Genomic DNA, 144,179 nt, shown 5'->3' on the forward strand with positions numbered 1-144,179 from the left:
AGTGAAGTGATTAAAGGTCCTAGATCTGGAGTTAGTGGCCTGGGTGTTAGTTCCTCCTACTTACCTGGTGGGTTACATTGGCCAGGTCGCCTTCAGCCTTGATCTTCACAACTTAAAATAGGGATGGTAACAGCTGCTGAGCCCCTGGGAGTGTTATGAGGATTAAATGAGAGAGTGAGTTGTAGTCAGGGGCTATCTGTATTCCACTTGCCGCCAATGCTGAGTCCTCATGGCCAGCCCGCAAGTCTCATTTTAGAATCTGCTTCCTCAGCCCACACCCGACAATATTTATTCAGTCACGAGTCGGGTTCCTGGGAAACAAGCTCTGACACAGAGGTTTGGGTACAGGAAGATTCCCAGGGAGTGCGCTCAGGATCAAGCCTGTGAGGAGTGAGGGAAGCAGGACTGGGCAGGGGGAGTTGATAAACTATGAAGCAGCTAGAGTAAAAGGCCCAGCCAATCCCCGGGGATCCTGGGCTCGCCCTTTAGAGATGCCCCACATTGAGGCATGGTGCTCAGACCTTTATGTGCCTCTATTGACCAGTCATTGGATAAAGGCTGTGAATTTGGACAAGGCAGATGTCTTGAGCTGAGGGAAATTCTGGGAAAGTAGTGGAGCTGAGAGCCAACACTCCCAGCAGCTTGAAGAATGAGTGACTCCATCTGAGAGAGATCTGGGTATCACATCAGAGCCTCTTCAAAGAGCAGGATTTTCAGACTCTATGCTGTATTCAAGAGATGTGCTTAACAAAGTGTTTGAGGAAGGCTAAAAACAAAGGATGGACAATGGAATACCAGCGTGTACAGTCAAGATGACGAGGGTCACCTCATTACTGCTGAGCAGGGTAGAACCCAGGCTACCCACGTGGCTTTGCTGCCCTCTTCCCAGGAAGGTGGAGTCACCTCCTCCTCACCTCTGTCTGGGTGGGTACAAGCCCCGGCTCTCTACTAGGCCTCCTCTGACACCACCCCAGAGCAGACTCAAAGGGCTGCCTGGGACCTGCGGGAGGGGGTGGAGGTCCAGTCTCCCCAACTGATTTCCACTCCTCGCAGAGGAGGCCCTGCTTACTGCCCAGAGGTGATGAAAGTCCCAGCTCCCCATTCTGCCTTCTCTGACATCATCCTGGGGAGGCAAGGGGGGATGTAAGGAGTGCTAGGGGCGAGTGGAAGTCTAGGCTCCCCACTTTACCTTTGCTGGCTGCCTGGGGCTGGGGCTGCAGTTTTACCCACAGTGTTTGGAGCTGGGCAGTTATTGTCTAAAAATTTGCTGTCTTGCTAGGCTGCCCCTTTGCTGATCCTTTGGCTAGAGAGAGCAGGCTTCTCTTGGGGCTTTTTTCTCTAGACCATTGGTGTTTCCGGGTGTCTCCCGGTTAAGTGCATTTTGATCTATGGGGCATGGGATGCTGAACAGTGGCCATGGCTTTCAAACGTCAGCATTCCTAAGAATCACCTGGAGTGTTTTCAGAAAGGGCAGCTTCCGGGCTCCCACCTGTTGAACTACACCCAGAGAACCTGATCTGGAAGTTCATTGGACCGTTATTTATTCTTAAAATTCCAGTCCTGTCATCATCAACACTTTTCACATTACGGATTTGTTAAAATTCATAAAATGCTAGATTTTGCAAGCTGTTTAGCCTCCTACCTCTTCATGGATGGGTACAGTTAATGGGCCAATGAACTTGTGAAAGTAGAAACTATCAGCTCATAGTTGCTTGGAAAAACTCCTTTATTTATTTGAACTACTTGCATGAAATAAACACCAGATGCTAAAATCATTTTTTCACGTGATTGAAGATGAAGCTACTCAGTTTCAAATGATTAACTTTTGATTTAGAATTTTTTTTTTTTTGAGGAAGATTAGCCCTGAGCTAACTACTGCCAGTCCTCCTCTTTTCACTGAGGAAGACTGACCCTGAGCTAACATCGTGCCCATCTTCCTCTAGTTTCTATGTGGGATGGCTACCACAGCATGGTGTGCCAAACGGTGCTGTGTCCGCACCCGGGATCCGAACCGGCAAACCCTGGGCCGCCGGGAAGCGGAGCCTGCGAACTTAACCGCTGTGCCACCAGGCCGGCCCGAACTTTTGATTTAAAGATGCCGTCTTCACCCAACTGACCAATAATTGCATTTCATCAATTTCTACTATGCAGAAGCAGGGAACTTCATAAAAACAAAGGTCAGTATCACATTTTTACTAAGACCATTGTCAGTGAATGACATGTTTGTAATGAAACTGAGATGCTCCCCTTGGGAGGCAATGCCTGTCCCTGGGTTGTCAGATTTTCGTCTCTCAGGACTGCAGGGCTGGCTCCCAGTCTCCACCAAACACTGCCCCACTCCCTGGGGACTTAACAATACTGTATTCTTATCTTGTACACGCTATTTCTTGACAAAGACAGGAACAATTTCTTTGAGTTGAGGACTCAGTTTAAATATTGCTACTATCTATGTTCAAGTCTGTCTCTTTGGAGACAATTTTGAGGTTACTGAGCTTAGCACAGGCCGCTCTCGGTTAAGATAAAAAGAGATTAGATAAAGTGGGTGCTGCCCTCATTTTGGGGAGGAAGTGGGAATATGCTAATCTTTCCTTGTGTACTTTTCAGCTTTCCTAAAATGCTTTGAGGGTCTGGGAAACAGACTGAGATCATGGTAGCTCAGAAAGCAGACACGAGTGGTTCCTGTGATTACGTTTCAGACTCTTCATTTGCAAGCTGTAACCCAACCCAACAAAGCCAGGGTCCAATTTCTTCCCTTTGAAACAGACAAACAAAGCTTGTTTGGTGTAAATGACTGTGAGTAAATGAATAAATGACTTGTTTGATTTAACTGACCATTTATTAGAGTTAAAAGAAAAAAGAGCAGTGGCTTTCTGACAGGTATTTAATTTATTTTTATAAGACTCTTGGCAAGATCTAAAAACAAATTCTCACACCACCAGAGGGACAGAAACAAAAAACACCCATCTACTAGCATCTGAACACTACAGAGTCAATTTAAAAAAATTAAGTTAGAAATGTGGTATAGAGAGAGAGCTCTGTTAACATTTTGTGGAGTTTAAGACAATGATCCAGTTCTTGATAGAGAAGATTAGAAAATGCATTTCCAGCCTGCAAAGAGAGTGATTGCCTTAGAAACTTAGTAGTCGAGACTTATTTAGCAACAAACCTCAGAGAGAACCTCTTTGGCTATTTCTTTTATCCTGTCTCTAAATAGACAACTTTGTCAAACTTATTACTTCACAGAAAAGAAACAGACAGCTTCTGATTTCTAACAGATTAATGTGGAAATTGGAGAAATCACACAAATCACACAAGAGTCTTGCTCTGCTCAGTTCTTTTGTGGATTTCCAGTGGCCCCACCATTTGGAAATGCTCAGTCTGTTCTTCCATGGTCTCCATGGGGCCTGCATCCCTCTCACTCCGCCCTGCACAGCCCTGGGAGCAGCGAGAGGAGTGGTCCCCTGCTTTGCACACAGCGACCTTACATTGCAGATAGACCACATTGTAGCTGTTGAGAAAGCTGAAGGCATTGAACTTGAACTGGGCCGTGTTCTTCTGGCTGGAGTGCAGGTTAACATAGGTATTGTCTTTGATGCACCTGATGGGAAGAAAACCCCAGGCCAAAAGGATTAACTTAAAGCATGGTAGGAATTCACTCTGACTCAAATAATCAGGCTTGGACCCAAACCTCTGAATTCCAAATGGAGTTCTTCACACTACCCACTCTTTCTTTTATAAAGAAACTTTATAATAATACCGTGAGTGGAAGAAACACTATTCCTGGCTAGAAATAGAAGGAAACTCTAAAATAAAAATAAAAACAAAACAAGGTAATTACATTCTAGTTAGAGCTGTGGCCTTCAGAAGCCTACTCTGTTTTGTCAAAAGGGGAGATTAAAGGTGGTGGTTGTATTATTTGAAGGTGAACTTAGATTATTTTAAAATATATTTTGTAAACCCTAGTGCAATCACTGAAAAAGTTAAGGAAAGAAGTATAACTGATACATCAAGAGAGGATATAAAATGGAATAATATAAAGTTCTCAATTAAAACCAGCATATAAAATGCTCTATTAAAACCAGAGAAGGCAACAAAAAGAGAGTTAGAAACAAAGAACAAATGCAACAAGTAGAAAACAGTTACGAAGATGGTAGGTTTTAATCCAACTGCATTCTTAGTCACTTTAAATGTGAATGGTCTAAATATACCAATTTAAAGACAGAGACTGCCAGAGTAGATTAAAAAAACAAGAAACAAAACCAAGACCCAACTATATGTTGTCTATAAGAAATACACTTTAAAGATAAAAGACATAGATAAGTTAAAAGTAAAGGGATAGAGAAAGATTTACTATTCCAATACTAATCAAAAGAAAGCTGGAATAGCTACATTAATTTCAGACAAAACAGACTTCAGAGCCAGGATAATTATTAGGGATGAAGGGGTATATAATAACAAAGACATAACAATCTTTAAGTATATGCACCTAACAGAGCGTCTAAATATATGAGGCAAAAACTGAGAACTGCAAAGAGAAATCCACAAATCCATCACTACAGTTGGAGATTTCAACAGTCCTCTATCATTAATTGACAGATCCAGCAGGCATAAAATCAGAAAGGACAGAGATGACCTAAATAGCACTATCAATCAGCTAAACCTAATTGACATTTATAGAACACTCCATCCAACAATAGCAGAATACATTCTTCTCAAGCCCACATGGAACATTCACTGAGATAGACCACATTCTGGACCATAAACCACACCTTAACAAATTTAAAAGAACAGAAATCACAGAAAATATATCCTCAGATCACAATGGAATTAAACTAGAAACTAATCACAGAAAGGTGGCTGAAAAATTTGTAAATATTTGGAAATTAAACAATACAATTCTAGGTAACCCATAGGCCAAAGAAAAAGTCTCAAGAGAAATTTAAAAATATTTTAAACTAAGTGAAAATGAATACACAATTTACCAAAATTTGTGGGATGCAGGTGAAGCTGTGTTTAGAGGGAAATGTGTAGCATTAAAATGCATGTATTAGAAAAGAAAAAAGATCTAAAATCAATAATCTAAGCCTCCACCTAGGAAACTAGAGATAGAAGAGCAAAGTAAATCTAAAGCAAGTAGAAGAAAAAACTTGTACCAAACTGTGCCTCTTTCCTTGATATATTTGTATGGAGAATTGAAAGGGAGAGTTTTCTCACCCTGCAACTCAGTGCAGTTTAGTGCCACATCTGTGCACTCTCACATCATAGCTCATACCACCTGTGGAAGGTGCTTTGTCTTGCCCCTCCTCTGGCTTTTGGGAACAGGTACCACAATGATGCTTCTTGTGTGGCTCTCACCACCATCAGTAAATGATGGGTTTCTGTTGTTTTTGCACTGGTTGCCAATTGCCCATCCATAAGCATTCTGCCCTTGTCTGGTGACAAGGGAACTATAAAGGCAAACAACTTGCCAAAGTTCCAGGTTGGCAAATCCTTTGTTTAACCAAAGGAGCCAGAATAAATCTCACCACTATAAGAGTTTAGCCTGGGATAAACCACCAGCCCATCAATGTAGGCCAAATGCCCTGAGGGCCTGAACTACCAATGGGAAGTGTAATAAAGTCATAAAACTCAAAGGTAAGGGAGGCTTGGGTATGAAAGGGTGGGATGGGACAGCAAGGGCTCTGCCCAGGACTCTGTGGGAATTCAAGGGAAGTTGTCCAGACTTCCTATAACTATTTGTCCCAACTGGGATCAGAGGGCTGGTGAGAGCCCCAACTCTGCCTCTGGGGCAGGACTCTTTCACACAATGTTATGATTTAAGACTTCCAGTTGAGAAGCCACAAGTCCCCCAAAGGAATGCCACAGGAATATAACAGTCAACCCGAGAGGGCCTTCCATTTTCCTTACCCTTGCCGGATCAAATCGTACTTGACAGCTGTGAAATCATGGGGATCTGGAGAAGCCACACAGGTGTCCACAAAGAGCCTGAGGCTGGGATCCGGGCTGTGGAGTGTGGCCTGGAGGAAGACCTCTTTCCTCTGGCTGGCGTAGTATGGCCCCATGCTCCCCACATGCTGGGACATGGGTAACTCGAGGAACGATATGGACACATCATAGCTGGCACCTTCCCTTGGGACATCAGCCCCAGGAATGATTTCAACCGCAGATGGGCCGTCCACCCTGCAGATGAACTTCAGCTGAGGCACCTTGTGCCGCACAATGACTCGGCCAGGGTGGCCCTGTATTCGGCCTCTGATGGAGTTGGAGTAGCTGAGGGCACCGAGGCTTTCCTGGGAGGATGAGAGGAGAGCTGGTGGCTAGTGATCCCAGCTCCCTAACAGTCACCTTCCTTCACAAGCAGAGACCTCTTCTTCACACCCTCTGACAAGCTGGAGGGCAGGAGGCCTTGGGCCAGACTTCTGTGATACCTAATGCCATAATGGGGTGACCTTATGTCCGTGCTTCTTGGAGTTTGGAGTACATGCAGGCAGCCCCTGGTGTGTGAGCTTGGACTCCCTTCTCCCTCCTGTGAGGGCCAAACTGTGGTATACAAGGTGGGGTGGGAGGCCAATGCTGGCTGCCAAATTCCTCCACACACTCCACTCCCTCAGCCCATGGTGCTCTCAGGCAACCACAGACCACCCCTGACTGCAGCTCTCATCCTCTCTTCTGGCTCCTCCCTGCTCTTGACCCCAGAGCAGTTCTGGTTCCTCATGAGCTGTGGACCCAGCCCTGCTGACCTTTGCTCTTAGCTTGCTCCTTCATGACTTGAAGGGGCTAAAGGGGTGCTGATGAGCAGGGGGCCTCTGCCTCTGGCAGTCTCCCTCCTGTAGCCCAGAGAGTTAGCCTGCCCGTGGGTACTTGTTCAAGGAAGCCTCGCTTGTGTGATTCAGATCCTGTGACATTCTGCCTTGGTGCCCTCCAAGGACTGCCCTGTCAGCTTAGACCAGTGCTTCTCAAACTTTTTCCGTTATGGCCGTCCTAAGCAGCCTTTTTATGCATTTTCTTTCCTATTCATCCCGCCCCCTTCTAGCCCCCATTATGAAATTTTTGTACAACAAACATGCTATAGATGTTTTGTGTGTATCTCTGTGCTTTATCCATAAAGATCTTTCTTTTTTGCCCCTAAAAACCAATATCTTTCTTCCATGTGACACTCATTGAGAATGTACAGCTTGGAAGAAAAACTAAACTCCATGACCACATGATCTTCCCCCTTCCAATCTGACCTTGGGCCTCTGGTCCTCACAGGCCGCCAGTCTCCTCCTCGAGCCCTCCAAGCTTGCTGCTGCCTTGGGCCTCTGCTGGCTGACCTCTCGCATGGAGTGCTCCTGTCCATCTCTACTGGCTCCATCTCCTCATTCAGGTCTCAGCTCCTTGACTGCTCTATTCACAGTGGCCTTCCTTCTACCCCAAATCCTTTCCTATCCCCTCCCCTGTTTTATTGTCTTCTTAACCTTTTCTCTATAAAATGCTTCTCATTTGTGCCTTTGTTCAGTGTCTGTCTCCCTTTCTTCATAGGAGCCACAGAGCAGGGGCCTTGTCTGTCTTTTGGCTGCTGTGCCATCAGCACCTAGAGGGTTGCTTGTTCACTGACTGAAATATGACCTTTCTGAGGCAGTGTTTTCAATGTGGATGGCCTGGGACAGGCAGTCACTCAAAGTAGTTCCTGACCTGTTGTGTCCTCTGGCCCCAGCACTGTGGTCAGCACACTAGGCTTGCTGGGGGAGCTGGGCCAGCCAGGGCCAGAGAGGATATCTGAGTGTCCTCTCTGATGGCCCAGAAGCTTCCAGGGGCTGCCCGCTTTCCAGATACAAGGGGGTTTCCAGCATGGCTCCTGGGACAGAAATCTCTGAGGTAAAAACTTAAATTTCAGAGCAAAAAGGATAAGAATGACCATGGTCTGCACAACCAAGTGGACAAAATGCGAAGTGTGGAGTTGAAGTGGTTATTTGATATCAGGTAGACTGTTTGAATGAATGCAATGTCCAACAATGCCAAGTGTTTTCTGTGTGTGCCTAAACATGGATGCCAAAGAACAGAGGAATAGCACGGGATCTTGTTTTGGAAAATGTTACATTGTTAAATTGTACTGAGAAAAATGATGTCATGGTTATACACTCTTCCTATATCTTTGGTATACTTGTTTCCTACCAACTTAAATGACATCATTTTTGTGAAATAAGCAGGTGGTTAAGGAAAATGAACTAAGCATTTTCATTTCATTATATATAAATGCCCTAGATACTTGCTTTCTAGTTGGGAAATATAGCTAGCAACATGGTTAGATATATAGCAGTCAGACAGACAGACAGATCATCTGTCCTCCCCTACGCCCAGCGCCACAGCCTGGACATGGTAGATGTGTGCTAACACTGAATAAAGAAGCATGTTGTGAAAAATGCTTTGATTTTGGAGCTATGAGAATACCATCCATCCATCCATCCATTTACCCATCCATCAGTCCAGCAGCCCTCAACACTTGTTACTATGTATTCCAAACTCAGTATGTATCCCAAATTCCCAAAAGGAAGGAAAGTGTCAGACAAATTAGTGAGCTGCTCCAGGTCTCATCAAACTCAGAAACAAAGTCATGCTTGTGCCTTTCTTCTGTCCCTATCCAGGTTTTTAACAGGCAGCTGACTTTTCCAAACCAATCTCTTTGGCCTCCATCTACAGAAGAGTATGACCACCTTGTCGGTTTCTTACCTTTCTGACGGTGCCACAGTGGCCATAGGGAATGTTGAAGATCAGGTAGCGCCCTGTGACTTGGGGGCGACACAGCTTATCATTTAAGTGGATGTCCCACGAAGAGTAGCCCAGCCTTCGGAGATAGCCGCGGTCAATGATGACTTGGAAGAGGTGAGGTAAGCAGGAGAGCTGGGCTGCAGAAGGGGGAGAATGGAGGAGATCCTCACAAAGAGAACCTGGTACACTGGACGTGTAGGTCAGGGGTGTGGGTGTATGTTTACTTTATGAAAATACCATGGACAGTGCCCTGGGTTGGGGCTGGCTCAGCTCTCATCACCCTCCACCCTTGACTTGACTTTCATTGACTTTATTTATATCCTCCCTTTTCCAAAAGTCACACCATATCCATGGGGACTCCTACCCACAGCACATGTCCCATGGACCGTGAGTCAGAGCCTCAGCTAAGGAGTTAAAGGACAGCTCATTTCACATGTTGAGAACACCTGAGCCTGAAGAGGTATCTATCAGGGCTTTCATATGAGAGGTAGGTTGGAAAGAGAGTGGAAGTGAAGGGGAAGGGTGTAAAGGGGCTTCTTCTCCAACCTTGTAAAGCCCAGTGAGTGGATGGAGACACAGAGATCTCAATGGAGGCACAGAAGCTGGTCCCCCACTCCTCCCCACACCCTATTTCTTCTCTAGACAGCTACTCTCTTAACTCGCCCTTTCCGTAGTCCCAGAAGGGGTGAAGACTTTACCATTGTCCTTGGGTACGACAGAGTCAGCTGGACCTGGTGAGGGGAGAATGATGAAAAGCAAATGTCAGCGTGTAGAAACACTGGAAGAGGATGATGTAGCCAGCAGTAGACATGAACTGCAGGGAAATGGGCTCATTTGATTCAGCTATTAAAGCTGGAGCACATGACATTAAAAGACTCCAGGGCAACGCAAAGGAAAGGAGAGCCCAGGGCCTCCTGATGGGCTGAGGGAGGGATTCTGGTGTGTGTGCAGTAGCGTTGAGAATACAGATGTCATCAACACCAGGACCTGCTGGAGCAAGAGAATAGAAAATAGGCGGCTTTGCAGGTTGTAAACACTATCACATGTATGACCTCTGGCTGGTGTCTCTTACCACGCACACGACATTTGTGGAACCTCAGGCTGGGAAATAAATATGCAGTTTGTGGCTATCAAAGGCCTCCCCAACCCAGAAGGAAGGCAGGACAGTAACGTAGGGCCAGTGCCCAGGCCAGGAAGCACGCCCAGCCGGATTCTCTCTTGGCCCCAGACCACTGGTCCTTTGGACACTGTACCCAATGAAAAGGATCGTACCCCATGAAAAGGAAATCCCTTGGTATATAATTCACGAACTGGAAATGAATACCATTTACAGTGGACCCCCCCCCCCCGCCAAGAGCATGAGGAATGGATGGAGCTGCGAATAGACACGATATATGTGAGAATCTGGAAGATAAGAACCTCACCACCCAGACAGACTCATAGTACGTGGCTTCTTCAGGATTAATATTTGTCTTAAAGGGACTCTGATAGCTTTTCTATTTGGGTCCCATTTCTATGCGACACAAGAGTAACTCCCACATAAAGGTAAAAGCAACAGCAATGATTCCACTAATTAAACTGTAAAAAACTAAGAATGGAACAGACACGGTGATCTCAGACTTGTTCACTGGATGTTAGAATTCCTTAACTCTTGGAGATTTATGTAGGTAAATTTAGGACAAATATAAGGAAGTACTACTCTACACAGAAGGGGGTCAACCTATGGAAGTCAAAATGACAGGACAGATAGTGGGTAAAAATAAAAAATATTCCAGGAAAGGTATAGGCCAAATCTGGGATGAAAGGGACACAAGGGGAACCTGGACACTGTAGGGTTCTGACTTCTGAGGGCCAGGTTAAGGACTGTCCCTTGATTCCCTTGTTAGTGATTGAAAAGGGGACAAAAATTGCAGTCTGATGGATAACAGCAAGTTCTACGTCCTGACTCATTTTATTACACTGTCACTCCTTCCTTTGACCTCATAATCTTTCAGCTATATTTTGGAACAAGTATTGCCCTCAGTTGGAATTAGACAAAACTGATTAATGAACCCCCAAACCTGTACCATAAAAATATTAGCCACAACGTTTGTATAACAAATATGTCCTTGCTATCCTAGAATCTGGCCCTTTGGCTAACGTGATATTCCTTGGGGTGGTGAATTTTGACCTTAGGAACGCTTGGAGAGAAAAGAAGGGAGGGAGGTTGGGGGACACAGGGCCGGGGGGCATCGAGGGGCAGCCGGGTACCTGCGCAGATCACGCCCGCGTCCTCCCCGTGGCGGCAGTTGTGTCGCGCCCAGCCCAGGTGGGCGCAGCGCTCCAGCGTGTCCTCGGTGCCCGCGCAGCGCACGTCGTCCAGCAGGATGGGCCCTCGGCCCGGGCCGAAGTGGCTGCGCCCCGGGGCGCCCAGCGCGCGGCCGCAGCCCAGGAGGCGGCACACGACGCGGGCGTTCTTCATGTTCCAGTGGTCGTCGCACACTGTCCCCCACACGCCCTGGTGCCGGACCTCCACCCGGCCCTCGCAGCCACTGTGCCCGCCAGCCAGGCGCAGGGGCCGGTCTGCAGGAGCAAGAGGGAGACTCCGTCAGGTGGGAAGAGCTCGACATCAGGTCCCCACCGCCCATCGCATCTCAGGGCGTCACTGGGTATTTGCGACACAAAAAAATAACACTGGAATGAGTGCTGTCTGGTTTTATTGTTCTCTGTGTCTCTTTCTCTCCCTCCCTCCACCTACCGTTCCTCTCTCTCTTTTTCTTTCTTTCTCTCTAATCCTCCCTTCCTCCACACTCAGTTACGCTCAGTCTTTCATAAAAAGTAAAACCTTCGTTAACTGAAACCCTCAAGGAATGGCCATTATGGGCAGCCTAATTTCTCAGATACCTAAGAACTTAATCTTTAAACGAAAATACTAAGAACCAAAAGAAAAAACAAAACCAGGCAAACCCCCAAATCTTTGGAAGACGACTGTTCTAAAGCGAGACACTGCCCTGACTCATCAAACAAAATCTATCCAATGAAATTTCTTTTACTCTTGATGAATAAAAGCCAACATTTTAACTGTAAAAACTCTATTATAGGTACAAACTTCCAGTTATAAAATAAATAAGTCCTGGGGATATAATGCATAGCAGGGTGACCATAGTTAATAATACTGTATTACGTACTAAAAAGCTACTAAGAGAGTAGATCTTAAAAAGTCCCATCGCAAGAAAAAATCATTGTAACTATGTATGGTGACAGATGTTAACTAGATTAATTGTGGTGATCATTTCATAACATATACAAATATTGTATACCTGAAACTAATATAATGTTATACGTCAATTAATCTCAATAATAAAAAAAAACCCTACATTATGTAACCTAGCTATTCCATTCCTAGGTGTTTATTCAAGATAAATGAAAAACACATGTCCACAGAAAGAGTTGTACGTAGCAGAATTCTCAGCAATCAACAAAAACATAAAATTAGAATTGAAATAGGAGAAATTACAACAGATACTGCAAAAGTACAAGGGATTATAAGAGAATACTATGAAAAACTATATGCCCACAAATTTGATAACCTAGAAGAAATGGATGAATTCCTAGACTCATACAACATCCCAAAACTGAATCAGGAAGAAACAGAGAATCTGAGTAGACCGATCACAAGTACAGAGATTGAAATAGTAATCAAAAACCTCCCAAAAAATAAAGTCCAGGGCCAGATAGCTTCTCTGGAGAATTCTACTAAACAGTCAAAGAAGATTTAGTACCTATCCTTCTCAAACTACTCAGAAAAATTGAAAAAGATGGAACGCTTCCTAACACATTCTTTAAAGCCAACATTACCCTGATACCAAAACCAGACAAGGACAACATGAAGAAGGAAAACTACAGGCCAAGATCACTGGTGAACTTAGATGCAAAAATCCTCAACAAAATATTGGCAAACTGAACACAGCAATATATTAAAAGAATCATATGCAACGATCAAGTGGGATTCATTACAGGGACACAGGGATGGTTCAACATCCACAAATCAATCAATGTGATACACTAATCAATGAAATGAGGGATGAAAATCACATGATCATCTCAATAGATGCGGAGAAAGCATTTGACAAGATCCAACATCCATTTATGATAAAAACTCTCAGTAAAATGGATATTGAAGAAAAGTACCTCAAAGTAATAAAGGTCATATATGACAAACCCATAGCCAACATCATACTTAATGGTGAGAAACTGAACGCCATCCCTCTGAGAACCAGAACAAGACAAGGATGCCCACTCTCGCCACTCCTATTCAACATAGTACTGGAGGTTTTGGCCAGAGCAATTAGGCAAGAAAGAGAAATAAAAGGAATTCAAATTGGAAAGGAAGAAGTGAAACTTTCATTATTTGCAGATGATGTGATTCTATATATAGAAAACCCTAAAGAATCCACCAGAAAACTACTAGAAATAATCAACAACTACAGCAAAGTTGCAGGGTACAAAATCATTTTTAAAAATCAGTTGCACTCCTATACAATAACAATGGACTAGCAGAAAAAGAAATTAAGAATACAATCCCATTTACAATTGCAACGAAAAGAATAAAATAGCTAGGAATATACTTAACCAAAGAGGATAAGACCTGTACACTGAAAACTATAAGACATTATTCAAAGAAATTGAAGAAGACATAAAGAAACGGGAAAATATTCCATGTTCATGGGTTGGAAGAATAAATATAGTCAACATGTCCATACTACCTAAAGCAATCTACAGATTAAATGCAATCCCAATCAGAATCCCAATGACATTCTTCATAGAAATGGAACAAAGAATCCAAAAATTTATATCGAACAACAAAAGACCCCAAATAGCCAAAGCAATCCTGAGAAAAAAGAACAAAGCTGGAGGCATCACAATCCCTGTCTTCAAAACACACTACAAAGCTAAGCTATAGTAATCAAAACAGCATGGTACTGGTATAAAAATAGACAAGTGGCACAAAAACACATCAATGGATCAGGATAGAAAGCCCAGAAATAAAACCACACATCTATGGACAGTTAATCTTTGACAAAGGAGCCAAGAACATACAATGGAGAAAGGAAAGTCTCTTCAATAAATGGTGTTGGGGAAACTGGACAGCCACATACAAAAGAATGAAAGTAGATTATTATCTTGCACCATACACAAAAATTAGCTCTAAATGGATTAAAGATTTGAACGTAAGAACTGAAACCATAAAAATCCTAGAAGAAAATATAGGTAGGACACTCTTTGACATTGGTCTTAGCCACATCTTTTTGAATACTGCGTCTACTGGGGTCAGAGAAACAAAAGAAAAAGTTAACAAATGGGAGTACATCAGACTAAAAAGCTTCTTCAAAGCAAAGGAAATCATCAACAAAATGGAAAGATAGCCCACCAACTGGGAGAAAATATTTGAAAATCATTTATCAGACAAGGAGTTGATATCCAAAGTATATAAAGAACTCATGCAACTCAACAAAAAACAAAACAACCTGGTCAAAAAAGGGGCAGAGGATATGAACAGACATTTTTCAAAGAAAGATATACAGATGGCCAACAGACACATGAAAAGATGCTCATCACTAATCATTAGGGAAATCCAAATCAAAACTACAATGAGATATCACCTTACACTAGTCAGAATGGCTATATTTACCAAGACAAAAAACAACAAATGTTGAAGAGGATGTGGAGAAAAGTGAACACTCACACACTGCTGGTGGGAATGCAAACTGGTGCAGCCATTATGGAAAACAGTATGGAGATTCCTCAAAAAACTAAAAGTAGAAATACCATATGACCCAGCTATCCCACTACTGGGTATCTACCCAAACAACTTGAAATCAACGATCCAAAGTGACATATGCACCCCTATGTTCATCACAACACTATTCACAATAGCCAAGACATGGAAACAATCCAAGTTCCCACTGACTGATGATTGGCTAAAGAAGATGTGGTATATATATATGTACAATGGAATACTACTCAGCTAAGAAAAAAGACAATATCGTCCCATTTGCAACAACATGGAAGGACCTAGAGGGAATTATGCTAAGTAAAATAAGCCAGACTGAGAAAGACAAACACCAGATGATTTCATTCATATGTGGAATATGAACAAATACGTGAACAAAGAAAACAGTTCAGTGGTTACCAGGGGCAGGGGGGTCGGGAAGGTCACAGGGGGTGAAGGGGATAACCTGTGTGGGGACAGTCAAGAAATAATGTACAACTGAAATCTCACATTGATGTAAACCATTATGAACTCAATAAAAAAAGATTTGTACATAGGAGAATTCTCAGCAATAAACAAAAACTGGAAACAATCCAAATTTCCATCCACAGGAAAATGGGTAAATAAATTGTAGTATATCCCCACAATGGAATATTACTAAGCAAACAAAGGAACAGATTACCAGTATATGGAACCACATGGAGATATCTCAAAAACAATTTATTAAGCAAAAGAAGGCAGACAGAAAAGAGCACATATTATTTGATTCCATTTATATGAGATTCTAGAAAAACAAATCTAAACTACAGTGACAGAAGCAGAGCAGTGGCTGCTGGGGGAGGTGGGAGGGATTTACTACAAACAGGCATGAGCGAACTTTCTGGGGTGATGGAAATGCTTTCTATCCTGATCGTGGTGGTGGTCACACAGTTGTATACATTAGACAAAACTCATAGATCTGTGCAATTTATTGTATATAATTATACTTCAAAAAAGGTGACTTAAGAAGTAAAAATAGTAAAAAAAAAATAAAACCAATATTATGTTGGTGGTGCCACACCCACAGATGTGTGTAAAACGATTTGTCTTCACATAAATTGGTCACTTGTGACTGTTTTTCAATTTCCTGCACTGGTTGGCACATGGAAGATGCTTAGTGAACGTTAATAAACACCGCTGGCTTCAGCTTCTCACGACTGCAACATCCTGGTCTAGGATGGTTTCTATCTCCTCATCTAATTTGTTGCTGTGACACTGGAAGCAAGGTAACCATGCTTGTTTAAACTGTGAACAAAGGCAAATATCTTCAGAGTGAGGTCTTGGAAGGTGAATTTGAGGCTTCCTACCCACAAAGGTGTGTGTGGTGTGCACACACATCTGTGTCTGCACATATATACCTATAAACTCTTAGAAGTTTTCTGTAAACAGTAGGGAATTTGAATGAAGAAGAAATATGATCCTAACAGTATTAATAACAATATGATAATTTTAGTGCTTAGAAAGAAAAATTACCAGGTAAAGGGACCATTTCCTCACGGACTGAAATGGTAACTGTAAAACAGAAAAACTGACCTTAAAAAATCTGAACCCTCAAAGTCACATATTTATATTCAAAGCTGAAAAAGAATCAAACCTTTTCTCTAATTTATTCTATTTTATTTATTTTTTTAAAGATTGGCACCTGAGCTAACAACTGTTGCCAATCTTCTTTTTTCTTTCTGCTTTTTCTCCCCAAATCCCCCCAGTACATAGTTGTATATTTTAGTTGTGGGTCCTTCTAGTTGTGGCATGTGGGATGCCACCTCACCGTGGCCTGATGAGCAGTGCCATGTCTGTGCTCAGGATCCGAACCAACGAAACCCTGGGCCACCGAAGCAGAGCGCGCGAACTTAACCACTTGGCCACGGGGCCAGCTCCGTTTTCTCTAATTTTAGACATTAATGCTTTTGTTTAAGTCTCTACTTTGGTTTGGGTGCAGAAATACTGTTTGTTAAGTTTTGTTTTCTTGGCATCAAAATGTAACAAGTGGTGTTGTGTCCTGTTTATTCTCCAAAAATAAAATAATTTATTAAATGGTCAATAAAGAAGCTTTACACATACGCTGAATTTTTCAAAGGAAGAATATGAAAGCATTAGATTTTATAGGAAAAATTTTTATAGGGGCTGAGAATGAAATGAAGAAAATCAAGTCAGATTCCTCAGAAATATTTTCTAGAGAAGAGCAAGATCATACCTGAGAGGTCTAATTCCATAAGATAATGTATAGAGGGAAGCAAGTGGGAAAAGTAACAACGACCTTTATGATTGAGTATGGTTGTATAAATTACTGCAAAATTAAACTACTGTAATCTGGCAACAGGATATGATCATTACCAGGTGATGGTGTCACTTTTGTTGAAATCAGATCTGTGGCTGCCAAAAAAAAATGTTTTTCCCAGTTAAAAGAAAGGCTTAAAATTTGACTTCACTGAAATTTTATGCTGTAGACTATAAGTTTACGAAAACAAGATTGTTCCATAAGCTGCCTATAGCAGAATCAACCCTGCTTATTTATTGTGTGGAGTTACATATTCAGGGGTAAAATTGTGAATGAGAAGTTGGCTTTTCGCAAGGTAGATTAACAACAATTCCCATTTTGGGCATCTACAATGTGTCATATAATTTACATCTCTAATCCTTACAACTGGGCCAGGTAAATACTATCACTATTTTAGAGATGGAGAAGCAGAGACTGGGAGGGCTTGTGTAACATGCCCAGGTATCCACAGTTCAAACCTGTGAGGCCCCCAAGGTATACACTCTTTCTGCACCACTCTGCTTGTCAGGAGCATAAGATGTGGGAGTCACATTCACTCTGGGCTCGATGGAGTGAATCAGGGATCAGTGGGAAGGAAGATAATGGTTTAATGGCCATCACATCCGTCCTCACACTCCAAGAGGCAGGAAGTGATTTTAGTTGTCGTGCTTTCCTAAAGGAAGTAAAATGTGTGAGTGCCACACAATATGTGTGTTACCATCAACCAGGGCTACAAAGAAAAGCTTGCCTTGTGCAATGTCAAGAGCCAACAGGAAGTACAGGACAAGAAATCTTCTGCCAAAAGTGGAGTCATGGTGGGGCAGGGAAAGAAGGAAGTGAGGAATGAGGGATGAAGGGAGGAAGGGAGATAGGGAGGGAGGGAGAGAGGAAAACAATAACTAAATGTAAGTGGAAAGAATGTCCTAAACTTTGGTTTCACTGAGTTTGACCCCACACATCTTCAAAATAATCAGGACTTGAAAACAAAGAAAATAAATGAAATAGAAGAAAGCAAAGGCCTTGTTACTGAAGGGATCATTGTCAGATGGGTTTGAAGGAGTCACACAGGTAGACTCGTCAGCAAAGCCTGAGAGTAGAAAGGACCTTGGACAGGAGCCAAGAGCCCCAACTTTGCCTTGCTCCAGCTCTGTGACTATTATGGACTGAATTGTGCCCCCTCAAAATTCGCGTATTGAAGCCCTAACCCCCAATGTGGCTGTTTTTGGAGATGGGGCCTGAGGTCATAAGGGAGGGCTCCGATCCGATAGGATTAGTATCCTTATAAGAAGAGACACCAGGGCGCTCTCTTTCTCTCTCTTTACTAGTGTACACACACTAAGGAAAGGCCCTGTGAGCACACAATGAGAAGGTGGCCGTCTCCAAATCAAGGGAAGAGCCCTCACCACTGATCCTACTGGCACCTTGATCTTGGACTTCCAGTCTCCAGAACTGTGAGAAAATAAATTTCTGTTGTTGAAGTCACACAATCTTTGGTATTTTGTTATGTCAGCCCTAGCTGACTAAGACAGTGACCTTAAGCAATTGTCCTCTTTCTCTGGGCCTCATTTTCCTACAAAACAAGGGCAGTGGTTTAGTGCCTTACTCCTCAAATGTGGCCCATGACTAGCAGCGTGGTCATCACATGGGAGCTTGTGGGAAATGCAGAATTCAGGCTCCTCCTGGAGCCCCTGAATCCAAATCTGCTTTTTAACAAGTTCTCCAGGCTGTTCGCTTGCACATTAATATCTGAGAATTGTGGGTGTAGGTCATGTCTAAGGTATCCTCCAGGGTTGACATTTGATGCTATTTTATCCTATTTATCCTGTGCCCACATCTGCCTTCACTGTGTTCAGAATCACAGCCACTCCTGGGGGAGTAGCCTGGAGCTTCCCTGGAGTTGACTCAGGAGGGCTGAGCTGGCCTCCCTGACCTCTCCTCTTCTCTCTTCTACCTTGACCTCTCCTGGGGAAACAGGAAATGTTTACTCTCGGTGTGTAAATTCTTGCTGGGCCGGGAATTTCTCAGAAAGTTGCTAATCGGGATTACTGCAAGGAGCAGAGAGCATACCTGGTGAAGAAGGCTCTTCGCCTGAAGTGAGAATTGTATCTGCAAACAAAGAAGGACCAAACTCAAATGTCAGCTAAAAGGAGAATGGAATGTTGTGGTTTGAACAGCCGTGTGGTAGAAAATGGAAGAGCAAATGGATAGAACCAAGACTAGCACAACCCAGTTCTCCAGCACGTGCACTGGGTGGGCTAGATGAGTCAAAACATCACCTGAAATGTAACACACAGAGCCAAGCAGGTGGAAGTGTGGGCCCCCAGCCCGCACCTCCCTTGGGCACATCTGATTAAGACTAGCGCTACACGCAGAAGGTGTTCCTAGTGGAGGGACCAGTCCTGTGTCTATGGATGAATAAAGAGAACGTGAACCTTAAATTCTGTGAAAGGATGCTGGGACTTCTGTTTACATTGGGGCTTATACCATAGACAAATTATTCAGTACATATGTTCATTCGTCCAACAGAAAGAAGGAGAGTTGATTATATTTAACCTAAGAAATGTGACAGGCAGAAAACATTACCGGGGGGGGTGTCCACTTCTGCTGAGGTTGAAGATACACCTGTGTATGAGCAAAGAAAATAGGGCACTTAAAAATGAGAAAATGAGAGAAAGGATACTTCCATGTGTCTTCTTACTGAGGTTTACTTTGTAGTCAAAATGGTCATGGAGTAGGCTCATTTTCTAAATAGAACATGACAAGTGAGAAGCTGGTCTCATTAATTTAGACAGGACAATAAGAGAACCTTTACCAGATGGAGAGATTGCCTCTGCTGAGGTTGGAGAGATATCTACAGAAAAAGAGAAGAAGAAACTTCAATGCCAGTGAAGAGGACTCCTCGGTTTCTGTTTTTACTGAGGCTGTGTTGGGGACAACATTTTCATGGAACAGCCTAGACCGATAAGTGGACCTCCAAGAAGAGGCACTTAATGGGACAGTAGACAGTGTTTTACCTGGTATGGAGGTCACAGCAGTTGAGATTGAAGCTGCAGATGAACAAAATAACAAGGCAGCAATAAGACAGCCATATCAGACACACATGTTTCTATAAGACACAGGAGACATGAAGCTGGCCATCATAGATCAGGGTGACTGCCTTGTCCTGTCTTCCTGCTTTCCCAACTGGGGATATGGCAGGGTATCTCCAGATCCTCCATTGCCTCCAGGCTGCCCTTCTGCTCCTCGGGTCTTCACTCCTCTTGCCCACCCTTCACTTCTCCCCTTGGAGGTGGAGATTACCTAGCCAAAGGGCAACACTCATTGGTCCAAGTTTCCCCACTGTATGGGGCCCATCTAACAAGGATTCTGTAAATGGGGGACATGCTTTCCCTGGCCCTCCCTCCTTTCCTCAAATGGATGGGAGGCGCTGACCCAGGAAAGGGTGAGCTCTGCAGACTGGAACTTTCCCTAGGTGGGCTGTCCCAAGATCTAGACTGAGGGAAAAGAGAGAATGGCAAGTCCATTTTTCTCTTGTACTTAGCATTGTCCTCCAACCTAGCTTTATCAGTAATAAAGGCCATATTTTGGTGTTGACTCTCATATTTGATTTCTTGATTGCTTCAGCACCTAGAGTAGGGGAGAGCACCCTCTTTACTGTCCTCTCCCCTAAAATAAACCTCCAATACTCTATTTGTAGAGTTCTTGAACCTGAGTAATATCAGGAACTCCTTGGATAATTCCAACCAGCGTCACTCAAAATCTATGGTACAAGAGGAGAGCTACGTATTACCTTGATCCACTCTGCATCCCTTACCGCCTCAGCACAGAGCCATCCTCACTGAATACTGGTTGAATGTCAGGGAGGGTCAGTAAAAGCCATAGCTTGACACTCCACCATTCTGGCAGCACCCACATGGTGGTTGGTCTCCAGGAGAAACTCTCCCCATGGATGGTTAGACTGTCAGTCAGTCCAGTGAATGACTCATTGCTTATGTTTGGCTGAACTGGCTGAACTAATTTTGCCCTTGGCCCATGCATTTAGCTGGGTTGCCTAGAATTCACTCACCATCAGGGGACCTAGAGGTTGCTTTTGTGAGTCAGGTCAATACAAGCATACTTAAAAACTCTAAACAATCTAAACATTTGCTCAGGGCATAAATAGTTGTTTAATGAGCTCATTGAAAAATCAAATAAAAACATTTATAGCAAGCAAGATGAATGGAACCCAAAATAACATCAAAATTACCTGTTGAAGTGGCTACAGCAATACTCAAAGATTCTGGAAATAAGAAAAGGCAATTGGTCAAAACCTGGCAAATGGCAAAAATAATTGTCTTATAGTTAACTTGTTTTCTTTTCTCTGTTCCTGGGGTGTAGAAACCATACACTTCCTTTACTTAATCAAATCTTGATTCATTCATCTACTCTGTGGCAGGCGCGGTGCTAGATGCTAGAGCAAAACAACCAACAAATCAGATATGGTTCCTGCTCTGTAAAACTGCAGTTGTGACAAGAACAATGAAGGAGAGATGTGTGATGCTATGAGAACCTACGACTGGTGGTCCGACCTGGCCAGGGAGATCCCCTCTCTATCTTCCTCACTGCCCCCACACTACCTCCTGCTTGGCACGAGGTCTGGCACAGACTAGGTGCTCTGCTCATGGACAATGACAATCTGACAGCACACCATCCCCAAAGCTGTCTAGTCTTGGCCCTGGTGGCATGACAGAGGTGATCTTGTTGTCCCATTTGCCTACATTTGCAGTCAGCAGAGGGCATTACCGGGTGAAGGAGTCACTTCTGCCAAAGTGGAAATCATGCCTGAATATGACACATAAACAGGACAGTCAGTATTTATTTTCTGATTATACATAGTTCTGCCTTTCCTATGATCTCATCTATCAGGCTTCCTTGTTGGAAAATTCAAGTGTGAGGACTAGTTATTTCCCACCCTCCTGAGTAAAAGGTAAAGTACCCAAATTAAAAACATGTGAATGTTATAAATTAAAACTTTCTTGAAATGAAACACTTCCCTGTCCTTTTAAACAAAAGCTATTGATAATATTTTAACCTCCATGATTCAAGCTCATTAGGAAAAAAACGTTTTTGTTCAGGGTTGTCATAGAGAGGGGTCTCAAAGGATATTGAGGTCAGTGGGCATTTTTGCTCCATGTCACCACATTTAGAAAGTGTGGTGACATTTAATGGGTTTCTGAACACTTCTGCAGCTGTCAGACTATCTGTTAGCATTTCCTGCCATTGTATATGTGGCTTTTGTATGAGGTCTACCCCTCCCAGTTCCTCACCCCCTCCCCAATCTGTAGTCTCTCATAATACACAGTCAGTAGGGAGACTAGACGGCCAATTGTTATGAGTGCATAGAAAGTAAGAACAACAGGCTCGGTGGAACATGCCCGTGTGTATTCAATGCTTTACTTGGGCTTGAATGTTGGGACCTCAACTTGGCTGCGTAGAGGCCCTCCTCATCTATTGCTGGCTTCTAGTCAATTTTCCAAGGGATTAATTCAGCCAAGTGATTCCTGGACAAACAGTAAAATTGTACTATCTAGGTAGGACTTCAACACAGCAATACCCCTTAGATAGGTACGAAGAGGACAAATCAAGAGAAAACTTGTAATAGGGTGTAAGGACCAACTCTGTGGCTGAAACTGAGGTAGGAACTGTCAAACAGTTCCTACAAATTAAAGAAAATTGTAATTAAATACCATTCATGTCAATCAAGTTTGTTGGTAAAGAAGTTTTAAAAAAATCACTGTTTTCAAATTATGCCCCAGCCATGTTCATATTTGATTATGTTCTGTTCCTATTTGATTTCTTATTCTGTGTTTCATTAAGCTAAGAGAACAAATAATGGGGAAGTTGGTACATGGGTCTGGGACCCAAGAGACCCGGGTTCTAGACTCTGCTCTTTGGGTAACCAAGCATGTGAGCTTGGACAAGTCCCTTTGCATCTCTGAGCTTCAGCTGCTGCATCTGAAGGGCAGTCCATGGACCAGCAGCATCTGCACCACTTTGTTAGAAATGAGACTCTCAGGACCCACCCCAGACTTCCTGAATCAGAACCTGCATTTTAACAAGATCTCCAGGTGACTTATATGCACATTAAAGTTTGAGAAGCACCAAGCAGCCAAATGGAGATGCCCCCAGGCCCAGAACTAGTTGGCATGGGCCACGAGGAAACCAGACAGTACATGCCCAAATAAAGGGGAGCCCTTCCCTGATCAACTCTAGACAGTTGGTGCCCTGCCAAAATTCATGCTAGTATTTCCCATCCTTTGGTTTTTCCGTCGAAACTTGAAATCTGGACTTTTATATGAAATCTCTCATTTTTAAAATGTGAAATTAAAAAAAAATTGAACGTCACCTAGGCAAAACTCTCTTGTCTGAATCAAAACCCATCCATGGGTCAAAACTGGCCCATGGGCTGCCCGCTTGTGGCTTCATGTCTAGAACAATCTCTAAGGTTTTTTCCAGCTCTTGGAAAAATGTTACACTGGATGGTGCCATATCAAACTCGTCCTTTCCTAAAAGAGCTGGAGGCGGATTCTCACAATCCAACCACAAAGAGGGAAGTTTGTTTCATTGTCTCCTTTTCCTTAGAGGTCAGTTTCTACTAAGCCTGGTGGAGGGCTCTGAGATTTTGGAAATATGGACCATGGGCTACTTTCATAACTGTTTCCAGTTCAGAGAAAACTTGAGTCGAGTCGACTTGAGTTGAGTTAAGATAGTATTTCTCTGACTTACTTAGCCATATATTGACCAACTCAAGTCCTAAGATGATCTCCAGAGTGTCCAGGAGAGGGGAGTGCACAAAGGACATGTGAGTTGCTTACATTACAGAGCCAGGCAGGTCTGGGCAGGTGGCAGCACATGCGTCCCTCAGGAATGTGGCTACCAAGCTGCCATCACTTTGTGCTTGCACATGTGTATGCCACTCAGTCCCCAGGACAAACTCTCAGGCGACTATTTTCATCCTCCTGTTCTACAGATGAGGAAACCGAGGCTCTGAGAAGAAAGGGGACTTGCCCGTTGTCACCCTATTGGTTAAGTCTGGAGCCAGAACATAATTCCAGGTTCTCTGGCTCTAAATCCTGTGACGCTACATTTTCACTCAGAAGGTCTCAGTGGTCAAGGAAGTTTGAGAAACATTGGGTTAAGACAAGTTAACAAAAGATCCCTTACTGCAGGACTTGTCAGAGACTTTAATGTGCTAAAAGACCATGAAACTTCAAGAGATGGATATGGTATTTCCCCAACTTATTTGTCCACACAAATTCTTTTTTAAAATTTGCTTACCAATGGAGTGGAGGACTCCACTGTGAAACACACGTGGGAGATGTGTACTCTACTAGTTTCTGAAAATGCAGATTAGTGAAAGAGTTTTGCTTGAGATACCTGAAGTTCTGTGACTGTTACAAAATATTAACTCACTGAATACCCAAATGTGTGAACCCTGATGAGAATATGAATTAAGCTCGTGTGACTATAACTTGATTTCAGAGACCTGCTGTTGCACCCAGGAGGGAGGGAGCAAACTGGACATACTGTGTCCTAAGTACGGAAGGTGCGCAATTACTATCTGTTCAATTTACCATTTCATTCAAGGAATATATTCAACCCTAACTGTATGCAAGGCAATACATAGATGAGTCACAAAGCAAGAAAGAAAATAACATTACCAGGTAAAGTGGTCATTTCTGTGGCTGATGCTGAAATTGTAAAACAAAATTGAAACCGAAATAAGATAAAATTAAAGTAAAAATCCCACCCACAAATGAGAAATCTAGAAAATACATTTTTATTAAAAAATTTTATACCCCAGATATACTAAAGTTAGATGCAAAATGACTTCTGAAATGTGAAATTCAAAATAAGAAATATTTCTTGGATGAGACTGAAATAGAGACAGGGAAGCACGAAGGCAGGAGGTGAGAAATGTTCACCAGTTGTGAGAACAGTATAATCTCCCAAGATGGGTCGGAAAGCCTGTTTCACAGATGCAATGAAGAGGAAATACTTTCTAGAGAATTAAAATACCCCAAATTTTCCTAATCCAGACTTTAGGTTTGTACCATTGATTTCTCACCCTCACCAAACTAGTTTGTAACCCAGCACTAAATTGTCCGAATGTTAAACGACAGTGGTTCCTTAACATGATAAAGCATATTCTGACTCCTAACTCAACGTTCATTTACTTTTGCTAATGATCTATCAGGGTTGAAACTCAGATGATCCTGAACACTTGCCCTGGAATGTAAGCCTCACGAGGGCAGGATTGTGGTCTCTTGTGCTCATTACTACATCTTCGCTAGAATTGTCTGGTGCACCTAAAGTGCTCAATAAATATCTGTCAAACAAATGGATGGGTTAACTAAATCCTATGATCCTAGTTTTTGTTCCATAAAGTTAAGATAAGCTGGGCAGTGGACATTTTCATTTCATCTGATTTCCTTTTCTGTTCTACTTTTCTGGCAGCCTTAGATAATACAAAAATGGGATGAATTAAGAAAAGAAGAAAGGGAAACTATCTTAAACAGTCGAGGCCAAAAGGAAATGGTGTTGAAGCTTTCACCAAGGGTGTAGATGAGAGGAGCTGGGTTTTGTTCATGGAATTCCCAAAGCAGTGCTACAAAGTCAGCTTTAAAGCTCAAAACAGAAAATTTTAAGCAAAAGTCTTGGAAGTGCAGTTTACCCCAGTAGGTGGATAACAGAGGGGATCCAGTAGTTCCTTGAAGCTGGCAGAGACTGAGGGCTCTAAAGTGAACTCATGGATGTTGGCTCAAGCATTGGGTAGGTCAGGAAATTAAGAAAGGCTAAGAAAGACCAAGAGGCCTCCTGGAACCAACCCTGAGAACAGACCAGAGCATGTGTTTGGAGGACTGGAACTGGACCCAAGCTTCCTTATGTGCATTTCCAGGTCCCCCACCAAGAGGGGCTCTAGCAGCCTCAGGAGAAACAAAGAGTGAGTACCTGAGCAAATGACCCCGGCATCCTCACTGTGGCCACAGTTGTGCATGAACAAGCCTAGATGCCGGCAGTGGCCTAGCGTGGTCTCGTTGCCCTGGCACTGCACATTGTCCAGGAGGATGCTCCCCACACCCTCCACAAAGTGGCCATTCCCCAGGGCACCAATGCCCTCTCCGCAGTCCAGCAGCCGGCACACCACGTGGGCAGCGTTGATGTCCCAGAGGTCGTCACACACCGTCCCCCACGTGCCATTGTGGTATACTTCGATGCGCCCTTCACAGCGGCTCATCCCGTCCACCAACCTGATGACGGGCAAGTCTGGGGAAAACTCAGGGGTTTTATTGGAATGTGATCAGCTTGCCAGAAGAGCAAATTAGTGCTCACAAAGGCAGTGACTGGCTTTTCCAGGCTATTTCTGATTTCAAATATTCCGTTCCATAATTCCCATCTTTGGATATGAAATATGATCATTGCAAGGATAAGGGTAAAAATCTATTTTGGAGCTGAGTCATCAAATGGCTAACTAACAGCGTGGGATTGCATCAAACTCAACTTTCCATTATTTTCTTTAGTTCAAACTTGTTCCTTGGCCCAGATTCAAAGTTAAAAAAGTTTTAGAGAAGCAGAGACTAGACAAGTGGCCAGCTCTGCTGGTAACCTCTCGCTCCATATCAGCCCTGTGTTTTTTCAGCCCTGGGCGAGGCATGAATCTGGATGGGGACTGACATTACTGGCTGCAACCAGAGAATCCACTAGAGAGATTCAGTGACCAGGAAGCTATGAAAGAAACAATAAGAGGATTACCAACTGTAGGAGCTGATGCTGGGGCAGCTTCAGGACCTAAAAGAGAAAAGCCAAGGCATTCATGTTAGTGGAGGGGAACACTTACAAAACACTCATGGGGCACAAGCTGAGTGGGCACATGAATCCACATTTTTGCCAGCATGGTGGTTCAGGACATTCTCGCAAATGCAGCACCGTCAGAGGCAGATCAGCTTTCCTAAAGACTGAGCCCAAACTAGGTAGCATCTCTGAACTACCTTTCCCTTGTCTAGGTGAGACCCTGGCTTATTGACGCTAATTGGAAGCATCTATCTGAGCTTTTCCAGGGAGGAGCCACCAACAGCCACTCAGGAGATCTGAGGCTACAAAATGGGACAGACGAGGGTTTGATGCCATTTTAATTCAGAGTTGTCCAAACACTCACCCTTCAGATTAAAAGACTATCGAACAATAGAGTGGGATAGAAATGTCCTCACCCCGTCTTCATCTTCATCCCACAGGAACTTCATCTCCACCCCACCCACTGAGGAGGGAGGGAGTGGCTCTGGGCTGTGGAGAGACTTGCCAGTCGGGTGGGGGTTGCAGATGTTTATTGAGTACATCATTTAGTAACAAAGGATAACAAAACAGAGTTCTTAAATATTCATTCAGCTTTTTGGACAGTTGCATAAAAATTGCCCCTAATGACAAGAAAGACCCAACTATGGCAATCAACAAATCAGGAGGGTATTCATATATAGAACTCCCTGAGAAATAGCTTCATGAGAAACTGATGAGATTGACACGCAGAGAAAAATCATTCCTGGAAATTAAAAATTGTCCCAGAGCAGGGACACAACTTCCTGCTTCCTATGTATGATTTTGCCCATAGGATCTCTTCCCTTCTTAGGGCCAAGCTGTGACATTGGCACACTTGACACTTGTGTGATCAACACCCTGGGTTGTCTGGATCTGAGGGGTTCCTGAGACAGGGACTTTCAGGCTAAAACTGGGAAAATTCCAGGCAAACTAGGACAAGTTGTTCACCTGACCTGGAACCCCAAGCCTTTCAGGTTTGACCTGCCTGGCAGCTATGGCTCTGCTGCTTGTGGGGGAAACCCAGCCTTGGGAGAATTTGTGTACCCGAGCAGACGACCCCGGCATCCTCGTGGTGCCCACAGTTGTGGACAGACAGGCCCCGGTGGTGGCACTGCCCCAGGCTGGTCTCACTGCCTGTGCACTGCACATCATCCAGGAAGATGGGGCCAGAGCTGTCACCAAACAGGCTGCTCCCTGGGGCCACCAGGGCCACCCCACAGCCCAGCTGCTGGCACACCATGTGGGCAGCAGGCATGTCCCAGAGGTCGTCGCACACAGTTCCCCAGGTGCCGTTGTGGTGGATCTCCACGCGGCCTTCACACCTGCTCCTCCCATCAACCAGCCTCACCATGGGCAGATCTGCAGGAGCCAAGAGCCAAGATGGCTTAGAAGGTTCCCTCTATTCTTGAACAAGACAGCGTTCCAGTCAGAGGCCTCTACCCTAGTTTGCAGTTTACCATTCAGGCAGCATATATCCCCTGGGAGATTATAGATGCAGAGGAAATGAGAGGACTGCTTTGTGTATCTGAAATTTAGCACAAACTCTACAATGTTTTTCCTAAAACTGGGCAGTTTCTTTATGGGGATACGTGCTGCGAGCTGGCTTTGTAGAAAAGACACTTAAAAACAACCTTCTGCTTTCATTCTTTTTTAGGTGTCATTTCTCATATCATTGCTCTAAAAATTCAAAACAATTCAGCTGAATGCTTGGAGTTTAGACTTTGCATTTTTAACCCAACTCTTTCCAAGAATACTATAAAATTCTCAGGATAGAATTAATTTAACTTTCCTTGAATTAAAAATTGTAATGCATTTATTGGGGGTGATGGAGGTGGTTGGGGGCTGGAAAAGCGAGCAGAAGAGATGGCGTCGCTGCTGCAAGAGGGGAAGGAATTGACCAAGTCAGAGCGACCTCTGAACCAAAAGAAGATGAAGTCAATTCTCAGCTTCTGAGTCCCAGAGATTGGGGCTGGTTCAGGGGGTCTCCTTTGAGAAGGGTCCACAAGAGCGCTCTGTGCATCAGGACCTCAATACAGGCCTTGCAATGATGCTACTGAGGGTGGGTGGGTGACCTGGCTCTTCTTGAAAAGGTCCCTACATGAGGAGAATCCACCACATCACCTGCTTGACTCTAACGAGTACAACTCTTATTCTATACAGCGCCAGGACCATGAGAATAATATTGGCTATATTTCTGTTGGCCACAGATGTGGGGAACCCAGCCTAAGAAAAATAGTTACAAAATATAAGAACCGGAAAAAGTACCTATTGGATGGAAAACATGTGGCTGTTTCCCCAGAGCTGAAGAAACTATACATGTAAGAAAAAAAAAAAGTACTCATAAGTACACTGCAAACAAGTACAGTGAAATTTCATACTCCTCTCAAAAACCATCTCAGTCACATGCATGAGTTTGCTTTTAAACAACCCCACTCGATCTCTATAAAATAGTTATCCTTTAAAATGTGACAGCAGCTCATAAATGTGTACACATTATTCTGATTAAGAATAAGAAAGTAAAAGAAAAAAAAATTGATGTCGGGAGTGTGAAGATAAGGCCCCACAGGCCTGGGGCACCTTGTCAGAACCACAGAGCTCAGCTGCAGCATCTTGAGTCCCAGGTGGGCTGCAGGCAGAAGAGTATCTCCCGCCACAAGGCCCACCTGCCCCCAGAACCTCCCACCCTCTCTGGCCTGCTACGGCCTCTGTTGCACGAACCATCACTGTGGGTCAAGAACTGGTGTCTCCGAGGCCTGCTGAAATGCAGATCTCACATGCAGGAGGGATGACACATCGGCCTGTGAACACCCAGAGCAGCTGCTCCTCTGGGTGCAGAGCCGGGCCTCATGGGAATGGGAAATTCTCTGGGTCATCTGGGAGGGTGGAAAGGTCTGAACTCAGAACACCGTCAAGGAAAGTTAAGGCTGGAAAGGGAGACCCAGCGTGGGACCCCTGCACTAGATGGCTAGTCACCAATACCCGGATAAAGTGGATGTGAACTCACAGACTCCTGGATGTACAGCGGCTGCAGAATCTGCAAAGATGGAGGAAACATGAGAGCGGTTTAATAATAGAAAGCAGGATGCTGGGGTGGCTCAAAGGTCATTGTCTCAGTTTAAATGGGACTCAACAATGCTGGTAAACAACTGTTCTTAAACATCTAGGACTGTCCCCTCTGGGTTTTTACAGCCGGGTGTGGATTGTATCACCTGGCTAAAACTTTGAGGTAGTGATTCTGACAGAATTTGCCTTAGTAACTAAAATACCACCACAAACAACAAAATAGCTAACATTTTTGTGTGTTTATGGTGTGTTATATGCTTGACTAAGTGCTCTATTTGGAATGCCTCATTTAATTCTCCCAACAACTTCGTGAGAAAAGCACCATTATTTCCTTTATTTTACAATTAATTTACCTTTGTGGACATTCAAGATGAATGGCGCCCTCCCATATATTAAACAGCTAGCATATTTTTCGGAGTTAGAACAGAAATTTGCTGTTCCAGACATGGGGGAAGGTTTAAGGCACAGATGTATTTCCAGACTCTCTCTGTAAATTCCAGGTTTGGCCTGGGGAGCTCCATGAGTGGCCCAGAAGACACTTGAGCTCACTGAGCAGATGACACCAGCGTCCCTGTGTGCACACAGTTGTGGGTGAACCAGCTGCCATGAAGACACTGCCCCAGGGAGGACTGGCTTCCAGGTGAGTTGACATCGTCCAGGATGAGGCTGCCTGACCCAGGGCTGAAGCTGTCCCCTGGGAGGGCAGACACAGCCAGGCCACAGCCAAGCTGCCTACAGACCCTGTGGGCATCTTCTATGGCCTGGTGTCATCACACACCGTGCCCCAGGTGTGGGTGTGGTAGACTTCCACTCAGTCCGCACACCTGTTTGACGCATTCACCAGCTGCAGGCCCAGACCTTGGTGGACGTTCTAAACAATGACCTCCATCAAGGTTCATCCAGAAAGGCCACCAGAAGAGCCAGTATTTCCTGGAAATTGTGCACTGATAATCGGTAATAAGAAATCTACCCCTTCCTTTCACTTTGTGTCATTCATTTCAGTTATTTTTGCCTTGGGTATTATTCAGTGGTTTTTTTGTGGGTACAATTGGTTAAGGAACGATTGTGCTCCTTAGCCAGCTGGCCCAGACACCTGCATCACTGCATAGCTGCCTCCTTCTCTTTCACTACGTGTTGTGAAGTCTTGGTTTCTGGCATGCACGGGGTTTGTTGAATTTTCATGAGAAGCTGTCATGCACACACTAAGTGGAGGGTGTGTGTGTGTGCATGTGTGTGTAAGATTCTCTGCGTGCCTTTGCACACCTTGCTCCAGTGACAACAATGGTAATTCCCGTCTATGTTGTTCCCAGGATCAGGTGCAACCGCATATGTGAAGATGCTCTGGGGAGTGTAAAGAGCAGTCATTACAGGCTGACCCCCATGCTCAAAGGGCAGTGTTACGAAAGGGAGTAGAGGATATGCTCTGAACACAGCCAGGGTGAGCTCACAGTGGGAAGGGGTGGAGATTTGGGCTCAGAGGCTACCCTCAGCATTCCTAAGTGCCAGCTTCCAAACTCGTCCCCAAAAGCCATTCTTGCATCTCACAGCTTCTTTCTTCTCACTTTCCAACCACAGATTTTCCAGGTGAACCTGGACATTATGGCCCTTTCTCCAGCCACAGGCTTTCGGATGGCTAGCCTGAGCCTGCGGAGGGGTGTGTTTCCACAGGGACACTTCCTCCCACAATAAGGCTGGAACTTTTCTGAGCTAAAACTCTGTGAAAGGAAGGCAATTGAAGAGAGAAGAAAAGATTACCTGTTGATGTGGGCAGCTTTGTGGGCTCTGGAAACGATGCTAAGGACAGACAGAAAAATGTCTTAAATGTCAAACACATTTAACTCCGAGTTACCTGTCGGTGGGCTCTCCACCTTGTGGATTATCTACAGTTTCTGATTCTAAATTGACCCCCTTTCCCAGTCCTTTTTCTGTGGGGGTTACTCCTTCCATCACCCATCTGGTGTGTGCGCAGGGCACAAGAGCCAGCTGATACAGGCTCAAGAAAATCAAAGCACGGTGGTTGCTAGATTTTGTTGTAAACAGATATAGTTTAAAGTCAAGAAAGCATTCTTGGGCATCACTGCTGTTCAGTATAACTCACTCTGGTGCTTCCTTTGAAGGTTTGGGGCCTTTCTTTTCCAACTCCTCCATGAGTGTTGTATTTTAGTCTTAAAGACACTGCATGGGAAAGCAGCTGACCTGATTTGAAATGTGACAACTATTGGGCCGATCACAAAGGCAGAGAAAGGCTAGCAAGACATGCTTTCAGCTCCTTTTACAGTTCTGTTGGGAAGAAAGCAGCACACAGAGATGCATCTCTGCAGTGCTCAGAACAGGTGCGGCGAGAAAACTACGGCTGACACGTAAATAGCGTGACCCACACGGCAAGCACTGCCCCAGCTCCTCCGCACGGAGAGCCACTGAATCCCACTGCGGCCTTAGGAGACAAATGCTGCTGTCCTCCTCCTCATCCTTGTCCAGAGGAGGAAATGGAGGCATGAAGTGTTTTGGGGATTTCTTCAAGGCCCCACAGCTGGAAAGTGATGAATCCAGGACATTTGACTCCTAAACCACTATCCTACTGTCCAAGGTGACTTTGCCAAGGCAAGTGACAGTTAATCAATTAAGAACAACTGAAGTTACCTGAAGCTGGGTGACTCACAGCAGCGGACGGTGTTGAGTAAGGCAGGGAGGCTACGAGAAACGCAAGTCAAAAGGTGAGGGTACATCACGTCCTTTCATTCTTCTTAAACCCAAGGGGTCCACTTGCTTATTTGAAACAGAAAAGTGCATGTCTTGTTTTGGGGAGAAACTTCACCTACTCTGGGCATCTGAGATGGCCCTGAGTTGCCATGGTTACAAGCTCCAGATGTCCTGGGTCTCCGGGTTCATTTCTGTCCTGCTGACAGACACTGCAATGTCATTTTGTGTTTTTTGGGCAAACTGTGGCCACAGTGATGGTCTGCTCGTGTGGAGCACCTATCTTGCCAGTTGGGTTGGTTTTGTAATTCTTCCTGGGTGTGTGGGTGTTGCCTCCCAGAGTAACTGTCAGGTTGTAAAGGGCAGAACCGCATTTATCTCAAGGACATACACCTGCAACTTCAGCACCAGGAGGGAGCCGAAAGGCTGGGATGACAGAGAACTCTGAGCTGCTGCTTTGTGACCTTCCCTGTCACCTCTGACCCACCCCCGCCACAGCTCTGGCCAGGGCCCTGGTTCCAAACCTCCTTGCTCTTTAGGCCCCCGGCCCTATCCTCTGATGTCACACTAGGCATGTGGCTTCACTCCTGATTTGCTCAGAACATTGATTCTGCCCCTTGACTTCTCTCCTCTTCTCTCAGAACCTTCCAGTACCTCCACCCCTGCCTTCCCTTTCATCCTATCTCAGGTCATTGCTGCCATGTCTAGCTGATAAGCCAGTTTGCCTCTTTCCAGCCAAACCTAGACGGATGGAGAGATAAATGGGGGCTTTGACTCCAACTACTGAATTTGTTTGCAGAAACTCAGCAGGGATAATGCTGAGGAATAGGAGCCTTGGGCTAGCACCTGTGCTCCCAACTCTGTGACTTTCAGCAAGATCTCTGTGTTACCTGTGAAACGAGGGGGTTGAACCAAAAAGATAGTTCCCAAAGGCATGACTCATCACTGGTGGGGTGTGAGAGAATTTGCCATGGTGCAACTTCTATTTTAAGGGTTACATATTTATTGCATTGAAATTTAAAAATTTACATTTAGTTCCATTCTGATTAAGAATATTTTCAGATATGCATGGGCATGAATTCATTAGACAGTTCACCATATATTTTAATTTTTAAACATTTTAACTTTGTGATATTGCATGTTTACTTTTATCTACTGCCTATTTATGGCAAGTGATCCTGGCTCTCCATTTATGGTGGTGATGGAAAGTTTCCTTGTAAAATGAGTTCATTTAAGTGAGAAAAGAGAGTCGATGTAAAGGAAAGGATTAAAATTATAATGTGGGTAGTAGGTGGGTGGTAGGTGGGTGGTAGGTAGTAGGTGAGTGGTAGGTGGGTGGTAGGTGGGTGGTAGGTGGGTGGGGGGGTGGGTGGTATGTGGTTGGTAGGTGGGTGGTAGGTGGTTGGTAGATGGGTGGTAGGTGGGTGGTAGGTGGTTGGTAGGTGGTTGGTAGGTGGGTGGTAGGTGGGTGGTAGGTGGGTGGGAGGTGGGTATGACAGGGATGGTGCAGGGCCATCTGAAGGCTGAAGCTTGGAAAACAGTGACACATGGCCTGTCCAGGACTTCCCTACTGCAGAAGACTCAGAGCTGGAATGTCATTTCACCCACCTGCTGCCTCAGCATCAGGCCCACCTGAGCAGATGACACCGGCATCTTCGTGGTGGCCACAGTTGTGAGAGAACCAGCCACTGTGCAGGCATTGCCACAGTCTGACTTCAGTCCCCACACACTCCACATCGTCCAGAGCAATGGGGCCCAGGCCTCGGTTGAAATGTGCCTGCCCGGGGGCCGACACAGCCCTGCCACAGGCCAGCTGCCTGCATACCACCTGGGCATCGTGCAGGTCCCAGCTGTCGTCACACACGGTCCCCCAGCTGCCGTTGTAGTGCAGCTCCACGCGGCCCTCACACCGGTGGCTGCCGTTGGTCAGCCTGAGCGCCACATCTGGGAAACACAGACATGCCCGACTCACTGCGCTGGGGGCGACCCCTTTTCTGCAGCTGTCGCGGAAGACATGGGCATCTCTTCTGAGCCGACCAGCTCTCAAAGCTCCACTCTCCCACGAGGGAGGGAACTACTGTGGGTTAAAGTGACTGCAAAGGGACTTTGGGTTTGATCTCTCACGTCAGTGTGATTTTCAGGGGGTGTTTTTTAAAGCTTTTTCCCTGGAAAGGACTGTCTACTTCACAGAGGCCAAAGGAGGCCCCTGAAAGCCCTGTGTGGAGTGGGAAGCCCCAAGCACGTGAACACTGGATACTGCTGCTCTTGGTGGGGAACAGCGTTCTCCAGGCAGATGAAAAGACACTACGCATGCGTTTTGAATGAAACAGGCTCAAAGAGAGCATCAGCTAACCCTTTCCCAGAGCATGTGATGTGCGCTAATATGAGAAGATGCATGTGCACGCGTGACTCCACATCTGACCACTTTCTCCAGTCAGATCTTGGGGGTAAACTGAGGAGGGGGGAACCACTTTCAAGTCCCTAGTGTCCAGGCATGGAGTGGGCCATCCAACCTCGCCCTCAATACCAAGCAGAGACAGGGGCTAAAATGACTGAAGGACCTACCAGTGCCGTTCTCGTCTTGCATGAGAGACTCATAGGATGCATGAAAGCCGATGTTGGTGATGATAGCGTCGCTGTGGAAGACCACCGTTAAGCGATTTGACGAGGAGGTAAATATTGGCATTGCACCAGAACAGAACCTTCCCAGAGAAGAAGATTCACTTTGTGACCCATCAAAGATTTCAATGAAGTCGTACGGACAGCCATAGAAATTTTCCATCCTGTGAAGTAAGGATATCATTCAGACTCAATCCCCTGGGGCTTTTTCCCAGTGAGCACTGCCCAGATGGGTTCAGGAAGGGTTCTGGAAAAGCTGTCTGAAACCTACATCTCTTCACACAGGTCAGAGGAAATGATCACCCCGTTGACACAGGCAGTACGTATCCTGTTTCTAAAAATCTTTTAATTTTTAAAATTTTCATTCAATTGTACTTTTTGAATATGTATTATAAGTACAAGGAATACAATTTAAGTGGTACTGGCAAGTATTTGGTGAAAAGTAAAATTTTTCTCCCACGCCTGACTAGTGCCCCTCACTTCATTCCCCTTCCCAGAAGCAGCTACAATGAACTGCTCCTTTCCGGGGATGGTCTACGCACAAATGGCAGCGACTCTACTACTGTCCATGGTTTTCTTGTAGATCATTCCATAACAATACACCTTAGATGTGGGACAACAATATATGAGTGTACCAAAATCTGCATATCTGATCCCACACTGATGGGCAGCTAGATTATTTCCAACCTATTGCTACTATAAGAATGCTGCCCTGATTGTCCTCGGTGCACAGGAGCCTTTATCTGTGGACTAAATTCCCAGAACTGGAATTGCTGGGGTAAAAAATCCATGTATTTAAAATTTTGATCAATACTACTTTTGAAGAAAAATCACTTTTGAGAATTGAATATGGAAGTTGGGTGTTTTTCTTTTCATGGAGGTGAGGGAGCAGGCAGTATTCCTGGTGTCTGTAATCAAGTGAAGAGGATAGTAAATGTAGGCAGTATTTACTTACTTCACCACTGCAAATGTAAGTTTGACATGAGCCCTGATATCCACTTGTATGTCCCAGGCACACACCACATTTGTGGGGTATTTTTTAGGGTACCAAGGACTGGAGAAGGAGCCTGAATGATTTGTGAGCAAACCACCACAGTGGAAATTTTCATCTGCAAGAAACAATGAAGAAACCCCATGAGAAGGGTGCATTGGCCTCTGCTGGTGTTTTTGGAAGGGTCAAGAGGGGATGGAGTGAGGGCAGAAGGAAGACCTTGTTCTGGGGCTGCTTTGGCTGGTAACTGACAAAGTCAGCTTTGGAGACTCCTCTGAGTTTCCAATTCTGTTCATTACCAGACAAGATCGTTACATGTGCCTATCAAGCTTATGGGGTTATTGTGAAGGGAAATGATGGTGACATACCAGGGCTTTATGAACCCATGTGCACAGACAGGTGTGAGCACACGTTTTAATGAAAGGGATGTGAAGACAACGCAGCGATGCGACAAAACAGCATGGACTAGAATTTCCTCCGTTTTATTATCCACAGACCCTGGCTGAAATCAAGACCAAGATTACTTAAAGCATCCCATTAATGGCTGAAATATTGGATCTGGTGTGGAATTTGTTAAAGGCACTTCTGTGCTGGGGCTTTTCACGTGTAAAAGGAAGAAAGAGCATTCATCTAGTTGCTGGAAGTGCTAAAACTGAAAACTGAGCAAATATCAAACCATGCGAAGGGTTTCAATAAAGCTGAAGTACCTTTAGGGGGGCTGTCACCAGGCGGGTCTGTGAAAACACATGGAGAAAAAATGATACCGTAAGCAAGGGCTTTGATCCAGAATGCTCCTTTAAAGTACTTGAAAATATTGACACTCGCAGCTGTGATTTCTCTGTGTCCCGGTGAACAGAGAAGATGCTGCCCCTGGGGTTTCTCTTTCCTTGCTCCCCCCAGCATCTACCGCATGATCATTACTGCAAGCAATCAACCCTCTGTTCACAGCAGATACTGACTCAGAGAACCCCAGTGGCCCAGAGATGCATTTCTGGTGAGTTTGAACCCTCGTTCTCTCCTAACTCTCTCCCACCTCTCTCCCCACCCTCTGCTGCCCCTAGCCCCACCATTTTATCAACACTAATGAGCTGCATTGCTCTTGTTAATTAGCAGCTGAGAATTTATGCTGTCAACTGTGCCCCAAATTCAGGATAAAGGATTCACATACATCAGGGACCTGGCAACAAGTTGAAAAGTATGGAAGAGCAATACCTGTTGGTCTTAGTTTTGGATTGCCATCGATACCTACACAAAGACACAAGAGATAATGAGAGATGGATTGAGTAAGGCAGTCACGTAATTCATAAAAAAAAAAAATCAGGTTCCTTTTTTTTAGGATTAAATACATTCTATTCTCGGCAGCTAGGATTGTAGTAGTAAAACCAGTCAATATTGGTTAAAGACTGTTAGCCTATGGCAGCCCACTGGGTGAGGGAGCACACTCTGCTTCTCAGTCTCGTGATGGCTCATCCAGTTGCCGCAAGTGCTGAAACTGAAAAGGTGGTATTTATTTACTTTTGGTCAGTGATGGGGATGAAGGAGCTTTAGTAACAGAGCCGAGCTCAGTCTTTGGCACAGCACCTGTTAGGCAATACTTACAGAGTACGGACCTGTGTGTGATCTTGGATATGCCTTTGTTGTCTCATCAATAAAATGAGGATGCTAATAGTCTCTACTTTATTAGTATGCATTAGTATTAGTATTTATTAGTATGAATGAGAATATGAACGCACTGGTTTCAGCAGAGAGCCTGGCACATGTCAAGCACGCTTTGGACACCAGCTACTATTCCTATTCAGGAGAGAGTGGCTTGTTACCAACACATGGCATGTCTATCCAAGAATGGGATGTCTGATGATACAAACCACCTACTTAACCTTTTAAGGTGGGTCTTTGAACATTTTACAGGCACAGCAATTTTAGAGGAAGAAAACTAACTCTTAAGCAAATTGATTTAAAAAGACGGCTTAAAGTCCAGGGCTCCTTTCTGAGTAATTGCCTGCAGGTGTTGACTTCTTCCTTCCCAGAGGCTGCTGGTGGGTGAGACTCCCTTTCTGAAGTGTACTCTGTCCCATGAAGGCTCACCTGAGCAGATAGCACTGGCATCCTCGTGGTGCCCACAGTTGTGGGAGAACCATCCATTGTGTGTGCATTGCCACACCTTGGCTTCATTCCCTATGCACTGCACGTCATCCAGCATGATGTGGCCAGTGCCCCCTTCAAAGTAGCTCTGAGCTGGGGCTGACAAGGCCTCACCACAGCCGAGCTGCTGGCATGCCACCCTGGCATCTGTCAGGTCCCAGCTGTCATCACACACCGTGCCCCAGGTGCCATTGTAGAAGACCTCCACCCGGCCTTCACACCTGTGACTGCCATTCACCAGTCTCAGGGATGCACCTGGGGGACAAGAAAACAGGCTGCTGAGCTGTGGTGCTGTCCCCACACTCTAGGACCTTCATCAGATAGAGCATGCCCAGCACTTGGGCATATTTTCCCACATTGGGCTGTTGGAGTCTAGGCAGGGTGGCCCTGTGCCCTGATTTGCCCGCAATATTCCTGGTTTATGACTGTTGTAAGGATCCAGGAGATCCTAAGAGATCTATATGAGTGTTCTGGAGTGTTTTTGTATTGAATTCAGATGGAAGTAGGTGGGTTGTAGTTGTAGTTTGAGATAGTTTTGTTCCAGAAGGATTTGCCCTATTGCATTTTCTCTTCCTTTGGAGAAGAAGGAGGCCCTCATTTGGATCCTTCATCTACACACACAGCCAATGCAAGATATGAGATTTAACCATCTGTTTCTTCAGCTGGGATGTTCTGGTGGAGGAAGATGACAGTGAGAGGCAGAGCAGGGGGAGGGTGGGCTGGGGCCTGTTAGTGTCAGAGCGGATGTCATTAATGAAGGTGGGCTCCGCAGGTCAGATTTAGGAAGCATCTCCTCTCTTAAAGGGAAAGGACACAAATTAGATCTACTTCCTTCTAGGTAAGTATTAGGACACCTACCACTGTCCCTTTCATCTTGCCGAATGGCATTGTACAGAGCATAAAACCCTGTATTGGTTATCATGGCGTCACTTCTGAACACTGCGGTCATGATGTTCGAAGAGGAGAGGAAGGTGAGATCCGAGCCAGCACAAAATCTGCCGCTGGAGAGTGAGGCAACTTGCTGTCCATCGAACACTTCAAGAAAGTCGAAGGGGCACCTAGAGACGTCTTCTAATCTGAGGAGGCACAGGCAGAGTTAATCTCCCCAAGGAAACGTGCAGAGATGTCTTAAATAGAATCATCATTTGCATCACACCCAGACAGAAACTGCAATCATCCTGGCCACCTCCTTGCAACCACACACTCCACTAGTGGCCCTGACCTCTTAAATATCTCTTGAACCTGCCCTCCTGTCCTTCCCTATTGGGACTGCCCAGGTCAGTCAGCCTTTGATCCTCTCTCACCTGGTTGATTTCAGCGGCCTCCCAACTGGAATAGTGGCTTTCAGTCTCTCCCACTATCTTCCTCTCAACTTCGAGTGTCTCCTGAATGTCCCCCGGCTCTTTATTCACACCCTGCCACTCTCTGGGGTGGTGGCAAGTGTCTACTAGGGTCTTATTGGGTAAAACTCTCAACATGTCCCAGAGAAGGGATAAGTGGTCACAACTGTAAAAGCTCCAAGGGCCTGTTGAGTAGGACTCTTCCCTCTGATGCCCCAAATTGCCTGGTTCAAATCAAGTGTTTTCATGACATGTTTCATCCAACTTGGATGATCAGAGAAGCTGGCCCTGATCATCCTGCCTAGTGTTCTCTTGACTTTCTCCTATTGCCATATATGCACATTTGTTTTCTTCATAGCACCTATCAACTTATCACTAATTGAAATTGTCCGTCAAGTTACCAATTTATTTGAGTACTATTTGTCTCCCTATCTACAATGCAAATTCCGTGAGGGTAGAGATCTTGTCTGTCTTATTCAGCCCTATAAACCCATTCCTAGACCAGGACCCACACAAAAAGTGGCATCACTAAACATACACTAAAGAATGTCAACATTTATCTAACACAATGAAAATGTGAGATATGCACATTGGCATTTAAACAACAGTAAATAGCCTTTGATGCATGCATTATAAGTGCTCATTGCATAATACATACACAATGGACACAATTACATTTGTGTACAAACTGCTGAATTTGAAAACCTGTTTATTGCGGAACATATCTATTCCAGTAAAGTAAGAGCCAAGTGCCTCAAAATAACCCATTTTTAAATTTAGAAAAAGTGATAACATTTGTGTGTAAGGTGACAGCAGTGTGACAGTAACAGGTGACACTGTAATCTGAGAAATCATTTCATTAGAAAACAGGACACACTTCACTTAGCAAGAATGAAATGGCATATTTTAAATATGGATATAATTTTTACAAATTGAGTGTGAAACAAATCTCCGTAGAAGCTGAAACAGAAAAATAGAAGCAAACTTCAGTGCAATGTGAGTTTCTCCCTCTCAGCACTATTGACATTTGGGGCTGGATCATTCTCTGCTGTGGGGGCTGTCTTGAGAATTGTAGGACACCAGACTCCACCCACTATATGACAGTGGCACCACACCCCCCTCGCCCAACTTGAGACAATCAAAAATGTCCCCAGATATGGCCAAATGTCCTGTGGGGAGGTACAATCACTCCCAGTTGAGAATCACTGGGGCAAATAACCAACTTTATGTCCTAAGAAAAAAACCCCAAATATCAATAAATCTAGATTTAAAAACATCAAAACTTGGAAGTCAGCAACTAAGCTCTGGCTCCGGGCAACACATTACACAGCTCCTTGATTTGTGTGCTCTGAAACTATAGTAGTAAGTTTATGTTGGAATGGTGACCTTGAGATTTCAGGGGATGTGGGTCATCACAGCTGCTTGGAATAAACACTTTCCAGAAGTGATGAAATGATACTCTGTGCCCCAAAACATTAGAACTGTGAATTTCATGGATTTGAAATATATGGTACGAAATCTTCCCACATTGCTTTCAATAAATAAATGAGTGTGGAATGAATGAGTGAATGATAAATACATTTTGCTCATAATACATAAGGACCTCTGATGTTAGTTTTATGTCCTCCCTATTCAAAAGGAATTTTAGCCATCAGGTAAAACTAATTTAATCCATCCCTCACTCCACTGCCAACTCACTTAAAATTTTTTTTAAAATTTGTTATTATTATTATTATTTTTTGAGGAAGATTAGCCCTGAGCTAACATCTGCTGACAATCCTCCTCTTTTTGCTGAGGAAGACTGGCCCTGAGCTAACATCCATACCCATCTCCCCCTACTTTATATGTGGGACCCCTGCCACAGCATGGCTTGACAAGCAGTGCGTAGGTCCACACCCGGGATCCAAACCGGCGAACCCTGGCCCGCCGAAGTGGAATGTGCAGAACATGTAGACTTAGCCACTGCGCCACGGGCCAGCCCCCAGCCCATTTTAAATTTGAAGGCAGCATTTAACCATTCAGATCCTCAACCGCTGTGGCCAACGAACACAGATGGAAAGCAGTGGCAGAGGTCCGGGACAGACTGCATGACGATGTCAGGAACAGAGAATGACCCAGATGCAATCCAGTGTAGAAAGATGAAACCAGGGTTAAATGTTATCAGGAAAAGTAATATTTTCATTAAAAAGTTACTCATTTATGTGTATATGAATATATATGTATATATACATATAAATATGCACTAAAAGAGGATGAATTCCTTTAAAAATGTGTGATGCTTGGAGAAAGAAGTAGGAAGTGCAATATGCATGATAAGAGGAATGAATGAACTGAGGCTGCCTAATCTGTAGAAGAAAAAGCTTGGTAGAAACATGATAGAAATTCTTGAAAGGAGGAGCAAACAGATGTATTTTGTGTAGCATCAGAGGAAAGAACGAAGATCGGAAAATGAGAGTGAAGAAAAGGTTTGGGTTCCTTTTCTTTTCTGTGTCCCAAATGGAGCTGGCTGAGAGTAGAGGGGTGAGATCTTCACATCTGGGTCACCCCAGCTGAGGCTCCCTTCATGGCCTGGTGTCAGGGATGTTCATGGGATATTCTCCAAATGCATAGGAGGTTGAGCTAAATGATTATAAGACTCTCTTAAGCTCAGATGACCAGACCAATTTTCATCTAAGAAGTGAAAGGATTTGTTACACAGTGCTGTAGGCTGAATATTGTGTCATCTCAAAATTCATGTGTTAAAACCTAACCCCCAGTATGATGGTATTAGGAGGTGGGTTCCTTTGGGAAGAGATTAGGTTATGAGAGCAGAGCCCTCACGATGGGATTAATGCTCTTATAAAAAGGGCTGAGAAAGCTCCCTTTTCCCTTCATCCATGTGAGATCATAGTGAAAAGATGGCCATCTGTGAACAGAAAGCAGGTCCCCACCAGATATTGAACCTGCTGGTGTATTGATCTTGGACTTTCCAGCCTCACAACTGTGAGAAATAAATTTCTGTTGTTTATTGAGCTACAGTTTATGATATTTTTGTTATAGCTGCCGAACAGACTAAGACACACAGAAAGGCCATCTCTTTGAGGAAAGCATGGCTTCCAATTGAATCTGGCCTTTGAAGTAGAGAAGGGAAAAGCTGCTTACTTCAGGCTTGGGATCATCAGTTTTATGTGGAACTTCTCAGCCACTTGTATGACCCAGACACACTCCACGTTGGTGGGGTAGTTTGCTGGATACCAAGGACTGGAGAAGGAGCCCGAGAGGCTTGAAATTACTCCCCCACAAGAGTTACTTCCTCCTGTAAAAGCAGACAAGAGACCTACGTTTGGCTTCTTCAGACATGCGCCTTGCATTTTCTCAATTTTCCCAGGTGTAGAATCCAGAATTCCACCAAGCTCAACAGCAAATCTCAAAATGGGAAGGAATCATGCTGGTATTAGATGTAGCCGTGCTTAACTGGCATGTGATTGTATCCCTGAGAGGGAACGAAGGAGGGGGAAAGATGTATGACTGGCAGGCAGGACTCTAAAATCGTAGGTGAGACTGGCAATGGGATTGGACATGTATGTAGCAGGTGTGGGGTGTCCAGCTGATGCTTCATTAATGCTCTCCCCAACTTCCTGTCATACAAACCAGCTCAATTCAGATGTAGATGATCCATCCACTTGTGAGGACTCCATCCCACCAATTCCTTCCCCTCGTGGCAGCTAGGACAGACAGACATCTATTCTGCTTTTACGAATTATCAAAGAGGTTCAGTCCTTGACAGGTCATACTTTCAATGAAAGAGAGTTACCTTGTGGCATAGGGGCCTGAGGAGTGGCAGCTGCAAAAGTCAAAACAGAAGAAAATCAGGAAAGAGCTTAACACCATAAAATCCCTTATACTTAAGTACAAATGAATAAGCCTGTGACTACTTTGAGTCTTAATACATGGAGTGGACACGCTCACTTCTTTTTTCTCCCTGATCTGGGATGCAGCCTCTCTCCTTCTTTCAGTGATTCACCAGAAAAATCACAGAGAAAACACAGTTACATGACTTGTTTTCTCTTATGTGCTAGGGTCCACTAACCCAAGGGCTGTCCTGAGGTTGATGAGTCTTGAGGCATCACCCACAGTAACACTACTGGGCTTATGAGCATGCCACTATGTCTGCAGAAATTTATCAAGTGCCAAAATGCAGGACAAAATCTGGAAAGCTAAGACCCGTGGTGGGAAAGGTAGGTTGGGCAGCACTCCATTGAAGTAAGACAGGGCTCAGAGGGGATCTCCAACATGTGTGAAGGTCCTTTCTTCCTCCTTTCGTGTGTCCTTTTGGCTTGGATTTCTGTGTAGCATATATTTCTATATTCTAGATGTATCCTTAGTCCCCACTGCATGGCAGGCCAAGGGCTGGGCAGGTCCAGAAAGCCTGCTCACTGGAAAGCTGGAACTTGTTTGAGTTTTACTCTCACTGTTTAGCGAGGAAGGAGTTTGAAGGAAATGGGTCAGATGCATATGAGAATTCCTTTATCCCCATTGTCTTTCTCCTCAGGCAGTGCTGCTGCAAGGTGAAGAGCTGTCCTTCTGAGTCCTTCTTCAGAAAGAGTGTTGGATAGCAGGAGAACAAACTTTTTCTAAACTAAAGTGTCTCAGAAGCATTTTTCCTGTGATAAAATGTTTGATATATAACATTTTTCTCAACGAATTAAACGCCAAAGGCCTTATTTTGTGTGTGTCCAGGCAGGTGTATAGTGTTCTATCACAAAGAGGTTTGCTTACAGTTGGATACTATTTAGACAAAAATGGTTCCATTCCCCTGCACCCCAACCCCGAATTCCATTTATTCCATGACCCGTTCTCTTTTCTAGTTAGCCATGCATTTCTGCCTCAGGAAAGGGATATTATATCAGAGAGAAAAAATAGAAAAGCTTCTGAGGTTTGAAACCCTAGGCTGCAAGAAGGCTTGGGCCCAGAGCTCTCTGAGGACCCAAAGCCATGCCCTCCCTCCTCCTGTCCCCAGGCTAGGAGAGAGTCCTCATTGGGCAAGAAGAGGAAAGGCCAGCAGGAATCAAAGGGAACTTCCCTGCTTGCCAGTCCCTGAGAAAGTGTTCTGTGGGCCCTGCCTCCTCTCCAGGGCTGCTGCATAATTTGTGTTTCTCAGTGCAAAATGAAAATGTGAGGTCTCAGCCAGTGGTGGGGAAATCAATCTCTTCCTCCCACAGGTCCACCTCACAACCCACACCACATGGGCAGCCTACAAGAGATGGCAACCTCCACCTAGGATGCCTGTGGGACCTGGATTGGAGAAGGTAAGAGGTCCCTACCAAGTGTGCTTCCAAATGCATCATGGCAGTGCCAGCCCATTGTAGAGACAGATGCTAGCCACCTTACCTGGCCCTGAAACACCACAAGGCTAACCTGATCTTGACCTTCCTCTTACCCAGGACCCCACTGAGGGCAGAGAGTGGCAGCAGTCACCAGTCAGGGTTGGAGAAGAGGCTGGGAGGGGCCCAGGGTGCTAGCGGGCAGGGCAGTGGCTGCTGAGAACCTGTCCTGGAGAGGCAGGCAGCTGCAGGAGGCAGGACCACACATGCCCTGATGTAGCTGGAATCTTGAGTCTAGGAGGTCACTGCCACACATCGACTTTGAGTAGATTACCAGGAGGAGGTCTACCCTTTCTCTACTCCTGCTGTGTTGGCTAAGCCAGGAGGCCCACAAAAAAGCCCCACATGGCTTCACTTCTCATCTCCAGTCTGCTCTTGACCCACTGGGAGAGTTTGGCATTCAGTGCACCTTTGTTTTCTTGCATGCTTTCACTTTCCAATCTACATTCCCGAGAGGCAAACCTTTCCACTTTCTCTCCTCTCCGTATTGACCCCCTTCTTAGCCACTGCGATGGAACCTGCCTCCTTCTTTCCCCTCCTGCCCTTCCTTGCTTTGCCATCCAGAGAGGAGAGTTTTGGATGTCATTTCATTTGGGAAATGTGGTTTTTAGCTCATTGTCCAAGTCACTGGTTCTTAACCTTGGCTGCATTTTGGAATCACACGGGAAGCTTTAAGTATGACTGATGACTGGGTATGACCCCAGAGATTCTGATGTGACTGGTCTGGGGTGCAGCCTGGGCATCAGGAATTTTAAGAGCTGTCTAGGTGATTCCAGCATGTAGGTCACTGTCCATCAGTGTCTAGGTCAGGACAGAGATTAGACTTCTTATTCACTTTGAAGAGATACTAGAAATTCATAGTGTTGGACCTACCTGGGGGAGCAGGGGTCACGTCTGGAGCCCAGTCTCCAGCATCTGTATGCATGAAAAAAGGGGCAAATTTAGGAAATCTAAATTAAGTTCTATGAAGACAAAGAAGTGGTGGTTTTCTAGTGCGGGCAGTTCTCAAGCAGGCAGGCTTCGTATCACACAAGAAAAAGAGCATGTTTAAATTCTAGAAAAGCAGTTTCAGACCTGGGAAAGTTTCAGAGAACAGGACCCACCAATTGTGTGTGTGTCTTCAGAAAGGAGTCAGGCCCTCAGGGTTCACTGTCAACCTGGCTGAAGGGACTCTCATCTGTCAGGCCACCGTCCTTAGCTTCCCTGGCTCTGTTCTGTGCATGCCCTCCATCCATCACTAAGAAGCTGCTGGCTGAAAGATCAGAGAGAAGCTGCCATAAAAGGAGAGGTTACCTGAGCAGATGACACCAGCATCCTCATGGTGGCCACAATTGTGGTCTGACCAGCCAGAGCTAGGGCACTGGCCAAGGTGGTTCTCGCTTCCTGAACACTGAATGTTGTCCAAAAGGATGTCTCCAGAGCCTGGGCCAAAGTGGCCCCTTCCAGGGGCAGCAATGGCCTGTCCACACCCCAGCTGTCGGCACACCACCTCAGCTTCTTTCAGGTCCCACAGGTCATCGCACACAGTGCCCCAGGTCCCCTGGTGGAGGACCTCTAGGCGTCCTGAGCACCGTCTGGAACCGCCCACCAGCCGCAGCTCTGGTGCATTTTCTAAATAGAGGAAGATTTTATTTTTGAGTTGGGGAAGTTTGAAATAGGAAGGATTTCTAGCTCCCACGTTTGTGGCTAAAGCAAATAAATGCAAGAGCAAAACCTTAAGGATGTCTTGATTCCATAATAGGTTAGAGTTAAGGGCTTAAGAGTGAGATAAAGGTGGGTTTAAACCCCAGTTCTACTGCTTCCTAGTTGTGCAACCTTTGACAAGTTACTTCATCTCCCTTGGCCTCAGTTTCCTCATCTGTAAAGTGGGGACTCTAAGCAGCCTGTATCTCAGAGGGCTGTGGTGAAGATTTGATGAGAATGTGAATATAAAGCACAGTGCTCAGCTCCCAGCACAGTATGGTTCCTGCAGATCTTGCCATGTGGTTCTCTGTGCCACAATTCTGGGTTCCTGGGGAAATGGGTTCCCAGTGGCTTTTATGGATATGTCTTGGATAAGTGCTTGGATAAGTGTAGATTTAATCCCCTGAGGGCATGTGGGCCACTAGAGTGTCTATGACTTCATAAAGCCCAATGGAGATGGCTATTTCGGGGCTGACAGGCTGTGGACAGCTGGAATTACCTGCTGTCTCCTGGAGACACCCTAGGGACAGCTTTCCTATACTGTATCCACAGGCTTTGCCACACTCGCCTTCTTTCTATTTCTCCAAAATGTCCAACTTTTTTCTCCCTGAGAGCCTTTGCATTTGCTATTCTGTCTGGAATGTCCCTTCATTGTCATTCATCACATGTCACCTCCTGAGCAAGGCCGTCCATTCCCACTCAATCCACAGCAGCACCTCATCCACCTCAGGCACTCTCTTCTATTCTACCTGCTCTGTATTCCCAGCCATTATCACTGCCCAAAACCATCTTGTTTATTTACTTGTTTCTGTGTCTTGATTCTCCCTCTCTCCCCCATGTCCACCCTACTATCAACTCCAGGAGACAAGGGCGCCATACAGCTTGCTGTGTCTCCACACTTATAACTGGGTCTGGCACATAGTAGGACCTCAGTAAATATTATTGGGTGAGTGAATGATGATCTTGAGTCAATTAATGGTCTGGATTTCTAATGCTGGACCTTACTTAGCCTCCCCAAGGCAAGATCTCAAACATGCCTTTCAGGGTCAAATATATAAGGAATTCCATTACTCAGAAACAAATACCCCCACCCCCTCACCTCAAACTGAAGCCAGAGACTTACTACCTGGTTTCCTTGGTGACCTGAAAGCTTCACTGGGGCTTCAGCAAGGGCCCCTGATTATCAGATGCCCTACAATCAGCAGGTAGTATGCTTGCTGGGTGCAAAATTGGACCTGGCTCTGGAATGACTGCCTACAGGGCCATGGCTGAAGGGGTCCCCAATCCTCTCATTGGGGTGAGTCTAGAGTCCAATGCATGCAAGGTATTAAGTGGGCCGGCCGGTAGAGGAAAGTGGATTCTTTAGGAAAGTTTGGCTTCTAGATTTCAGCACTCTGGACAGTTCCCAACGGAGGGTAACGACAAAGGAGCTATGGAGAGGAGCAGCCTGCCCGTTTACGTACAGGCTGCAAATCACTGCCTTATTTCAATCGTCCACGTGGGCTTCTTAGTGGGAAAATCTAGCAGCCATGAAGCAGGGCTTATGGGGCCAAGCGTGGGGGGATTTTAAAACTGAATCCCAGGCCTCTGCTAATAAGGGGGTCCCTCAAATTAGAAACTGTTCTGTCTTTTAAAGACCAAAAACCTACTGGAAGCTTCCTACCTGACTCTCTTTCACCCTGTGGAATCGCATTGAATAGAGCATAAAAGCCAGTATTGGTGATCATAGAGTCACTTCGAAACACCACTGTCATGATGTCTGAAGAGGAGAAAAACATCACAACTGCTGACGCACAGAACTTCCCCATGGAGAGCGAGGCAATCCTGGGGCCATCAAAGATTTCAACTGAGTCATACGGGCATCCAAGGACATCTTCCAGTCTGGGGGAATCAAAGTGAAGGGTCAGCAGCAGGTTAGAATTTCCTAGATCCTAAAGCTTAGAAAGTATGGCAATCATAGAATTGAGTATTTGGATTATATTTTAAATTGTATATTAATATATAAAATATCAATTAATTTTTTTAGATGCCTTATTATTGAAACTCTTATCTTCTTTTCCAGGGGAATATATGAGGCTTATTGTTATAACAGTAAGAGAAACTTTAAAATCATAATGGTTTTGGCCAATCACAACCTATATGGAACATTAGAAAATGCTAATGTACACTTCAAATAAATTCTTAACAGTCAAATCACCTCAATGATCAGCATGTAATCAACATCACAGGCAGATTTCCTACCTCTATATTTGACAACATTTCCCTACCCAAATTTTTGGGGAGAAAAAACTTGATTTTAAAATAAAAATAATGTCACATATAGGAGAGTATTTGCCCTTTGGCAGTTATTCACAAGGAATGTGTATGAGGAGAATTTGAAGGAATAGACAACTGACAACACAATAGACTTTGGAGGTGTGGGTTCAAGTTTCTCACTTTTGTGGGCTATCTGTGTCCTTATGGTTTTTGTCAACAAAGATAACATATTTCTAAAATATTCTTTGGCATAGGGCATGTCTGACTCCACGGACAATGCATTCCATGCATGCTAAAGGTAGATTTTCATAGCATTTCACAGTATTGCTGTGTTTGTACCATGCTGTGTGTCATATCCAAAAAGAAGAAGGGCTTTGCGTAGACTCTGCTTACAGAATTAAGTATGGGTGAAGAGCTGGGTCTTTAAAAGACGTAAACATAAGATAGACCTAGGAGAGCTAGCCTTTGGCAAGTTAGTCGACTTCTTTGAGTCTTGATTTCCTCATTTCTAATGGGGATGACAAGGACATCTATCTTAGGGCTGTAGTGACACTGGAATATGACAAAGCATACAAAGGGCAGTCCTGAGCCTGGGCACACTGCAGCACTAAAAAATGTCAGCTGTTATTTTATGCCATGGAGATAAAAAAAGGCAGTGACTTTGGAAAATCTATTCTCATCATGTCAAATATGAGGCAATGGCTCTATGGTCTCCTTTGACTTTGAGGCAACATTTAGAAGATGCAGGGCCCAAGGCTGGAGTAATTGGCTAATGTGTATGCGTGGAAAGCCTTTTGGTATTTGTTTAAAATTTAAATAAAGGAAAAAGAAAGTCTAAGAGGGTAAATATTGGTACCTAGTGTACAACAAGGGCAAAGTTGGTAAGGAGGATTTTTGTGATATTTTTAGAAAAAAATCAAAAGAAAAATGACCAAAATAAGGCTAAGTCAAATATGTCAATAAGCCAGTCATTGAATTTTTCAAGCTAGAAGTAACTCATTGGATAGCACTACAAAATTAACCTGAGCTTCAACTTGGAAAGAATTTTGTGTTCTTTGGTTTTACCCCTAAATGTTTCCCACTAAAAGAAGTATCTTTATTATGATTTCACAAACCAATATTCTTATTTAGACAGAAACTTCTCTTAAAAACTTGTTTTCTTACTTCAAACTTGGGATCATGAGTTCTATGCGGAATTTTTTATCCACATGGATCTCCCAAACACACTGGATGTCTGTTGGGTAATTTTCTGGATACAGCGGACTGGAAAATGAGCCGGAGAGACTAGAAATGACCCCTCCACAAGAGTTACTTCCTCCTAAACAACAGGAAAAAGGATGTCAGGATGTGTCCGCATGGTGTCACTGTGTGATCCCAGTGATGACCAGCTCACTCCTAGTGGCCTGGTGGAGTCAGGCAGCAGTCCCCATGGGTGGGTACACAGGGCTGTCTGAATAGATCTTTAGCTTAAATGTCTCCTGGGAAGGAGAGTCCATTCAATCTAATTCTGATGGGTCAAAAAGTACTAATGTGCGAGAGTTCCCTGCCTTTCCCTCTCTCCCTACCATCTGATAAAGAAAATATTGTATTTGTCCTGTCTACTTACCATTTCCTCCCTCTTTCTAAAGTGGAAGGATTCTTGCCTGCTGGGCGAGAGGCAGAGTAGATCTACATGAGAGATCAGGCAGGAGAGCCGGAGAGACAGAAGCTGTACGTGCCGGCGGAAGAGGCGAGTCTGAAGAGGTTTGGGAACAAGAGGTTCTAGAACAACTCTGGGGTCTGACGAATTGGAGCAAAGGGAAAGGGGACGCTGGGAACTGTTCTGGAGGTCATGACTGGGACTTCCCTTTAAGTACTTTTTCATCACTTTTTCTGGGTAGATTGTGTTTCCTTTAACTCAGTATCTACTGAGATTGGAATTTACAGATTTTTGTATCTGTAAGAGTAAAACACATGAAGTCTAATTCTTCCATATGAGTTGTCATATTAATATAAATAGATATACATTTACACACAGACATATATATTTAAAGCAGCATGCTACACAAAAAAGCAGAAAACTTAGAGGATTATTTTAGAGGAAATTTGAAAACACAATATGCTTTGTTGATCTTGTCACTAAATTATGAAGTTGCTTAATTTTCTTCTTTCTGTTCTCCCCTGACCAACTTGTAATCCTCCGAGAATCCCACAGATTCCTGGTCATTCCTGTGACGGATGGTGGGAAGTGGTGAAGTGCCCAGTCATCCCATTGCTCTATTGTTGATTGCGTTTTAAGGTTACAATAACTGGACCGGGTCACACTGACACCGAAACCCCAGGGAGTCGGAATTCCTGAAAACTCTACATGTGGCAGGGGATGATGGACTGGTGCCCATCCTGGTGTCCACTATTGGACCGTACCCAGAGAAGGCAGGCTGAGTATGGCCAGATGGACTGCCACACTCTCTTCAAGTCTCTTGTCACTCTCCTGTCTACTCAGCCCTGGGCAGATCCACATGCTCCCTTCCCAGCCTGCTCCTTTGGTTAAAAAAGTGATTATTTACAGGCATTAGAAATACAAGTGCCATGCCCATTGGCAGTGCTGTGGTGAGGACTGAGGGGCTCCTCTGACTGAGCCCCTGACTGCCCTGGCCTTCTCACAGAAGGAGTCGTGACAGGACTGGCATGGGCAGCAGAGAAGCAGCTTCACACCCACGCTGTGCCACTCCCTTTGTGCCACATCCTGGGCACACCGCCCAACATCTACTATGATGGTTCTCTTGCATGGAGTTACCATTTTGATTTAAAACAAGTGACTACCTGTTATATGATCCTGAAAAGCTGTAGAAAGACCTAGAAGGGAAAAAAAACGGGAGATAACGATGACATACAGGGGAAAAATACTTAGTCTTGCCTACAAGTTAGTGAAATGAACAGGGTTTTCTTAGAAATGTCAATGTACTTAGTGTGAACTGATAAAAGTCTGAAGGTGCTCAGTGAATATTCTCGACAGTCCTGTGGCAGATTAAAGAAGGCCACAAATTCTTGGATGTGCCTCCTGTCACGAGGTGGGGTCTAGGTCCCTTCCCTTGACCCTGCGTGAGCTCTGTGACCGCTTTGATCAACAGAATATGGTGGAAGTGACACTGTGCCTTAAGAGATGCAGCTTCCACTTCCTGTCACTGGTTTGCTAGTGGCACCCTGAGCCACCTTGTAAGAAGTCTGACTCTCCTGCTGGAGAGACCATGTGAAGAGGCCCTGAGAGCCCCTGCAAAGAATGAGGGCCCTGGCTGAGCCCATCCTTCCAACTGTCCCCGCCAAGGCTCTAGGCATATGAGTGCAGTTGTTCTGCACTCTCCAGACCAGCCACTAGGTGAACACCACTGACTGACCCTGGTCAGTCCTATGTGGAGCAGAAGAATCTCTGAGCAGAGCCCTCCCTAAATTCCCGACTCACAAAACCGTGACATATAACTAAATGGTTGTTGTTTTAAACCACTACATTTTAGAGTAGCAATAGGTAACCAGAATGGCTCCTTTCACTCAACGTGGTCTTCCTCATTTCCCAATCATCCATGTAATTTTCAGCTTAGCTGAGTTACATAAAATGAGAAAACAATAGATGAGCCTTCATTTGAATATCCACTGCCCTGGACCCCAACCATGGCCCTTTAACTTTAGACAGCACTGCCCCCTCACTCATCCCCCAACACGTAAAGCTAGCCTTTCCCCAGAAATGTCCAGAAGATATCAAGTTCTTCTCCAGGCAATTGTCTGAGAGAGACTTCTGCCAATGACTTGTGACTTCTGGGTGTTGTCTGAGGCTGTGTGAGGACAGCCATGTGCATTCAAAAGCAAAGTGGCCAAGAGCATCAACAGCTTGGATTCAAACCCACTGGCCAGCCCTGGGTACATTACTAGCTTTCTAAGTCTCAGTTTACCTCTCTGGAAAAGTACTTGCCTCAAGGGGTTATTGTAGGGATTAAATGAGTTATCTACACCAAGGGCTCAGAACAGTGCCTGATTCTTGGCATTTATATGTATTTGATGCTAGTATTACTATCATTATTATTGTTAGAAAGTTGCCTGGACTATAAAAAATATGGACATACCTGGAGGTATGGGAGGAGGCAGGCCTTCTGCATCTGAATTATAAAGAAAAGCAATAGGTCACTATCTTTAGTGAATCCAAAGTTGGGAGGAGGTAGGGTAACAGAGTGTGAATGGGGGATGAAAGGGAGAAGACCACGGCCTTTCTGGACACGGAACCCAGAGCACCAGAACTGCCTCCTGGGCAACTCCAGCCCTCCTCTGGCTGAGTCCTTGGCCTCAGGGGGCAGGGCAACTGCCCCCCAACAGGGTCAACTGCCCCACAACAGCCAGGGCTGGATTACCCGTGGCCACTCTTATGCTGAATCTCCTGGACCACTTGTTGAAAGGCAGATCCCAGAGCCCTTCCCCAAATCTAGTTAGTCATAATCTCTGAGTGCGGGGCCCTGGACTCTGTACTGCAATGCCCCAGGGGGTATTGGTGCACACTAACATTCAAGACCTCTCGTGTACAACCTGGAGTTGCCCATGGCAGGGCATGTGCCTGAGCACAGAGCCTGGTGCAGAGTAGATGCTCAAGGATTGTTTGATGAAAGAATGAAGAGATGAATGGATGGATAAAACTTCCATCTGGGATGCATAGTTTCAAAATGTCTTCAACCGCAACATGAGAAATTATTGCCTGAGAGGGGAGAAAATACCTGAGCAGATGACGCCAGCATCCTCGTGGTGGCCGCAGTTGTGTTCTGACCAGCCTGAGTGGGCACACTGGCCCAGGTAGCGCTCCACCCCAGAGCACTGGAGGTTGTCCAGGAAGATGTCTCCAGAGCCTGGGCCAAAGTAGGCCTTCCCAAGGGCGGACACGGCCCGACCGCACCCCAGCTGTCGGCACACGACCTCAGCTTCATTCAGGTCCCACAGGTCATCGCACACGGTGCCCCAGGCCCCATGGTGGAGGACCTCCACACGTCCTGAGCATTGATCTGAGCTGCCCACCAGCCGCAGCTCTGGCCAGTTTCCTGCACATAGAGATGGGGTATGTGAGTCCCCACGAGACCTACCTGGGGTCCACCAGCATCAGATCTCAGAGGCCAGCAGGTCTATGGGGATGGGGGGGCCATGCCCTGTCTTGAGCCTTGGGGCCTGTCCCTCACATTTCCCATGTGTTCCTGAGCTGCAGATTGTGGGGTCTTCAGCCAGTTCAATTTCACTTCAACAGCATTTACTTGTTGCCTTCCCTGTTAGGCATTTATGACGCATCTGTCAATCAAGAGATCCAGATCCTGCCCTCAGGGAGCCTAAAGTCTATTAGTCCAATGTAGAGTCCAATGTACAGTGCACTATTCCACATGATAAATGTCATGAAGGGGAAGAACAGGACGTTCTGAAGACTAGCAGAGAACAGGGGCCTGGGAAGGCTTCTCTTAAAACAGTGAGAAGGAGCTGGTGAGGGGAGGAGCTGGGGAAAGGCCTTTGAGTCAGAAGACAAAGAATGTACAAAAAGATCCTGAAATGCCACTTCACTCCTGCATGTATCGCTAACACACACACAGCCATCATTACACATAGGAAAATCAAAAGTAACAATTCCAAATGAGACTTTTGAATGGCATTTCAATAGTATGAAAATCTTTGCAGATTAGACAGAGTGAACTTAGAGCTGGAAGAATAAATAGCTCAAGGAAAAATCAAGAACAGCTGATATTTAAGTTCCATCAAAAAAAGTGTCACCTACCCGGACTGTTAATAAGTGACTCGTCAGCATCTGTTTATATAGAAAATAAACATGTCAGTCTTTTCCCAAAATCCTGACTTAAATAACTAAGACAAAGATTTTAACTGCATCTTTATAAGTGTTCATTAATCTGGTATGGGAAAAGTCAGTCCCTTCAAACAACATGGTACTGGGAGATCTAGATTCATCTATGGAATGAATTCATCCAGAATTTGGGATGTGACTTAAACTATGATTTTGCAGCAGATGAGTTTCACTTCGGGGGCACCTTGGATTTACATGATCATCCTCCAGAATATCGAAATTTGGGAATAAGGTGCAGCCATGAGGCTGTAACTAGGCTGGACATGCTGTGTGTAACAAGACGCTACAAAGCAAACAGATGGACAAATGAATGCACAATGAACAAGATGATACTTTTAAACATGTGCCTCAAATTAAGAATCACAGGTAGCAGGTGCTGGGGTACAATGGAGCTGCCTCTCCCGCGGGCACCTCTACGTAACAAGCGCCACTTCGAGTTGGAGTTGCTGATTCAAGTCACACCGGGCATTACAGCTGAGAGTTTATCAAAAGGCATCTCATTACCGCAAAGGTTATTAATAGACATTCCAGAGGTGACTAACTTACTCCCAGCTTATCGTTTACATTTGAGTAAATCCAAAGTATTCTAAAAAATTGTCACAAGGCAATTAAAACTAGCCATTTTAATTCACTGGTTTCCTTGGTGTTGTGATTGAGTGAGGAAGATGGTCGTAAAAATTACGAAATAGGCAGCCCCTTTGTCAGGTGCTGTGCGAGTGCTTTACAAAAGACAGCTTGAATCCTTCCGGCAATCCTGCGAGAAAGCAATTAGCTCCTAATTTTACAGATGAAGAAACGGAGGCTCCGACAGTTTACGTGCTGCCCAAATGCAGCCTGAGTGTCAGCAGTGGCCCTGAGATCTCGGGGCTGCCCAGCTCCGAGTCTCTCTAGCTTTACGACATCCGCTGCCTCTTTGAATGAGAGACCTTTGGATAAACTCCTTAAAAATTCCCATAAGGAAACGTGTCCTTTACGTATGTCTGCATTCAGTAAAGCACACATACCTTTGGTAATTCTTTCTACCAAATTAGAAAATTAGAAAGTTTTATTCTGGGAGGCCAGCAGTTAAAATCTTATATATTTAATCAAGTTAGAAGAGAGAAAGCAAAACTCAAAGGCTACATGTTTGAGGGTCCTGTCTGCGTGGCTGATTCTGAGTTCTAGCAGGGGGTCTTGAAGCACTTTGAGACTGACAGTGATTGTCTGAAAGAGAAGAGGGTACCTGAGCAGATAACACCGGCATCCTCGTGGTGGCCGCAGTTGTGTTCTGACCAGCCTGAGTGGGCACACTGGCCCAGGTAGCGCTCCACCCCAGAGCACTGGAGGTTGTCCAGGAAGATGTCTCCAGAGCCTGGGCCAAAGTAGGCCTTCCCAAGGGCGGACACGGCCCGACCGCACCCCAGCTGTCGGCACACGACCTCAGCTTCATTCAGGTCCCACAGGTCATCGCACACGGTGCCCCAGGCGCCCTGGTGGAGGACCTCCACACGTCCTGAGCACTGACTTGAGCTGCCCACCAGCTGCAGCTCCGGCCAGTCCCCTGCAGACAGACACTTGGTGACTGTTGCCCTCTGGGGATGCTGCACATTTCCCGAGCTGGTTGAGCTCCCCACCCCACACTACTACTGGGCGTGGAGATCTTGGTAAAAGAGTCAGTCAGCTCGTCAACCTCCTAGTCAAAAGTTGAGAAGTCATTAAGATTGTCAAAATAACATTTAGCCTAAAATGTCTGTTAACTGAGTATTGCACAAGAGGTATATCCTAATCTGTTTTGGTTCAATGCCAAAAAACACTACAAATAATTTGCACGGTGATTTGTGATTTTGTGCAGTGCATTCGTGTGCATTTGTGTTCACTTCACCTTTACAACAACCCAGGAAGGGAAACAAAAGAGAATCGGTATTCCTATTTTATCTACGAGGAAAATGAAAGTTGGAGAAGCAAGTGATCCACCCTAAACCCCACATCTGGTAAATAGCAGATCTAAACTCGGGTCTCCTGACTCCAAAGCTCACTGTTTTCCTTTTTTTCTCTGCTCTTCTCTCTCACTGCCTCTGTAATGGCTCTGACACTTGGCTCACTTTGAAAAAGGCTACTAGTGATGCGGATGTGACATTAACTGTGGTCAGGGCTGGCCATATAAAGGAAAGATAGGACCCGGCTACAAGGCACCTGTATGCTGCTCAGGGTTTGATGACTCTGAAAGACTCCAGAAAAATGCGCTTTGCTCACCCCAGGATGCTAGGCACCAATAGCTTTGAGTGGCCCTGAGAAGTCTGGATAGAGTCCACTGGACTCTTTCCAGATAGATGATCCACTCGCAGTTGGTCTAGTTTCTGCCCGTGAAGCAGGTACAAATATAGATACACGTGCAGGTACAAAGAGGAAAGGACACCTGGGGACGAATGGGCGTAGTCCGGGGCTTACCTGGTCTTGCTGTTACCAGCTTGGGTGGTGATGTCGGGATTGCTGTGGATACAAGACACCCTTAAATAAAAAGGGGGCACTCGGGCGAGTCAAGATAGCACCATTCTGAGATCAGTCTCGGCTAAAAAGCCAAAATTCTGGCGGATTCATTCTCCTGTCATCTTGATGCTAAGTGATCTTCCACATCAAACTCTTTTTGCATGTGAGTTGCTGTTTCTCAGCTGTGTGGGATCCAACAGAAATAACATTCCCTCTTTTGCCCAGTCATTGGAACATAATATAACGACACCTAAATTGTGCCATTCTATGCTGACGTGTGTTCACAGTCAGTGTCCTTCAGGAGAAGACAGCTGTTTCTTCTGTAGGCTTCTGCTTTTAGTGTAACTGTTGTTAACTTTCCTTGAATGTAGAGTCTGACTAAGGGTGTTTCATTGTCTTGATAAAAACAAAGAATTAGGAAATCAAATTGACAACTATCAATAGACAGTGACCTAATCCTTGATATGTGTAACTTGGTTCCAGTGTGAATGGGCATCATACTTGTGCAAACAGTGTAAGGGCAGAATCTCTTAGCTATTGTGGGTTTATACAGGAAATTTGGAAGCACATATGAGAGAGATCAGGCTATGAGGTAACAGCACCAGGAGTGGGGACAGAGGAAGAAACATGAAGGAGGAATGAAGACGAAATAGCAACAGTAAACATGACTCACTGATTAGATTCGGGGTCCGTGAAACTGCCTCTGCAAACACAAGGAAACCATCATCGACAACAGTTTAACCACAATTATAGTGACTTTCCCCGGTCCGCTCTGTGACCTAGAGCATCTCCTCTGTGTTTTACAGCATGTTTCCCAAGCTTGCTCAATGAGTCACCCCTGTGCTTGCTAAAAGTCCAGGAGACTCTTCTGAACAGCATTTTGGACAGGTGGATGCTGGAAGAACAGTCCATGAGCTCAGCCTCTTTTCTCTTAGTGGTAAATAGTGTAGGATCCATCACTGGGTGACCTCGGGACAATTACTGAACCTCTCAAGCCTCAGTTTCCTCGTCCTCCTACAGTTTTCTGTAAAAGGGGAAGAACCACGGGTTTGCATGAGGATCAAAGAGATAACAAATGGGGGCTGGCCCCATGGCCAAGTGGTTAAGTTCATGCGATCCGCTGCGGTGGCCTAGGCTTTCAGCGGTGCGCATCCTGGACGTGGACACGGCACCACTCATCAAGCCATGCTGAAGCCGTGTCCCATGTGCCACAACTAGAAGGACCCACAACTAAAAATACACAATTATGTACCAGGGGGCTTTGGGGAGAAAATAAAATCTTTAAAAAAAAAAAAAAAAAGAGAGATAGCAAATGAAAAGTGGTTAAAATGTTGCCTGGCATAAAATAGGCATTCGGTAAATGTTAGCTGTTATCTTGATCACTGCTGTTGTCATTACCCAACCTCGAGTACACGCGTTTCCTGAGCAGTACTTGGCTTAGCTTCTGCCTGCCTTCTCACCACACGCCTCACCCATCCCCTCTCTGTGCCCACGCTGCTCTCTCACCAGCTGTACCCTCTCCCTGTTTCTCTACCCACAGCCCATCTAGATTTAAAGACAAATCTAAGGCTGTTTTCTTCTATGTCTTCCTTAATACGTGCAGCCTACATTGCTTTCTCTTTCCTATCTTCTGCTGAGATGCATCTCTGTGTTAATTTAGTATATTCTAGTATATTCTATTTGTTTGCCTTAATTTATTGTATTCTATTTGTCCTCTAATTGCTTCATATGTGTTCGTCATGAACTCCCTCTAGGTTGTCGCGAGCCCCTCTTAGGCTGGGACCACACCTTCTTCTTCTATAGGTCCTAAAACACTCACCTGGTACTAGACTCGGAATACCTTCAGAAATGGCCTGACTGTGATGACGTGTTTACGTGAAACTAAGCAGCCCATGATGAAGCTGCCAATTATGGAGCATTTATGATGAGCCATCACTGTGGTAAGTGCTTTGCTTGCATCGTTTCAGGGAACTCTCACAACAAACCTAGGAAGTGAGGTTCTCTTATTATCCCCATTGTACAGGGAAGGGACTGAGGCATGGAGAGGTCAAATCTCTTATTCAAGGTCCTGGAGTAAGTGACAGGACTATAACTGTCCCCAGGCAGACAGTCCAGCTCCAGAGTTCCTGCTTGTACCACCATTCTTACCTTTGGTTGCAGAATAATAATAAGCAACGAAGTTTTTTCCTATAGTGTTGAAGCTTCGGAAGTACACGAGGGTCATTGAGCTGGAGGAGGACGCGTAGGTGAGGTAGGAACCAGAGCAGGTCTTCCCCAGGGACTTTGCCGAGGATGGAGGGCCGTCCAGGATTTCAAAATATTCGTTGGAGCAGTTGAGGCTGGGGAAGCAAACACCGATGGATGCCTCTTAGTCTCCTCATCAGCAGATCTTAGAGATGTGCTGTGAGCAGACCCTTTATTTTGTTACTATAAAGAGGCTGGGGACAGATTAGAAGCCTGTCAGCCATTCAAACATAGTATGGATTCCTTTCACCCTGCTTTTTCTCTCCATTGCCGTAAGGGGATGGGATTTTAACTGGAAGAGGGAAGAGGAGGCTGAAGCCCTAGGTGTACCCCTGCTGAGGCCTCCAGCAGCTTCAGACTGCATGGTACTTCAAAGCCTAAGGCCAAGGGCAGGGCCAGGTAAATCAAGGCAATTGATCGAGGGTCCAGAAGAGGGAAGAGGCTGCTCGGCCTGCCAGAAGGACATGGCTCCAGGTTCCAAACAACCTGTTGACCAGCTTTGGGCAGCCGGATTGCCCAGAGGGAAGTGCACTACCAAATCTGCTCAGCTTGGCTTGTGGAAGTCGTCTGATGTTATTGGCTGTTGTTCTTCACTGTAAAGTTTCGTCCAGATGCCACGAGTGCTAAAATCAGAAAACCACTTCCTTGCCTCAGCCCAATGGGCCATCCATTCTGAGTCATAATTTGATTAAGCAAAATTCAGAAGTGATAAATAACTTTAGTTGTTTCCGAGGATTAATTTCCATAAGACATTCATCTATGAGTGACATCAATCTGGATTACTTATAATATTAAAACCTAAAATTTCCTGATTCATTAGGTCTGGGGGTTCCCTGGAATCTGCATCTTTACCCAACAGGATGAAATACACACATTCTCTCCCTCTTTCTCTCTCTTTCACATCCACACACACATCTATCCAAACCATATGAGGTGAATTTCATTTCAATTAAAAATTTGTGGAAGCACACAAAAATCAATTGTATTTCTACATAATAGCAACAAACGTGGAAACCGAGATTAAAACCACAGTATCACTTACAATCACTCCAAAAGAAGTGAAATACCTACACATAAATCTAACAAAACACGTACAAAATTTGTACACTGAAAATTACAAACAGCTAAGGTCAGAAATGCCAAATGCTGGCTAGGATATGGAGAAACTGAATCTCTCATGTGTTGCTGGTGGGAATGTAAAATGGTAGTCATTATGGAAAAAGTTTGTCATATTCTTACAAAGCTAAATGTGTACTTACCATACAACCTAGCAATGGTACTCTTGGGCATTTACCCCAGAGCAATGAAAATTTATATTCATACAAAAACCTGTATATGAATGTTCATAGAGCCTTTTCTTATAACAGCAAGATTGGAAACAACCCAAATGTCCTTCAGCAGGGGAATAGTTAAACAAACTCTGGTATCCACAAATGGAATACTTCTCAGCAATAAAGAGAATGAGCTGCTGATACGCACAACCACCTGGATGGATCTCAAGGGCATTATGCGGAGTGAAAAAAGTCAATCTGAAAAGGGTGCATGCTGTATGATTCCGTTGATAGAAGATTTTCAAAATGACGGGACTATAGAGGTGGAAAACAGACTAGTGGTTGCAGGGGACAGGGAGGTGGTGGTTTGCAAATATAAAGGGTAGAGGGGTAGTTCCTTTGTGGTGGTGGAACAGTTCTGTATCCAGATTGTGGTGGTGGTTACATGAATCTATACTCAGGGTAAAATTACACAAAATTGCACACATGTACACAGACACAAAGGTACGTGTAAAAAATGGTGAAAACTGAATAAGGTCTGTAGTCAAGCTAACAGTATTGTACTAACGTCAACCTCCTTGTTTTGATGTTGTTCTACAGTTGGATAAGATGCCACTAATGGGGGAAGCTGGGTGAAGGGTACATGGGATTCTATGTATTATTTTTCTAATTTCTTCTGTGTCTATAATTATTTCAAAATAAAAACTTAAAAAAACCCACAAAGGACTCTTTTAGTTATGAGAATCAACCAAGGGAATACACGCTTGGAATATTAAACCTGACGGTGTACTTAAGTACCATGACCTACTCAAGATATGGAAATGCCAGCAGTATCCGGTTGGATGCGTTGGTCTTGATCTCCCACACACAGGTCATGTTGTCATGCATTTCATTCTTTGGCGGATTCCTAATCGCTCCAGACGAGTTATTGATGATGCTGCCACACTGAGATGTTTCTAAAAGAAGAAAGATATTTTAGAATTTCAGTTTTTCATTAAGTTCACTAATTTTGTAATTCACATTTTTTTGCTTTCATTTTTTTCCCAAAAAGATTTCATTGGTCGTTACTTTGTGGGTATATCTTAGGACATATCAGAAGTATAACATATTCTAAAAACATTTGCAAACTTAGGAAATGAGTGCATGAAAGTGTCTGAATTTTGAAACATCTCTCACTTCTTTTGAGAATTCTACCATTGACGTGGGCTCACTGGCCAAAGCACTTAGCTAATATCAGCCAGAATCTTTCCCTCTGGTTATTCTTAGTGGTGGGTTCTGTAGATTTGGTTTTTGTCAGGTCACCAGTAGGAATGAGTAAACTGCTTCATTTTCCCAAGTAAGGCGGAGCCGACATGGAGCCTCTATGTGTATGAAGATGGCAGTGTTCCGTTCACCATCAGCTGTAATTTATTAAAATTACATTAAGAAGAATCTACTACTAAGTGGCAAGAAATTTCCCTGAGTTATCCACTCCCTGCAACACTGATACTGTTCTGTGTCTGCCTAACTATCCACCCATCCATCTGCTTGGCATCTGCATGAGATGCTTCTTTATCTGTTGTCTGTTTGTCTATCCATCTGCCCAATATTCAGTCCACAATTAAAGATGACACCTGTGGCAATGGCTTTCTCCATCAGATTATCTGGCTGTGTAAGAATTGAACCTACACTCGATTGTCTCTAGTCATCTGGCTGTGGCTCTTCCCTAGAAGGGCCAGCCAGCCTCTCCATGGCTCTATTTTAGCCCTTTATCTCCAGGTGGTGCTAAGAAAAGTTTAGTGGCGGCTTCTGGAAGCCCAAGATATAGGCAAGAGCAGAGGAAAAAAAACTGGAAGATGAAAAAGAAGGAATGGAGAATGAGGACAGAGATTGTCAGAGAGGAAGAAAGGACACAGAAGAAAAACATGCTCATGGTGGAATCCCTCTGAAATGATGTCCTGGGTTAGCACCCTGGCAACATTGTTTTGTTAACAGTCACATGTCTGTCCTCCACCTGTGATGTCCTTGCTGGGAGACCAAGAAGGCTGGCATCACTTGTTTACTTGGACTTCCTTCTTTGACTAAATAGAAATGGAATTGGAACTATAAATTCATTGGCCCCTATTGTTGGACTCTTCACTTGGAACACAGGTTCAGAGGGGTGACCCAGACAAAACAGTAGTATTTTGCTCAATTTCCTTGAAGAGTCACTTCAGAACTTGAGTTAGAAGATGATGATCAGGGCAGCAAAGGACACCAACATCTCACCTGCAGCCATCGTCTCTGCCATTGCAGCCAATGGGTGACCTGTCAAACACACAAAGGACACATGGATTGTCAGCAGGCACAGAGTCCACAGCCTGGCCTGCACATAACACCTTGAGGAGCTTGTAACAAATATGCTGTCTGGGCCCATTGCAGAAATATTGAGTCAGTCTTTGGGGTTGAGGTCAGAGCGTGTAGGGGATGTTAATGTGCGGGGCAGAAGAAGCATTGATCTATATTCTTCTCAGATCTATTTTGCATTATTCTCTTGTCATATGCACAAATGAGATAATTTGAAATTTGGGGGCTTAAGAAAGCTAATGATGTGAAATTCTGGCTCCTGTAGCCAATTCCAGAGACCTAAGTGTCGGGAATTACGAGGCTTCGATTTGAGACTAGGAAGAGGCACCGATTCACCATTCCTTTGACCTGGGGCTCCTCACAGATGGTGAGTCAGGGCCTAAGGATGCTGTGGATCCTCCTTCATGCCCCCAATATCTCCCCTACCCATGACACTTGGCCCAGAACCTGCCATTGAAGATTCTCTCCTAGGACCAATCCATTCCCACGTGCTAGAGTTGACAACTCAGGAGGGGATGTGACTGAAGCTTTTCTAGACCTTGTCCAGTCAGCCTTACTCATGACTCACTCTGAGCAAGCCGGCTTAGGGCAGGGCATTCAAGGGAACTGGAGGTTTGGTGAAGGAGACAGGGGGCCGGCATGGAGAGCTCCAGGTGTTGGCGTTGAGAGCGTGTGGGCGAAGCAACAGCAAGCAAAGCTCTGTGGGCCAGGGCTGCACCAGGAACCAGGCAGAGGGAAGGAGAGGGTGGAAACAGAACTGGGTCACCTTGACTTTGTCCAGGTCTGGGCCACCAGCCATCTGCCCCTGAGCAGGAAGTATCCTTAACCACCTCTCATATCTTAACCACTCCCTGCCCACATCTCATTGCCATCCCCTCACAACCCTCAGAACTGACAAACCAAAAGTGCTATACAAAAGTCTGAGAAATTTGGAATCTGCTTCCTATGTGTAAAATGCACAGTGGAGTGGGAAGAACGGTAGAAAGTGAGGCTGGTCCAGGTGATTTCTAAGCTACTATCCTTCTTTCCCATTGGATGATCAGGTGATTCCACATCTCTCAGTCACTCCACCAGCCTGGAGAATAACACATATCCAGTTTTCAGCAGAACTCCTTCTCCAAGGTTTTGATAAACTGCACGTGGAAACACTGCTTTCCTTACCTGGTGGTGTGGCCATAGAGTATTCAGCATCTGTAAGTGTGAGGGATTAAAATATCTACTGTGAGGGAATAATGTACTGGCTCATTTTCAATAGTTATTTTTACACTGTATTTTGAAAAGTACTCTCTTGGAAAGAGCCAAAGCCGGGCTCTGCCTGGGAAGGGAGCAGGTGTTTACATGAAGAGATCACGCTGGAATCTTCCCCGTGCCCACAGCTGTGGGAAAACAAGCCAACATGGGAGAACTTCTCCAGGTGCCGTTCATCTCCCCTGCAGTGCACATTGTCAAGGAGGATTGTTCCACACCCTTCCCCAAAATGGGTGTCACCTGGGGCTGAAACAGCCCAGCTACACCCCAGCTGCCTGCAGACGATGTTTGCTTCTGGCAGGTCCCAGAGGTCATCACACGCAGTCCCCCAGACTCCCTGGTAGAAAAGTTCCATGCAGCCTGCACAGCTCCCATGGCCACCCACCAGCTGCACGGGAGCCCAGCCTCCTGGGAAAGAATCAGGTGGTGAGGGGCTGAGACCTGTCCCCTCTGTCTGCTGATGACTGGATTACCATCTGCCCAGCCCAGCTTTCCTTACTTCCCATGACTTAGCTATCACACCCTTCACGCTGTCATGAGAGATCCTACGTCATTCCCCAGACGTGTCTTCTCTAAGAAGCCTAGTGTCTTCCTCGTCCACACCCTGTTTTAAGACAGCTTGCCTGTGGTAGCTTGTTTACAAAAAGGCCGCAGTTCTTCTCTTCCTGATATCCTCACTCTTTACAATGTGACGTTGCAGCTCCTCCCATCAAGGGGTTGAGCTTATTTTCCTGCTCTTGATTCTGGGCTGATGGCCTGAGACTTGCTTTGGCCAATAGAATGTGGCAGAAGTAACGGTGCATACATGTGGAGTTGAAGACTCAAGAGGTGTGACAGGCTTCCATTCACTCAGTGGGAACTCTGAGATAATCACATGAATAAGCTTGAGCTGGCCTACTGGGTGATAAAAGACACATGACCTCATCAGCTCTGTCACCTCAGATAACAGCTATGGAACTGCAAGACATGTGAGGGAAGCCATCCTAGGCTAAGCAGTCTTCAAATGACCTGCCGGTTGGCCAAAGATGTATGAACAAGCCCAGCCAAGACCAGCCAGTACCAGCCATGCCTATCCCAGACTGGCAGGACTGCCCAGCTGACTCATAGACTCACAAGCAATTATAAATGATTGTTGTTTTAAGTCACTGTGTTTTGGGGTGGTTTCACGTGGCAATAGATAACTTATACACTTCATCTTTGTCCATACCTCCACCCAAAGCTGGGGGGGCATGGGGCTAATGTTCTATACCCCGTGACTGAGTCTGCCTGGGCAGACTGACTGGACTGGAGTGTACATCTGACTTCAGAGGAACCAGTCCATGAGCGGGATTGGGACAATTCTCTGCTGGCTATTTGGAATTGGGAAGAGAGCTGGAAGGTCGTGTGGATGCAGAGCCAGTTTCTTCCATTTGGGGCAGTCATGATAAATCACGTGTGAGTGGGTAATTGAGAAAAGAAGCTGCTCAGAATAAAGGTGCATGAGAGGAAACAGGAGGGAGAAAGGAGAGTCAGGGTGCGAGAGAATGGCTCTATGGCAGCTCAATTCCTTTCTTGTTTGTACTTCCTGAACTGAGTTCTCCCCCTGGTGTCAGGGTGCAGAAATAGCATGGCAGGGACTCTTACAACACAGATCACTTTCTTCTTACATTACAGCTTTCTGTGCACAGGATTTGTCTCCCAATCAAACTGCAAACTCTCTGAGAATTGGCACTATGTCTGAGTCATCTCTGTGCCCTCCATACAACCTGGTTCAGTGCTCAGCACATGGTAGGCAAGCAAGATGAAAAGTTATTAAGCAAATGAAGAAAAGAAATATGTTGAGCGTGAATTCAGGCAATTGAAACTCACAGAGTCAATAATGGTGCCCTTGGTAATCGGCACACTCCAAAGGCCATGGCCAAAGGCCAGGAGCTACAGCACCTGCAGGGCAGTGTCCCACAGGGATGCTCTCAGACCCTGGGGCAGTGACCATGGCTCTTCTAGGTCCTCCCTGAATCTTTTGGTTGTACAGCTAGATTAAGGGAATCAGGCGTCCAATGTTTTACTCCTGCCTTGTCTGGCCTCAAACTGGACTTAATTCATGAAAAAACAAAATCCAACTCAAGGCCGAATATCCTGAAATATTACTCATCCCTGAGCACAGCGAAAAGCTATCTTAAAGAACCACCTCACTCTTCACCAATTCTGTATGGTTATTGGCCAGTCCCATGCTCTAACTTGCAAAGAGTATTAACGTCTCCCACCCTACAGCCAATAGGGAGTCTAACTACCTGATTTCTCTCCTGCCTGGCACAATCCTACTGCCCCGTCACCCTCCAGGGCCTGGCTTAGATACTATTTTCTCTTGCCCTGACTCCTCAGGTCTAGATGGAGACTCTCTGGGCACCCCTGGCACCCTGTGCTCCCCCATCACAACATTCATCACACTCTTTTATAACACCCCCCTCCCCCTGCCAGTGGACTCAGCTTATGTGAGGGTCTGCTTTGTTTATTGCTATATGTATCCCCAATGACTCTAAATATCCTCAGTGACACATACTCATTCGCTCACTCATTGTCGAATGAACAAAGTAGTTCAGAAGAGATGATGCAAAAAGAATCAGCCTTACCTGGAGGCATAGAAGGAGGTGGGTGTTGAGTCACTGATATCACCAGTGATGTGGGAAGTAGGTTCTCACGGGCTGTTGATGGGTAAAAAGGAAGGACTGTCATCAGGGAACAGTCAGAACATTGGGAGAAGATGCAGGTTGCTTCAAGGGGGTGCCTGCTGCCTCCCAGGATTCAGTAGGAATAATGATGACACTGCATTCTAAGTCCAGTCATCTCATATTCCCAAGATATCCTTTTAGGGCAGAACATGGCATTGCTGCCTGTTGACTAACATGCACCAGGCAGCCATTAGCAAAAGCAAGCTTGTGGGCAATTGGCCCCAAGTGGCCTGCCGTATGAGAGGCCATCAGTTGGCCATCATGTCTCTCTTTGCTGCTCCCTTCCCAGGTGTGTCGTGACTTCACCTGAACAGAGCAAGGAAAGTCACACAGCAATTCCTTGGCGCGGACAGGGAGGAGGGTGTCAACTCTGCAATGGCATGAGGTAACCTTTGAGGGAGGGAACTGTTCTATGTCACAAATATGGCAGTGATCACACCACTCTATACAACTACCAAAATCTACCAAAGTGAACCTTAAAATGGGTGAACTTTATGGTACAAAAATCAAAACTTAATGAAAAATCAGATGGGTTGATGGATGAACAGAGGAATGATAGATCAATACACTTATCACAGAATCTAGGTAGGAATTCATTGCTAAATTCTTTGAACTTTGCTCTATTTTTAAAATTTCTCATAATACATGTCAGAAGAAAAGGTGTCCCTCAATTTCTACTACACGACCTACATCTCTGCTTTGTGAAGGCAACCTCCCACTTCCCACAGTGGCATATGCTTAATTCAGCCAACCCACGGGCTGCTTATTCTCTCCTTGTTAGTCAAAGGCACAGAATTTTAGGGAGCATGGACTCCAATGTACCTGCCTAATGCTTGGAGACTGAGGACCAAGGTCATTCGGCTGGTGTGAGCCCAGCCAGAATCAGATTCTTATAGCTCAGGGCCCTTTCCATCCCCCGCCACCTCCCTTAGGTTGGCATGTGACCAAAGGAAGGAACCACTGCTATGTGAGCACCTGCCAGGTGCTGGGTGACTTTAGGCAGCATCAAATTCACCAATTCGCTGTCAAATTCATGTCCTTATTCAATTCTCTTTATTATTCCTACTTTAAGGAAGAGAATCGAGACGAAATGGATCGAGAGATGACATAACTTGGCCGAGGTCACATAACTGAGGGTGATCACATGTTATGTCTGTCTCTCCTGTTAGGGTGCAAACCCCATGAAAGAAGAGACCAAGAGGGCTGTGATCGCTGCTGTAGCCCCGGTGTTGGTTGGCATAGAGTTTCAGTCAATATCCACGGAATGAACAGGGAAGGGAATGAATGAAGCTGGAAATCAAACCAGATCTGAGTCTAAACCTCATGATCTTTTTCACATCATGCCGAGTCCAGTAGGTAACATGGAACGTAACACGCGTCCTACCTGTAGGCAGAGCAGCTGTGGAACCAGCACCTGTCAACGTGAAGAGATTAGCATGTTATCATGTCTTCACTGGTGAATGGTTACTGGCAATGTCCTACATTTAGGGGGCTGTGGGAAGTGGAAACAGAGGCAGAGACCCCACCCTTGAGGAGCTTGGCATTTCCTGGGGATTTGAGACACGAGACTGGGCAGCACATGTTGAGTGTCCCAGCAGAGCTTCAGAAGGCAGTGCTGCCTAGGGTGTTGAGGGGGAGGTGCGGTTCAGGATGGGCCCAGAGCCTGTCATTCATAGTGACATTATTCCAGCTGCCATGGGGAGAGAGTCAGGAAAAACCAGGGAGTACCGTGGGGCCGAGAGTCAACCAGAGGAACACATAGGTTTGGGAAGGTTGCCAGACCCAGATGTGGCAGGTGTGGAACACCAGCTGACAAATAGGGCTCATCATCCAGAGGTCACAATCTCAAAAGTTTCCAAAGGCCATAGGGGTTAGATAAACAGGGGATTGGAGTGATGGGGACCATGTGAACAGGAAAGTTGTTCTGTGATCAAATGGGCAGCTTTTGCTCAGATCCAGACAGTTAATATAATGAAAGAATTTGTTGTTTTGATCCTGAACTTCTGCTTTTTCACAAAATGTAAGAATTTGGGTTTTTATGCCAAATATTCTCATTCAGCTGAATTCAAGTTTAACCTGAATTGTCAAACCAAATAGGCCACTCCTGAGCCTGGATCCAGCCTGTGAGCCTTGCTTAGCAATCTTTGCAGCCACACTTAGCAAACTTTGCAGTCAAGGGGATGGCACCAAGTTATTGCTTTGATGCATAACTTTGGTGCTTAACTTTGAAAGGAGGTAGACATCACTATTCGCCTGCCTGGATCCACCGACATTCCTAGACTAGGCTGTGGGGTGTGTGTGTGTATGTGTGTTTGTGTAGGGGTGAGTAGTGAGGGGATAGGAGTAGCCCTCCAAATGAGGACTGAGAGTCCCTCTCCAGGTCCCTGCAGTGGTGCCCGGCCTTGCCCCTGTGTACACACTGCCCAGGTGGCTCTCGCTGCCCACACACTGCACGTTGTCCAACATCATCTTCCCCCAGCCCGCCCCAAAGTAGGCCCCTGTGGGAGCCACCACAGCCTGGCCACACTGCAGCTTGTGGCACACAACAGTGGCCTCGGGCAGCTCCCAGAGGTCGTCACACATGGTCCCCTACGTGCCCTGGACGAGAACCTCCACTTGGCCTGAGCATCTTCCTGTGCCATTCACCACTCTCAAGGCTATTCAGGTTCCCGGGAGCTACAAGGGAGTGGGAAATTGTGAGACTGACCTTTGTGTCAGGATATTGCCTTGATCCTGTTATATCGGGTGGATATACTGCTGATGTCATAGTATTCGTATCTTTCATATGATATTATTGAATAGTAATACTAATAATCTTAAATGCTACTACTCACATTTTGTGAGTGCCATCCTGAGTACCTTACAAGCTTGATCTTCTTTGACCATTACAATACCTCTCTTGTTGATTCTATTATCTCCATTTTGCAGATAGAGAAACTGAGACTCAGAAAGCCCAATGTAACTTTCTCAGGCTCCAGAGATCATCCGAAATTTGCACTCGGGGAGGTAGTCTGATTCAGTACTCTATACTGCTTTCTAAGGCCAATGAACTTTGTGATATTTTTCGCCCTGACGTTACCCGTCTCCCTTCCTCTCTCAGACTGAACTCAGTGCCTCTTGCCTTGGAGAAGTTACATGCAGAGCAGGGAGCTATTGTTGCCTGTGGGGTGTCCTGGATTTGTTTTCAAAGCCTGAGACCCAGAAGAGAATCAAGTTTGAGAGGGAGAAGGGCTTACTCCAGCCTGCACACTAAAAGGGCGTTTCCTCTGTGTTGGGCAGACAGAGAGCTCTACAGGTGTTAGGACATCACGGCTGGACCTCCGTCCTCCTGGAGGTGCCTCAGGAGGCTGGGTGACCCCAGTGAGCAGCTGCATCTGACTTCTAGAGAGGGGAGGCTGGAGGCCCTGGATTCTCAGCCTTACACACGTCCCTTCATCTCACCCTGTAGACAACCCTTGACCTGAGGGCCCTGTGGACGGGGCCCTGCTACAGCCATGCCTCGGGGGACAGCTGACCGGAGTCTCCCTGTGGAGGGAGTCTCACCCAGCATGGCATGACAGACTGGAGATCACAGAGCACTCTTTCCAGCATTAAAGACATTTGTTTTCTTTGCTGCCAGCACACTCGCACTTTTAACCAAAAAAAGTTTCACTTAATGTCTATTAGGTGCAAAGCTCGGAAGGTAGAGTCTATGCCTCAGGATTTATAGTCAGTGAGAGGGACGGAGAAATCACAGACATTTACACATCAGAGCAAATCCGAGGAATGCCTCAATAGGGATTCTGATAGCGTTCACGGGTAACAGACACTTGGTCCACTTTGGGAGAGCAGCTCACGAAGAACTCGCTTTGAAACAAGATTCTGCAGGTTAATCACGAGGGAAGGGCGTTTATCCCAGGCAGAGCAAAGAGAAGGGCAAGCTCACACAAGAGGAAAAGCTGCAGGGACTTGTATGAAATGCAATTCGATTAAATGCCTTTATTTCCTCTCCTTCCCAAAGCATGCTGAAGGAATTAAAGTGTTTGAATCCACAAGAACAAACAGGGTGGGAGGAGAAAGAAGAGCTGATGGAACATTTCAACACATCCTTTTCAGAAATTAGAGAGCAGAGGTGGGGTGAGAGGTCAGCAGAGCAATAAACTGACGCTCCAAGGTCCCAGGTGGGGGTGGATGCTGACGGAACTGAGCTGACTCAGCCCGGAGAAACCTCCAAGGGGATGTGTGTGGAGGAACAAGGGGTTCCACGGCCCATGCTGGAGGGAGGTGCCGGCTAAGAAGGGGAGCGCAGCAAATCGTGTTTTCTAAAGATTTCTACCCAATCTCTCCCATTCCGCAAGCTCTCCTAGGACCTTGACAGTCCCGTGTCGGAAGGTGGAATTTCTGCGCCGTCCCTTCAAACCTGGGCTGACCTGTGTGACTGCCCTGACCCATGGAGAGTGGCACCCGTGACGCTAAATACTTCTGAGCCCAGGTGAGGGGAGCGCCAGGCACCTGTGCTCTGTGCCCTTGGGTCTTCACTCCTGGAACCCGGCCACCATGCTGGGAGAAAGGTCAGGCCCCATGCAGATGCTCAAGTCTGAGCACTGTTTCTCATTTTGTTTACATTTCTCTAGGTCACTTCTCTCACTTGAGCAAAAAGCAAATATTTGTTGATGGCAATGATGACGACAGTTATTACAAAGCTAACATTTGTATGGCACTTACTACGTGTCAGGCTTTGAGTGATGTCCTCTTTTGACTCCTTTCCCCTCACATCAGCCTTGATATCTGCATCTGTATCTCTCTGTGTGTGTATATAGATGTGTGGATAATAATGATCTATATTCTACTATACATATAACAGTGTAGGTGAGGAAATTAAGGCATAAAACAGTTGAGTCATATGTCCAAGATCACACAGTTCTGGGGAGCTAGTACTGGAAACCAGGAAATCCGGTTCCAAAGTCCATGCAAGCAATCTAAGTGCGATCTGTTTAGGAGAAAACAAAACCAAAAAAACACTGGAGACAGATCCCAGAAGAATCAGATTAATATACTGTGGGTGGAGAACGGAGGGAGTGCGTAGAAGCTGGAGGAGGAATTGAGGTATTCCAGTAAGTTGGTTTGCACTGTGTGATTTTTAACGCACGTGCATTAACACTGTGACGAAAGCAGGGAAGGAGAGGAGGGCGGGGGGAGGCGGGAAGGAAGAAAAGAAGGAAAGAAGGAAGAGGCCTTGTTATCCCGCAGCATTAACAAGACGAGAACCTGGGCCCAATTTTAGAAATAAGCCTCTGTTTTAATAGCCAGGAAAATAAATTTTTTTCACCTAAATTTGTTTAGAATTATTCATAGTAGCACATGTAGGAATCCAATAATTTAGAATTCAACCTTTCCCAAATGTGTATTAGGCCAAATACTAGTCTTAAGAGACGCTTCATGAAAAATGAAAATACTCCCTGGTCAGATAGAATTTTGGGAGATGATGAATACTTAACCCCTTTCAGAAATCCCTAAGTTCTTTCACAGACTAAAATCCCTTAGAAGTTCTGTAGTAAAACTATAACAGAACTAAAATTTGTCCCACTCGTTTAACTTGAATTTCTGATATTCAAAAACAGAACCCCGGTTTGAGTATCAATGTTACAATCTTGAAGAATTCAGACCCCACACAACACATTTTAGGAAACACTGACATATCCCAATAACAGAACCCAAACCAAATTTTTCTTAGAAATAATGACTAACAGTCTTATTCTTCTGTTCTTATCTGTAGGATAAGTTGCATTTTATTTTGAAACATTTAAGCATGAACATATCTGCAGGATGTAAAGTACCAACTTATATTTTAAAAATTATATTACTATACATATGAATATAGGCTAATCTGGAGCTAGTAATTCAGCTGTTAAAGTAAAAAGAGAAATAGCAAAACACCAAACAAAAAGCAATTGGGTGAAAAGAGAATGATGTCTTACTCTTAAAAGAAAAATATTGTGTTTTTTTTTTTGTTATTTAATGTAGAAATTTAGTAAGGGGTTAATGAGTTTCCACCACATAGAATTTTCATAATAAATTTTAATTTACTAGAGATGAAGGTCTGATTCTATAGATGCAAAGCATGCACACTCACATTCCTTTTGTCAAAATTCTGTCTTTGGTTTTCTATTTCTCATCATAAATGTAGAGTTCTCAGACCTGCGCTTCTCCTTCACTGCTAACAGAAGGGATTCTCACAGCCCCTCACTGGCTGCTGAGGAAATGATCTCAGCAGGGTGAAAAGGAAGAAAATGGCCTTTTCAGTGTAGATGCAGACCAGATACTATTTTGCACCATAAAGCTGTCTTTGCAAATGTAATTTTTATGAAAGGAGAAAGAATCTCAGAGGTTACTTCTGTCTAGTGAAGGTACCTTCTGAAGGGTCTATAATTCTGATGGTTGCTATATTTAGCAACTCTGGCCTGGCCATAATATTTATATTGACATTCTGCATTCCAGAATGTTTTGGAAACACTGGCGAGGTTTCTTTGTTAAGCCAGTGGTGATTTTCGGCAAGTCCCATTTCCCAACATGAAAGAGGTAAAAAGTAGAACCCAGTGCTCCACTGAACTTCTTTTTTCTTTCTTTCTTTCTCTTTTTCTTTTAGGAAGATTAGCCCTGAGCTAATATCTGCTGCCAATCCTCCTCTTTTTGCTGAGGAATGCTGGCCCTGAGCTAGCATCTGTGCCCATCTTCCTCCACTTTATATGTGGGACACCTACCACAGCATGGCTTGCCAAGCAGTGCCATGTCTGCACCTGGCATCCAAACCAGTGAATCCTGGGCCACCAAAGAGGACTGTGCGCACTTACCCTCTGAGCCACCGGGCCGGCCCCTGGATTTCTTATTTAAACAAAAAGCTTCAGAGTCTGTGACTCTTTGCATTAATAGTTCTCTAGCTTACAAAATAGGAGTAGAAATACAATATAACACAATGTAACAATATAAGTAATAATATTTCTCCAACTAACACACAGGTTCTGTTGAGATCAAATTAGAAAATATATGTGAATAAAACTGTATCACAAATGTGAGTTGTTATCGTAAGCACAAGGAGATTATGCTCAGAAGAGAGGGTGAGGAGCCTGCCAGGGAAGCTCTAGGTCAAGGTCCCCTTTAGAAGCCCATATTCTCCCGGGCTGTCCTCACACACTCCACGGACACCCCACCTGCCCATCATTCAGGCCAAGCATGGACATATCCCAATGTGACTATCACCTACTGTCAACCAAGTCCACTGGGCACTGTGTGTGCTGTTCCCTGAAAGATAAACTTCTCTTCTGAATAAGGCTCCTGTGAGCAACTTTTGTCCAAAAACTGACGAGAACAGGTGAACTGGCCTGTGGAGCCCTTCTCAAAGGAGGACACTGACGAGCATGGCTCTCACCACGGCTGGTCGATTCCGCCCCCCAGAGAGGTTATAAATAAGCCAGAATTCTCTCCCACCCCCAGATCAGAAGCAGACTCATGGTGGGCAAAAGCATCGCAATCTCCTACCCCAAATATCCCTGTGGTGCTGGTGGTGGATCCGGATCTGTTAGTTATTCGAAACAAGTCCGAAGAGAAGAACACACTCATCAATTAGATTTGGTAGGCTGGGTGCCTGGGGCCCCTGAAAATGTCTTAATTACTTTTAAAATCAGAAAAAAAAAACGATTGCAACTTGTCTGGATTACACTCATCTTTGTACTAACACGGCCATAAAATATAATTTTATATATATATATACATTTTGTGAAGGAAGGGGTCCCTGAAGGCAAAAGTGCCCAGGGACCCATGAATGTCAAGAAGTGACCCAAACTGAAGCCTGAAACAGGAGGTGGCGTGGGGCTGCTGTGCAGTGTTCTCTGAGGAGGGAGCAGAATGACTACATGGCCAGGTTAGATCCTCTACACAGCCGTGAGCTTCCACTGTAGTATTTCTTTCAAACACACACGCACGATTAGGTTTGGCCTAGAAAAAGTGAGTTACCGCTGATGAGAGTTACTGCAGGACCAGCCTTCGGACGCCAAAATGGGCTGAGTTTTTCTCTTCACAAAGCAAGTGCACAGGCAGCTCCTCCACAGTGAGGAAGGGAGAAACAGATTTGGGCTCATTCCTGATACAGAGTCCTAGGTACACTAAAAGGACAACTTTTGCCTACTTGTTACAGTGAAGAGTACAAATTTAAAATTTTTCCCATTAGGAATTTTATATTAACAATTATAGAATAGATGACTCCCCAAAGCCGACGCCCTGATTTCCTGGTTATGGTCTTAATGAACCTGGACCTTAGCAGTTAGGCTTCCCGGAATGTTCTCTTCCCAGTAGACTGAAGGTAGCTTTGGACTCACTGTCCCCCAACCCAGAAGGCTGGAGTCACATGGGTTTGGAGTCAGACAGATATGTGCTCGAATCTTGGCTCCACCATGTTGCAGTTGGGTGACGCTAGGAAAGTGATCTTTTCTGTGGCTCATTTTATAAAACTGTGATGAAGACGGGGAGAATAACACTTGCAGGTTGTTGCGAGCATCAACAACGTTAAATGAAGTTGTGTGACAACATCTGATTTCCTGCTTATCACATGTTCGTTGTTCCATGAATGTTAGCTCCTTCCCCCACTTTCCCAAGGACTTACCTGCCAGCGGCGTGGGTGTGGACCACAGGGCCACAGGCTCTGCTGTGTCTCTGGTTGCAGGTATTCCATCACCTGTCGGCAGGGACAAACAGAGGCATCCCCAGTAATTAGCACATCCCTATTCCCAACTTCAGGAAGACAAAGGTTTGGAAACAGACCCAACCTGAAGGTCACGGTCAAATATGAGCAAGAGTTCCTGACTCTGCACCTATCGTCAGCACTCAATGTGGCTTCAAGCCTGGGAAGGTGCCAGCCCAGTGATTGGCACACGGTGCCCTTCCCCCATTCCCCATAGAACTTGTCATGCCAACTTACCTGCTGGAGTAGGAGTTGCAGGCAGTGTAGCAGGCTCTGTGGTGGGCATGGCTGCTGACAGTATTTGACCTGTGAGTGTAGACAAAGAGAGGCCTTGTCCACTGCTACATGGCACCTCACCACACAGAGTAAACTTCTGACAATCAGCCGAGAGAGAATGGCTGGGTCCAAAACTGTCCTGTCAGGGTTTGGGTCTGCTCTTCCCACCTCCTTCCCTGCCACACTCATCCAACACTGGAGATCAGACTCCACCGTGGGATGGCAAACGCTAATACTTTGAGGACATACCCTTCGTTAGTACACTCCACTTCTCTAAGTGCTCCAAAACCACGGTGGACTTTTTCCTCCTTTTCTTTTAGGAGCAATCCGGATGTTCTACCACAGGGACATGCAGTCAATTAGATGGCTGAAAGTTTTGGTTTCCATTTAGATCTTTGGTGGCTTTATCTGGGCTCTGAGTACTCTGAGCCATGTGAGGCTTCCACGGGGCCTTAAGGCAGCCCTGTTTTCAAATTATTAACTCATAAAAGAGCAATCAGAGACTCTATTGTTTTCTTTTTTTAAAACAGCGTCATCAAGGTATAACTGATATGTAGAGAACTGCACGTATTTAATGTGTATAATTTGTTGAGTTTAGACGTATGCAGACACCCGTGATACCATCACCACAACCCGGATCATAGACACATCCAACACCTGCCAGAGTGTCCTTGTGTCTCCTTTTTATTTTGATTTTTTGGGAACAACACTCAACATGAGATTTATCCTCTTAACAAATTTTGAAGTGTACAATACCCAATACACCGGCACTATGTTGTACACCAGATCTCCAGAACTTATTCATCTAGGGTAACTGGAGCTTCATACCTGTTTAACAACTCCCCAGTTCCCTGCCCCCCTCAGCTCCTGGCAACCACCATTCTATTCTCTGCTTCTGAGTTTCACTCAGTACCTCATAGAAGCAGAATCACGCATTATTTATCCTTTTGAAACTGGCTTATTTCACTTAGCGTAACGTCCTCTAGGTTCGTCCATGCTGTGGCGAATGGCAGAATTTCCCTCTTTCTTAAGGCTGAATAATATTCCGTTGTATGTGTATACTACATGTTCTTTATCCAGTTATCTGTTGATGAGCACTTAGATTGTTTCCATATCTTGGCTGCTGTGAATAACACTGCAATGAACATGGAAGTGCAGGTGTCTCTTTGAGATCCTGATTTCAGTTCTTTTGGGTACATACCCAGAAGTGGGATTGTGGGATCATATGGTGGTTCTATTTTTAACTTTTTGAGGAATCTTCATACTGCTTTCCACAGCAGCTGCACTATTTTACACTCCCGTCAACAGGGTACAAGAATTCTAATTTCTCCACAACCTCATCAACACATCTTTTTTTCCAAAAAAAAAATAGCCATCTTAACAGGTGTGAGGTGATGTCTCATTGTAGTTTTGATTTGCATTTCCCTGATAATTGTGATATTGAGCATCTTTGCATATACCTGTTGGCCATTTGTATGTCTTCTTTGGAGAAATGTCTGTTCAAGTCCTTTGCCCATTTTTCAATATGGTTATTTATTTTTTTGTTATTTATAGAAGTTCCACAAATATTTTGGAATTTAACCCCTTAGCATTTATAGAGTTCACAAATATTTTCTCCGATTCCGTAGGCTGCCTTTTCATTCTGTTGATTGTTTCTTCTGAGCAGAAGCTGTTCAGTTCGATGTGGTCCTGCTTATCTATTTGGTTTTGTTGCCGTGTTTTTGGTGTTATATCCAAGAAACTATTACCAAAACCAATGCGAAGAAGACTTTCCCCTATGTTTTATTCTGGGGATTTTATGATTTCAGGTCTTGTGTTTAAGTCTTTAATTCATTTTGAGTTAATTTTTGTGTATGGTATAAAGTAGGGGTCCAATCTCATTTTTTGCACATGGATATTTAGTCTTCCTAGCATCATTGTTGAAGAGACTATCCTTTCTCCATTGCGTATTTTTGGCACACTTGTCAAAGATCAGTTGACCATATATGTGTGTGTTTATTTCTTGGTTCTCTATTCTGTTCCATTGTTCTATATGTCTGTCTTTATGCTGGTACCATACTGTTTTAATTACTGTAGCTCTATAATTCATTTGAAATCAGGAAGTGTGATACTTCCAGCTTTGTTCTTCTTTCTCAAGATAGCTTTGGCTATTCTGGGTCTTTTGTGGTTCCACATGAATTTTGGGATGACTTTTTCTGTTTCTGTAAAAAATGCCATTGGGATTTTGATGGAAGTTGCCTTGAGTCTGTAGATCACTTCAGGTAATAGGGACATGTTAACAACATGAATTCTTTCAACCCATGAACACAAGATGTCTTGCCATTTATTTGTGTCTCTTTTAATTTCTTTCATCAATGTTTTGTAGTTTTCACCTCCCTGGTTAAGTTTATTCCTTGGTTAAGTATTTTATTCTTTTTGATGCTATTGTAAATGAGATTGTTTTTTAAACTTCCTTTTTGGATGATTCATTGTTAGTGTAGAGAAACACAACTGACTTTTGTATGCTGATTTTGCATCCTGTAACTTGACTGAATTCATTTTTTACTTCTAACATGTTTTTTTCCTGGAGTGTTTTGGGTTTTCTACATATGGGATAATGTCATCTGCAAACAGAGATGATTTGACTTCTTCCTTTCTGATTCCTTTCATTACTTTTTCTTGCCTAATTGCTCTGGCTAGGATTTCCAGTATTTTATAGAATAATAGAAGTGCTGAGAGTAGGCATCCTTGTCTAGTTCCTGACCTTAGAGAAAAAGCTTTCAATTGTCTATCACTGAGTAATAATGTTAGTTGTGGGTTTGTTATTTATGGCCTTTGTTGTGTTGAGCCACAATCCTTCTATATCTAGTTTGTTGAGGATTTTTCTCAAGAAAGGGTGTTGAATTTTGTCAGATGCTTTTTCTGTATCTATTGAGACTATCAAGTGATTTTTTAATCTTTAATTCCATTAATACAGTATATCACATTCATTGATTTGCATATGCTGAACAGTCCTTGTATCCCAGGGAAAAATTCCTTTGATCATGGTGTATGATCCTTTTAATGTGCTATTATATTGTTTTCTTTAAAAAAGAATCTCAAACAGAGAAAAATATTAGGATTTGATAAAACTCAGTAGTGGATACCCACAGGTTCACTATACTATTCTTAACATTTGTCAGTGAGTTTGATATTTTTCATAACATTCTTTTACATGTGTATATAAAGCGAAACAATTGACTGGCCACTTCATTATTGTGAATAGTCATCTGAATTGAATAGCCACTTCATTATAGTTTAAATGTTTTGAAAATAGACTATCTAAAAGTGGTTAAACCATCAAACTGGTTCCTTAAAATGGGTTGGAATAGAAAAAGAAATGATCACGTAATTTTTTTTGAGTTGGCCACATGGTACATTGTACTGGTACAATGTAAATGAGTCTTAAGATGTCAAAAATACACCAAGAGGCTTTTTCCTGATGGTGAAGCAGCTGGCAGTCAGCTTCAGTCAGGGTGAAGAAGGGGACATTGGGAATGTGTGGCTACTGCCAGTAGCGATTTCTCTAACTATTGTTCTGTTCTGACATCCATGTTATCATGTATTTAAGGAAACAGGCTTCACTGCTCCCCTATCAAATACCTTCAGAGGAGGAATTGTTCATTCTTACATGTTCTTGGTGTCCTCTTCCAGCCACTTATTTGCTTGTTTCTGCATTTTTCAGATACTTGAAATTAAAAGGATGCTGCATACTAATCACATAAGTGTCTACTGGTTTGTGAATCTACAAGCAGTTTTTAAAATCTGTTTTGATCACCAAATATCTCTTGGGAGATACTAGTTCAATCTTAACTGATTTTATTCTAATTGACTGAGCCCCCGAACCATTTGGAGACAACCGTACATTCCCAATGTACAGGCATCATTTAGGCAAGTTCAGGAATTATTTAAGATGTCTATGGGATGGAATGAGAAATTTGTTTACTCTTTCGGTCTGTGCCCCTCTGTATGACCTATTATGATGCAGAATGGCTGTTAACTCTTCTACCCCTGGAATTACTCAACCATGTAGGACCACCCAACTGCATGACTCAAGGGACCACCATTCACACATAACATGTGATGACCTACCAGAAGATGCAATTCACAGTGCATCCTAGGGAGATGGTGCCCTCTGATGTTATGCAATGCCAAGACCCTGCTATCTTGGCTTAAGAAAGGGACTTTCTAGTGAGCAAAAGCTACAAAACAAAAGAACCGAGCAAAGACAGGACTAACCTGACAAAGTGTATGATGAAGTGGCAGCTTCAGGCTCTATAACTAGAGTGGGACTTGGTGAATTGTCAGCACCTGATGGCCAAAAGAAAGCCACATACTAAGGTCTATGGTGCTACTTGTAATAGAATACTCATTAAAATGAACCATTCAGAAATGTCTGAAGGAAACAAAGAAGTGATCTCTGTTAATAAAACAGCCCCCCACCTGTGCAGATGACACCAGTATCTCCAGGTGCCTGTAGTTGTGCCCGGCCTTACCCCTGTGCACACACTGCCCCAGGTGGCTCTTGCTGTCCACACACTGCACATCGTCCAGCACAACCTTCCCCCAGCCTGCCCCAAAGTGGGCCCCAGTGGCGGCTGCCACAGCCTGGCCACACTGAAGTTGGTGGCACATTACAGTGGTCTCAGCCAGGTCCCATCACACACAGTCCCCCATGTGCCCTGGACAAGAACCTCCACAAGACCTGAGCACCTCTCCATGCCATTCACCAGCCTCATGGCCATCAATGCTCCTGGGAGGCACAAGATGGAGAGACACTGGCGACCTAGCTCTCTGAGATCAGGGAGATTTCCTAAATTGGATATATTGTAGGTGATAATAACTCAATTTTTCAGAATTGCTGTCTCTTGGTGACATACCTCATCACCTACAGTAGAATAATAGCCTTTGTAGCTTTCTTTATTGTATTTGGTTTTTCTATTTCTTCTCTTTGGGAGGACTTATCTTCCACAATGCAGTCCAACAGAGCCAGAATGAATATCCCCAGGTCATTTTTAAAGGATTTGCTTGTTGATTACCTGGTGACGTTGTTCATACAGGAGATACAGCTTATGGAAATGTTGGTTCAGCAGTCACAGGCAAAGGGGGAAGCCCCCATTGATAAGGAAAAGTCGCTTCAAATGGGCAATCCCTCGGCTAATGATAAAAGACGATATTTGTTTCTCCAAATGGATTCCTAGCCTTATTTAGGGCATGTGACTGAGGGACCCCATTCCAGAGACACAACTGAATTCTCAACATGAAAACAGGATTTCTCTAATCCAAAGCTTGGCCCTGACTCTACCTTTTATTACAATTGAACTTCAGTTTCCTCAACTGTAAAATGGAAATAACACCTTCCCTGGTTACCAGGCAATGTTGTAAAGATTGTACTAGACCACAGTTGGGGAAACATGCCAAGAAATGTTAAATGGAGACCTTGTGTGCTAGTGAGAAGGCCTAGGGACAATTCAGATAGATTTCGCCCAAATGAAGCAATGTGGGGAAAAATGGTAAAACCAAATTAATAGTCAACATTTTATCTTCTATGTATTTATTATAATAAATTCTCTGTTATAGACAGCCTAAAAATATACTTAACATTTTAACATTTCCATACAATTTTCTCAAATAATCTTTGCATGAGCAATTAGTCCTTGCTCATACCTTCCTTCTCCAGTGCGCTTGAAATAGCTTTGACCCATGACGCCATGAAAAACACAGTGAAACTGACACCCTCCTTCTAGTCAGACAGGTCTCGGGGAACCCAGCCTTTGCTGCCTATGGTTGTGTGACTCTAGTCATTTGACCAGGGTCACGTGTTCATCTGTCTTCTCTGAGACTGTGTTGTGTTTATTCATTTGTGAAATGTTGGAAATAGCACCTTCCTTTATGGTTATTGAGCAGTAACAATATTGTGAAAACACTTAATTCTGTGCATGGCACGTAGTAGGCGCTCAGAAAATACTAAGCACAACACTAGCCAGGTCACAGAGAGGCATTACCTGCTGGTGTGAGCGTGGAGTAAAGGCTGGGAGGGGATGTTGTGGGTATGGTAGCTGACAGTCCATCACCTATAAACGGGTAGAAACAGAGACATCACTGTGACCAGGAGCCTTCTAACTCTATGTAGGAAAAGATGATGTTTACAATGAGAACATTCTGAAAAGTCAGACTCAAATATGACATCAGGTCTTCCACTGATTTCCCCCACAAACAAAGTTTTAGGCAAGGAAGACCTCACTTCACCCTGTCTTTAAGCTTAGTTATCCAGGCTCGAAGGTCAGGTTTTACAACATTCTCCAAGGTCTGTACATGAGAGCTCTCTGAATGCCCACGACTCCATTTTGGGATCTCTCTTCTTTCTCTTTTGGGAGACAACAGGCTGTGTGCAATCACGGAGACACGACGTGGGTATCGACGAATGGACTTTTCAGGTTCTCCCTGGTGTTTGGCAAGTTTATCTAGACTATGCTTATCTAAGCTATGTGAGACATATGCAGCATCTTTGAGCAGCTCCTGTTTCTCATTTTGCGCCATAAAACATCAATCCAAACAACCTTACTGCCATATCATTATGGAGTCAATTGGGCCAAATCAGTGTTTAAAATGTTAAATAGGAATTAACCCAGCAAACTGGTTTTTGAGCGTGGAGAACCAATTTGTGGTTTCATTTTTTAGTTGGTGCTGATAGAGCTGGCCTCAGTCTTCAACCACAACCCTCAGGCTGCTGTTGGAGGAGATGGAGGCTCCGCACAGGTCGGATGCAGGAGGAACGGTGCCCACACTGGGTGCCTCAGCACTAGGCGCTCTGCTGACTTCCTCAATCTTGTGGGCTTTACAAGCATCAACTTGAGGTTAGCTGGGCCCACCGCTAGCATCTGATAGGTGGGGTAATATGCTGGGGCATCATCTACTTTTTATAATGCTTTTAACTTCTTTGGACCCTTTTCAAGTGGATTAAATAACAATGGATTCAACTCCTGAATCAGTGGGATACAATTTGGATTTCCCGGCAATAACCACTGACAGACACGGAAAGGAAACATCAAGAATTTCAGGTGCTGGATAAGCATCCCGTTTTGAAAGACTTCTTGCCCCTTTTGTTCTTCTCAACAGTCCTTGCACAGTAAAGAGCATGTGGGTAGCTCTGCGATCCTTAAGTATCCGTACCACAGTATTGACTGAGACGGTGTCTTCTAAGGGTGAAAAGAACCAAAAACAACCGTAGCAAGCACAGATGGCTTACCTGTGAGTGTGTACAGTGAGAAGGTGGCTTCGGGCCCTGGGGTGTGGGAGGGGGCTTGTGGACTGTCACGACCTGAGGGTTGAAAGACATAAGCATGACTTATTATAAAGGGATAATTCAATAAATTGCTTAATGACTGGTGTGAACGTAGGCTGAAAATGCCTGAAGGGGCCCAAAAGCAGCAACATCCTGGGAGATGACAGTCCCTCACCTGTGCAAGTGATGCCAGCATCCTCCAGGTGCCCGCAGTTGTGCCCAGCCTCGCCCCTGTGCAAACACTGCCCCAAGTGACTCTCACTGCCTGCACACTGCACGTCATCCAGCACAATCTTCCCTGAGCCTGCCCCAAAGTGGGCCCCTGTGGGAGCGGCCACAGCCTGGCCACACTGCAGCTGACGGCACACGACGGTGGCCTCAGCCAGTTCCCAGAGGTCATCGCACACGGTCCCCCACGTGCCCTGGATGAGAACCTCCATGCGGCCTGAGCACCTCCCGGTGCCATTCACCAGCCTCACGGCCATCCAGGCTCCTGGGAAGGACAAGGCGGAGAGACGCTTGGGGGCTGGCCCTCCCATCTCTGGAAGGTTTCTTCATCCCTTTAAATCCCTAGGTGGTCATATCCCCAGTTTACAAACATGCACAATCACACAGTCCTCATGCACCCCACACTAAGAACAGCCAGAATGATCTTCAATTTCAAATCCCTTGAGTGAGACTTTGCTATATCCCCCCTTCCAAAAGGTGAAACTCTTTTTCCAGCATTTCCAGAAATTTCCAAAATTCCTAAGTTCTCCTGACAAGACCATTTTATCTCTATGTTATTCCTCTTGCCACAGACAGGGATAGAAATATGAGATGTCAATATAGACAATGAGATAGGAAACTAGACTATCCATAGGCAGATCACAGCTAAATAGACCCCTTGTCCTCCAGACTACATTAGCTTTAGAGCAACTTGGTCCCTTTGGCCCCATAAATTCTCCGTTATGACTTTACCATGTAAAGGAAACTGAGCACAAGAATTAACATTTGTTTTTTGTAAGTTAAGTGCCAGAGCCTCAAAGAGCCACTAACTTAAAAGTTTCTGTCTTAATCTTTACAGCAATCCCATGTGGTAGGGGATGGGTTTCCATTTCACAGATGAAGAAATTGAGATTCAGAAAAGTGAAGAAAATTGCTCTAAATCTCACAGCTTGTCAGAGGGCTATGCCCCCCCTTAACTCTCCCTGTGGTTTCCCTCCAGCTTGGAGAAATGCCTCTCTCCACACTATCCATCAGCCCTTAATTTCTCAGGAACCGCTTCCAGTACCTGCAGGAGGAGGTGTCAAGACCTCAGGGGGTGTGGTCAGCGAAGGCTCTGAGAAGCCGTCAGCTAGAAGGAACAACAAAGCTAGGTCACCGCCAGCCGGTAGGGTGGAAAGAGCAAAGTGGGCACACTGCTGGAAGAACTCTGTAAGAGCGTTCTGAAGCTTTTTGTTCTCTTTCAAGTCCTCCAAATGAATCACCATCTCCATTATCAAACAAGATTGTCTAGCTTTTAACCCATCACTTATACATTCCTGATAAACTCGTCCTTGAATCTGTGGCTCAGTAGAAATAAATCTTTAAAAAATAGAAGACAAACTTCAGAACATTGTACTTAAGGACACCTACAGAAAATAAAAGCAGCCTCTAAAATCAATAATGCTGTGTGCCATCATTCAGTAACAAATTTTTATCCAATGCAAAGAAAGTGAGACAGAGTGCCTGCATTTAAAAGGCTCATAACTCAGTCAGAAGCTAGAATAAGTGTTCAAGTAACTGTAATGTGAGGTGGACTGGGAGGGATGTGAACAGAAAAGATACCGATAGAGAGGATACGTCTTCTTGTGGAGACCAGGGAAGCTCCCCGGAGAAACGGAGCATTAAAGCCATGGCAGGACTTCAGCAGGTGAAGGAGGAGGGGGGAGGGCTTGTCTCAGGCAGCGCAGGCACTGGAGGGCAGCAACCTCCAATTTAGATATTCAGGAAGATGAGGTAACATGTATTTCCATTTGATTAGAATATTGTGGTAGCATATGCATTAATTCCAAATACCCAGATTCCACATTTTCCTTACTTATATAATGCAGAAAACTTCCTAAGAAATGGTACGTGAAGAAAAAGGGGTTTGGGTCAAGTGTATTTCATAAGCATGGGATCCTATGACTTCTAGTGGGGATGTATAGGGTTAATTGTATATCAAAGTCTCCTAGACATCCTGTGGTAAAGAAACCTGTTTAATTTGTTTAATGTAATGTTTCCTAAATTCACAGGACCATAGAACTTGTGTGTGTCTGTGTATGTGTGTGCATGTGTGCAATGCATTATTTTTTTTTTGGTGAGGAAGATTGTCCCTGAGCTAACATCTGTGCAAATCTTGCTCTATTTTGTATGTGGGACACCACCACAGCATGGCTTGATGAGTGCTGTGTAGGTCTGTGTCCAGGATCTGAACCTGCAAAGCCCAGGCCACCAAAGCAGAGCTCGCAAACTTAACCACCACCTTACAAGGCCAGCCCCTGCAATGCATCTTAACATCTTGCTGAAGTAGTGGTTCGGGGAGCATATTCTCGGACACATCTTTAGCTACCTCAACGATCTTGGTAGGGGCTGAAGACTCCCAGCAATGTTTGCTATGAAATTTCCATTTTTGTGCTTATTTCTAGAAATATGAAGCAACTTGTAAACCTGAATAAATATATAGGATATAAGGTTTCAATGTAAACTCAAAAAAGCTCATTTTTACGTACCCACTGGTGTTTGCTCCTCCCCAGTGGTGATAGGTGCGATTGTTATTTCAGCAGCTACAGTGAAAAGAAAACATCAATTAGTGATGAAAAGCACCTCCAAGAAACGAAACTAAAGCTGAGTAAGGAGAAAGCTATGGGGTACGCCAAACCAATTTCTAGCGTCTCTTTGTGAAATACAAGAGGCCAGTTCTAAAGAGCTTAGTGAATTTCCAGCCTAAACACATGATTGTTCTAATCTGGGATCCAGTTCTCATTCCACCACATACTACAAAAGGACATCGGTTTCCTGATCTGTAAAATCAGATCTGATATGAATAGGAAAGAAGGTTATAAAATGAGAAGTGAATAAACTAAAAGAATTATCATAATATCCCCAATTCAATAAATACTTCCTTATTTTGGGGAAAAGCTTGACTCACCAGCCACAAAAACATTGAAATAGAAAAATTTAAAAAAACCTTTACAATAGTATCAAGAACCATCAAATTCTTATGGATAAGTCTGATAAATATGTGCAAAATTTGTACACAGAAAAATACAAAATATTTGTGTGATAAAGACATAAGTAAATGAAGAGATATGCTGTGTTGATGGATCAGAAAACTCAGTATTGTTAAGATATCAATTTTCCTCAAATTTATATATAGACTCAATACAATCCAAATTAAAAATCTTGGCAGATATTTTTCTGCAGAAATTGATGTTAATTCTAAAATTTTATATGAAACGCAAAAAACCTAGGTTAGCAAAAACAATTTTGAAGAAGAAAAAAGAACAAAGTTGGAGCACTCACACTGCCTGATTTCAAGACTTACTCTAAAGCTACAGCAATCAAGACACTGAGGGGGCATGAGAATAATATGGCGTCACATAGATCAGTGGAACAAGAGAGGGAGTCTAGAGATAGACTCATGTATTAATGGTTATTTTATTTTTGACAAAAGTGCCAAAGTATTTCAATAGAGTTAGGAGAGGCTTTTCAACAAATGGTGTTGGAATGATTAGCCAACTATATGGAAAAATATATAACCTTTGAGCCATACTTTAAACTAAATTAAAAAACCAATCAAAATGGATTATAAAGCTAAATGAAAAACCTAAAACTATGAAACTTCTAGAAGAAAACAGGAGAAAATCTGTGAGACCCTGGTTAAGTGAAGATTTCTTAGATAAAACACAAGAGCAAAATTCAGTAAAGAAAAAAAATCTTGGTAAATTGGACTTTGTTAAAATGAAACAATTCTGCTCTTCAAAAAACACTGTTAAAAAATGGAAAGTGAGGTCATAGACTGAGAGAAAATATTTGCAAAACATGTGTCTGAGAAAATACTTATATCCAGAATAAAGACCAGTCTTACAACAAATAAGACAAACTATCCAGTTTAAAAAACAGGATAAAAGATTTGAACAGATGCTTCAGTGAAGAAGAGATGCAAATAAGCACATGAAAATGTGCTCAGTATCTTTAGTCAATAGGGAAAGGCAAATTAAAACCACAAAGAGATATCACTTTCTTATTACAGTGGAGAGACGATAATGACCAGACAAAAAAATAGAAAACCCAAAGTGTTGACAAGGATGTGGAGCAACTGTAACTCTCATACGTTGCTGGTGGGAATGCAAAATGGTACAGCCATCTTGGAAAATAGTTTGCAATCTGTGTGTGAATATTTTCAGCAGCTTAGTAGATAACAGTCAAAAATTGGAAACAATATCTATCAAGTGTTAAAACGACAAACAAATTTTGGTATATCCATACAGCAGAATACTACTCAACAATAAAGAAGAATGAATGCCTGATACATGGAACTCCATGGATGAAACTCAAAAGTATTATTCTAAGTAAAGAAACTCAACACAAAATGCTACATATTGTTGGATTCCATTATATAATATTCCAGAAAAGACAAACCTATAGGGACAGAAATCCTACTGGTGGTTGCCAGGATTTGGGGATCAGGAGAAGGGGTCGACTACAAAGGGGCACAAGGGAACTCTTTAAGGTAATGGAAATGCTATATATCTTGATGGTGGTGAGGTTTACACACCTGTAACCATTTATCAAAATTCTTTGAACTACATGGTGATTTTTCCTGTAGGTAAATTATATCTCAATAAGACAAACTTTTTAAAAAAAGGGTAACTCTGACTGCATGTAAACAATGGACTAGAATATTGGGGGCCTGTAAGCAGGGAAACCAGTCAGGAGAATTCTGTGTTCTTCCAGACAGGAAGAGGTGATGAGGATTTGGAACAGGACAATGGCTGTCAGATGAAGAGGAGGCCTTGAATGCAGCTTCAGCCTCCCAACTATAAATGGAAAAGTCTTCCTCCACAGAGACCTGTTTATTCACATATTTAAAAATACCAGATATCCAGATTTTTGCAGATATCTTAATAATTTACTTAATATTCTTGTTTGGATGTTTAGCTTTGTATATACACAATCATAAAAATACATAAGCTAAAAACAACCAGGGAAGTGATTCATGAATACAAAGTTCAACTTACTAGATAGATTAGTTTCTGGTGATAATGCTGATGGTGGTGGTGTTGGTAGCAACGATGCTGATAATGATGACATGGATGATGATGACAATGGTGATGATGATGGCAATGGTGATGGCGATGATGATGACAGCAATGATGAAGATGATAATGGCAAAGATGATGATAATGATGAGGATGATAATGGTGATGAAGATGATGATAATTCCACTTCTATTTATCAAGATAAGAAAGATTCCTTCTTTGTTTTATGTTAAGACAGAAGTTCTCAAAGTGTGGTCCCCAGACCAGCAGCACAAGCATCCTGGACTTGTTGGGAATGCAAAATTTCCCACCCCATCCTAGGCCTACTGAATGAGAAACTCTAAGGGTGTGACCCAGTAATGTGTGTTTTAACAAGCCCTCTGGGTAATTTCGATGCACAGTAAATTTCAGAAACCACTGCTTTAGGATAGAAAAGAAATGATTGAAATGGTCGCATGATTTTCCCTAACGGCAGAGGTACTCTAAACTCACATAAGCATAAATTTTCAACTGCTGTCATTTCTTTGCCTGTTGGAAGGCTCAGTCCCCACAGACTCCAGAGGGATGATTTTCTCATCGAATCACTCTGGAAAGTAAATGGCAATTTTCTCTCAAATAAGTGATTCATGATGACTGATGGGTGTGGTCATAGAAAACTATATTCTAAAGTCAATGACTATTAATTACAGGCCTTCAAGGGCTGTATCTTGTCTGCAGCTGCCTGGTAATTTAGTTCTGATTTGGGAGGATTCCTGCACCCAGTGATCGGATAGTTAGCTAATTCCTAAACTCCCTCTTTGCCGATGTTGCCGGTCAGTGTTCAGCTCTCCACCAAGCTGCGCTAAATGGTGTCTTGGATCTACCCTGGGGCAGCTGCACGGAAGAGGGGCCGTTCAGGCCAAGATTGGCAGGTTTCATGGAGAAGGAGAGCATGAGCACATGAGAGCTAGGTCAGCATTATGTATCTGTGCTGCAAGTTTCATCTGTTAGGGTGGGTTGAACTATAGACTGGGAAAACCTTTTGGGTTTCAAGCAACATGGATCAATTAAACTAGCCTCTGTAAACTGCTTAAAGCTTGATTTAACAGGGTCATTTTCATTCTATTTCTACCACACAGAATAGTAGCCAGACAGAACTGGAAGTGAGTAGAATGAATAGGAATAGCCCAAATCAGTCTTACCTGGAGGGGAGGGGTTTACCGTAAGAGCACCTGTTAGTGTGGAGAGAGGAAACCGTCAGCCCTCACAGGAGGAGGCCACTGGCTCACTCCTCATTTTCTGTAATGACCCATTCTGTCCATGAGTCATCAAGAATGCAAAAGACCCCTCACCTGAGCAGATGACTCCAGCATCCTCCTCGTGACCACAGTTGTGAGTGAACCAGGTGTCGTGGGCACACAGGGCCAGGTGGCTCTCCTCTCCACTGCAGTGCACATTGTCCAGGAGAATCTTTCCAAAGCCTGGGCCGAAGTGGGCGCCCAGGGGGGCAGACACTGCCTGGCCGCACCCAAGCTGCCTGCATACGACGTGCGCCTCCTCCAGACTCCAGCCGTCGTCACACACCGACCCCCAGGTGCCCTGGTAGGAAACTTCCACCCGTCCAGAGCATCTTCCAGTGCCATTTACCAGCCTCAGCTCTGGCCAGTCTTCTGTGGAAACAAAAATAAATGTATGTTTTTGAAACTTACCTATTGAACTCGCTCTGTTTGCCTGGAAATCTTTTGATTCCTCCACATGTAGAAGAGTATTGTAGGAAAAAATTGCTAATAATTACACATGTGATGTGCTCTTTATTAGTCACTCAACAAAGCAGATTAGATTGTAGAATATGTATTTCTCATGCATTGGTGCTTTAGGACTTGACATCAGCAGAGCGGACATGAAAAATTGATGTATTCTGTCAGTGGAGAAATGCATAAATTAAATGGCTTATTAAAAAATGTAACACTACAACAGTTAAAAGCAGTGAAACGTATATATATGTATTTATATAAATGTGGATGAACCTCAAAAATGTAACATTAAGTAAAGAATAAAAGATACTGAGTGGTATATAGGCACTAATATAATTTGTGTGAAAGAGCAACGTAAAATAACATCTACAGAGATCACTTCATATTTGTAAAAATATTAAAAGTGAACTATAAAGATATTCACAAAATTCAAGAGTGTGCTTGTCTCTGAGGAAGAACGAGAGAACAGAGACTGAGATTGGGAAAATTAGGGAACTTCAAATTTATCTACAATGTTTTATTCCTTTTATTTTTCCAAAGATTGGCACCTGAGCTAACATCTGTTGCCAATCTTCTTTTTTTTCCCCTTCCTTCTTCTTCTCTCCAAAGCCCCCCAGTACATAGTTGTATATTCTAGTTGTGGGTCCTTCTAGTTGTGGTATGTGGGATGCTGCCTCAGCATGGCTTGATGAGTGGTGCCATGTCCGCGCCCAGGATCCAAATCAGCGAAACCCTGGGCCGCTGAAGCGGAGCGCATGAACTTAACCACGCGGCCACGGGGCCGGCCCCTATAATATTTTATTTCTTGATAAGGCTGGAAAACCAATGCAACGAAGTGTAAGCGTCAGTCATGTCTAAGTAAAGGAGACATGGTTATTTGCTTCCTCATTCTCCATATTTTCTGAACTTTGAAGAGTTTCTCTGGAAACAGGAAAGTGAGGATGTCATGTGCCATCATGTCTGGCACATGTGCCATGTGTCATGTCTGGGGGCCCAGCCAATCAGCCCCAGTCCTGGAGGCTGGGTCCCTTCTTCCTCTCCCTAAGGCCTTTCCCCAGGCACCTCCGAGGCCTCCAACTGTGCAGCTCCCTTGGGTCCCTCCCTGGTTGTGACCATCCCCCGTGGAGTTTGCAAGAGCAATGGCTCATCCTGAGAGGAACGCTGCTGACCTGATGGGCTGGGCCAAGGAACACTGGCTCTGCGACTCGAAGACAGTGAGTCAATCACAGGGACAGCTAGAACAACAAGGAAATGGTGGTTAGGACTGAAGCTTCTCTTCCTGAGACAGACACAAGGACATAGCAGAAACGGACTCAACTAGCAGCTGGTGAAGGGCCATCCCTCCATCCCTTGGAAGGGAATTTCCCCTGACCCTGAGGTTCGACTCATCCTTCCTATGGGCTTAAAATGCTGGAAGTGGCATATGCAATGTAACACACCCATTTTTTGTCATCTTAACTCATAGCTCACTGACCTACCTGATGCTAAGGTTGGGTGGTTAACGTCTTCCAGGATGGTGGAAGTTGAGAGGGCTGTTTGGAAAACAACAATACAAGGAAAATGACTCTTGATATTTATACTGAATGGAAAGAGAAAGACTATTTTCTTCTGCTTTACATTTCCAGGAGAAGAATTCAATTAGCTTTATACAAGCTCATCCAACATAGAGAATTTTAAAAGCAACCAGCATCCTTGTAAACATTATGCCAGGCACAAAAGGCTACATACTGTATGACTCCATTTGTGTGAAATATCCAGAAGAGGTAAATCGATAGAGATAGAAAGCAAGTTGGTGATTACCAGGTGCTGGGGGTAGCAATTGTGACAAAATGGCCATGGCTACTAGCGAAGAGCAGAAATACTGTACCCTCTTCACCCAGCTCATCAGTCATGCAGCAGAATTCCCTCTTCCTTGAAGAGCGCTCCTTCACAGGACTCACCTCAAGGCACAGAAGAAGCCTACACTCACTTTACACAGCTGTGCACCGCGCTGTCACCTAAGGGCTTTCCACTAACTCCCCGATTTAATCCGCACAATAGTTCCTTGAAATACGTAGCTATTATCCCCGTTTTTCAGATAAGGAAACTGAAGCACAAAGAGGTAAAAAAGCCTAGTGAGCGTCACACAGCCAGGAGGAGAGACTGGCTCCAAACCCAGCAGTCCAGCAGTTGGCTCTGAACATTGTACTAAGTAAATGGACTATGCCACACAGGTTTCAAAAGAATCCTTAGTCCTTTAGACATGAGATCTAAGAATTTAATGTGTTCACTCTCTCTTTTGTTAACACTTGGAAGTGGACATAAAGGTGCAAACTTGGATCAGCTGAGTGGTATACATTTATTCAAGCTTTTACTTACTTACTCATTTAACAAGCATTGAATGCCCATCAGACAGCAGACAGTGTTCTCAAGACTCTGTGTGTGTGTGTGTCATGTGGTTGGGGACAATGTCAAAGATGATAACAATATGGATTCTGCTCCCAGAAGCTGACAATGTCACTAGAGAAACAAGTAGATACACACAGAATTGTTCAGGAAAGGGATAAGAGCAAAAAGTCAGGACAGATGACGAGCTGTGCAAATCTAGCCAAGGGAACCACCCTGCCAGCTTGGGATGGGGAGGACTGGACAAGGAGTTCTGGGGGACTGAGGCTGGGGTCTCAGGGGGCACCCTAAAGGCAATGGACATGTGGGTTTGGGAGAAGTAAGTGCAAGAGTGAGAAAACAAATGCAGGCCTGGCTCAGAGATTAGCCCATCCTTTTACTCCAAGTGCCCATCATGTCAAATGGATCCTCATAGTTTCTGAATAGGCAACACGCCTAGTCAGTCTTTTTAGTAGTTTGTAGGATTTTAATGTGGTTTTGAGAGTTAAAAGAGTTCAGAGATTAAACTCTAGGGCTCCGAGGTCAGATTGTGTTACCATTCCATCAACTTTGGGGACAATATTTAACCTATTTGAGCATGAGTTTCCCCATTTAGAAAATGGGGATTATGGAAGTTCCCTCATCCGGCTGTTGGGAAGATTAGATAAGAAAGTCCTCATAGGGCAGTCAGCATGGGGTTGACACTGCATAAGGCAGTGCTGTCCAAAAAAACAAAGTGTGAGCTACATACGTAATCTTAAATTTTCTGGTAACCACATTTCAAAAAGCGAAAAGAAACAGGTAAAGTTAATTTCAATCATATATCTTATTTAATCCAATATAACCAAAATATTACTTCAGCAAGTAATCAATATGAAAAATGTTAATGAGAGCAATTCTACATTCTTTTTATTTCAGCAAGTCTTTGAAAGATCTAGTGTGTATTTGACACGCACGGCAGGTCACAGTTCTGCTGAGCCACATTTCACGTACTCGGTAGCCACATGGACAGTGCAGGTATAAGGGCTTACTTAAGATTACCATCAGCATTGTCAGCATATGAATTATACGGTGGTATGATTGAAATGTCAGCAGTTACAGATGATGAAGGAGTGGAGTTGGCATCAACTGGCATGATGATAAAATGAAATGGCCTGTATTGGTGATCACTGCTCACCACGACATAAGAAGAGGTGTCCCATTTCTGTGTGACTCACTGGTATAGGAAAAGAAGTCTCTCCAGGTTGGACACTTCTCAGACATTAGGCCAGATGCTCTAGTTTATTTCTTAAATTCAAAAGATGTGAGGTGACCCTTTTAGTAATCTCTCTCTCTTTCTCTAACACACCGCACACAAAGATGCACAAAGACACACAAAGACACATCCACACCCTACCTCTTTTCCTCTTACTGTTTATCTTTGTGAAAACATGTGACATGAGGAGCCTTGTGTTACGATGTTCTTTAACAATAAAATCTTAGATAACCAAACATAGAGTGAAGCTGGACAGTGTGAAACCCAGGCCACCTCAGGGTTCTCTTGCCCCTTTCTCCTCAAATCATTCAATCTCAAATGGAACACTGGAGGTTTCTAGAGATGGTGGCAGAACCATATCACGACACCGCAACTTAGGAGCTATGATAAATCTGGTAACGGCGATGGTGGGGGGTGGTCCTACCTGATGTTGTTGGATGTGTTGCAGTTACAGAAGAGAGCTGAGTTGAGACAGCAGCAGGTAGAACTGTCATAGAGAAACACTTGTCAACAGTAAGTAACTTCTCACAATGACTTGAGAGAAAAGTGACCAGCCAGGGCCTCCGTGTGATTTCATAAAATGTAGTTTTGCCTCAGCTCTGAAGTGACCACTGCTTAAGTGATGGAAATGTGAAATCACTTCTGGTCCTCAATCCTGTTAGGCTCGACCATCCCCATCCTCCCTCTCCCAGACTCAATGTCCAAGTGCAGGTATTTGGTGTTTTGTGACAATAATTGTGTGTTTTGGGTCTTAATAGTGTCTGTAAGAATTGGCTTGGTGGTCTGGACCATCAAGACCCCCCGGTACTTTTATTCACTAGCTCTACTCGTTTCATTCCTCAGTCAGTTTTATCACAGACATGTCTCTCTGTCATAGGTGTTGCCCTAGCATGAAACCTCTCCACAGATCCAGAGTCTCCCACATTCTCTCCTGGCTCCAGACCTGACTCCACACTGTATCTGACCCTGAGAATGACTTCCCGTATTCATAAGGAACACTGACAGAAGAAACAACAGAGTGTGGACAACCATTGCTTATCTCTGTATTGACTTGGGTAGATGCTACCCCTCTCTTATCACACTTTCTTCCCTCCCCTTGCTGTTTGGGTCACTATATTTCAAGGTACATCCTGAGTGATATGTCCATTTCTGCGCCACTGAGCAGTAGCAACCACAGAATTGTATTTAATTATGTGGGAGGCAGAACATTGGCTGCTCACAGATGTCCATGTCCTAACCCCTGGGACCTGTGAGTATGTCAGGTTGCATGGCAAAGGAGAGTTGAGGCAGCAGATGGAGTTAAGGTTGCTAATCAGCTGCCTTAAAATAGGGACCTTATCCTGGATTATCCGGGGGGGCCCAATGTCATCACAAACACTCTTAAAAGTGAAACAGAAGGCGGAAGAAGAGAGTCAAAGAGAAACTTGAAGACACTACACTGTTAGCTTTAGAGGAATGAGGCCATGAGCCAAGGAATGCAGGCAACCTCTGGAAGTTGGAAAAGGCAAGGAACTGGATCCTCTTCTAGAGCCTCTGGAATGGACGTCACCTGGCTGACACCTTGATTTTGGCTCAGTGAGCCCATTTTGGACTTCTGAGCTTTAGAGCTATAAGATAAATTTGTGTTGTTTAAGCCACTAAGTTTATGGCAATTTGTTACAGCAACAATAGGAAACTCACACAATAAACAAATATTACATGTGATCAAATGATGCTTCTTCCGGAGCAAATCTGAAACACGTCAGTTATGAAAATGGAGAGATATTGGATACTCTCGGAGCAGTTTCTAAAATGAAGCTTAAAAACAATTATAAAACCGCTATGTTCAAAACGGTTTCCAGTATTTTTAAAATGGCATTGTTATCTCATTCTTTTTTTTTTTTTTAGAAGTTAGTGAATCTACTGGAGCAACACCCTGAAAATCAGGTCCCTGCAAACTCAGTAATAAGGGGTGGGTTATAATGAGTCACTCAAAAATAACTCAAAAGCCACTCTTTCATTTATTTCTATCCTGTATCTGGATGGGTAACCAGAAATGCCCCAAGAGAAAACAGCACAAAAACGTTCTCTTACCTGATAGTATGGTTGCTGAATTTCCATCACCTATTGGTACAAATACAGTGAAATATTTCTTACTCAATTAAATTGAATAACTTTTACCTTACCTGCTTACTGATTTTCAACAAATCTTTAATATGACAGTTCAAAAATATTCATATTCATGCAAAATCCAGTGAACTCCCATCGGAATACAGTCCCTTGTACATAATGGGCTCTCACAAGTGTTTGCTGATTTGATTGTTTTCAGGAGACTCTAGAGGCAACAGCTTTAACCCATGATACTAGCTTTTCAGAATGACAACACACTGACAGCAAGCCAGTCACCACAGGAACTCCAGGCCACCTGCCTGTCCAGGGCAGTGGTCCCCAACTGGGACCAAAGTTGGATGACCACATCTGAACTGCTTTCTCGGTTCATGTCCCCCTCAGGGCCCGGATCATACATTCCTCCTGGACCCTTGGTGAATATTTCTGTTAATCTTTTATATATATTTTTTCTCTGCTATAGGTTTCAAATGACTGACTGTAAAATCCACATATCTGCATAGCAAGACCAGAAAAGTAGAAATATAAGACCAATGACTATATGGATGAAAGGGAAATGAGTAGAAAAACAACCAACCAACAAACAAAACCCTTAGCTAATTATTAGAACTGATCATTCAATCAAACTCTGACCTTCCTGGAATTTGAAGGGGGATGGAAATCATGATGCATAACGGAATTCTCATTGCCTGATAAGTGGTATCTTCCTAAAAGATGTTATTGCCTTTGTGTGAGGACCGCTGAGCATTTTAATAACCAATACATGGTCTTCAATAGCAATTTTATAGGAAAGGCAGAATGCTAGCACGTGTCTATTTTTTTTTTCGTTCAGTAAGTATTTATTTAGAACCTCCTGTGTACCAGGAAATGTCCCTGGCTCTAGGATAAACAAGATTGCCAAGTTTCTGCTCTCACCAAACTTACATTCTGGGGAGTAGGGTGAGGAGGACAGAAGACGAACAGGTGCAAAAAGAAAAATACAAAGACCAACTCAGATGGTGGAAATACTATGAAGAGATAAACAACAGGTTGATAAAATAGAACGTGACTGAGAGGGTGTCTATTTTGGATTGTGTGTTCAAGGAGATCCTCCCTGGAGGAGTGACATTTTAGCTACTTGATTACAAGGAGTCAGCTGAGGAAAAATCTGGGAGAAGAACATTCCAGACAGAGACAGGAGCCAGTGCAAAGGCCCTAAAGTGGGAATTACCGTGTCAGTTTCAAGGGATGGAAAAAAGCCAGGGAGCGCCATGCAAGATGAGGTGTTTTCTCAGTGGTCAGAAACACAGATGAGAATTAGATCATGTGGGGTCTCATAGGTCATGGTAAAAGATCTGGATATTATTCCAGACAATAGGAAGTCTTTGGAGGGTTTCGAGTAAAGGGGAATGGTTTGATTTATGACTTTCTAGTCTGTTCTAGTTTCTGAAACAAGAATGGATCGTGTGTGTGTTGGGAAAAGAAAGAAAGGAGATAAAAGACTGCTTAGAAAATTGTTGCCATATCAGGTTGAAAGATGGTGGGGCTTCGGGTGATAGCAGTGACAGAGGAGTTGGGAGATGCTAACGGGCTTAGTATATCTTTCGGAAGCAGAGCGAGGGAATTTTCTGACACGTTAGTTGCAGAGTGAGGGAAAGGGAGGAGTAGGGATGGCTCTAAAGACTTCAGGTTTGAGAAACTACTGAATAGGAAGAATATGTCCATTTTTAACACCAGCTCTCCATAAAAGCCAAGCAAGATATCATAATAGCTAACAGACCAGCAGCTATACCTTTTGCTAACTTATGGCCTTGGACAAGTTGATTAACTTTTCTACGTCTGTGTTTTATCATCAGTAAAATGGGAATTATAATGGTACCTACTTCATAGGTTGTTGTGAAAGTTAAATAATCATGCCTGCAAAGTGATTAGAATTAATTAACTCCTTAGAGCAAGGATGAGAAAACTAAAGCCTGTGGTTCAAATCCAGCCCAGTACCCGTTTGTAAATAAAGCTTTATTGGAACACAGCATGCCTATCAGTTTACAAATTGTCTATGGCTGCTTTCGTGCTACAAGAGCAGAGCTGAGTAAATACAACAGCGATCCTTTCTTCCACAAAGCCTAAAATATTTACTATCTGACCCTTTACAGAAAAGATTTGCTGACCCCTGAGTCAGAGAATTAAATAACAATACCTATGCAGGTAAAGGTCTTAGAACACCGTCTGGAACATCATTAATGATGCGGGGTCGGTGAGCCGAGGATTCGAAAGAAAGATTTCTTAGACTCTCAAGATCTGGCAGTAGTGCTCTTTTATTTAGAGAATAGTGTGGAATAGCATGGGGACAGGACCCATGGGCAGTCAGAGCTTCTGCTGCCGCCGCTTCTGCTGCCCCCACTGGCATGGGGACAGGGCCCATGGGCAGGCAGAGCTGGTGCGTGGGGACAAGACCCACGGGCAGTCAGAGCTCCTGCTGCTGCCCCGAGTTGAGGGTTAGGGCTAATTTTATAAGGCATGCGTACGTGACTTATTTTTACTGGAGAAAAGAAAAGATGATGTAAAACGTCATTAAATGATTTCAGTGCAGATGGGGTCTGGTTATTGTGTGGTCATATAACTTTAGATACGAATCTAGCCATATAGATCAGCATGCAGGTGAGGATGCCCCGGGCTTCTCTCCCTGGGGCAGTCCTAATTCATACCATAAAAAAAGTCCACTGGGTCATATAGTTTGTCATGTAGGCCAGGTCACCTTGGACTTCTCTAGCTGGGGCAGCCTTAATCCACATCAATTAACACTCAATAAAAGTTGGCTCTTCTTGTCATTCCATGTACATGACCTCGTCTAACCCAAATGGAGCACTGTCAAGTCGGTGTTTTTATCTCCTTTTTAAAAAACATAGTAAGTGGCTTGCCCAAGGACACACTAAATAAATGGGAGAGACCGAACTTAAATCCAGACCTTCTGTTGCCAAACCCATCGCCTTTCCCTTACCCCAAACTTCACCTTGGCTAGTACACATGCCTGCCTTGAACATGTTTCCACTGAGTTTGCTAACTGAATAACTTAGCAGTTTCCTAGTACACCAAAAAATTGATAGTTCATGTACAAAATACATAATATGTTCTCCCCTCCAAATATGCCTCAGCAATTCCAACAAAGAAACTTATGGTTTTAAACCAAAAGGAAAATATGCACCAAACAAGTATGAACACTGCAAATTCAGCATGAAAATACTTCCTACCTTGGGGCATTGGCAGTGACTTCTCAACACTCTCTGCAGGGAGAGGAGTAGAGAATTCAGTGGCTTTAGGATGTCAAAGTATTCATTCACTTCAGCAGCCATACCGAACATTTATGTAAGTTATGCAAATAATTTACCAAGATTTTTCCTTAACGTGATGGTAGGAATAACACTTTTATTATTCCATTGGAATTCCATTGGAAAAATGAAAATATCAAGACTAGAGAATAACTTAAAACTCTCATGATTGAAATGAAAATAATGCTCACTCTTGTGGAAGGAAGAAAGTGGCCCAACTGCATTTTCAACGTAAGGGTAGGATCATCTTAATGGCCCAGGAATGTGGAAATGGCAAGTAATGACTGTCGAAATATGGCAGTCTGAACCCTCCTACTGTTTATTTTGTTTTTTCCTTTATGATTTACCTATTACCTGCCCAGGTAGCTCATAGAATGAAAAATGTCAGGTCGAGAAAACGAAAGCGTGAACTTACCCAACGCAGGCTTTAAGTACTCAGTGTCTGTTAATATGTGGGAGGAAAAAAAAGATAACTTTAGAAAAGTGCTATTGTCTAGACAAGCCTCAGTTCAAAATGAATCTTAAAATGAAAGAATATGACTCCCAGAAATAAAAATGTTGATTCTCCCTGCCTTAGTTCAGTTGACTTTAGTTAACCATCAGACGTGTAAATGTTTGTCAGTACAGGGTGTCTGCTAACACTTGTTCCATCCAGCTGTGGCTGTGCTATTTCTACCCTGCAGACTCTGTGACACCTCCTCATAGGAGGCACTGATACACACGAAACAGGTGGAACTCAGTGGCTTTACAGAATACACCGCTTTGATGGAATTCTAAACCAAAAACCCAACTAAAACAAAACAAAGTCAAATCAAAGGGAAAAAAAGAGAAACAAAAAATAAATGAAAACAAATCAACACACACACACACCAATATTTGAGCTGTTTGAAATGACTTTAAAAAATTATTAATTTCATTAATGTCACACGGATACAGTCTTTCTGGTTGAGTACAATTGGAATTTTTAGCAGGTGACCGAGTTCGCTGCTCCAGACCCACTAAATTATTTCCTTTATTTCTCGCTAGCGTACACATTTAAGTCCTTGACATTGGTTATGTGCTGAATATTAGTCATGTGTTTAGTGGAAATTCATTTGTATATCTAGACCAGTGGTTCTCAATAGGGGACAATTTACCTCCCCCTCTCCCCATAAGAGACATTTGACAATGACTGAAGACAGTGTTGGTTGTCACAGCTGGGGGCGTCATTCAGTGGCTAGAGGTCAGGGATACTGCTAAGCAGCCTATAATGCACAGGACAGTCCCCGCCCACAAAGAATTATGTGGCCCCAAATGTCAACAGTGCTGAGGTTGAGAAACCTTGGTTTAGAATGACCATGATAATTACAAATTGGTCAAAGATTTGTGATGAGCAATGCATGGCCTGGACTCACAATCAACAGGACAAAACTTAGTGCTATTCTAATTTATAAACTCCTTGTTTTTTCACCTCCATTAGACTACTAACTTTCGGGGGAAAAACTTTACCTCTTAGTTCCCCACAGAGTCCTGAAGAAACGTAGAATGCCCTCAGCAAGTGATTAGTGTCACTGTTGACTTACGTTGTCATTTCACCAGCCATTTTGAAATCTAGTCCTTCTAATAGAACCACCAATATTTTCCAACATTTTTCTCTGTATAAAATCCATTTCAACATCTTGTGGCTAGAAAATTCCCGAGCTCCACTTGAAGCTCTCAAATTACCAATGGCTCATTACTTTTGGCTCATACAAGTGGTCAGAGATGGTCTACGACAACGTAGGTGCAAGCATTGCTAATGGCATCAGTGGAGATGCCATGGAGATAATGAGATGTGCATTCTTGGAGGGAGAAATGACCCTTACCTGAGCAGATGACACTGGCATCTTCTCCGGGACCGCAGTTGTGGAGAGACCAGTCGGCATGAGGACACTGTCCCAGAAAACTCTCTCTTCCTGTACAGTCCACATCATCCAGCAGAAACTTGCCTTCACCATCGCCAAATTGGGCCTCAACGGGGGCTGCGAGGGCATGCCCACAGTTCAGCTGCCGGCACACCACATGGGCTTCGTTCATGTCCCAGTCGTCATCACAAACCCTGCCCCACCGGCCATGGTAGAAAACTTCCACACGTCCAGAACATCTGCCCGACCCGTTCACTAGTTGCAGTTGTGGCCAGTCTTTCAAAAATATAAAAATATTGCATGTCAGGAGAAGGAACATATTCTGCATCAACCCACTTGTTTAACCATTCAACAAATAGTTACTGAGCACACGCTGGGTCATAGTAGACAGCGCTGCGGATGCAGTGGTTCACAGAACAGACCAGGTCCTTGCAGCCACGGTGTTTAGAGTCCAGTTTGAGGAGACTGCAGGAGGCAGTCACATTAATCCAAAGTTAAGTTTAGATTTACTACTACGTAAGTGCGAAGATGAGAAGGAGCAGATGTTCATAATGTTTTGAGAGAGCATAATAAGGGTGGGGGTTCCAGGAAACGATGATGAGCCCAAGGCTTAGAAGATGAGTAGGAAGGAGCTGAGTAGACAAAAAAGGATGGGGAGGAGGGAGAGCCTTCCTCGTTGCATTGAAAAAAAGCAGAGGCTTATGAGTGAGGTGAGTGCTTAGAGATCCCCAGATGAAATCATTTCGCTTGGTGGTGTTTGTGTGGTTGGAGACCTACCCACCGTTGAGAAGCACATGACGCACCAAATCCCACCAAAAGAAGACAGAACTTTGACTCACCACCAGGAAATGGTGTTAGGATCTCAGTTTCTAAGAACAGAGAAAGAAATGAAGTGTCATTGCCATGCACAGTGCCATGCCAAGTTTACTGGGGAGTGTCGAATGTATGTGAAGGTCTCAGGACTAGACATCCAGCTAAGGGAGCGCTTTGGGGAATATATTCTGTAGTTTCTTTCTGATCAGTGGCAAGCGAGAAATTGATAGTGTATTTGGGCAACTCAGAGTCACCTACTCATTGTTCTTTTAAACTGGATTATTTGTGTGAAGGGTCAAGTGCCTATAGAAGTGTTTTCCTCTGATACTCATAAAGGGACTTCTAAGGAAGAGGGGTGTCGAAGGGCTCAGGTTAACGAGAAAGGGTGTACTTTTCTCCGTTCATCTCTGATTTGCTAAACAGTAATGCAGAGGGGCACGGTGCCCCAAGGCCACACACGAGGTCTGTCTAGATTCACCGGTGTTATTGGGGTGTCTGAAGTTAGGATCTTCTTTAGTCCAATTTTAGTTCAATTACATCTTTGAATGATAATTTATTAAATCATATTCATATCCTCACTCCATAATTTTCTAAAATACATTTGGGCAATAAGAGCAAAACAATTTGGGAAGAAATGTTTCCTGCATGGTTAAAGTGGGGAAGCTGCTTGTTTTTCTCTTTCATTTGTTGAGTCCTTTTGATTAAGTTCACTATTTGTCTCAGCCCCTCCCCCAACTCCCTCCAGCAATGAGTTATGTTGGTAAATACAATCAGAGGATTGGGGACATTTGGGGATGTTCTGGTAAAGATACGTTAAAGTGTGATTCTTACCAAAACTTCCTGAAGTTTCACGTTCATTTTCTATGAGAAAGAAAAGAAAGTTGAACATAACTTGACTCTATTAGAGATAATAAAAATTCTGGAATGCCCTGTACTTGCCGGAAGGGTCAGCTGTTGTCCCACTACTATGACTCCAGTGAAAAAAGTTCAGCCTGGAATGAGTCTTATATGTGGTTATTCCAAAAAGGAAGCTTGGAAGGAAAGACCTATTGGCTATTTTCAATATTCGTTGAAGTACAAACATCGTAGTCTAAACTCTGTGCTCAGGAATAGCCCAGTACATTTGACTTGGGTTGGTTTTTCTGTTTCTCAACCTGAGATTGGGGTTGGAGACACCTGCAGCATAAGCTGTGCATCTAAGGGACCAATGTTACCGGATGTTGAGTATTTAAAACATTGTTTTCACATAAAGATAAATATGGTTTTATTAAAATTGGAAGTAAAATTCCTTGTGTAGGATTTCAGAGAGTCTCTGTTTAAGGCAGGCAATCCTGGGCATTTGTTTGAGAAACAGCAGAACTGGTTACTCCATTAACATTTCTTCTCTCACGCAGATAGACAAGTACTTACTCATTTCCTCAGTTGACAGTCATTGACTTTCTTTGCACATCACCAGAGGGAAGAGCGCTTGAGGAAATGGAAGGAGGGCAGTGTGAGTTTTGATGACAGGGGGAAGGTGGGTCTGGAGGCTTTGGTTTAAATAAGTTCGGCAGCTCATCTAGGGGTTCTCTGTGTCTGGGGAGCTTGCCAGGGCTTGGGGCACAGGCGTGTGTTGGGGGGGCCTGAAGCAGGTAAGAAGGGTGAGGCTGCCAGCAGAGCATCAAGGACAACTCTGAACATTTGCAAATTTCGCCTAGGTTCAGGACAATTTTTCCAGAATGTAGGCATATTTGGGGGAGGAGACAGAGCACCAGATGTGGAGTCCAGAGGCCTGAATATTTGCAGGTGACTTAGGTAGAGGAATTTGACCTTGATTTGACCTTTGTCACTGAACCTCAGTTTCCTTATTTGTAAAACAGGGATGATTACAAAAGCTCCACTTGAGCTGTGTAAGGATGGAGCGGGTTATAATGGATGGAATGTGCTCAGAAACCTGGGAAGGACTGCACGACTGCTGGGATCTTTGCTTTGAGGCTGTCTCTTGGGCAAAACCATTCAAGTGATTGATACGCCTGGACTTGGAGTACATGACGTGCTGAGAACACAGGAAAGATTCAGTACGTCTGTCAAAGCATGTGTGAAGGAGATTAGATTATTTCTCTCCTCACAAAATGACAGAGTAAACTTTAATCAGTAGAGGACACAGTAGGAGGAAATTACTGGAAAAAAAATGGACTGAGGCTGACACTTGAGGAAGGGGCTATAGACAGCTTTGCTTTCATTGGTAAAGTAATTATTAATTAATTAACCCTCAATTTATTATCAATTAATAAGTACTTATTAAAATGAACAAAATCAGGGGCTGGCCCCGTGGCCGAGTGGTTAAGTTCATGCTCTGCTTCAGTGGCCCAGGTTTTCGCCAGTTTGGATCCTGGGCATGGACATGGCACCGCTCACCAGGCTATGCTGAGGAGGTGTCCCACATAGCACAACGAGAAGGACCTACAACTGGAATATACAGCCATGTACTTGGGGCTTCGGGGAGAAGAAGAAGGAGGAAGAAGAGGAGGAGGAGGAGAAAAAAAGATTGGCAACAGATGTGAGCTCAGAGGCCAATCTTTAAAAAAATAAAAATAAAATGAACAAAATCAACTATATGCACTTGATTCTAAAGCAAGGTTTCTTAACCTCAGCACCACTGACATTTTGTGCTGGAAAATTCTTTGTGGTGGTGGGCCATCCTGTGTGCTGCAGGATGTTTTGTAGGATCCCTGGCTTCTACGCATAAGATGCTAGTAGCACCCCCAGTTGTTACAATTAAAAACGTCTTCAGGGGCCGACCCGGTTGCACAGCGGTTAAGTGCGCCCGGTCCGCTTCGGCAGCCCAGGGTTCACCAGTTCGGTTCCTGGGTGCGGACACGGCACTGCTTGGCAAGCCATGCTGTGGTAGGCGTCCCACATATAAAGTGGAGGAAGATGGGCACAGATGTTAGCTCAGGGCCAGCCTTCCTCAGCAAAAAGAGGAGGATTGGCAACAGTTAGCTCAGGGCTAATCTTCCTCAAAAAAAAAAAAGTCTTCAGACATTGCCAATTTTCTCCTGGGAGACAAAATCATCCCTGGTCGAGAACAGCCTTTCAAAAGTATACTTGAAAAATGTTTTTAAATTTCCCTGAAGTAAGATACTTATAATAATTTGCTCCCTGGACTGTTCTCGGCTCCTCCCTCTCTCCTTCCCTATCTCCCAAGGTGCCCAGGCCAAGGACACACTGCCTAAGAGACCGGCAGAGTCTTCTTTCCACCTACCCAGGCTGCTTGAAGTGCCCAGATGAGGCAAAGGTGACTTCCGCCCAGGCCTGTCCACCCTGAGGACTCACATGAAGGGCTCTGGAAAGCATTGGCATGGGTTGACCACAAGCTGGGTCCTAAGGGTCCATGAAATTGGAGGGGCTGGGGCCGCCTTTACGCTGTAGGCCCAGGAGAGGCCTTGGGAATGATAGTTTGAAGGACCAGAACTCTCCTCCACCCCCTTAACTGACTCTCACGACAGAGCTGCCTGCAGTGGTAAAAGTACCAGCAGGGCAGGGTCTGGTTCCCACCATCACCAAGAGAAATGAGTCTGTTGCTTTGTGATAGAAGGTGACACATGGAATAGTCTGGAAGTCAATCTATGGGAAAAGGACATTGTTCTTGCTGGATCTCCAAGCCTTCTGCAGTAATATTCGTTGAATGAATGAGTGCTTTGCTCTTGGCCTGCTGATGATGGCTCAGATCCTTCCTCCTGGCACATCAGATTTGGGAGGAATGGGCTGGGGAGTAGGCGAGCCCTCTCCTCTGACTCCACCACAGTCAGCAGCTAAGGAACAAGGAAGGGGTTTCCTCTTGCTCCTGACTCCAGACTTTGCTCCCTCAACCAAAACCAGTTTATCAGAGACATGGCTGCTTGGTCTCCAGGAGGTAGATGTCCTCTAAAAGCAGATGTAGCAGGCACAGCATCATTGGTAGCCTGCTCCTCAGGCTATGGAACGACAGGTTAATGGATCAGATTTAACAGATGCTTCTCGTCACAGCAGAGCAGTGGGAGAGGGAGGAAAGTCATTGTCCTGGTTCTTATTATGATTATTCCCATTGTGTTACGTAAAGGCTCAATGATGCACAAAAAGCCACATTAAGAGGAAGAGGGAGCCGGAATTACACAGGAGTACTGATCAGGGAGGTCAGCTGCGCTTGCAGTCCGCAGGCCCTACGCTCAGAAGAGCTCTGCTCTTGCTTTCATGCCCTACTGTCGCTGTTCTAAAACTCTTAATAATTTTTGGAAAAGGAGACCTACATTTTCATTTTGCACTGGGACCTGCAATTATGTAGCTCATCCTGTGACTGGACTAAGTCTTTTCACATCAAACCTAAAATTCTTCCCAATATAATTACTGTTGGCTTCTCAAACAGACACAAGAAGATTGGGGTTAGATTCAGGGTGCCCAGCTACATCGGGGAGAAACTGAGGAAACGATTGGGAAAAATGAAAACTCAACTCTCAGAGAAGAGAGAAAGAAATTTACCCGAGCAGATGACACCAGCGTCTTCGCTGTGTCCACAGTTGTGGGCAAACCAGCCAGCGTGCGAGCACTGCCCCAGAGAGGCCTCAGTCCCAGAACACTGCACATTGTCCAGAAGAATGGGGCCGGAGCCCTGGCCAAAGCGGGCCTCTCCAGGGGCGGAGACGGCCGTCCCACAGCCAAGCTGCTGGCACACCACCTGTGCTTCATTCTCGTCCCACAGGTCATCGCACACCGTGCACCACACGCCTTCAAAATATACCTCGACGCGGCCAGAACACCTTCCAGAACCTTCCACCAACTGCACAGCAAGCCAGTCTTTGGGAGAAAGGGAACCCCCCAGCCCCCACCAAAGTGTTGGTGAGTGGAGTCATCATCTTCCCCACCATCGTCATCGTCAAGACAATAGCTCCTGTTCATTAAGCACCATCTGTGTTCCAGGAACTGGGCTAAGCCCTTTACAATAGACATCTTTCTAAGGCTCCTGACTACCTTATAGGATATTTCTGTCTCCATTTTACCAGGGAGAAAACAGGGTATAGACAATTGCAGCAGCTTCCAGGAGGTCCCATAGTCAGCGAGGGACAGAACAGGAACCCTAGTTCATTCCGACCACTCCTTGCAGGTCCTCCGTCAGATCTCCGTAGGGCCCCCTGTTTGGGTAGGGTCATCTACCACCTCTTTAGGTAAGCCCCGTGGCAGGACATCAGGCTTTGCTTTGTCCGTTTCAAAAGCACTTCATTCTGGATCCTCCCACCAGCTCTGGCAAGAATATCTACATCTAAGAAGATCGAAACTCTTGGACTCTGGGCTCCTTGATATTTTCGCTTCAGAGCTGTCTCCTGGATTCTTGGATACTTTGTACTGTGTCATTGTCAGCCTTGAGTCGAGAGTGTTGGAGAAATGCAAGAGCACAATGAATGCACATACGGTGCATTATCCCTGACAAGCAGCTGCCCTCCCCTCTTGACTGGCACCTGCATTTCACCTCTTTCCTGGGCATCATGTCACCAGCTCTCCCCAACAATCTCGGCGGCAGGTAAGGCTTACTCGGATAGGGGCTTCAGAGCGCAGTTGCCACTCTGGACTCTGGGCTTGCTTCTCAGCTCGGCCACTCACCAGCTATGCAGTTTGTGTAGGCCACTTAACCTCCTATTTTCCTCATCTCTAAAGTGGGGACAATGACAGCAGTACTTGCCTCCAACGAGATAGATGAACCAAATGCATAGAAAGTGCCTGGCACAGAGGAAGCACTTAGGAGTTGGCAATTTTTGTTGTCTCCATTTTACTAAAGAGTAGTAAGAGAGATGAGGAGACAGATAGAAATTTCCACAGCTAGCTGCTGATGGAGAGCCCTCGGCAAGTTGGTCTGCCTTCTCTCTACCTCCCAGTGGCCGCAGAGCAACGCTTCTCAAAGTGTGGCCCTCACACGGCCCACCTCATTTGACCTCTGGGGAGTCGCACTGAATATGCAGTTTCCTGGAGTGCACCCCATGTCTGGGAGTGGGGCCCTGGATTTTGTATGTTCAATAAGCTCTGGGGGTGATTATCACATACCCCAACATTTAAGAGCACCTGAAATAGAGACCCTTAAGTCAGTCTTTAATGTGTAAGAACCATGAAATTAGATAAAGATTCGAGGGCATTCCTGTCTGGTTAAGCAGAAATTAAAACAGAGTGTCTTTATTTATGAGGATGAGCAACTTGCCCTGCTGGGTGGGGACCCTCCATCCCCAGGGGCCTTCACAGCTTCTCCACATTCGCTGCCCTGCAGGTGCCACCTGCCCTCAGCCCCCACCTTCTCCGGGCAGAGGGGATGGTCTGGCTCTGACTCACCATCTCGCTGCTTCCCAGGTGTGCCTTGCATGGTGCTTCTCTTAGGCTGTCCCTTCCATGGCCTTTCTCTGGGTCCTCTGACGTCCCTCCTGGAGCAGACTGAGGCACATCAGCCAGGTTAGAACCCGAGTGTGCAGAGCACGGTCCAGCATCAGAAAGCAGCTTCCAGAGCCCCCTCTGAACCCACTGACTCATAGGCTCAGCAGAGTGGGGCCTGGGAATCTGAATTTTTAACAGCCCAAGTGATTCTGCTGTGTGGTCAAGTTTGGGAACCCATATTCTGGAATCACTTTTCCTTAAGCTCTTGCCTTGGAGTGTACTGGGTCTTATAACTTCCTTTTAATCAGATAAGGGTTTGTACCGGTCATCCCAATGTTTTGTCAGCTAGTATATTGTTTAAGCATCTTCAGCTCTCTGTAGTTAATCTTGAAGCGTTTTCTTTAATTAAGTTATAGCTTACACATAAATTCAACCATGCTTTTTGGTTTTAATGTGATGTTTTCCAATATCTCCTGAGTTCATTTTTTATAGCAATTTTCCCTTTTTTTGCTTTTTATTTGTTTTTCTATTAGATTTTTCCATTGGGGTTACTCAATTAATATTAGTTAATTAATTTGACACATTGGCTTTGTCTCTTGAAGGTAGCTTTGGTAAGGGATGAGGAGTCCGGCTGCTGTTCATTATAAACACAGCAGTCCTTTTCCCTGGTTCCCCACTCTTTCTGGTTACGTACAATAACTTTTATCTAACCATTGACTCTGAGCAAACCAATCAGTAATATCCTCCAAAGCAGCCCCTTTGATAGATTTTGCACCTTGAGCCTATCCGCCCTTCCCCTCCCACCAGTTTCTTTCCAGTGTTATGGATTGGCACCACGTTCAGTAGACAAGCCACCCGAGGACGTAGGCCTGTGAGGCTGTTGGGTCTGAGTAGATTTTCAATAGTCCATTTAAACCTGACGTGTCTGTTGGGAACAACCTGCTGTGCCTTGTCATTGGATGGGTCCCAGGAAGCCAGCAGACATACAGAGCCTGGTACTTGTGGCTGGGAAAAAAAAAAATCTATGTTCACTACACAGGTTGAGCACTGGAACAGAAAGATATAGTCCAGTGACTAGACACGTCGTCTGGGCTGCAAGACTGAGCAGGGGTCTCCCTCTGGGAGGGGGGACTTCTGGAAGCCAACTAGGTTGGTGGTGTTGATAATAATAAACTCTTATTCAGCCCCTACTATGTTCCTGTCGTGAATCTAAGCACTTTCCATATCCTACTGCCTTGAACTGACTTGAAAACAACTCTATTACAGTTTCCATTCCCATTTAACAGATAAAGAGGTCAAGGCACAAAGAAGCTAAGTAATTTCCCAGCCCCACAGTTAATATGAGGCCATGCTGCGATTTGGGTGCAGAGTCTGGACGTTTAGCTGATAAATTATGCAGCCTCCCAAGTTCTGGGCACTCCCACTTCTTTTCTTTAATTCTTCTTTTCCTCTCGTATCTCCCATATCCCACCAACTTGTCAGGCCAGTTCTTCCATTCACAATGTCATTTTCACCCTTTCCTTTGTATGAACAATAATCCTTATGTCTACACAGAGCTTACACTTTTCAAAGCACATTCACACCCATCATCTCATTAGATTATCAGAGAAGCCCTGTGTTGTGTGATGGGCAGGCCCAGCAAGGTGCCCTGGCTTACAGACAGTCCTTCCAAACTAGAGCAGAGTCTCTGCTGCTGCTGTCTGAGCCCACCCCGGCGCCCCTGAATTAGAGCTGTTATTTTTTTAACTTTGTGTGTGGATTTCCATGGTCACTTTTTTACCGGTTTCCCTAAGTCAATCTCTCCTCACCGTAGCCCGTGTCACCTGTCTACCCATCTGAAAAGGCCTCTTTGGTGTCATTCTCTTGCCTACAACAGCTCTTCATCATCTACAGGATAAAGGTCAAAGTTCTTAGCTTGAATTTCAAAACCCTCCATAATCAGGTTCACAGCTTCCTTTCCAGCTCCTCTTGATAGCTTGTTCTCCCTCCCTCAGAAGGAAGCCTCAATACTTCCCAGTGACTCCATGGGCTTTTCTTGAGTTGTTAAAATTCCCTGGAATGTCATAACCCCTCATATGAACATGGTATCCTAGCCATTTGGGCAAGACCAATTCCAGGTCAGAAACCTTTATAAAGTGTTTCCTAAGTCCCTCAGCTGGAAGCCTGACCTCCCAAAGTCTTTATGTTCAGTTCATTCAGGTTTAACAGACATCACTGAGCACCCACTATGCGCTGAGCACTAGGGACTGATGGCAAAGGATAGTGTCTCAATAACTCATTGGATATCCATTGACTTAGAGCTACCCGAGTTCATACCAAACCATACTGGAGGGACCACCCTCCCTGCACTGTGTCTGGAACCTACTGGGCATTCACTAAATGCCTAGCAGATGAGCTAAAGGTGTGGGAGTTAATGGTGTTGAAGAACGGGTTGGGTAAATTTAGAGGAAGTGGATGGATAGGAATGAGCCCTTTTTATATAGGAATCAGTATGAGAGCCGTCTGAACTAGAAGAGTGGCTCTGTGTTGGAGGAAGAGTGGACACAAAGATGGATGATAGGAAAGACTGATTTTTTTTAGGGCTTTGAATGCTAGGAGGAGAAGTCTGGACATTTCAGGTGACAGTGGAGGTGCCAGTTTGGGTTCTTACTCAGAAAACAGACAAGACAGATAGCACAGTGCAAGGGTAGCTAGAGATGAGTAAGAGACAAAAGTAGAGAGCAAATCAGGGTGCAGGTGACTCTAGTGAATGAGCCAGAAGGTGTCGTGGGCTTGGGCTGTCATGGCAGCTCCATGTATATTGAAGGAGGGAAAATGAAATGCAAGACAATGTTTATCAAGGTCAGTCCCCCACTGTCTTTATCAAGTTGCCTGAGAAATTGCTTAAAATATGGATTCCTAGGCCTTACCCCAGACCTACTGACCTATGGGATTATGGCCCATGTTTATAACAAGCTTTCCAGGTGAATGTTATACACTCAAAAATCTGTGATTTGATCACTCATGGAATACAGGAAATGGAAAAGAGCCAAAGTAGAAGCTGACTGTAAAATTTGGAGGTAATTATGAATTTGAGACAATGACAACCGGCCCTCCTCTAATCAGGACCAAGTGAAAAAAAGTAGTTTTAAATTAAGAATATATGTTATATGTTCCACCCTCATACTTAAAAAAACACAAAAGTTAACAGTGATTGGGCACTTACATTCATTCATTCAACTGGCAGCTGAGCACCTACTATGTGCCAAGGACTGTTGGTGTTCATCACTGGACAAAACCAAGAAGGACCACTGCCCTTGTGGCACTCACATTCTGGAGGAGAAGGGTAGTCCATGAACAAAATGGAAAATAGATAAGAAAATTAGACAGCATATGAGTGGATAACAAGGACCGGGATGCTCAAAGGGTGGTCAGAGTAGGCCTTATTGAGAAAGTAATATGTGAACAAAATTTGAAGTAGCCTTAGAAGTTAGATCTGCTCATATCCAGGAAAGACTGTGCCAGGCAGAGGGAACAGCCAGGGCAAAGACCCCCAGGCATGCCCAGCATGTTCCAGGAGCAGTAGAAGGCCTGAGTAGCTTAAGTAGAGAAACAAGAGAAAGAATGGTAAGAGGTGAGGATGGTAACCAGGGAACAGATCTTAGACACTTCACTGGCCTTTAACATTTACACTGAGTGACATGAGGAGGCTTTTCTGCGCTTTGAGCAGGGGAGTGACATGACCTGACCCGCGATTTAAGAGGATCACCTTCCTGCTGTGTTGGGAATCAACAGAGGAGGCCAGGGTGGAATCCAGGAGACCAGTGGTGGCTACCACAGGAACCTAGGCTAGAGATGGTGGGGGCCCCATCTAAGGTGGGACAGTATGAGGTGTAAGAAGTGGCTGGATTCTGGTAGAGCAGACAGCATTTCCTGGTAGATTGGACGTGAGATGTGAGAGAAAGCACAGAATCAAGGACTAATCAAGAGTTTTTCCCTGAGCAGGTGGATGGATGGATGAAGCTGTCATCACCACCTGGGATGTGCTGGCTGCTGGGCTGAGTGCTGTCCATGATTATCTTATTGATTCCTTGCAGGAACTCTACCAAGTTGAGTGCTCTCACTATCCTCCTTTTACCCATGGGAAATTGAGACCTTAAGAGGTTAAGTGACTTGCGGGCAACATAGCTTCTTAATGTAGGTTATATCGTGTCTCAGTCTGAAGAAGGAAGAGGGTTGACCTTTTCTTTTCTGTTCTTTTCTTTTTCCCAACCCTGGTAACTATCCTAGATTAAATTTCATTTACATTTTAATTACAATCACTCTTCTGGATCCTGTTCTACCTGGTTTGAACATCTGCAATTATCCAAACGTATCTGTGAAATTTGAATCCACAACTACTCAACTCCAGAGAGAGGTAAGTTAAATTGGAATGTCATTGGGCAAGGGCACAAGTCACTGTGCTTGTGAAGGGATGAGAGACTAGCGATTCAGCTATTAATGATGCTTTTGAGATTTAATCAGGCTGAGAATCAAAACTTTCTAAACTTGATCCAAACGGAAATTGGATGAGGACTTACCCCCAGAGTACAAGCAGAAGTCGAACGAGCTGTGGGGGTGCAGCCATTGGATCCTATTTGGAAATTCCTTCCACTAAGTCCAAATGAGCCCACCACACTCACACATGTGCGCATTACCTCCACTGAATAGGTAAACACTCACACAATTCAACAAATGCAACCAACACTGGCCTGTGGGCTGCTCTTGGATCGGCTCCAGTGAGGGGCTGCTCCTTCTGCTGCTGTCCCAGTCCATCATTCATTCCTCTCTTGAGCTCTGGCTTGAGTCTAGGGATGCTACTGAATCCGAGAAGTATTTACTATTGCCAGCATGTGTAGGTGTCGGATCCACAGATGAATAAGATACTATTCCTGCTTGTTGGATATTTCCAGCCCAGTGAGAGGGTCAGAACTGGAATTAATAGTGCTGCTTACTGTGATCCATGGTGTCAGGGTCTGTAGAGGGAACAGGAGACCCAGAGGAGAAAGACTGCCTAGTACAGTGCCTCTCGTGCTGAGTGTAAAATGTAGACGGAGAGAGCAGCTGGGTAACAGGAGGAACAGCATTGCTGCCAGAAGGGAGCCCTTGTGCGGAAGCATCGCAGTGTGAAACCACAAAGTATGCTCGGGAAATTGCCCGCAGGGAGGTGAGGCCAGATTGCAGGTGGGAGGCTGGAGGCTACACAGCATAGTGGAGCTGGAGAGGTCAGCAGGGCCGGACCACAGAGGGCCTTGTACATCACACACGGAGTCCGGTTTCTCAGGGAACAAGGGGAGTGATGCAGGGGCTTAGGCTGCGGGTTAGAAGGACAATACTCATGGCAGTTTGCAGGATGGACTGTATGGAGATGGGGCTGGAGACAAGGAAGCCAGTCATGAGGCTGTTGGAACTGTCTGGACAGAACATCTCACGAAGATACATGAAGGCAGTGGCGTGGGAGTAGAGAAGGGACCTCAAAGCAGCGTTTGGGAATTGGACTCTATGCAATCCTTGCTGAGCTATCAAGTGTGAAGAAGGCTACGAGGGAGTCAAAGGGAACTTCTGCACGTGTCTCCCTGTGGGACAGTCACGCCCTGAGGGTGGGAAGTCTTTTCCATCTTGGCTGTGGAATGCTGAAGTGAGCACCAGGCTACCGCGGAGTTGCCACAAAAACTGTTAGCTGAGCACCTGCTTTGCTTGCTTCCCTCAACCACACCATGTGCACCTTTGGATGACAAAATCCATTCCAGGCTTGCCTTTCCTCTGCAGTGGTTTCGGACCCAAATGGACAAACTGCTCAAGATACCGTAGTGCAAATTATTCTAAGCAAAGCACAAGGGTGCTGTTCCCTAATGGCAAGAACTCTCTGCTACACTCACTCCAGATGGGAAATCCAAACCAAGGTCCCAGTGGGGCCACCACCATAGACTTCAGTCATTGCCTGATACAATCAGCATGGCGTATGGCTGACAGATCATAGAGGCACCACCCCAGCACATTTCCAAGACAGTGATGATGACAATGAGGTAATGTTTTCCTGTCCAGTAAAATGGGCCCCATTTGCCCTTTGCCACACCTAGGAATCCCAGAAAAGGGGTTCCTGTGGGTGGGAGGGTGGAAGGAAGGGGGAGAGAACTACCTTGTCCCCAATAATATTTCAAAGTTGTGTTATGTCGACCCGTTTTCTAAGGCTGTGGAATGGGCGAGTGCTCCACTGGGAACTTCCCATTGGAACTTCCTCCAAAAGAAAGTGTAACAAGTGGAATATTGAGATAAAGCTGGAAAAGTAGATTGGAACAGTTGTGAAGGGCTCTGAATCCCAGACCAAGGGCCTTAGACTTAATTTTAAGGGCAACAGAAGCCATTGGAGCTTTTTGAAGAAAGGAGTGAGAGAATCAGGTTTTTGTCAGAGGAATGAGAGGAAGATCAAACCCAAAGTGATGTACAGGATGGATCCAGAGGTGGGAGAGACTAGAAGTGGGAGATTTCTTATGAGTCAAAGAGTCTCCCACAAAGAGAGAACAGAGTATATGAGGTGGAGGAAGGGGTAGGATGGGGAGGTGTCACAGCAAAGAATCCAAAGTCCAGTGACGGGCCCGGAGAGGCAGGTGAAAATGATGTGAGCTGGGGCCGGGTGCACTGGGGTGCCTGCAGACATGATTTGGAAGGTGATTTGCAAAGGTCATATGGTCAGAAACCATTCCTGAAGTCAGAAGGCAGATTAGTTCACGGAGGGGAAGGTGCAGAGAGAGTGCCAAAGACTTCAGGGAGATGAAGGAGCAAAACTGGCCAGCCAAGGCATGGCCGAGGAGCAAGGAGAAGACAAAGGAGGCAGCGGCACAAAGCCCAGGAGGAATGAGGCCTGATGTGAAGGGGCGACCAGACAAAGGCCCCTGGACCAGCAAGGAAAGGCTGGTAGACATCCCGCATTAGAGAGCAGCGTCAGCAAAGAGTTGGCGTGAAGCCAGAGTGAACAGGGTTAAGAAGTGGGGAGTGAGATGAAGAGGTCATGACCAACTAGGCAGGAAGTTTGTCTGTGGAGAAAGGTGTTTCCCTGAGTGCCCGGGGTGGGGAAGATTTAAGCCCAAGCCCTGTCCTTTGATAAGGAAAGTGGATGTTTTCTCCATCTGAGTAAGGTACAATGCAACGCCCCTGCCAGAAGCTGCCCCAGCCCCTCCTCTGCAGGAATGCCAGGGTGGCCTCTGGCTGGAAGGTGGTGCCTTGTCCAAGGCAGGCAGGTGGTCTGAAATGTTTTGGTGTGCTTGGTTTGGAGTGTTTGGGGCAATATTCATAAGATAAAGATCCAGGATGAGGGGAAGATTTTAGACTAGTGCAATGAGATAATGGATAGCGTGGTGAGGGAGGGATGGCATTGGGGACAGGGGACGAGGACGGACAGGGCTTTCTTCGGGATGAGAACAGGAGGAAAGGGTGGGTGAAACAAGTTGGTCCTGAGTGTGTATGTTGTGTGTGTGGGAGGATGTGAGTGTGTGCATGAGTGTGTGTCAGTGTGTGTGGGGGGAGGTAGCGGTTGGCCCTCAGCTGTCAGCCTTGAAACAGAGTCAGGCGGTGTGAGAACTGCTGGAAGTCTGACGAGAGGTGAATGAGACAGCAGGGCCGCTGTGTGCACCCAGCTGAGGACTGGCTGCATGGATTTCCCTCCTGACCATGGTGCCAGGGATGGAGTCCCCGGTCTGAGGGACAGCAGAGGCAGGGCTGAGAGCACTGGGTGGGGTCTGTGCGAATGAGGGAAGGAGTAGGGGGTGGGTGGTCACAGCATGGGACCTGGAGGCCGAGCAGGCGCAGGGCCACGGCTGAACGGACTGTAACTTGATCATAATGTGGTTTTTAGAGACTCTTTTAACTATTTAACTTGGATAGCGTTGATCAGATAAATTCTACACCAGGGAATAATCTCATTTTCAGAAATAGCCCTTCTTTCTCAGGTGGTCAACAAGTTGCTCTTTGTCCTCACATTTTCCGTGTGAATCGTCCTAACGCCAGCCCAGCTCCAGTGGTCTGCAACTTCCTCAGATCTCCCGGATGCCAACGAGACCTGCGCCGAACTGTGGTTGTATTTTTGGGTGGTTGTTCTAAGACGGTCTCGCTGGCCCCATTGTCTGTAAGACCCTTGTGCAATCGGCATGAGGAGCCTGCACAAGGCTACAAGGCCGTATCATATCACTAACCCTTGAGTTCCTAGAAGCTCAAGAGCACTCCCCTACGCACTGTGGGGTGACATGCACATCTTGGGGGAGGGAGGAGGGGAGAGTATGAACGTGGACAAAAGGACTGGAGAAGTTGGCAAAGATAAAGGAGGAGCCAGAGAGTCCATGAGAAAATGGCCCCGGGGCCGGCGCCGCGGCCCAGTGGTTAAGTTTGTGCACTCTGCTTCAGTTGCCCAGGGTTTCGCCAGTTTGGATCCTGGGCGCGGACGTGGCACCGCTCATCAGGCCATGCTGAGGCGGCGTCCCACATAGCACAACCAGAGGCACTCACAACCAGAATATGCAACTGTGTACTGGGGGGGCTTTGGGGAGAAGGAGAAGGAACAAAGAAGACTGGCAACAGATGTTAGCTCAGGTGAGAATCTTTAAAAAAACGAAAGAAAATGGCCCTAGGGATAACTGGTACCTGCAGATCGTGTCTCTAAGATCTACAGCCCTCTCAAATATCCTTACATTTGAAGCAACCCCGTAATCTTGTTCTTTATTTTGAGAGAATACAGTAAGCAGACATCAGCCGACAGTGGGAGATTCTCGTTCATTGTTTTTTCATTCATTTATTCATAAACATATGAAGTGCCCTCTGTCGTGCCAAGAACTAGGCTGAGAATTGGGTCCATAAGTGTAACAATGTGTGCCCTCCGTGTGGCAAATAGCGCTGGAATTTGGCAGTATTTTGCAAGTTTCAAGGAAAGCAGGATAAGACAGTGGAAAAAGAGAGCTGAATATTGTTGTGACTGGATTATCAAAATACCCAACTCAATGTAATAAATAGCCTCATTTTGACGGATTTTTGCACTGGGACTTGATTTCTCAGTGCTATGGGAGGAAGAAGTAGGACCAGAATTGAAGCTGATCTTTGTGCCCAGGAACCTACTCTTTGCTGTTCCCAACACACTATCAAGTAGTTATCAGGGTATAGTCTTAAGAGACTCATTGAATTTTAGTGTAGCTTTTTAACCCCAGTTCTCAGAAATCATTAAATTCTCCTATCCCAGACTGAGGGTTCTTTCTCATTTTCTCCCTTTAACTCTGTCCTAAATCCTCTGGACACCTAATTCCAAACAGATTACATCATAGACCAATTCCACTTCCTGAGAGTCGCAACGCCCTTCAAATGAGGCGGGGGGGCAGAGCTCATTGAGATTCAGTCCAGATTGCTCCAGGGGTCACTTTCAACCTTGCCTATAACTACTTTCCCAAAGCTGAAATTTTGCCACTTTCAGCACCATAAAAGTCAGCATCATCTTTGCCACGTTTAGAACAAAAACAATGAATTCGAATTTTGAATTCTCTCAGAAATGTCCCAAAAATGTTACACTTCAGAGAGCCCCATCAATTTCCCACGTGCATTTCTTATAGTTCATAAATCTCCAGAGTACCTGCCTGCATAGTATTGATATGCTGGGAGAAAAGAGCTCCTTTCCTGCTATATATTTTAAAAATATTAAATCTATTACTTGAAACCTATTGCTGAAATATTGAAAGGAGAAAATATCTTGGTTTCTTAGAGAATGGAAACAGCATGGTAAAATGTTATAATCTGAATCTGATAATCCATATCCAATCATCTCTTCTCAGTTTAAAATACATAGTTTAGAATTTATAGCATCTATAACAGTTAACATTGAGTGAACATCTTCTATGCGTGAGGCATCCTTTCAAGTAATTTATAAACATTATTTCATGACATCTTCCCCCAAATCCAATAAATTGTCTTGTTTTTATGTGAGAGGAAACAGCAGCACAGAGAGATTAGAAAACCTGCTCCTTACCCCATGGCCAGAAAGTGTGGCGTTAAGGCTTGAATTATGCAGACCTTTCCGGCCCTAAAGCCGTATTCCCAAACTCTTACCCCATCAGACATGTAAATGAGAAACCTGGCCCAGAATCCCAGAGGATTCAAGAAATCGCTTAAATCCTTCTTGACATCCTAGTTCATCTTAATAAATGTTTGAGTAGCTGACACAAAATCTGTACAATTTCTCATAGAATAAAAGAAGAGTTAGAGTATAAACTTTATAATCAAATAGTTGTGGTTGGTGAGTAGTTATGTTTTTCTTTATAGTTAATAAAAATTTTATTCAAGCTATTTGTTGGTCAAGAGTATTTCCAAATTTTCACTTGTTAGTATAAGGGGGAAAGCTGAGTAACAAAGGACTTTAATATTTTCCACCAAAGCCACAAAATAGTGATAAAAGTCATTGTAATTATGTAGATATTTTAAATTAGGTCCAAATTAAACTTAAAATTCCTTTAGAGGGCTAGATGTGGAGTACAGAAGAAGAATATCAAATTGATAAATTTTTTTATAGAAAGGTACAGATTTTCAGATTAGAAGACTTCATGAATCAAGTCCAGATAATTTTATGTTGTGTCAAGTATTTCAGGCTGGGATATTCTTTCACTGTGCATTTTTCAACTCCATTCAGCAACAGCAAAGAAATCATGACAGTAATTCAATACATCTAGTGCTGAATATCAATATAGAAGCCCAAGAACATTTTCAAAACACTCATTTAATTATCCGACAGCCAAGTATTCCTTCTTTATCCATTTCTCTCCAGAATCCTAAAAACAGTCATGTGTTTAAAGAGCAATGGATTGGCTAGTGCCTTGTTCACAGAAAGTAAATTCTAAAGAAAATATTTGACCCAACTTCCCTAAATCAATCATGATTATGCATTCAGTGATCATCACAGCAACATCTCATCAGTGCTTGGATTGCATTACACACGGTAAAAGCTCTATTTGTCTGGATTTAACTGTAAGCTTTCCAACAGCGTGCTGGTGGGCTATGTACAGATATCTATACTTTTCCTTTCAAGCTTGGAACAATGTGAGCAATATGGCCCTGAGGCCTCAGCTGCAGTACCTGCTTCCTGTAGCATCACAGCATGGAGGAGCAGCAGCCAGAGGAGAAGGGCTAGGCAGCGCATGTTGGGAAGGCGTCCAGCTACTGGAAATCATGGGGCTTCAGCTTTATATGCTCTCCAGCTGCCCTCTGGGGGCGGGCCTGTGCAACTTGATGCTTTTTTCAGGCTTGGATTGGCAGACATTCAGAGCAGGGGACAACTCAGTTGCTTTGGCATTTTGTGTATATTTACTACGGGGAAAGGGTAATTCTACCTATTAGAGACATTCCATGGAACACTTGGAAGGTGAAATCAGAGAGAAGAAGATATAAGTTGCGTGCTGGTGCCTGGCTAGGCAGGTGGGACCCTCCAGAGCATTAGGGGGAGAGAGAGGCCATCGAGAGCCCTAGATTTCAGGGAAGGTATCATTTCCTTTAGTGTGTGGCAGTTCTGGGTGGAAGAAGCTGCTGAAATCTACTTATCTTTCAATGCCCACACCTGCCTCTCCTCCTTTCTTGAGGTTTTCCCTTATCTCCCAACTACATTCTCTAATTCTCCCAGCACCCCCTTGGTACCTCTCTTGTAACACTCCATACATTCTGCCTTAGTTGTGGTTTTTAGTGTTTTAATCTTATTTCCCCCATTAGCTTGTAAATCATGGAGGGAAGGACTCTTCTATATTATCTATAGTCCTACTTATAATGCTTACTTCTAGTACGCTTGGCATGATGTCTTGCACTCAAATATTTGTTGAACTGAACTTTGAAGCACTCATTGCTAGCTGATGTTCTTCAAATTACTGCTTTCTCGAAGGATATTTTCTCTCTGCCTAGATCATCAGCTTGTAGTAAGAAATTAGCCCATAATCCCAAAGAATTCTCTGCTCTGAGTCTTAGGATGTAAGTCTTCTGATAGAGAATACATCTTCTGGAGCACGTGTCTAACTCTGTACCCCTGTAAGGGGAACACTGGGAAGGAGAGGGAGCTTTTGTAGACTCACTGGGCCCTGGGTCATGAGAAGGAGCTGGAAGGAAATATTTTCCTAATGAATGCTCACTCTAATCTTATTTATTAAGACCGCTCTGCAAGTTGGGTGAATCCAATGTGTTGGTCACCACGTCCTGCAGGAACGGGTTCTGGGCTTCTCTTGTAAGCAGGATACCAAAGATCAGCCAGGTCCACACCTGCTCATAATGGCAATAATAGGATCGTGGGTAGGAGGAGGGTGAGAGCTGTGACATGGGTTTAAAGGGCCTGGGTCTTGTTCCCTCCATTGTGATTTCAGGTAGTGCACCGAGCTTCACTGAGCCTTAGTTTCTCGTCTAAAAAAGTGAGATAATACTATGTGCCCTGCTTACTTTACAGGGTTTTTGGGAGGACTCAATAAAATTAGGCATATATAAGAGATTTGTAAATTTTACAAGCAAGAAGATTATTCTTTCTCGATATATATCCTTCTAACAGAGACTTTGAGTTTTTCTCACAGTCTCAATGCCATTAAATCATAGAATAAATTCAGCCAAATTTGGGCAAGGCAGGAAAAAAATAGGCTTAAAGGGAGAGAGAGTATTACATAGACAAAAGTAACTAAAGCTAGTATGATATTTCACAGGCCAAAAGTGAGTCTCGTTTGTTTTCCTATAACTCAACCTCTCTTTGGAATCCTCATTCTGTCTAGAGCAGACTATAGGATTTGGTTAAAATAAGTCTAAATAAACTCTGCCATTTGAGGTTTATTCTCAGTAAATCCAGAGTTTTCCTTCCCCTCCAAGTCCCTGGAGTCCTAAATCAGGCATGGCCTTCAGTGGGAAATCCCTGGTTCCTGGGTCTTGGCTTTTGCACATACTGCCATCTACTGAGATAGATGTCCCGCTGAATCCAGGCCTCAGAAGTGCTCATCCCTCCACGATGGTACTCTGTAAGACGTCCATGTTCCTATCTGGTCCCAGGTTGTAGGGTCGTCACTGCTCTCCTCAGCGTCCCTGACCATGACCATCATGCCACTTCAGGGTCCTCCAACTCCCTCGCTCGTGCATGCATTCTCTCTGCTCCCTGTAACTTCTGCGAACTCCTCAGGGATATGAGCCACTCCAGAGCCACCCCAAGCCCTCTGTCTTTGACAAACCACCCAGCTCTCTTTTCTCTCACCCTCAAACTATAACTTGAACAAGGGTCCCACCACCTAAGGTTTCAGATGGCAAGAGGGACTTAATTCTCTTCTACGCTCAGATCCCACAATCCCCCAAATTACCTGGGGAGTCTATCATCCTGTGGGCATCAGATACCCACCAGCATCAAGCTCCCTTTTCATTTCTGTCCCCCAACACTTCAGAGGACTTTTAATTAGATGGATCTTCAAAATATTTCCTACATTACATCTTTTGAACAAAACATCAATAGCATGTTTTTACTTTCTAGTGCTGTTGCCCCTGGATGGAGGGAAAATGAGGGAGGAGAAAGGGCGTAGAGGGATACTTCCCAATATTGTCTCGTCATAAGATGAAATAGATGAGCCTTCCACTTGGCAACCGAGCTGCTGGTGAAATGGATTGAGGCTTCAGGGTCAGAGTCCAGGGTTGATAATAGGCTCTCCTAGCTGGACAGTTTCACCTCTCTGTACCTCTGTTCCCGCATGTAGGAATAATGACCTGTGTCTCACAGGGTCATTGTCAATAATCAAGGATATGTATAAAGAGCAGCGAGTGCAATGTGTGGAACATACACCATAGTTGTTGTTCCTAATCGTTATTATTAACAATTTCTCCTCCCTACCCATGGAGTTGATAAAAAACTACTTGAATGACACTTGAAGGGGAGATGTAAGATATTTTTATTACAATAAGTGTTGAGAAGTTGAATTTTCCAAAGAATACTCTGACCTGAGTCTTTGATATTCCAACCATGTATATTAGATTTTTGATAAATTGGACCAAAACAAACAATTTATTAGGACAAACTTCCGGTTGTAAGATGAATAAGTTCTGGGGATCCAATATGCAGCATGGTGACTGTAGTTAACAACGCTGTGTCATGTGCTTGAGAGTCTTATCTAGTAGAGGATGTCAAATCATCACTTTGCACACCTTAACTTACACACTGCTACGTGTCAATTACATCTCAATAAACCTGAGGACATTTAAAAAAAAACTTATTAGAGTTGGCGGCCCTCTACCAACTGAATGTTCACATTCTGTGATGAGTAGTCTGATCATTTAAGATCCAGTTCCAACCCAGCTGCTGTGGAAAGCATGCAGCCTTCCCTTCAGAAGCTCTCAAGGGACCCAGCGGACATCTCCCTGAAACTCTGATATTTAAGCATCCACTTATTCACCATGGCTACTGCTCTTTGTTGCATGCTGGATGGGCCTGGAGCGAGTCTAGAAAAGCACAGACTGAGAGAAGGGCACGGGGGGATGCACCCCCAGTGGCTAGCCTGGGAAGGCTTGGCAGTTTCCTGGAAGCGGCTCCAGGAAGACAGTGATCTTCAAGTGAGCAGTGACGACATGCCACTATTTATTGCTGTGGTAATGGGAAAAAACCTACCCACACCTCTACTCCTGCCCTCTTTCCCATCCTCTCTTCCCCTCCCTCCCCTGCCTCCTCCCTCTCTTCTTCCTTCCATTCTACCTTCCTTCCAATAAACACTGAGCACCTGCTTTACACCAGACCCTGTTCCAGGCACTGGAGACACATCAGTGAACAAAACAGACCACATCCCCTGTCCCTGTGGAGCTCTAGGTTCTTGTTGGGCAAGAAAGACAACACAGACCAAGTAAGATATACAGCACGTCACTGGGTAAGCACTTTGGAGAACTCTGAAGCAGGCACAGGGAGGGAGTGTGGGGAGGAGGGAGCTGACGGAAGCAGGATGGTCGGGAGGCCTGGTAGAGAAGGTGGCATCTGAGCAGGGACGGCTGGACAACCAGGTGGTAGAGCCTCCTTGATGTCAGGGGAGAGCAGATTTTGTCCAGAGCACACCGGTGCCAATGCTCTCAATGTCCCCATGGGGCCAGGGCAGGCTGGGTTTAGGACGTGGAGCCCAGGATGCTGCTGAACCAGACTGGGCCCATGGATCCAGGGACCACACGGGGCAAAGAGAAATGAAGTCCCAAGAGGCTTCCAGGGCCTGAAAGGGCAGAGTTCTAGGGCTCTTTGTAATACTGGCGATGACTGGATATACATTAAAATGCCAATTTAAATGAAATGTTGAAAGACTTTTAATTTTCTCCTTTTAGATACTGCATTGTCTAAAAGAGAATAGAAATTTCAGCTTTAAGAAGTTGTGCGGAGTACTAACATAACAGTATTCGCGTAGTTTTAATCTCCCCTTCTGCTACTGATGACCTATGTAACCTTGGGCAAGTGCCTTGGCCTCACTCCATTAGTTGCCCCTTTTGTAGAACAGGGATAATGATGTCATACCTGCCTGATGCGGGAAGTGGTCCAAGTCAATTGTGTATTGTTGTGGCAGAACATGCGAAAAAATTCAGGGTTGAATTCAATCAAAAGCTGATGATATATGTTATAACCTTTACTTGTTAGCGTGAAGAAAGTAGTATATGTTCACTAAAGAAAATGTATAAATACATGAAAGTTTGCAGAAGAAAATAAAATCACCACTCTGAGTTATGCCAATCTTCCTCTTTTTTCTCCCTCCCTAAAGACCCAGTACATCGTTGTATATCGTAGTTGTAGGTCATTCTGGCTCTTCTACATGGGACGCTGCCACAGCATGGTCTGATGAGCGGTGCTTGGTCTGCACCCAGGGTCCAAACCTGCAAATCCTGGGCCACTGAAGTGCGCAGCCGTGGGGCTGGCCCCTGGATGCATTTCGAATCATTTAAAGCATCATGTTGTTCACCTCAGGTCAGCAAGTTGTCTCCAAATAGCCTTGCCACATTCCTTGGCCTGCACTGGCCCCTGGACAGCTGCCTCCCACCCGTCTCACTCTGGCTTCTCCCTGGAGCCTCGTGGTTCTTCTCCATCTGTCTTTGCTGGGGCCTGCGGCTCCCAGGAGCAGGTTGCTTTAAGTACGGATGTGGGGAAGGATCAGTCAGGGAGAAGCTGCTCCTGAAAAGTGGTAAGAATTAACAGGAAACTGCTATTCTCAAGTGTTCACCACGAACAGAAACAATAAATGCTTTCCCTGGAATAGAATGCAGTCAGGTTGCGTTATGTTGACATTTAAAGAAAGTGAGACTTCCTGTTCTTCCTAAGTGTTCAGAAGAAAACGTTAGTTTCATTGGTTCCCATTTCTGACCGAAGCCCCATTTATCCCACTAAGTTTGTGCCCACCTTGCAAACATCGCCGGACATTTAGGAACTTAGACCGGGGGCGCAGAGGTTAGGGGTGAAATCCTCCAGGGATTGGTCAGCCTCTTGGTTTCTGGGTCTCAGGTGGCCTGACAAGGCCTGAGTCCATGGAGGGGCTAACCTGGCACAGCTGACATTTGCTGAGTGTCCCATGAGATCCCACACTGTGCGAAGTGTTTTACATGCACATCACTTAATCCTCACAGCCCTCTGGGAGGTAGATGCTGTGTGTCACCCACATGTTACAGATGTAAGGAACTATGAAGCTGGCTTGACAGATTGCCAGTTCATCCAAGTTTCCATGGAGCCTTGATCAGTAGGATTCAGTTAAGATTTGTTTTAAAAAAGAAATGAATTTGTAGAAGTTCACACCACTAGCCGGAGGTACAGACAAGATATTAACCCAGGGATCCCGAATTGTTTGGTTGCAGCAGAACAAGCTGCAGCCCACAGCCGGAAAACATGGTCACTCCCAAGAGAGTGATCAGGGGTAGCCCGTCTGTGCATGGAGAACACATCTTTAACCTGAAATAAGTGGGGCTGAGTTTATCATAGCATTGTTTATTTATGTTTATGTCATCTCCTTCCAGAAAAAGAATCTAAGCTGGTTATAAAAACGCATATGATCTAAAATTAAAACAAATAGAGTGAGGAAGCTGGGGTGAAACAAAATAAGAGAAGGAAAAATAAATTGAAGTCAAGAGCCGATGTTGGAAGCAGGAAAATTGACTCAAAGGAATAAATTAAATTTGAAAAGGGCGTTTGCTACATGAAGAAAGTAAAGTAATAGTCCCGTAACTTCCTATATTTGCCTAGTACTTACTTATCCTTCCGAGTGTTTCACATTCATTATTTCATTTTAGTTCTTTTAGTAGTTCTGTGAGTTAGAAGAATAGATAGTCTCATTTCCATTTTATAGATGGGGAAACTGAGACGTGGAGAAATGGACTCTCATGCCGAAGGTCAGCCAGTGAGAGAATGAAGCTGTAGGGTAAGAACTCAGGCTGCCTGGTTCTCAGGTTCTTCGTCTCTGCGTCCTTTAAAAGCTACATGAGACAAGTGAGTACTCTCTTTCTCTAAGGTGTATAAGAATTTTATTATAGTTTCTGGGATTAGCTTTAATTTCAGGTCTGTAACTTTATGTTCGATACTGTTGTATATATGGTGGTCATTGTTACATGGTTCCACCAACCCAGCCACTTACCCAAAATGTGGCCTGACAGGGCTGAGAAGCAGATGTTAACCCTGTTTTCCACACCAACTCTATTAAGTGATTGTACTGTATCTATTAATTTTTTAAAATAAGAAGTTAAAATTTTTAATCCTCTAGTGTTAAAGAGACAACCTTGGTATAATCATATTTCCTTTGATTGCCATATAAATCACCAAGCAGCTAATGTTATGAACATGAGATGTAGTCCCACTAGATATTTTAAACTTTTATTACTTGAGAGGTTTTCAAAATCACAGAGGCAGGTCTCCTACCTAGAGCAGAGATTGTGTTTCCACGACAAAGTGGCGAAGACACAGCTTGGGGAAACTGACCTAAAAACTACCTTTACTGGTTCTTCTGAACAACATTTTTCTAAGAAAATAGTGATCTCAGGTGACAATTCTGCTACATCTCACAACTCTAGCCCCATTCCTACATGACAAAAAACCTCACAAGATGAAATTATAATGACAATGAACACACATTACAGAATTAACTGCATCCTAAATACTGAGTCCCAAGTGTGTGATCCCAATTCGAAGTGAAACGAACTGGCTTGCTCTTATTTTGTTTTTTAACTCATTCTTTGAACAAAAAGCTTTCTTTCCTTAAACAAGAAAAATCTAATGCATAGGTTTTAAGGCACAGAGAGTTATATATTAGGCTATTGTATTCAAGCTTTTCCTCAAGGAAACACACACACCGATTCACTAGGGCTTATGCTCTGCTGGGTGCAGATACATTTGTGTTCTTTTCTTGTCCTGCATTTTTTCTGATCCCTACTTTCCACTTTGTCAGCATCAGTGTCTTGAGCTTCCGTGTCACAATTATCTTTGTAATCTCTTGTGAAGTGGATATTGATCGTAGTACTCCACATACTGTCATGGAGAAAGTGCCCTGCTTTGTAATCTGCAGCAAAGACAGCTTCCACAGAGGCGTCCAAGCCTCCTCTCTCAAGAATAATTGAAGAAAGAACAAATGGAAGCTGGTCTGCTCACTGTTCAAACACTTTCGCATCTCTTGCATTTTTACTGCTTCCTATAACTTTTGAGAGTGGCATTCTTTCCTTTTCTCTGGTATCAGCTGACACACTATGCAGCCTGTCATGTCTGACCCACCAGAGAAGAGAGGACCAGAATTGTCTGGGGCCAACCTCATTTTATATGCCAACATCTCATTTGTGAAATACCATTAGGTTCAAGAAGAAATCTTATTGTGAGACTCAGGCTTACAAACATCTGAAACTTGATTCTGGAATATTTGGGGCCTCTGTAGTAGTTTCAACATGTTTAATGTCGACGAAAATAATCCATAACCAATCTATAAATGAAAATTTGGGTGAGTTTACTCTGAGCTAAAATCTGAGGGCCATGGCCCAGGGCCTTCTTTCCCGAAGGAAGAAAGGGCACCAAAGAAGTGAGGTGTACAGAGTGGTTATATCCCCAAACAGGATGTTTCACTTGTGATTGAAATGTCCCTCCCACAATAGTCACAAGATTGCCCTGTCAGCACAGCGCTTGATGGACACAGCAGGTAGTGGGTCTGCTATCTCCGCAGGCGTAGCTGGGTGGTCACACGTGAGCGCAGAAATCAGTTCCTAGCCTAAGGAAAGATGCTTAATCCTTAAGGAAATGCCAAAGTTGGGAGGGGGAGGGAAGTTGCACCTTTATCTCAAGGGCCTTTGTTCTTGACATAGGGAATATCTAAAGCAGATGTACAATGCATGCTCAACGGCCACGGACAGGCCCTTTTGGAAAAACAAGGTCAGGCCGAATTAGGTTTATACCAAATGGTTTCCTCATATACTCCAATATATCCTACTGCTTGCCATTTCTATTTGTCATTCAGAACTGTGTTTCAGAGCAACTTAATATTTTTAAACACAGTTCACCAAAAACGAGGAACTCTCTAGGTATTAGTCCTCAACCATGGCAGCACATTGGAATCACCTGGAGAGCTTTACAAACTATTGATGACTGGGTCCCACACCCTACGTTCTGATGCGACTGCTGTAGGATGCTGCATTGCCATCCAGGTTTACGAAAAGCCTCCCCAGCACTCCCCCCTCCCTAGGTGAATTCAGTGTGTAACCAATGTCAAGAACTACTGCTTCGAGATGATCTTTTCCTTCACAACTTCCCTTCTCAAGTTTTGCCTTCTCTTTCATTTCCTCAAACAGTTCTCTGTTGAACTCTTGGTTTCTTTGTAATTCACCTAATGCAGGCTCTCATGCTGCAATGAAGACTCTATACTTATCTAACAGAGGTTGACAAAGACAAGCATACTCTTGTCGAGATCAATAATTTCCTCATAGAATGTGGGTTTTATTTGGGCACATTCGGTGTGAGGGAATTGATGATGTGTTAGTTTGCTGGGGCTGCTATGACAAAGCACCACAAACTGGGTGGCTAAAAGAACAGAAATTTATTGTCTCACAATTCTGCAGGCTAGATAGTTGAGATTAAGTTGTCAGCAGGGTTGGTTTTTGCTGAAGGTTGTGAGGAAGAATCTATTCCATGCCTCCCCTCTAGATTTTGGTGGTTTTCTGGCAATCTTTGTTGTTCCTTAGTGTGTAGAAGTACCACCCTAATCTCTGCTTTCGTCCTTGATGTTCTTCCTCTGTGTCTGTCTGTTTCCAAATTTCCCTTTTACTGAGGACACTGGTCATATTGGATTAGGTTCTACCCTAATGACCTCATTTTAACTTGATTACCTCTATAAAGATCCTATCTCCAAATAAGGTTACATTCTAAGGTGCTAGGGGTTTGGAATTCAACATATGAGGAGACACAATTCAGCCCATAACCTATGGCATTAAGTGGATGCTCAGTCACCATGGGCGAGGCTGAAATCTTTATCTTCACTGACAAAGTCAGCATGCACAATTGCAAACACGAAATCCTCAGACCCAAAGTGAAAGCCATTGAAGGCAAAACGGAGAGCTCCAAGTCGTGCTCTGCTTCCTCACCACCATCTTCTGACTCTCTATCCCAATTTCTGCCATCTCATCCCCTCATCTCTCCTCCTGAGGCGTGTTTGGCCTCTGTGAGATCATCAGGATCATGAGTGCACTCAACTGCTTCAGTATTGACACGTGTCTCTCGACATCACCATTTTTAACACTCTTCCTCCATTTTCCTCATCCTTCATGCTTGACATCTAGTTGGCCTCCTCAGTCAAATGTATCTACTTCCTTGACACCACATCAGACATGTTGAAAGAGTGACCGATACCAGCCACAGTTGGGATACAGGACTGCAAAGATGGTGAAGACAACAGTGACTGTTGCTAACGTGACCACGATAATGGGCAGTGGCTGCAGCTGCTGCTGAGAGGACCACAACTAACAGAGGAGATGGAGCCGAGATGATGGTGGTGGTAGTGGTGGAGGCTACCATGAGGGGCTACAGTGGGTGATAGTGGCTGGGGCGACACAGCTATGAGAACCATAAATCTTGCTTGTGACTGAAAGAGTGGAAGGTATAGCCCATGAACTCAGTAGCTGGTGTAAGGCTCCACAGACCTCTCTGTGAAAATTACTATTAAAAATATTAACAATTGATTTCCCATTTACAGAATCAATGGACTCTTGAACAAAAAAGAGGCAAAGCATTGCATAATCAAGTTGTGCTCAGCTCGCCATTTTGGGAGTCTCAGTACTGGACACTCAGGTCTCCTCCCGGTACTCTGCTTTAAGGCACACAGTTGAAAAATCATGAAAATGTACTCTCCGTGGGGTTAGATCCCAATTAGGATATACTGTAACTCCCTCCCTCTTACCTCACAGGAGTTCTAGTATCTTTAGGAGATGCTTTGCCAACTAGGGTTTTAAGATAAGATGGTTTCATGTTTGCACACCATAACTCATACGATCTTTTTATGCATGCTCAATTTGATTCAGCCTTCTTGAAAGAATGCGACTCCTTCCTGGGTAGGTCCAGATTAGGGCAAGAAGTCTACGGGGGAAGTTCAGAGAAAGACCAGCTCTCTACACCATCTTCTCGTGATATGGAGGAAAGCCCAAGCTCTTAACAACTCTTAAGCTCCACCTCCATTTGTGGAAGAGGCCAGGGTTTCATACAGACATTTGAAAACTCAGGAAAAGCGAGCAAAGGTGCTCCAGATGGAGAATACATCACATTTCCAGGCAGGAAGAGACAGTCGGGGTGTGGGTACACTTTGCATTTTATGAAATATATGGAAGAACTCCACCCCAAGATGACGGTGACACCTGGTAAAGTTTCCTGAAAAACTGAAGATGATTCAGGATTGAGACCTGCCAGTTTGCCACAGTTGTACCATTGCATGAAGAGTAATGAGCCTCCTAAATGCCCCCCATAACTGCTTGGAGCCCCAGCTGCTTCCTTAAGCCCAGACCTCCCCAACATAAGATGTAAACATAGCAATAAATCTGGTCAGCGCCCTGAGCTGTGCCCTGTACCGAGGCTTCAATATCTCACATATCACCCTAACTATCACAGCAGGCTACTAAGGCTATTATTCTGGTTTGTGTTGGAATCACATGCCTTCTAGAACTTTTATTGTTTTAAATATATATGTGTATTTAAATAAGTTAAGGCATGTATAGCTTATAGACTGGTGGTTGTTCATAGTAAAGGTTCAATGAATATTAGGTATTATTATTGTTAATCTTGGTGGCTTTCCTTAGTTCCGAGGAAACCTGTCATTTGAGAGTAGGGACAGTGGGCAGTAGACCGTTGCCTTCCAGTGTTTTCCTGTGCGAATGTCCCCAGCACCATATTCAATTTCAGTCTCCTTATCAGACCGATTTGCATCAGTAAGTCACCACACCATTTCCTGGGAATCTAACCTCAGATTATATTGAGATTGGTGGTTTTTAATTTTGTTTTGCTTGTTCTAATTTTAAATAGTGTGACCTTGGGCAAATCATTGAAACTTCCCCTCGATACACTGGCTTCTTTGTCTGCAAAACTCCGTAAATGGCCCTTTTGAGGGGGAACGAGTAGGAGGGGTGCCCAGGGACCCCCGCCCTGGCAGAAGGTCTTATTGGGAGGGGCAGCCCTGGCTCCAGGGCAGGCTCAGCTGTGACCAGGCGCTGTGGCCTGCCCTCTACGCAGGTTACTCAGGTGAGGGTAGCTTCTATGGGGCCTTGCGTACAATCTTCTTTTACAGATTCACAAATGGGGCCTCCTGGAAGCAAAGACTCTATACATGCAAAATTACTCTTCTCTGCAACTTCTCCCTGTGCAGGGGAGGTGGGGTGGGGGGGTAGAGGGTGGGAGGTGTTGTTCTCTCTTTTGAGCAGTCTCTTCTCCTTGTTATTTGATTCTTATGTAGTTTTCCCCATCGTTTCTTCCCTGCTGCATCTTAGCCACCTTCTCACTGTCTCATCTAAGCTTTCACAGATCAGGAGTGGCAGATCTAAGACTTGAACCTAGAACAAACCTTTTCACTGGGAGGCTGTAGGTTTCTTCTCAAAATGAAAAAACCTAGGCTCTTTCTCTGCCTTTTTTTTCTGTGTCTCAGTTGTGCAGGTCACTGATGGTGTGAGCAGGACTCTGAGCTGACTTGTTAAGGGTCTTGGTCATATCGGCACACAGAGTTTCCACTGCTGGTGTGCACAGCGCCTAGGTAGAGGACTAAAAGGATTTGTTTTTCTTATTTGCACTTGTAGTTAATTGCCCCCCCCCCTTTTTTTTTAACCAACCTTGTGTCTTTGGGTTTGGTCTGTAAAACTGATAATCTTTTATTCTCACTTCCTGGAATACTATATCTTAATTAGGTGTTAGAAATATGCATAGGTCTTAAGCATTAAGAGTGATTTATTTTGAAGCATAGTGTATCAAGTCTTGGCAGAGTAGGACAGAAATCTAGGCTCTAAGTGTTTCTGTGGCAATTTATGTTGGCTCGCTCCTGAACTGGCTTCCATCTTCCCTGTCTCCACCTGGATTTGGTAAACAGGGTCCAAATCACTTTACAATATTGGTGTTTTAAGTTTTATAAAAAAAATGAAGAATTAAAACTACTAGGAGTTGTAGAAACTCTTTCTGAACTATTTAGAGTCAGATTAACTGAACTTGAAGAATGAAGAGTTTTTTTAATCTTTGTCAATGGAAAATGTTCCTTAGGGGCCATGATGTCATGTGAAGTGACCAGTGCTGTCTTCTCTGCACATGGGAACCTGCAAAAAGCTTGTACATTAAATACTTCAAGTCTAGTTAAAAAGTGGCAGAGTCAGATAAAGTCACTGTTTATTTTTCCCATGCACTTAAAAAAAGCCCCTTGTATTGTTTTAATTTGCCTAAAACCAGTAACTTAAAACTATTGTTGACCTTTTCAATATCTGCGAAGGAATTTGCTGAACTTCACAAACAAAAAACACTTGTATAAGTTGTGAAAGTTTGGAGAATGTCACCTCTGTCTATTTCTTGGCATAGGAAGAGCAAACGTTCTTTCCTGTTTCCCTAACTTTTAAAATAGTCGAATAGTTCTCCCCTTCAATAATTGCTACATGAGGCTGTGGTACAGATAAGTATATAGTTCTTGGAGAAACTTGTAAAAAATTCATGAATAAAAACTTCATTAAGGAGACAAATGTCCTGGTACTGTTTTGGTGACTTTTACATCTAAAGCATGTTTCTTTTATTTTTTCCATGCTTAATCATCGTACTAGTTCCCTAGGCTTAGGGTATCTTAAAGCCACGGTCTGTAGTTACAGATGCAGGTATCTTTCAATGACCTTTTATAAATTATGTCCCCACTCCTCCCAAGTAAACCTCATTTGTACACAATTAATTGCAGCAAGAGGCCACATACCTAAATGATTCCTGGGGAGAAAGCAACAAAGACCTGATGGAAAGTTAGTGCTATGGTGTGTTTAACAAATATATAGATATAGTCATCCACAGGGAAATTCTGTAAGGGAACTACATATATTCAGCCTGAAAGAGCTGTGATCCAAACTTAACATGACTTGGAATGTGACAGTGGAAAGAAAGGAAGAAAAGACAGACTATGCAACCAAAGAATAAGAAAGACTTCAACCTTAAGTACAGCCTAAATAACAACACTTAACACTGACATATGTTGGTTTCTAATTCATAATTATTAAAATGAATATGGAGAATAGTTTGCACTTTTGAGGTGTCAAATAATCCACCTGAAATTACAGTATTCAATAGTTCATCAACACCAACATATTGTCTAGGTGCCAACGGTATAAACTTATAGGAGAAAGAAAAGGCTCCTGTCTCCTTGGAACTTACATTCTAATAGGAGGAGTGAAAAAATACCAAAGTTTTTTTTAAAAAACCAAAAGCAAAACCAAAAAAAACCCAAAACTAACTAAACCAAAACAAAAAATCTAGAGAGTAGTAAGTGCAACGAAGGAAATATAATGAAATCAATATATAAAAAGGATAATACATCATGACCAAATGCAGATTACTCCACAAACTCAAGGTTGGTTTCATATTTGAAAATCAGTCCGTGTAATTTATCATCATATTAACAGAGTACAGGAAAAAAAATTTCATCATCACAACAGATACAGAAAAAACATTTGTCAAAATTCAACACCTATTTATCATAAAAGGAACTTCAGCTTAAAAAGGTGAAACACTAAATGCTTTTCCCTTAAGACTGGGAATAAGACAAGTATGTTTGCTCTCACCATTGCTATTCAACATTTTTTTTTTTTTTTTTTGAGGAAGATTAGCCCTGAGCTAACATCTGCCGCCAATCCTCCTCTTTTTTGCCAAGGAAGATTGGCCCTGAGCTAACAATTGTGCCCATCTTCCTCCACTTTATATTTGGGACATCTGCCACAGCATGGCTTGACAGGTGGTGTGTATGCCTGCACCCGGAATCTGAAATGACAAACCCCAGGCTGCCAAAGCAGAACATGCGAATTTAAAGGCTGTGCCACGGGGCTGGCCCTGCTATTCAATATTTTATTGGAGGTCCTAGCTAATGCACTAAGGTAAGAAAGAGAAACAAAAAGCATGCAGATTGGAAAGGAAAAGTAAAACTATATTTTTAGATGACATAATCATCTAAGTTGAGAATCTTAAGAAATCTAAAAAATAAAAGCTCATAGAATTAACAAGTGGTTTTAGAAAGGTTATAAGAAATAAGGAAAATTTTAAAAATCAATTGTATATCTATTTACTAGCAATAAATAATTGGAAAATGAAATAAAATTACCATTTATAGTTGCATAAAGAGCCTATACGATTTATAAGGGTAAATTTAACAAAACATGTACAGGAACTGTTACATTGCAAACGATAACATATTGCTGAAAGAAATTAAAGAAGATCTAAGTAAATGGAGAGATAGGCCATGTTCACTTATTAAACAACTCAATATTATTAAGACACCAATTCTTCCCAAAAGTGATCTATAGATTCAACGCAATCCCACGGGCTTTTTTGTACAAACTGACAATTTCATTCTAAAGGTTATACAGAAAAACAAAGAACTTAGAATAATCAAAGCATTTCTGAAAAAGAAACAAAGGGGGCCAGCCCCGTGGCCGAGTGGTTAAGTTCATGCACTCCGCTTTGACGGCCCAGGGTTTCGCCGGTTTGGATCCTGGTCATAGCACCGCTCGTCAGGCCACGTTGAGGTGGTGTCCCACATGCCACAACTAGAAGGACCCACAACTAAAATATACAACTATATACTTGGGGGATTAGGGGAGAAAAAAGTAGAAAAAAACCCAAAAAGATTGGCAACGGTTGTTAGCTCAGGTGCCAATCTTTAAAAAAAAGAAAAAACAAAGTTGGAGGACTTTCACTATCTGATTTAAGACAATAAAAGGCCATATAGTCACGACAGTATGACATAGACATAAACTAGACATACCGATCAATAGAATAGAATAGAGACCTCCAATAGACCCGTGCACAAGTGGGCATCTGATTTTGACAAAGATGCCAGGGTTAATTCCTTGGGAAAGGAACAGTCTTTTCAGAACCTGGTGCTGAAACAATTGGACATCGAAGTGCAAAAACTCAAACCAAACCAAACCAAAACCCAAAACCCCGCTAGCCTTACCTCCACCACATCCAAAATTAACTTGAAGTACACTGCAGACCTAAACAGGAGTAAAATGGGAGCGGGGGTCAGGCAGAATCTTTTGTGCTATTTAAATGATTATTTTTCTTTCTCTTCACTGGGTGTCAAAATCTGAATTCACATAAATTGTGTGTCTGACGTAGACTTTTTTTTAAAAGCCTGTTTTTGTTTGCCATGTCTCTCCAGATGTCACATTGTTTTTGTGCCACCTTGAAAGGTGCCACCTGAGTGATGTCCACGTGAGGGACCCATTTTAAATACCATCCGTCATCTTGAGCCACAGGGACAAAGAACAAGAGTCCTGCCAGAAAGAGATGCTAGCAATGTCTGCATTGAGAGGAGCCAAAGCCTTACTCCACCTTCGTGGTCTAATATCCCAGACCTCCTGGACCCTTGTCCTCGCCTCAAGCCAAGGACAACTCTCAAATGTCTCTCATTGTAGAGAAGAATTTGCATTTTTCAAGTCTGAATGCCAGGATTGTAGATTAGCAACATTTTTTACATTTAAAATGACGCTTTTTTTAAGGTGACCTCACCACTCAAATAAATTAAATTTCAGAGTGGTGCAGGGTCAGCAAACTCTGAAATAGTGACAATGCAGAGGAGCAGGGAACAGTCTTTGGACGTCTTCCTTCATCTGGTCCCAACTTATTCCAGGTTGCCCAGACCTACCCAAATTCTGTCTCTTTGGGTTTCTGGCATAAAGTTACATCCTGGACATGAAGGAGTGGGGCTGGTTTCCTGGGCAAGGCAGGCTGAGAACGAGGAATTTCAACTGTGAGGTCTCCCCTGAGGCTAAGACCGGCCCGGAGACTCTCCTGGGGAGACAGGACTGAGAGAAGCTGAGTGGCCAGAGGTGGTGTCTTGAGCTGGGGTGCTCTGCTGCTGTGGTCAGACGTCAGGGGAGCTGCTCAAGAGAGGCCACTGAGGAGATTCAAGGCTCTGGGATTCCAGGATGAAGGAAAGCTCCGTGGGACAATGGCAGATTTTCCTTCCTTCCTCCTGTTAGCAAACCTTATTCATGCCTTCGTTCCACTGTAGGAGAGAGAGGCGTGTGTGAGTGATCAGCTCTCCCCTGCACGCCTCTCCACAGCCAAGCAGAGCCCTGTCCCCAACACCGAGTCACCCCACTTGGAAAATGCCTTCAACCTGCTTCTCTTCACCCATCTCCGCTACTCCTTCTAGGCCTGAGGCAGGTTGCGGAGTCTGTTTCACACCAAAAGTTCACAGAAAACCAGGGAGGTGGATAAACCTGTATATTCTTTCCCCGCATTCTCATAGATCTTATCTCTGAACACCCATGGCAAGTTTCCCTGAGCCCCTGGCTGGCAAGTGTGTCTGCCCAGCATTGCCAGAGTACCGCTTTCTTGCACTTGTTATAATGTGCATTTTATTGAGCACTGTCCTTCTATACGCCTGTCCCACCGCACTTCACGAGATCCTCCGCAACCCTGTCTTGTTCATTTCTGTAGTCTCAACATCCAGCAAAGAGTTGCATTCACGGCATGCTTGAGTATGCACATGAATGTACGTATAGATGAGTGAATACTAGAGAACACGTATCAAGAGAAAAATGTTCTCCCTTACAGAGAACTACATTTAAGTGGACTAAAATATCCTACTCTAAAGCCCAAATAACAAGCTTCTATACTGGCAGGTTTTGCCAGTAATGTCAATACTTGCAAAACAAACGTTTAATGGTTAATCCATCCCACAGGATGCTGCTGTAAACAAGAGAAAAAGAGTGAAAAGCTTGTCCACACACCAGTCAAATGCCAGTCTCATCCCATCACTACATCCCAACCCTAAATGTGCTAGGTCTTTGCCTCTGTATTCGGTGGCTCCATACTGCTCCGGGGACCCAGATCTGCCACCAGAACACATGACCTTTACTGACTCCTCTTCAGCTCTTTCTCTTTAACTCTGCACAGGTGGAATGGGCCACCTGGTGAGCCCTCCACGTGGAGAGCTGGACGGGACGTACCTCCCAGACATGGCCAGTTCCTTTCCTCTCACGTTCTGTTTTTGGTAGTTCACGTCATCAGATGGGGCATGTAGCAACCCACATAGGGGACAAAGCTGAATCAGATGTCCATGAGACGTGGGGCACAACAAGACAAGAATGGAGTCTGGACTCTGCCTAATTCTGCCCTTCCCTATCCCATCCCCCCCCATCCCTCCCCATCACGAGAGTGAGAGTAACACCATAAACCTACAATCTTGCCTTGGTATGGCTCCAGGGAGAAGGGTCTTTTCTCTTACTTTATTTGTGTCCAGATTTCACAAGGGCTGACAGGCAGGAAGGAGCATTCCAAGTACAGGAAGCCTGCCATCCCCTTGTCTCCTGCCTTGTCTGGTTGTAGTGATACCAGCTGCACCAGGGTCTGATTTGCCTGGCACCATCTCTATGCCGAACTAATACAGGAAGTTGTCGTTTAAAGATAAGGGAAACCACAGTTAACACCCTCCCTCCATAATCTGATGGAGTCTTAGAACTGCCAAGTCATTTCTGTATTAGCCTCTGGAAAGTTAAGCGGATCTCCAGCCAATTCTCAAGGGAAGCCATTGAGCCGAATGAGCTCTGGCGTTATCCCAGCTGCAACCTCAGGCAGGTACTCTGGTTTCATGGGAAGAGGGCAGGTTTCATAAGCACGGACCCAGCGGTGCCTCCAGCGGTGACAGAGGAACAACGAAATACCCACCTCACTCCACAGCAGAAAGCCAAGGAGAGGGTAATTTAAAGCTAGAAAGGAAAGGATCGTTTTAAAATGAAAACATTTGAAGGCAAATCTGTAGAGACAGAAAGCAGACCTGTGTACTAGCAGTGCCAGGGGATTACCCGTAAATGGGCACGAGGGATCTTTTTGGGGTGACGGAAATGTTCCACAAATGAATTGTGGAGACAGTTGCACAACTTGGGAAATTTACTAAAAATCATTGACTTGCATGTCTAAAACAGGTGAATTTTGTGTTATGTAAAGTACACCTCAATAAAGTTGTTTTTAAAAATGAAACTGTTGAGTGTGCCGTCTCCTTTGACGGAAGCTGTTGTCCTGTCTCACTCTCCCACCGGCAAAGCACCAACTCTTCAGCACGGCTGACAGGCTCTCCCAGTCTAGCCTGCCTCTTTTCCTGGCTTCTTCCTCCACCTGCACTCCGTCTCCTCCTGCAGACCCAGACTGCTTTCCCTTCCTGAACACGCCAGGCTCTCCCGGCTCTCTTCCTCTTTGCTGTTTCCTCGGTGTGGAATGCCCACCCGTTCTGCCCACCCGATTTGTCCTTAATGAGTTAGTGCAGATGTCACTTCCTCTGTAGAGTGATCAACTCAAGCTCAGATTCCCCAATATTGGCAGAACAGGACTCACCAGGCATAAGAGTGCTGGACCTCATGGATGCCATCTAAGCCCTGTTTCCTGGAACTCACCTTCCCCTTGGGGGGCGGTCTCACTGACTGCTGCTGACCCCAGGGTCCTGGCCTTGGAGGTACATCCAATCTCCCTCGTCCTGTCCCTCCCCTTGGCCCAAATGCAACCTTACAGCTATGACCACACTGGAACCGTTGAAGCTCAGGTCACCATTCAGGGAAGGAGATGGAATCAGAAAAGAGCATGGAACCACAAGATTCAGCTCATCTCTGGCTGTGACCCACCGGAGTCTCCGTTTTGGCTCCTAGTTCTTGACTTTGGTCCCAGCCTACTCCACGTGGCAGAGACCACCTTTCCCTCACCACCAAGGCTACCAGCAAGAATGGCTAGACCTTTCAAGATCTAGACTTAAGAGAGTAAGACTCAGAGAGTGGCAATAATTCCTTCTCCTGTTAGTTTAAAGCTTGTCTTCCACGTGCCCTTCTCCTGCCTGAGGACTGGCCTCGCCCCTTCAGAGAGACCTCTTCACCTCCTACCCACAGTGGTGTGGCCTCACCTAAGCAATTCAACCAGGCAACCAGAACAGAAACAAACCCCAGAGATGCATGCTGTCAGGAGCTGAGGGTTGTTTTGCTCAAATTCTGGCCCCCTCCCTTTACTCCCCGGCCAGCAAAGGTGTGTTGCCTCTCATGGTCCAGAGTCCCTGGCTCACTTTATAGTGCTGTCTTAGCTAAGTTTCTTTTTTTTCATTCCACAAATACTTTTGGAGTGCCTTCTATGTGTCAGGGACCATGCTAGGGTCCCTGGGAAAATAGCAATAAATAAGATAAAGGAAGTTCCTGGGCTCTTGGAGTTTACCTTCCAACGAGAGGAGTGAGACAATAATGAACAAGACAACTACAGATCGCTGTAAGGCAGTGGTTCTTAACCCCCTTGCCTGGTAGCACTCCCTGGAGGGCATTCAAACATCCCAATGCCCAGGCTGCACCCCAGAGAGGTCATTCCAGAATCTCTAGGGGTGGGACACAGGCATCGACATTTTATAAAAATGCAGCCCACGTGGAGAACCTCTGCTAGAAGTGCTTGAAGGAAACAAACAGGATGGATGAAGAATGACTGGAGATGGGACCGTGTTGCAAAGAGTGGCCAGAGACCACCTTTCTAAGGAGGGGATTTTTGATTTTTGTGTTTTTCTTTTCCTAGCCCTCCAGCCTAATACCACGCTAGCATTGTTGGTAGTCAACCATATTGTGCACCCACACTGACCTTTTTTCCTCAGTTGGAGTTTAAGTTCTCTTTTACAATTATTGTTAACAAGCACATTTCTTTCTGACTCTATGTTTTAAATTGAGGTATAATTTACATATATCTAAATGTTTAGATCTTAACTCTACAATATGATGAGTTTTAACAGCTGTATATGCCCATGTAACCAACACCCTAATCCAGATAGAGAACATTTTCATCACCCTGAAGCTTCTCTTGTGCTCTCTTCTGGTCAACCCATTTCAAAGTGGGAGCAGAGAGGTTCTCACTATGCTGTGGACATATGATTGACCTCGGGTAGAAAGTAAGTTAAGCATTTCCCCAGATTTTCCCCAAGTGCTACCATTTAGCACCATAGTTCTGTTTCAAAACCATTTTAGAAAGATGTGTTCACTTAAATCAATAATCTGTCCCCACAAAAGATAAATGGGTAAACAAACACATGGAAAGATGCTCAACATCATTAGTCATTAGGGAAATGTAAATTAAAATTACAATGAGATAACAGTACAAACTACTAGAATGGCTAAAATTTCAAAAGACTGACCACACAAATGTTGGCAGGGATGTGGAGGAACTGGAACTCTCCCACACTGATGGCAAAAATGTAGACTAATGCAAACACTTTGGGAAACTGTTTCACAATTTCTTTAAAAATTAAACATATAGGGGCCAGCCCTGTGGTGTAGTGGTTAAGTTTGGTGCACTTTGCTTTGGCAGCTCAGGTTCATGGGTTCAGATCCCTGGCATAGACCTATCCCACTTGTCAGCCATCTGTGCTGGCCACCCACATATAGAGTGGAGGAAGATTGGCACAGATGTCAGCTCAGGGCTAATCTTCCTCAGCAAAAAGCTTAAACATATAGCTACTATACCGCCTAGCCTTTCTACTCCTGGGTATTTACTCAGGAGAAATGATAGTTCAGTGATGTGTCACTTGATGGGATACATTCTGAGAAATGTGTTGTTAGGCGATTTTGTTGTTGTGTGAACATTATAGAGTGCACTTAAACCTAGATGGTATAGCCTACTACACACCTGGGCTCTATGGTACGGATCTTATGGGACCACTGTTGCATATGCAGTCCATTGCTGACTGAAACATCACTATGTGGTGTACGACTGTATATGTCCGTATGAAGGCTTGCACATGTTCATAGTAGCTTTATTTATAACAGCCAAAATGGAAAACAACAAAAATGACCATCAACAAGTGATTTGATAAATAAATTATGATATATTGATATAATAGAATGTTACTCATCAATTAAAAGAAATGAACTATTGATACCTGTACAAACATGAATTAATCTCAAAATAATTATGCTGAGGGGCCGGCCCTGTGGCTGAGGGGTTAAGTTTGCATTCCCCACTTCAGTGGCCCGGGGTTTGCTGGTTTGGACCCTGGGCATGGACCTACACACTGCTCATCAAGCCATGCTGCGGTGGCGTCCCACACAGAAGAACTAAAATGACCTAAAACTAAGACATACGACTATGTACTGGGACTTTGGGGAGAAAACAAAAAAATGGAGGAAGATTGGCAACAGATGTTAGCTCAGGGCCAATCTTCCTCACCAAAAAGCATACTTCTAAAAAATAATAATAATAATTATGCGGAGTGAAATAATCTAGGCACACAAAAAAGGAGTACAAATCTCCCCCTGGAGAATTCAAAATAATTTACAAACATAGTCTGTCCTCAAGGAGGCAGAGAATTAACTCCCTTTTATGTGGGTTGCACATAGTGACTTCCTCCCAGAGAGTACAACATGCAGGCTCAACAAAAGAGTAAGTGAGCAGTGGAGAAGTCTGACAAACACAACGAGAATGAGAGCCGACTCTGGGCAGCTCTTCCCAACTCCACATTCAGTGATTTCACACTGGCAGCTTGAAATCAGCCACGGTGGGAGTATTAACACCAAGGAAATTGGTAAATGTTGCTCATCAGGGCTTTTCTTTTTCTCCTCAGAGATAGGATTGCCAGATAATACACAGGACACCCAGTGAAATTAGAATTTTCAATAAAAAAAGAATAATTCTTAAGTATGAGTAGATGAGATATACCTGAAATTCAAATTTAACAGGTTGTCCTGTGTTTTTTTTTGCTGAATCTGGGAACCTACCCCGACAGCCAGTTGTTAACATTTGCTAGCACACCCAGTCTGACGCCACATCTGTGCTCTTGACCACTACGTTCTAGTACATCTTTATCACGAACATTTTATCAAAACTCACCAGAGAAGTCAACTAACACATTAGGATCTTTAGTTCTATGACCTCAATTGGCCACATTTCTAAAGAGAAAATTCTGCCACTAGAGATATCTTTTTGGGAGTCTGTTGGTTCTTAACATAAACAACCATTGAACTTACCTTGAAGATTAATGTCCACCATTATTACCTCTCCAAATCCAGGAACCCAAGCTCTCCTGTACTTCAGAAAAGAATTTCTCATGCCCTGTGGTGGATCTTAATAGCAACACAGGCAGCCAAAGGAGGATGCTCAAGGTCTCCTTTCAGAATGAGAGAATGTGATATTGGACAATGGTTTCCATTAATCAGTGAGGCAAGAGCTGTCAAAGATCCCCCTCTTACACGCCGGTGTCTGTTTGATCAGCTTGCCCTCCAGTGGGACAGATTCCATCTGGGAGGGGGAGTCCTCCTTGGTAGACTGTCAAAGAACCCGGCAGAAATTCAGGTGTGGAAAAATTAAAGACACATGCAGGCAGGAATATCATCGTCCTGGCCTAGATTCTGAAGTTTGATCGAATCACCCTTCTGAGACTTGAACTTCTCCGGGTAATAACCTGTTCCTCCTCAGACAGAAAGAAGAATCAGAGACCCTGCTTCTGACCCCTCGGTGTGGCCAAAACACTTCCCAGAGGTCTAAGTGTGAAAAGGGCTTCCTCTTATCCTTAGGTTCCACTGTTCTGGGCACAAAGAGGATCCAAGAGGGGCACAGCTGACTCCATTCCTAAGTAGCTATTTGTATCAACTCTGCTTGAGCCAGGATCTCTTTAATCCTTATGCAGAGAGGAAGGACACTGAGGAAGCTGGAAACTGGATTTTAGAAGCGTGTCGTTGCACAGCAGAGTGAATTCTGGCCACAAGCCCTCTGGTTGGCCCTGTGGGCATCCACACAGAGGTCGTGCATCATCTGATTCCTCACAGGGGCCAGCCAGCTGCCTTTGGCAGTTTACTGTGCACCTGATTCCCCTGGGGAACTTGTTGAAAAGCAAACTGTCACTCAGTAGGTCTGGGGCAGGGATCGGAAATTCTGCATTTCTAACATAGTCTCCGGTGATACCGCAGCTGCTGGCCCACAAACCACACTTTGAGCAGCTCCTCACGTTGGGTAGTCCCACACATCGAGTTGCAACTTTGTTTCTCCTGGACCAGGAGCATTGGCATCACCTGGAAACTTGTTAGAGGTGTAGATTTTGAGGTCCCAGCCCAGATCTACCAAATAAGACTCTGCATTTTAGCAAGATACCCAGGAGATTTATATGTACATTAACGTTGGAGAAGCACTGGCTTAGAAAACCTTTCCAGGAGGCTGGTCTGCCTCCAGCCAATGATTTTGCAGAGGGAATTATGATTTTAAAGCCCACAGATCATCATATAAGGTCTGGATGTTATGCAATGTTAGAAAGGAGCACCATTCCCATAAGCCAAGGGGGCTATCTGGGTAGAGAATCCAGAGACGGGAGAAGGCATGTGGGTCTCTGGAGAGCCAGCTTTCAATGGGCTGCAAGATCCGCCAGAGGGAGCCAGAGCCAGGAGGTGACTGCAGGGGCCGCTGTGGCGAGAGCGGAGGAGAGGCCCTGACTTTTTGTGTGTGACTCGTGTGTTTGGGCGCACACACACACCTACACACACTTCTTGATAGCCATTATGAAAATAATTTGGAAAAAGTACTTAAGAAGAAGTCGAAAATAATTAAACATTAAAGTTAATAAAATGCGGGTGGGAAGTTAAGTTACAAAAGAAAAAAAAACAACGAAAGGTTTTAGAGAATAATAGAGGAGAATGTCATCATAAATCTATATGTAATATAACAAAGGAGAGTATCATTCCTTCTTAGGGTAGGAAATGATTTATTTTTTTTTTTTAGTGAGGAAGATTGGCTCTGAACTAACATCCGTTGCCAATCCTCCTCTTTTTGCCTGAGGAAGATTATCGCTAACACCTGTGCCAATCTTCCTCCATTTTGCATGTGGGATGCCACCATAGCATGGCTTGTTGAGCTGCGTGTAGGTCCACACGTGGGATCCAAACCCAAGAACCCCGGGCGGCAGAATTTAACCACTTAACCGCTACACCACCAGCCGGCCCCAAGAAATGATTTCTTAAACAAGACATGGAAAGCACTAACCATCAAAGGAAAGACTGATAAATTGGAGTGCAGCTGGTAAAAAAGACAACTTAAAAAAAGGAGAGGGACAAGGCAAGAGTGGCAGGTATGTGCAACATATTTAACCAGTGAAGAGCTTATATAAAAAAGTCCTACATATGAAAGAAAACAAAAACTTACATTAAAAAAATGGACAAAAGAATTGA

At 44.4% G+C, this 144,179-nt stretch overlaps 1 protein-coding gene across 7 annotated transcripts; it reads right to left on the reverse strand.

Annotated features, from left to right (window-relative positions):
- Positions 1 to 2,184: 2,184 nt before the first annotated feature.
- LOC106826678 (scavenger receptor cysteine-rich domain-containing protein DMBT1-like) lies at positions 2,185 to 119,489 on the reverse strand. 7 transcript variants are annotated; one of them, XM_070481535.1, is made up of 63 exons: positions 119,418 to 119,489; positions 108,261 to 108,359; positions 102,762 to 102,791; positions 101,957 to 101,986; positions 101,079 to 101,393; positions 99,650 to 99,676; positions 99,157 to 99,189; positions 95,897 to 95,926; positions 94,248 to 94,310; positions 91,683 to 91,736; positions 91,374 to 91,439; positions 89,803 to 90,120; positions 88,451 to 88,660; positions 85,940 to 85,993; positions 83,169 to 83,240; positions 81,925 to 81,993; positions 75,863 to 75,931; positions 75,548 to 75,619; positions 68,297 to 68,326; positions 66,814 to 66,885; positions 64,118 to 64,147; positions 62,879 to 62,917; positions 61,440 to 61,587; positions 59,265 to 59,455; positions 57,790 to 57,819; positions 57,078 to 57,119; positions 55,873 to 56,190; positions 54,567 to 54,596; positions 53,533 to 53,850; positions 52,894 to 52,926; positions 51,602 to 51,634; positions 49,964 to 50,117; positions 48,207 to 48,424; positions 46,154 to 46,471; positions 45,734 to 45,775; positions 43,291 to 43,320; positions 42,639 to 42,792; positions 39,016 to 39,233; positions 38,101 to 38,412; positions 37,228 to 37,260; positions 36,723 to 36,749; positions 35,980 to 36,133; positions 34,971 to 35,188; positions 34,014 to 34,349; positions 32,349 to 32,399; positions 31,464 to 31,502; positions 29,650 to 29,679; positions 26,589 to 26,624; positions 25,788 to 26,102; positions 24,497 to 24,526; positions 21,579 to 21,617; positions 21,043 to 21,075; positions 19,811 to 19,843; positions 19,609 to 19,647; positions 19,380 to 19,418; positions 18,864 to 18,902; positions 16,874 to 16,912; positions 16,013 to 16,051; positions 10,999 to 11,310; positions 9,447 to 9,479; positions 8,710 to 8,885; positions 5,908 to 6,290; positions 2,185 to 3,598 (listed from the first exon to the last, which is right to left on the reverse strand). In XM_070481535.1, exons 1-63 carry the CDS (start codon positions 119,479 to 119,481, stop codon positions 3,307 to 3,309), a joined length of 7,200 nt encoding a protein of 2,399 aa, XP_070337636.1. In that variant the 5' UTR covers positions 119,482 to 119,489; the 3' UTR covers positions 2,185 to 3,306. The 7 variants fall into 7 exon arrangements, with proteins under 7 accessions (XP_070337636.1, XP_070337648.1, XP_070337645.1 ...); XM_070481547.1 differs by lacking the exon at positions 34,014 to 34,349; XM_070481544.1 differs by lacking the exon at positions 25,788 to 26,102.
- Between the last annotated feature and the right edge of the window lie 24,690 nt (positions 119,490 to 144,179).

This window comes from Equus asinus, chromosome 2 (genome assembly GCF_041296235.1).
Source record: "Equus asinus isolate D_3611 breed Donkey chromosome 2, EquAss-T2T_v2, whole genome shotgun sequence".
NCBI lineage: Eukaryota > Metazoa > Chordata > Mammalia > Perissodactyla > Equidae > Equus > Equus asinus.

Coding starts and splice junctions, on each gene's coding strand:
- LOC106826678 (XM_070481535.1), bottom strand. CDS start 119,481: ATGCGCTGCCTAGCCCTTCTCCTCTGGCTGCTGCTCCTCCATGCTGTG. Junction 51,635..52,893: donor GCCTCCTCCCATACCTCCAG/GTATGTCCATAT, acceptor TTTCCCTTCTAG/GTCTTTCTACAGCTTTTCAG. Junction 19,844..21,042: donor TGCTGTAGCCACTTCAACAG/GTAATTTTGATG, acceptor GTTCATCTGCAG/CTTCAATCTCAACTGCTGTG.